Source organism: Equus caballus, chromosome 4 (assembly GCF_041296265.1).
Source record: "Equus caballus isolate H_3958 breed thoroughbred chromosome 4, TB-T2T, whole genome shotgun sequence".
NCBI lineage: Eukaryota > Metazoa > Chordata > Mammalia > Perissodactyla > Equidae > Equus > Equus caballus.
Window position 1 is genome coordinate 68,849,187 of NC_091687.1, and position 129,276 is coordinate 68,978,462.

General features: G+C 39.7%; 1 protein-coding gene across 6 annotated transcripts; it reads right to left on the minus strand.

The window, feature by feature from the left end:
* Positions 1–1,158: 1,158 nt before the first annotated feature.
* Positions 1,159–104,646, minus strand: DPY19L1 (dpy-19 like C-mannosyltransferase 1). 6 transcript variants are annotated; one of them, XM_023639503.2, is made up of 23 exons: positions 104,241–104,641; positions 91,542–91,566; positions 90,528–90,615; positions 86,824–86,961; positions 79,743–79,863; positions 78,977–79,070; positions 59,725–59,782; positions 47,064–47,155; positions 42,628–42,727; positions 40,133–40,210; positions 31,987–32,073; positions 29,804–29,863; positions 29,172–29,252; positions 23,604–23,705; positions 19,142–19,213; positions 17,244–17,293; positions 12,686–12,710; positions 11,853–11,972; positions 9,728–9,902; positions 8,874–8,973; positions 7,611–7,736; positions 3,799–3,972; positions 1,159–2,421 (listed from the first exon to the last, which is right to left on the minus strand). In XM_023639503.2, the coding sequence occupies exons 1-22, from the start codon at positions 104,536–104,538 to the stop codon at positions 3,816–3,818; spliced, it is 2,247 nt and encodes a 748-aa protein (XP_023495271.2). In that variant the 5' UTR covers positions 104,539–104,641; the 3' UTR covers positions 1,159–2,421; positions 3,799–3,815. The 6 variants fall into 6 exon arrangements, with proteins under 6 accessions (XP_023495271.2, XP_023495270.2, XP_070120924.1 ...); XM_023639502.2 differs by having other exon boundaries at positions 1,159–3,972; positions 104,241–104,646; XM_070264823.1 differs by lacking the exon at positions 31,987–32,073 and having other exon boundaries at positions 104,241–104,642.
* Positions 104,647–129,276: the final 24,630 nt, after the last annotated feature.

Consider the following 129,276-nt stretch of genomic DNA (forward strand, 5'->3'; position numbering starts at 1 on the left):
TCGACTCAAGAATGTCAAGAGGTTTCAAAGCTGCTCCTCTTTTCCTGCATAGGGGACAGTTTGACTGATTTAAATTAGAAACTTCTAGTTGGGGGGAGGGGGAAGGGAAGGAAGAAGAGAGAAATGGGTGACCCATGACCCAGAGCTGATCCTTAGCTGCTCTCCAATAATGAGAGAAGATTGAGGATTTCTGGGGCCAAACAAAACTAATACAGTGGAAAATGAAGTGTTAAAATCCACACACATCACTGAATTTATCTATTTTCTTCTAGAGAAAGTAATTTTACAAAAGGATGTTCGATTTCAAAGGATTTCACTCTTTTTCCATCTCTGAACTGAAAAGAAACAGGCCCAAGCCCAGCCTAGTTCACAGCTTCAAAATATTTAAATGATTCATAACTCACCTCTTCAGTAAACACGACACAAATAAGCTGTATTAACGTTCTGGTTAAAAATTACTGTACCTGTTCTTTGCTCCTTGCAAGGTCCGTTCAAGTAGTGCCCCCTAAGAGACAAAGACGGGACTCCAGTAAAATTCAGTTTGCGAGGCAGAGACTCTCTAGCGTGTCCCACTGGGATAAGCGCTGTCAGGAACGGAGCCCCCCGGAGGTCAGTGTTCCAGAGAGTCTTTTCCCCTCCATTAGAGCAGTGGTTCTCAAATATGGGCCCCAGACTAAGAGCATCAGCATTACCTGAGAACTGGTTAGAAATGCAAATTCTGGGGCCCCACTTGTCTTAGTTCGTTTGGGTACCATAACAAAATATCACAGATCAGGTATCTTATAAACAATAGAAATAAATTTCTCCCAGTTCTGGAGGTCAGAAGTCCAAGAGCAAGGTACTGGCTGATTCAGTGTCTAGTGACAGCCTGCTTCCTGGTTCATAGATGGCACCTTGTGGCTGTAATTTTACACAGTGGAAGGGGCAAGGAAGTTTTCTCATGCTTCTTTAAGAAGGGCACCAATCCCACGCATGAGGGGCTAAAGCACCACCAATGAAGAGGACCAAGTAGTTTCATGGACCCACTGCTCTAACCCTTCCCCATCAGTCAGGACCGCAATCTGCCACAAACCAGTTCACGGTTATATGACGACAGAACGAGGCTGAACATGTTCACAGTCAAGGTGGCAAAGAAAATAATCAACAAAACACTTTCCATATTTTTCATGATCTTTTTTATTTAACATACATTTTACATGTAAACAACTGGCATAAAATTCATAAAAATACAATACTCCTATGCAATACCACTTTATTCCTGATACATCCTTTCATTTTCTCCTTAATATCATTGTCCTATTTTAAGACTACACTTTTTCTGCTAGGTATTTTTAGAGGCTTATCTTTTTAGAAATACTGCCCCAACTTTGTTTTTTTATGTCACAGCAATAGCTATTTTTATTGCCTCCTTGTCCATCCTCACCTTCCTCATACTAAAGCAATGATATTTTTAATGCTAAAAATGCATAAAATACTGAGCTTTAATACTGTTTTGTCATGGATATCGAACCTACTACTACTCTATGTTGCCATAAAAGATATTTATAATCTACAGCACCGGCTGCTACCAGATGTGACCAAGGCTGAGTGTGCAGTGTAGCCCAAGGCCTCTGTTCTAAACTGACTGGCCTAAAATATAATCATAGCTTGCTGGTGGAGTTACATTAATAAATTGTTACAAAAGGATTCTTCTGAAAAAATCTACTTTGACTGCTTTTAACTTTTCCCAGCATATGAAACAGTTCTAACAGTATTTTAATGTTTTTGCTGTACAGAATTTCCAATCATTACACGTGAATTTATTAGGAAGGGATTAGAGGGTGGGAAGAATAACTTTAAAAGTATGATTTTTTAAAAAATTGTAACCGCTGGATGTACAAAACAGCCACATTCGGGTGAGAAACAATCCCAGACAGGGCAGGGCATACTCCCTTCTTCCGGCTCACATCCAGGGCAGCTCTCACCCTCCTGGGCCTTAAGTGCCCTCGCCCTGTTTTTCTGGATTGCTGCATCATTGCTCAAATTCTACTCCTAACCCGCAACTCCCGGGCTGCTTCCCTGTTCTCTGAAACTGGCAAAAGCCCAAGAAATAAAAGTCACCCAGCAAGCAAGAAAGAGGGGCAGGCACCTGAAGACACTGACCGAACCTCGGGGTGAGGAGGAGGCCCCCTGGGTCAGAAGGAGGCCCCCAGGGGAAACATGGGCTCTGGGGCAGGCCGGGGCTGCACACTCCTCAGCCGAGGCCGTCTTTGCAGCTGTCTGTTCTAAGCAAGCTAGTGCTTCCCCCAGACCAGGCTTGTCCTTGGGCTCTGGTGAGAAGGCAGAAAGAGAACAGCTCTTCAGTGGCTCCCAGGAGCGGGCACTGGAAACCATCCCTGAGGACTCAGGTCTCAAGGACAATCCACAATGAGGTTAATCTGCCTGTGGTTAATAAAGAGAACACTGTATAATTAAATGTGTAGTCTGCCAGAGTCATGGTTTGCTTAGAATTTAAAATCTTAAAACCATTTCTCAGAACTATGAGGATTCACTGTTTTGAAGAATCTCATTTCACACAAATTAACTTCTAAGAAACAAAAATTCATACTAGGAATTCAAAGCAGGTTTGAACATTTTTCAAAATAAAAATAAATAGGAAGGAAAAAAAATAAAGAGGAAGGCTGAATATATTCATTCCTCATACTGAAATGATGGTTTTTGGAACCAAAATTATAGCATAAGGCTTAAGGCTTTGTCTTATTAAAGACAGGCAATTTTAAAAGCAAATATAAAAACTTCATTCACTTATCATTATTCATTTACTTTTTTGACAGAAAAATTATTCATGTTTTATTGTATCTTAATAGTAAAATAAAAATTACCACATACTACAGTCTACTGTTCCACTGTAAATTATGTCTACTCAAATATACATTAGTTTCTAGACGCATTATATTTGGGGTTGGTCAAAATAGTTTTTCTTAAAACTACAATTAAACATGAAAAATTTTAAAAGTGGTTTAAAAGTATTAAAATATAAACATTTGAATAATACTAAGGATGAGAAAAATACACAATTGCGACTAAATTTTTTTTCAACCAAGAATAAGTACTTGATAAACAACTAAATGAGTAAATAACACTTATCTGACAAAGAATATTGGGAGAGAAAGAGAGAAAGACACGATAATGCCACATGGTTGACAGTTACAGGAATTTGGTCCTGACTATCAGGTCCAAGAGTTTGGATTAATAATGGGCAGGAAATGCTTCATTAACAAGAGCAACAGAGAACAAAGGAACGTGAAGTGAAATAAACAGAAAATTCTACATAGCAAATACCCATGTCTGCCCCATCTACTCTTACTGAAGTTGATGACAGGGGCCGACATGATTGAGGAGAATTCAATAATCACTGAAACGTCCAAAAGACAAGAGCAAGAGGCAGAAAAAGAAGCAAGGGGCATCAATAGTCCATAAACTGTAAAATCAGCCCCTACACGGTTCAGAATGGACTACAGTTTCATATTATCCTTGGATGACCCATCATATTTTTTATACAGGTAGTTTTGCTCACTTTAGCACAAATAGTTAAGTCAAGTACAAGCATATACTCATTTGCATAGCAAATTCTATGGGGTGCATTGAAATAGTAACCAATTGATAAAAGTGTAAGTATTTTTACAATCAGAATGACATTCAAATTGACCAAATAAAACGTTTTCTATTTGAAAACAGTTACCCATAAAAGTTTTTGGGATTTGAATTAAAAACAAGGCGTGAGTTATTAGCAAAACATGAAAACCATGACTGATGTACTTCTCTGTGGGCAGCAGTCACTCTTCTATGACTTCCAAGACTTTGTAAACACTGTTCTGGAATACGGTGGTGAAGTGAGGCTTGGAATCCTTCACCAAGAGGTTACATAAGGGAGGTTTCCCAGCGTTAGCAGGATCTTCCACATCCCAAATTTCAGGCATACTGCAACCAGGCCTAGAAACGTTAACGTACAGATTCAAAACCAAAGTACATTATGTAATGGCAGATAAAGCAGAGCACACTCTTATATTTATGCTCTCATTTCATTTTTTTTTCATTTTAAATTAATATAGTTTAAAAAAAAATCCTTTCAAAATCATTTATATTTATAAGCTGCCATAAATCCTCTTTAGAACAAGGTGAATGCAGCAAAAGTGACTATAAAGAAAGAAACAGACATACAAAATACGTGAATTCAGGTGGTGGGGTAAGAGAGATCTCAGTTAAATTCTGCCTCAGCTCCTTTCAAGAATCCATTTTTCCATCTCAATACACAAAGACCTACATTATTCTTTTAAATAGTTGCTAGCATTCCTACGTATTATTAACCATTCTTTTATGGATGGATATTTTAATTGTTTCCCATTCTGTCATTATAAAACCACACTGATAGAAACATTCTTGTGCCTATATCTTTCTGCAAGCTAAAATTCTAGAAGCAGCACTGTCGTTATGTCAAAGGGCTACCCAATTTGCCTCCATCAGATTATCTCCCAAAAAGGTTTTACCCATGAGTGTTCCCATGAAGAGTGTTTGGTGCAAATTTTTTGCACATCTCTCAGACACTAGATTCTATCGCTATCGAATACATGTGATAAGATGACTAGGCTTGGGCTTCTACCCTTTAACTTTCTCATACATGCCAAGGCCAAACTGTTAGTACACTGCAGGCCAACGGTAGTAGAGAGTGAAACACAGCAAGGAGAAAACTACCCAGCTACTCAGTTCAAATGCTTTCATGAAAAAGAGGGCAAAGCTGCCTTTCTGAGCTCTGTCTGCCTAAGCGTAACATCCTCTAGTCCTTATCTGAGTTCCCTGAAGTTTCCCTAGGCCAGCCAGCTCCATCTTTAAATAGCATTTAAAAATGTGAAAATTGGAATAATTTTCTTCTGAATTCATGTATTTTAATTTTATGTCAACTCTATTATTGGAATTAATGGGAAAGAAAGCAGAGAACTGAGAATAAAAGAGTAGTTAATTAAAAACTCATCTACAACTTGCATTTGAGTGTATTTTCGTACTTGTATTTGAATACAGGGTGTCAAGTATTTAAGGGATAATCAAGCCACACAATTAAGCCACTTGAAAATGAGATCACATAAATATAGTGCTCACTGTAAGTCCCAGATAAATATTAGTCCCTCTCCCTTTCTTTCTCTGTTTGAGTTCCCCATTTGCTCCCCCGGTTCTGACATATTTTTCTGTTCCAGTAACATACAGGAGTCTCAGGCTGGCATAACTGAACTGGAGAGAGGGCCAAGGCAATAAAGGAGATCTCAGCGCTGGGAGAAAGCTCTGTCAAGAAACTCAGTTCTTCCTACTGCAAATGTCAGCACTACACATTAGTCCTTCTTCCCTTTCCTCTCCTGAGCTCACCCTTTGCTTCCCTGTCAGAACAGACAGCACAACTTGTGTGTTTTGTTTCCAGGTTTAAGCCGAGTGCACCTGTCTAAGGTCTCCTGAGATTTACAATCCGTCTGGCTGAAACCTCACAGTAGATGGAGAGTGTTGTTTTAGTTACTGAGTGGAGAAAACAGACTAGGGAAAGCGTCTTCCTTAGCTTCCTCTTCTCCACTCCTGCTGGAGCAAACGCAACACGGGCAAGTGAAGGTCCAGACAGGGAAATCCAGGAGCCTCCGCCCCCCACCAGCTCTCAGTCTTAGTGCCCCTAGTGAGCTCTAAATGCAGACGACCCGAAGCCAGTGAATTCACTGCTGACCTTCTTCAGGGTGCAAGATTTGCTGCCATACTTCCCAATTTGTCTTTTCATCCTTTCTTGTGTACAAAAAAAGTGTTCTGACCATCAGAACATGAGATTACTAAAGCTATGCAAATTCAAGGAGCTCCATCCCCATCTCAGAACTAAAGTGCCCCAGCCTCCGCAGTTTCCACAGACTCACAACAGCATTCAAGGGCCTAGAGAACGCGAAGAACCTTGAATCATGGCTCGTCATTAGCTTGGGGGGAAAAAGGTCATGAAACTTTATTTTAACGTTCCAGTAACCTACAGGTGTCTCAGGCTGGCACAACTGAACTGGAGAGTGGAGCCCAAGGTAATAAAGGAGACCCCAGTGCTGGTGGAAATCTCTGGCAAGAAACTAAGTTCTTCTGATTGCAAATGTCGGCCCACCATTCATTTATTACAAAGTCCTCAGAAAATTGTTATGAAAGATGCTTAAGACCTTTTTGTCTTAAATTTATATGACAAAGCTAATTAAAGATGAGTACATGAATTTTATATATAGCCTTATTCACAAGGACTTAAACCATTTTCTAAATTATGACTCTAAGAACAATAACATTTTCTATAGATTCTAATTAAATTCAAGTCACGTGGGACATATTCATATGCAAATCATCCGGCAATCAAAAATTGTTTGAATTTCCTTGTGGGCAATGCTGATATTTTGTCACAGAATTATTTTTACTCCTGAGTCAATATTTAGTTATTTTGTCTTAACACTCTTGTGTCTCACTGAAATAAATGGTGGATGAGTATGATTAAGCCACAGATATAGCAATTTTCTGAAGGCTTCTGCTTAAAGAGTAGTGAGAATTTTAAAAATAATAGTATTCCATAAAATATCCTTGATTTCTGATGAAACTACCCATGTCTGTGCTGCTCATGGAGCAAATGCATTGGTATTTTAATAGAAAGCTACTGTCTTCTGCTGTCTAGTCACCCAAGTGCAACATTTCTACACACTCAACTTTGGAATTCACGTTTGCTTTTAAGATCTTACCAACTCTTGTTGCTATACTCTGCTTAGTGAACTTTTCTGCGGAAATAGATACTTCTTAAAACTATAAACTCAAGAGACTGTGGGTCACAGAAAAGTTACTTACGATCTCACTCAAATAAGATGTGAAACAGCAGAAAGAAGTTGCACTCTCAGCTGATGCTGGGAGGGGGTCCTGTCTATCACAGACATGGTGTGGTGCAGAGATGTGGCGTGGACAAACGAGGCCCTCACTGTCTGACTGACTTAATTACAAAGAGACTCTTCATTATTTAGTCTCAGACTCTGCAAGTCTTTTGAAAGAAAATACATCCAACTTTGCATGAAAGTTTAAAACGTTAAAGACAAATATAAGCAAACTGGGACATCATATTTTTTTTTTCCGAGGCAGATCAGCCCTGAGCTAACATCTGCTGCCAATCCTCCTCTTTTTACTGAGGAAGACTGGCCCTGAGATAACATCCGTGCCCATCTTCCTCTACTTTAAAGGTGGGATGCCTGCCACAGCATGGCTTGACAAGCAGTGCATAGGTCTGCACCTGGGATCTGAACCAGCAAACCCCAGGCCGCCGAAGCGGAATGTGCGAACTTAAGCGCTGCACCACTGGGCTGGCCCCAATATAATATTTTTAAGGAAGTGTACACATGCAAATCATTATTTAAAAAACAGATATTTATAATGAATAGAAAAAAAAGTTCAATTTAAGTGATTATCTAAAAAGTTTTTTCCACCTATACTTTGCCAAATGTTATATGCATCTCACACATATGACTAGTAAAACACTTGCCGTGAGACTGGATTAACTTTTTGCGTCTTATGAATATAAAACATTAACTGTGTTGAATACTCACTTGGATCTTCTTATACACCATGACTCTTCTAGAATGTAATAATTCACTTGTAACTTTATCAATTCTCGCTTAACTTCTTCAGCTGCTTTTCGACTATACATCGAGTATACTATTTTCGTTCTGGCTCTTTAAAGAAACATAATTGGGCAGAAGATTTTCAAGATTAAAAGGAAGCAATCAACCTACTAGGAAGAAAGACTACACAGAAGAATCAGGTCAAGAGAACATTCTTCATGGGAGTTCCTGCTAAGGGGCATCCGGGAGGTCAAAAGAAAAAGGCAGAAGTGGCATAAGAGTCCTGGGAGAAGAGGTTCAGTTTAACACATCCCTTCGTTTCCAAACTTAGCCTATTGGTTCATTTCTTTGCTTGTTTTTGTTTTAAATTCTCCATCACTCTATCACCAATAAGAGGAAGGCACCTTGTGTGTGGACGAGGATGGGCTGCACAAACACAGCTACAGGACTACTTCAAAGCCGCAACAGGCCCCACTTGGATACCAGCAATAACCAGTATGAAATGGCTCTCCATTTTATTCCGAGATTTAAAAGAAAACTAAACTTATTCAATACAATTGCTCTGGAAATTAGCTTGCTGAAATTGATTTTTTAATGAAAAAGCTTTTTATTTATAAAGTGTATGTCCCACTGCTAGACAAAAGAATATATTGATAGAATTCACCTAGTCACTTTGGAAATTAATAGCTTGACCTACCCGAGAAACTTCACGAAAATTAAATCCATTTCCTTTTCAAAGAGAACACAAAACTCTAACTTATGAACAAATAGCAGAAAACAAAAAAAAGATCATTCTAGCAGGTTATATTGTGAAAACCAGAATAAAACTTTCTTTGAATGGATTCCATTTCAACTGACTCCTGAGAATTCAAGAAAGATGGCCTACAGGAAAACCTTAATAACAGCTATAGGCTAATGACTCTTCGGGGGCACTTAAGGATGAGGACAACTAACGAGGCCCTGTATGTTCTACAGCCTTGTTAACCTGGAGAAAACTGATACGGTAAGATCCCTTTTGTGCTGCCTGGTAGAGAAGATAATCACAAAGGTTGTAGTTTTATTACCCTATTGAGCCTTGCCAGTTTTGTACCTAACTTCACAGTCTTATCTCAGCACTCCTCTCTCCCCTCACTATAAATCCCAGTTCACCACATCCTTTTGGAAACACTCCTCATTATTTTGCTGGTTCCGTCATCCACTATTTATATGAAAAATGCATTTTCAACAATGTGAGAGTTGTGTACTGACCTCAAACCCGCATCTTCATAATGTGGATGATTCACAATGGGCCGAAGCGCGGAGAGTTTGACACTCGCCATTGTGGGCATGGCTCCCGCAAACACTGCATCTGCAAAGCAGGAGCAAGGTCTTAGGAAGCCACTCAGTGAGCGTCACAGGGATCTCCTTCTGGTCAACTCAGTCACTTCTCAGGTGAAAGGTGGAGGCCGAAAGAGGCTCGTGACTTAAAGATTCAATGGCAGGACCAGAATGAGGTCGGTGGCTGACAAAAGTAGCAGTCAGCAACTAGGCTTGGGTAAACTATTTTTCTTGGAATATAGAGCCTCATCATCTCATCATTGAGAATTTCCGGTTGTTTTTTTCCCCTAATGTTTAAGAAATCTTTCCTGATTCCAGGAAAGAGGTATCAAATTGACCAGAAAAGTTCTATAGCACCAAGGAATTCTGGAAGATGGTTTAATATTCAGTCACTTGATACTCAGATGACAACAAAATCTCCCTTTCTAAAGACGAATAAATATCAGATTCCATGAGTTCATTTCAAGAAGGAATGTGAAAGACTAAGATCAAAAATTCGTTAAGAAAATAAGCATAAAAATTATTTTAAATTGTGGTGGGTAAAACTGGATAAATTTTGAAAAAATTGGAATTTATGGAAAATAGCAAAATAAATTACTTAGAAAATACGTATAACATTTTCTTTGCAAACCACTTAAGTAAGACTGACATCTCCTTTTCTGGATAATCTAGAAGCAGTGCTGCTTAGAAAGAGTAAGACCACTGGAAGTAAACTGGGTTAAGAATTTTGCAGTGGTATATAAAATCGTGGGAAAAACAGTAGCAAAATAATATTACTTTTTTACCTGGCTTAGTACTATATTTGATCCATTCTATAAGTTCTTCTTGTGGCAAATTGCTGAATTCCCCTACAATATTCCACTGAGTCTGCAGATTTGCTGAACCTTGTATTGACATTGCTGCTAATACAGCAAAAACAACAGCACCAGGATGTACTTTGCAAAACAGCCATCCAAACAGCTGAAACCAAATTAAGAATACATTGACAATTGTTAGTACAAAGCAGCATGTATCCAATAAGCACTGGATCTTCCCAGAGAAGAATACAATCTCTGATAGAGTCTCAGATAAAGGATTAATTATCCTAAGGAAAAAGTTCCAGAAACAATGACCTGAGGGATCAAAAGAATTCTAAATCAGCCATAAATAGGTGGGCCATGATTGAAGAAGCTCTTCTTTCAACTTGTTCTCTCTACTCCCAGATTCAGGTAAGGCTGGGCCTACCACATAATTCATCAGGCCCAGCATCAAATGAAAATGTGGGGCCCCTTGTTTAAAAATTATTAAGAAGTTCAAAAACACCAGAGCATCAAACTAGGTGCAGAGTCCTTCTGAGTGTGGGCCCCTGTGCGATCACAGAGGTCCCACACCTGTGAAGCCAGCCTAGGGCACGGCTCTTTATCTTAAGTCATGGTGCAGGGTGGGTTTAAGATGAGAGGCTTCCCACCAGCCTGTTCTCCTGTCTCCGCCTGGAGGAGTCACCTGGAAGAGTCACCTGGAGGAGTCAGAAACAGTGGCTTCACGCCCGGGTCAGCCTCTGGGAAGCAGTGCCTCTTTAATATAATACCAGCATTCTGATTGGGAACCTTGAGGCTGGCTAATTTTCTCCATATTCAAATAGGTCACACTCAGTACAGTAGTCCCCACGACCCACGAGGAATACATTCCAAGACCTCCAATGGATGCCTGAAACCAAGGATAGTTCTAAACCCTATATATACTATGTTTTTTCCTATACATACATACCTATAACAAAGTGTAATTTATAAACTAGGCACAGTAAGAAATTAACAGTAACTAATAATAAATTTGGCTTTGGGGCCATTATTAAGCAAAATGAGGGTTACTTGAACACAAGCACTGCAATATCTGAAAGTCAATCTTAGTAGCCAAGGTGGCTAATAAATGACTGATGGGTGAGCAGTGTACACAGAGGGGACCAAGGGATGATTCACGTCCCAGGCAGGATGGAGCAGGATGGTGTGCGATTTCACCACACTACTCAGAATGGCACGCAATTTAAAACTTACTAATTGTTTATTTCTAGAATTTTCCATGTAATTTTTTTGGACCATGGTTGACCGCAAGCATCTGAAACCTCAGACAGTGAAACCACAGATAAAGGAGGACTACTGTAGTATCATTTTGTCCCTATCATTTTCTCTTTAATATTTTTTCGCTACATGTCTGTAGAGCTGGATTTCAAGTTTCCGGAGGGCATACATATACTTTTGATTTCTGATTTTCCTAACTACTACTTTACGCTCATCACTAGCGCATGGTGTAGCAATATTCAGCAAATATTTGCTAAATTTAAAAACAGTAATGCTGTTGCACCTTGGCTACCTGATTGATGAAAAGATGACACTATGGAGAAGCAGAGATTTGTGAATACAGAGCAAGGAAGCAGTTATCCAGGAAAAATACCCAGCAAATAAGAAGATGGCTTAAACTAAATATAAAAAAGTAGAGTTGGGGAGGTACATACAAATGCATACTCGTATAAATGAAAAAAAAATGTTTAAACTTGATACTGAAAAAGAACAAATAATTTGAAAATACTTGTAACTTGAAATCAATTGTTAGAATTCTTTGTGATACCAATGTCAAAACAAAAAAGGTTGTTTCTACAATTTAAGCTCTTCTTTCTGTCAACATCTGTAATAATCATTCATGAATTCAGCCTGCACTGATTGAGCATTTGTTGTATGCCAAGGACTATTTTAGAAGTTAGAAGGGCAAATGGTCTGCTTTGGCCCTTACCCTCAGGAAAGATTAGTAGAAAACCACAACAAACTTTAACTGTAACAATTTAATTTGGGTAACAATATTATTTTAGGGCCACTCAATAACAAAGGCTGGAGTAAAATTATCATAGTAGCTATAACACCAACCTAACAACCATCTTACCTGTCTTGAGCAGATCAAGGAAGCCATAACACACATATGTGGTGTCAAGAAGAGTTTTAGTCTCATAATTAAAATACCAAGGGCTGTATATGCTAACAGTTGCAATGCATGATAAACCAGCTGAAAGAAAGAGAAAATATTTTTTACTCCCACTATTTGTGGAGTTTAAGAATAAATTGTTAAACTGGTGAATACACAGAAAAGGGGTCTTTTTCTTAGTAGTAATATTTTGATTTCTGAAATAAGTCTTAAAATTTACTTTTGAACTTTTCATTTTACTAGAGGACTAAAATTATAAAGTCCCTAAGACAAGTGGTTCTATAATTCTGCTCAGAGTCCAGCCTGTGGCTAATAAAGCCCACATTTCTGAATCTACACTGGTGCTACCACCAGACTAAGGCAGGAAAGTGGTAAACAACTGCTGTTTAAGATCCCAGAGCTGCACCTTGGAACAGCCATCAAAACCAAGCTGAATCACCAGGAGATGGGAGGAGCACCCATCACATCTCCAAAGCCTCAGGGCAAGGTGAGCAGAGAGCAAAGAGATCACCCGTCATGCAGAAGATCCTCCACATACGTATGCGTCTAACTGGGTTCCAGAGACAAACTGCTATTACCCTGAGGATGATCAGAGTAGACCAACTGAGTTCCCACTTAATTGTTTTAACAAATGGATGGTCATGTTTGTAGTATTCTTATAAAAACACATACAGGCCTACTTTGAAGATGAGTAGTGACAATTACCAATAAACTTACAACCTGGAACTAGAAAGAAAAGTCCAAATATATGCAAATATTAAAATAATGTAAATTTTAGCAATATCAGCCTTTACCTCTCCATGATCAAACTGGGGTTTTCTGAAATGGAAAAAGAAATACTACTATTCAATCATTCATGAAGCACTTACTTCAATTATTTGCATTTTTATCTTATGAGTTTTATGACTTCTATAATATTCCCTCAGGACACACATACATACAAAAGTCAAAATAACTAAAAGTTATAAACCAAAACTGGTGCTACAGTCTTTTAAGACAGTTTATTTTTTAAAAAATGACTATGCTGCATATCCTGCATAGGTGAATACAGAGACTGAGTAGGCCAACAAAAGGCACGCTGTGGTGCATCCAACACCTCACGGGTGATACCCTGGCCAGCCGGGAGCGAAGGGGAACTCAGAAGCCTTCACAGTCCCATACCCCTGCTTCTCATTCCAAGTGGTCCCTCAGCTTCCTCATGAACTGGAGCTGCTATAGAGACAATTTAGGAAGCCACATAGGAGATTTTTTCAGCAGCAGCTCTGGAATATACCAATAGCCACAAAATTCCACCTTTATTAATTTCCAGAGAAAGGATACATGCCCAGGGCCCCACATATCCTCCCCATATCTCACTGAACCCTCCAGCCCGTGCTGATTCTCATCATAGCAGGGAGAGCAATCTTTTGGAAATGGGAATTCAGTCATGACGCTCCCTTACTTAGAACCCTCCAGTGGAGTCTTATGTAATGAGAATAAACTCTCAAATTCTTACCATGCTACACATGGTCTTCCTAAGCTGGCCCCCATTTCTCCGCCTTGAAACTCCTCTTCTACCATGTTCCCTCTTGATCACTGTGCTCCAGCCACGCTAGACTAATTTTGCTCCTTCAAACATCACAGAGGCACCTGTGTCTCCCCCGTTCAGTGCCCCTCTCCTTAACCACTCCTACTCCACTTGTCTGCTTTGTCTTCCCATAGAAAACCAAATTTCCATTTATCAGATTACTCAGTGATCATGTGTCTCTCCCTACTAAAATGAACCCTTCAGGAGTAAAAGGTACAAACCGATCCCTCCACTCAATTTCATTGAGCACAGATGACACCAAAGAAACATCAGTAAGCAGGATGGAAAAAAACCTTTGCCCTCACAGAGCTTACATGTAAATCGAAGGAGACAGACAAAAAGCAAATAAATAGAACATCAGATGGCAGTAAGTACTACAGAGAGAAAGGAAACAGGGTAAAAGATGAACAGAGTGTTGGGGGACTGGAAAGGCATCTATTAATCAGTGTGGTCACCAATTGAGTGACATTTCAGCATGGCCCGAGGAGCTGAGAGGTTGAGCCTGAGATCCCTCAGGGAAGAGCACTTCGGGCAGAGAGAACAGACAATGCAAAGCCCCATGGTAGGAAGGTCCTCAGTGGGCTTACAACAAAGACAGCCTGATGAGAGAAGAGAGAGCGTGGGGGGGAAGGGTGGTGCTACGTGAGATGGGAAGATGCAGGAGAAGCATGCTGGCAGGGGTACATTCAGAGGTTCAGTTTTCTGTTCACAAAATTTGACACTTCCACTGGACACTCAAGTAGAGATGACAAACAGAGAGTCACATGTACAAATCTGAGTTCAAGGGAGAAGTCTGGGTCAGAGATACAAATGTGTGAACTGGTAACACACACCTTTGCTATCTTGAGCACTGATATATTTCCAAGGCCTAGAACACTGCCTGGCACATAAAGCTCAATTTTTTTTTAAATGAATGAACAAATGATTAAATTAACCCCTAATCCAGGTAGCACATAATCTGACTTGAGAATTTGGTTTCAAAAATACTGATGTAGTAACAAACTCAGTAAAATATAGGGCAAATGAAGGAAGTGAAATGGATTTTTCTTTATTCTTCTTTCATGCCAAGCAAAAATTACCAATTACCATTTATTGAGCACCTACAATGTTAAAATGCTCAGTATATCCCATTAACTCTGATCTTACAACTATTTATTATCCCAGTTTACAACCAAGGAAAGCGAGTCACAGAGCTGCTAAGTGACAAAGGCAGTTCTATATTTTGACTGATCTCAGAGGCAAAATATTTTCTACTACATCATGCTGCCTCTATCTTACTTTACCCCTTAGGTCCCTGAATAAAGGGGATACTGGTACTCACATCTTGATAACTAAAATGTATCTCCTACCCATCCCCTTTTTATATTGGCGTATTACTTTAGAACTTATGTAAATGAAATGTCAATGTTCCATCCTCCTTTCAAAAAAGCTCTGATCCTACTTGAATTGAAAACCCCATGAAGTTCAGTGGTTTTCGCAATTATTTCTATAGGTTGAGTTATTCTTCAAAGGCCTGCTTTGTTTCTGTGAAAAGTTCCACCTTTCTCTTCCAGAGCTTCATACTATAGCTGTAACTTCATAGCTCCTTCCCGAGCTCTTCAGAAATGACTTCATCTCAAAGTGAAGAGAAATTCTGGCATTATATACCAGAAACTTTTTCCTTTTCCCCTGGCCTTCAAAGCTTCAGTATAAGCAAGGGCACAGTTACAGCAAATTGTTTCTAAATAAGAATAAGGATTGTCTCAAGAGTACATGCAATAATTTATCACTGGTTGGTAGAAATTTGGAGGTGAGAGAATAATATATAAGGCTGTGTGTGTTCCAGTTATAAAAGAAAATACAGACACACATAAATTCAACAAACTCTACCCCCTAAAAAATCCCACAAAAGAATGAAAGTAAAATTAAAACTTTCTTTACTCCAATCTCCAATCCCATGCTCTTAATAGTTACAGGTTTTATCCTCCAGATCCCTCCTATGCACAAATAAGCACACAAAATCTTCAAATTTTAAACAAAAGTGTAATCATTCTATATACTGTTTCGTAATTTTTTAATTCAATGACGTATGATGGAAATATTTCCATAAAGATGGCCCAGCATTCCATTATATGATTGGGTCATAATTAAACCAATGCCTTACTAGTGGATATTTTGGTTGTTTCATTTTTCATATTACACACACAACCACAACAGGCATCTCTGTACCATTATCGCTGCATCCCTGTGAGCATTTCTAGAGGACACATTTGCATTGGTGGGACTGCTGGGCTGAAGGACAGGCCCACTGTAAGTTTTGCTAGTCATTGCCAAACTGCCCGCCCAACTACTTCCTCCCACCCCTGCAAGCACTGGGTATGATAAATCTTTACAAACCTGATTTAAAAAAAAAAGTTCTCCTTTACCTTTATCAGGGGATTGAGCATTTCTTCATCTATCTATTAGTTATGTGTCTTCACTCACTCAACTACTATTCTTTACTGTGTGCCAGGCATTGCATACAAACTGTTCAACATAAATGACCCCTCCCCCTTCAGGAGAGACAGGCAACATCAGTATTTAAATACAAATGGTGACAGATGCTGAGAGAAAGATAAAGGGTGTGATGGTGGAGAATACCAGGGAGACTACTCAGAAATGATGGTCAGGAAAGGCTTCTTGAAGAAAGAGACATGTAGGAGGTGGGAGGCAGGGAGCACAATTACGGGCTTAGTACTACTGCAAGACTGCCCAGGCGGGAAGCAACTGGCCGTGGTTCAAGGGAAGGAGGCCCGGGGGACGCGAGCGCAGTGGGAAAGGGAAGATGAGAACTTTTGTCTCAATTGCCTGCCTGTGTCCTTTACTCATTTTTCTAATGGACTTTTAGTATTATTCTTATTAATTTATAGAAGTTCTTTATATATGATGCTCATTAGTCCTTTGTCATATATTGCAAATACTTTCCCCAATTTCTCTTTTTCTTTGAACAATGCTTACAGAACTTACCAAATCAAGGTATTTATTTGGTCAACCTTGTCAGTCTTTCCTTCTAGCTTACAGGTTTTATGTCATACTTAACAAGGCCTCTCTAAGGCTAAAATTATAAAAATAATTCCCCGGTTAGTTTCGAGGTTTCATTTTTTTCTATATTTAAATCTTTATTCCATCTGGAGTTTATTTTGTGTAAAAAGTAAGGTATGGATCCAGTTTTTTTTCTGAGGAAGATTAGCCCTGAGCTAACTTCTGCCAATCCTCCTCCATTTTTCTGAGGAAGATTGGCCCTGAGCTAACACCCGTGCCCATCTTTCTCTACTTTATATGTGGGATGCCTACCACAGCATGGCTTGCCACATGGTGCCATGTCCACACCTGGGATCTGAACTGATGAACCCCAGGCTGCTGAATCGGAATGTGCACACTTAACCACTGTGCCACCGGGCCAGCCCCCGGATCCAGTTTTATACTTCCCTGCTCTCCTCTGAAAAAGCAGTCCATTAGTCCTAGAACCATCAACAGAATAATTTATTTTCCCTGTTCAACCGAAGCATAAAGCTGTGTCCTTCAAGTATAGATTATGTGTAGGGTTCCTGTCAGATTGGACTGGATGGGATGTGAGTATGAATAACTGATGTGCTGAGCTCTGCACAGACAGGAAATAATGAGAGAAGCAAAGAAGGGGGATGACAACAATCGAAAACGTCAATTATCAAATGTTGAGTGTACAACAGGTAACTATAAAATAAATACATTGTAAATATCTACTTAATGAATGGAGGAAGTAACAAAATTATTAATAGCATATTTACCTTATATGTGTCTGTTGTTTAGTTAAGACACCCCACATGTCACTAACAATCTGCAAATAGATTTTGAAACACTTTAAGACAGCTGTTTTGGGAAAAACAAAACTTTGACTAAAGCATCTTCTAAACTGTCAAACTTTTACTTAAAAATATAACAAGTATGGAGATGACTCAGAAAATCGTAATAATTACAACATAATCTTACATTTGTACAGTACTTGACCATATCTAATACCCAACAACCGTGTTCAGGCAGATTTTATTATCCTCATTTTGTAAATGAGCAACAGGCTCAGATGCATTAAACGATCTTCCTAAAGCCGGACAACAGCTAAGCAGCATTTCTGGGTCTTAAAACCTGATCTTTTGGCTTCTGATTCACATTCAGTGAATTCCACCATTCCAAGGTTGTTGGCAATGCCTCTCCTTAACCATACACACATGTAACTGGAGAACTGGCTCAGAGACTGATAAGCACAACTAGCTAATGCTGTGTTTTCATAGTTAGCAGTACCTGGCAGGTCATCTAATCTGAAATCCCATCCCCAGTACGGATGTCCTCTATGACACTGCTGACAGGTTTTAATCCAGCTCTTGGAAGAACCACCCAGCTGCTGCTTCAGTCTACAACACTTTCCTACTCAGTCCAGACCAATTCTGGTCAAAAGTCCTACCTCCTGGAATTGACCATAATTCTAAGGAGCCAAAATGAGTGTAATCTTATTTTCATTTGGCAGGCTTTTAAACATTTGAAAATAACTGTCCACTTTCTATTTGAGTCATTCTTCTTTAAATCAAACATCCCAGCTACCTACTAGGATGCCCGCCCACACAAAGGATGCAAAAGTACGAAGGGAGCAAAGAGCCTGGCACACAGCAGAAACTGACTAACCATAAACTGATCAGACTTGAAACGGCTGTGAGACTACAAAACTGAATACTATCTACATCCAATGAGGGGGGAAAGGTGCAGAGTCTGATTCTTGCTCTTCTCTTGCTTTTTAATGGACACGATGTAAGACAGGTAACAACCTCTCTGGTCTCCCAATTCTGTATCTGTCAAAATGGGGATAATAATATCTGTATCCCACAGGGCTGTTGAATAACCAATTGAAATAACAAACCTGAATGTTTTGGGAAAGTACAAATATATAAATGTGAACAATAATTATAGTACGGAATATTCTACAAATAATATGGCATTGTGTTAACACAGACATCACTACCTACAAATCAGAAAGCTTTCAGGGTCTATCATCTGTTTTTTGATTACAGATTAATCTCAATTCATTCTCTTAAAATACTTGCAGTTACAGAATTCACCAACTCTTAAAAGAAAAAAGAATATCACACCCGCTCTTCACTAAAGATTGGAACTTCCCTGGCCTGATTCATATCTGGGCTTAGAATTTCATTATCAAAGCCAAGTTGGGAGTCTAACTATTTTATCAAGTTTAGTAATACATTGTTAATATTCTATTTTTTCTTTCAATTAATAATAAACTCGATCCAGGAGTTAGTGAACACTGCACAAATTATTTAGAAAGGCATATATTAAATATTAGGGAAATATTACATAGAAGAAAAGTGAGTCAGTAATAATTTACACAGGCAAAAACAATTGTCTGGGTCAATATGGCCTCTATGATCATGTCTTTCCAAATACACGACTATCAAAACTTGAGCCATCCTTTTCCTATGTCTATTTTATGCTGGCAGATACCAGAATATATTTAAGGCCTATAAATTTTCATCAAAGGTTATTAGAAAGAAAATACAGAATATGTTTCAATAAATCTAAAAAACATTGTGTCTAACACATAGTCTAGTATATGTAACTACTACGTAGAAACAAGAAAATGTTTTATTATAAGAAAGAGCTCTTAAAGCAATGGACATACCTTTCTAACAATTGCAATAAACACGACAAGAACAACCGGAAGCAATAACGTCTTTGTATACCGCAGTGGAGTCTGAAATTCAGAGACGTTTTGTTAGAGGAAAATGTTGTTTTAAACAGACAAAATTTCATTTCAAATAATGAACCAAATGAACTTTAGAAAGCTAAAGTAGAGAAACATGAGCAGTCACCCATCTAGGGTCCAATCTACCCACTGATTCCCATCACAAAAATGAAGATGCATGTCCATAGAAACAAAACTCTCCAAAATGTTGAATTGAAAACACTAACAAATACAGTCCCTAAACACTTGTTAGTATAAAATGTGACCATAGAGATCACCGTTCACTTTTTGCACACTACTTTTCTAACTAGAGAGCCCAACTTAATATTCATCTAACATCAGCAGAACCCCTTTAAACGGCATGAACTTTTCCTGCACATTTTGTGGGGGATAAAAATCTTAACCATGATCCCACGATCCATGCACATACACACACGCACACAAAATAATGACCAATGTTTGCAAGAGGAATAAAAGCATTTTTACATTTTAACAACAAAGCCCCACACACTGCAATCCTATACACATGTCAATCATTTGACATCACAGTTTTAAACAACCCTGGGCTTGAAATTTCTAAACTGCAATTGATTTGATTACCACCACACTTTTCCCCACAAAAATAATCTTATCAATAATTATTGAGTCAAATAATGTATGCTTTCCCAAATATGTTTATAAAGAGAAATCTAGCTTCAACCATATTAAAAACACTGGTACATTTTAATTCTACAAAGTATACAGTAAGTAGCATTTTCTGATTTTGCTTTTCATTAGTCCAATTTTCTCACTCATTGTTCTGCATCAGACAAGTAATTTTGATAATTTATTATACAAAATGCATACTTCATGTGTTAGAAGTCCCATTAAACAGAGAATTTTTATGTTTTTATCTTACTATTTACCTTTATAAACATTTGGATAGTATTTTATACTTTAAAATACATAAACATAATTCTAACGTATAAATTTTAAATTGTCTTAACCTAAGCAAAAATAATATAACCAAAACTATTTTACTACTTGAAAAATTAGACATTTGCTAATAACAACAATAAATGTAAGAAAAGTTGTAAGATACAGGTGTTTGCCTAAAAAAGGCAATGTGTCAAAATTACATTAAACATATTTATATTTAACAAAATTTAACAGAGTTCAAACAATTTTAACATTACATTCCAGGAGTTTGCTTAAAAGGTATTTTTTAGTATTTCTCTTAAAAAGAAAATCAGATTAGCATCAGATTTGACAGCAATACTTTAGACTAGATGATAGTGGAGTAACTTATTCAAGATACTCAAGGAAAGATAGATGAGCCAAAGATTTTGTATCCAGCCAAACTGACCTTCATGTACAAAGGACATGGATAAAATATTTTGAACATGTAAAAACTCAGGCGTAAGGCTCTCATGAGCCCTTCCTGAGGAATCCACTGAAGAGCAAGATTCACACAACCAAGAAATGGCAGGGAGGGCTTCAAGCCCAGAAATCATAGTGAGCATTAAAAACAATGATCTACGGAACTACAACAACAGGGGTGTATGACAGTATGAGCAGTTATACGTGCCGGCAATGTAGAAGTAATGAGACTCTTAGATGAGGTAAGAGAGGGAGAATATATAGGAAGTAAAATCATCTCACTGATTATAGCATTACAATAAATTACAAATGTGTGGGAAGTAGGGGAGGGGCAAGAAGTGACTAAGTTTAGGATAACTCTCAAGAGGAAATCAATACAGGGGACCAAGGTTAACATATAAATGTGCTAATATAAACGAAACAAAACTATGAAACTTCCTGAGTACCAAAAGATATGCCAGAGAGTGTATACGCACAAGAACAACTGCAAAGGACACAATCCACACCTGCATGTGTGTGTTGTATTAGAATTACAAGTCCTTTTATTTTAATATTTCGTTGTAATTGTTGATTTTATCCTAAGCATAAAAGTAGTTATATACGCTCATTGTAAAAGCTAGAAAATGTAGCAAAATAAAGACGACAATCAATTTTACATTTTAATCAGTTATCAGTATTTCCTCCCCAAAGGACTGTCTGTTCACAGTCTTCACCCGTTTCTGCATGTGTGTGGGGGGTGGGGATGTGTTTTCAGTGGTGGGGAGGGAGAAGAGTCCTTGATAATGGTTTTTATTGATTTGGACAAGCTCCTATAGTAATTATATTAAGCTCTAGTTTCATTTGTTCTATCATGGCAAGAATCATTTCAGTTAGTCATTTGCTTCTTAATTTTTACAATATTTCATGTACAGATGTTTTAAGTTACATGCAGACAAATCTATTAAGCATTCTCATATAAGTTCTTATACTAGTATTATGCTCATTAAAGAATGAAGTTAATATTCATTGAAATGTCTCTCAAATTTATTTTTCAGGCTTCACTTATTTTTAACACACAAATCAACTATAACGAAGTTTGATGTATAATGTGATACAAGGCTTTCACCTGACCTCCCAGCCCAAATCCAATTTTTTAAATAATATTCCTTAAATAATACATCTTTTACCCATTTATCCACGATGCTGCCTGCAGTTCATATTAAGTACATACACAAAAACCGTGCTAAGTACATACACCTGGGTCTACCCAGCATTGTCTATTTTTGGCCATAAAAATGTTCCTGTCTTAGTATCCGTATACTTTAAATACTGTTGCTATCCATTTTCATTTCCTTCATTTCATTTCCATTTCATTTCATGTCATTTTTAATTCTTTTAATAAGATAATACAATTAAAATATGATTATTGTAGAAAATTTAGAAGATGCAAATTACAAAAAAAGTTAACCATTGATTATCTCTCTACCCAAAAACCACTATTAAAATTTTGCTCTCTTATACTTTATTCTGTGTGTGCTAATTATAGGTAAATAAGATCGTACCATTTTGCTCACTCCATTATACATCATAAGTGTCTTTCCATATCAGTATGATATCATGTTAAACTGTTCCCTTTTCCCCACTATATGGACGTACCACACAATGGATGCACTCTCTGAACTGGCACCATACTCTTGTCTCTTCAGCACAGTCCTTGTGAAGATATGCATGGAGATGGGAAACGGCAGGCTAGAAACAGCTCTGCCCTTTTTTTCAAATTGACTGAAGTCATGCTATGCCTCAATAAACAATTTCTTCTATCACATAACTGATGGCTCATGCTCTCAGGATGTAGCGGCATGTATATCCTCAATAATGTGAAAGGACTTCCAGTCAGTTCTAATTCTCTGCTGATGTTTACCATCTACTTCCTTTACCACTTCCTTAAGAGAGTCTTGATTTGCTCTGAACAAGCATTTTAATGTCTTGCAAGATACTCTTCCTTAGTTTCTTTAGTTTCTTTAGGCAGGTTTGAAACTATCACCTGTATACTTTTTACCAGCCATTACGTGTCAAAATCATTTGCCAGAACACAGGAAATGAAGACTGACAGGTTGCTGGAGTAAACAGTACATCTTTAGGACACGCTCAACTCAGAAGGCCTGATTGACAAGAGTCTGCAGCGTGATGCACTATTGTCCACTGGTCTGTAACTCAGGACATGGGGCTAACCCAGTGGGGCTCAAGGGGGAAAACGAATGTGTCAACAGAGTACTGATGGCCACTTTACCACATATACACATACAGCTTTGAAGGAAAATGTTTCACTGATAATAAAATATAATAAATCAGGGCCACATGGGTGGTGTTAAAAAAGACATATTATGTATATGTGTTTGTTGAACTAAACCAGCTCATAAAGGACTGCAAAATAACATTTTATGTAAAATACCATTACAATGTCAAAGTACTTTCCTATGTTTCTCATTTTGTCCTCACAATATCTGTGTGTAGCATACTACTAGAAACACGTAAGCTGTGACACAAAGAATAAGCGTCACTTGCTCAAGCACAGCAAGTAATATTGCAGACTTCTGTCTCACAAGCCACTACTCTCTGCTTTCCTGCCACACATCTGAATACAGTTTTAGAAAGAAGAATGCTGTTGGAATGAAAAACTTGTACTCAATGATATTTTAAAGCAATGAGATCATTCAAACAACCAACCACAGAACGAGCGGAAATGTAAGAGCTCGAGAGCATCCCTGAATTAATACCATTCCTGAAAAGAGGCCACTTGAAAAGCCTCTATGTTTACTTATCCGAAAAACTACTGCTAGACTGAATATGTTTCTAAATTATCAAAATGAGAAAAGACCATATTATTTCAGGGAGCTGTACTAATGTAAATAGGAACATCTTCCTCTAAGCTGCCAGATTTTCCCTTCCCTTCAAACTGAGCTAACAGCACAGAGGAGAGAATCTGAAATAACAGGAGCACCCTTTATGCAAAACGAACGGACCAAAACCTAAGGAAAGAAAATTTGAAAGCACATCTTACCTCCTTCTCCATAAAGTCAAACTCTGCTGCACAGGTATACAATAAAGTATCAAAATCCTTGTAACTGAAGAATTTTGATGTTAACAGGTTGCCAATATGAGCCTAGGAAGGAATAAAGTGACGTACCGTTAGATTATGTCATGTATTGTACTAATGCATTTAACCTTAATAGTATCTAAAAGTAGTCTTCACCCCATTATAGAGCTCACTGTTCCCATGCCAGGCATGCTTCTGTTACAGAAGAAAGTGCCATGCCGCCCAACTTCAGTTCTCCCTTCTTTTGCTGATAGATGATAGCTCCAACACCATCCTGCCTTCCACAATCAATCACTGTCATCCCTAAGGCTTTTATCCCTGGGTTTTCCCTGCTCAATGTGCTAAAGCTGGTGAAATGCACTGCACAATATCTCCTTCGCTGGAATGGGCTTGGTAACACACACAGATGTCTGTCAATCACAAAGGGACAAGTGCAATGGAGTTAAGAATAGGAATGAGTGATTCAGATTTCTGAAAAGGGGATTGACAAGACTTTTTGAAAGAAGTAGAAATTGGGCAGGACATGGAGTAAAATGCACCTTTTGACTGACAATCAATATTGTGTAGTTCTTTACAAGTCACCAAGTGCTCTCACTTATGTCACCTCATCCACTTCCCACAAAAGCCATGTGAGGAAGGTGGAATTACTTTCATTTAACAAATAAGAAAACAGTTACCAAACTTTCAATTCATTATTGTCTAAAAAAGCAAGGACCAAAGAAAAGGGGGGAAACTGTATCTAAGACAAACCATAACTAAAACCCTAAAGGAAACCTACATAAGTAGGGGATGTGGGCGAGAGTAGAAATTAAAGGGTGGTGGGAATGTGCTGAAGAATCTCAAATATTTTCCCTTGTTGGGGAAGAAATATACGCTGATAAGTTTAAGAAACAATAGGGAGAATATATAGCGCCTAAAATAGCATAAGAAAATTATCTATTCAATGAACAGGAGAAAAAAATCTAAAAAGCAAGTAAGATAGTTGAAAAATCTCAAATAAAATGGAAGAAAGAAGTCCCAATATAACAATATTTGCCATACATATAAAGGATAGATCCTCAAGTTAAACTTAAGGAAAAAAGATCCAATATTATATTATCTACAAAAAACATACTTAAAACAAAAGTATGCAGAAAGGTTGAAAATAGAAGAAAAGAACAAGATAGACCAGATAAAGTGAACCAAAGAAATCTAGGTTAGCAATTGTAATGTTTCACAAAACTGAATTCAAGCAAAAAATATATGAAAAGAGAAAACGAATGACAGAATATGCTGGTAAAATAAACAGCAAAGCAAGATCGTACATATCATAAACATATTTGCAGCTAACAGTGTAGACTCAAAGTGTATACAAGAACAACTGAAAAAACAGTAGGAAGAAATTGATAAGTTGACAGTGTTCACTGGAAATGTTAAAAATTTCCCTCTAAAAGAGAAAAAGTAGACAAACGTTAACATCTAAATAATACTATTAATAAGCTCACAAACAGAATACAAACTTCACAAAAAGAGAACACATGTTATCCTCAAACACAAGTAAAATTTTTATTTATTTATTTTTGCTGAGGAAGATTGGCCCTGAGCTAACATTCGTTGGCAATGTTCCTCTTTTTTTGCTTGAGGAAGATTAGCCCTGAGCTAACATCTGTGCCAATCTTCCTCTACTTTGTATTTGGGATGCCTCCAGAGCATGGCGGATGAGTGGACTAGGTCTGTGCCCAGGATCTGAACTGGTGAACCAAGGCCACCGAGGAGGAGCACAGGAACTTTAACCACTCAGCCGTGGGGCTGGCCCCAGAAAATATATTTTTTAAAGTGTTTACACACCATGCCAAAATAAATTTCAAAGAATTCATATCATACAAATTTTTTCTAATCATAAATGCAATAAAATTGGAAAATGAGAACTAGAAATGACTTTAAAAATCCTTTGGCTAGAAACTAAGTAACATATAACTTAACCCTCAGGTAAAAATAAAATCAGAAAATAAAGCTGGTTTGTAAGACACACAGAAAAGTGCTATTTATAGGGAAATTCACAGCTTTAAATGCATTTATCAGAAAATAAGAGAGGGTGAAAACAAAAGAGCCAAGCACTTTCCCTCAAGCATCAGAAAAAGCTACAGAACTAGCCCGAAGAAATGAGAAGGAAATGAGGATGACTGAATTCAGTGACAAAAAGAAATACGACAAAGAGGACTTAAAAAAGGGGGTACTTTGAAAATAGTAGTATGATAAATAGAAAGTAGGAACAATAGCAAAAAGAAAAGAACATCTCTTTATAGGAGACTAATAAAATATTGACTCTAAATAAGAAAAACTACATAAAAGAGTATAAAAGATCATTCCATATATATGCAAAAATTTCAATAAGAACTTTCGTCAACTGAATCCTACAATAATTTTTTAAAAACAAGATCTGTTTGATGATATATATGATAACGGGTACGTTTCCTCTAAAGACATAAACTACCAATAACTTCTTAAGGAAGCAGATTCGTAGTAGAAAATCCTCCATGAAGCAAACTCCAGGCCCTGCGGGTTTCACTCGGATTCTACCAAACATTTAAGGGAGAAATAACACCAATTCTACACAAATTCTCTTTGAAAACAGGAGAGTAAACACTTCCCAATAATTTTAGGAAGCTAATGTTACCTTAAAACCAAAACCAGACAAAAACATTACAAGAAAATAAAACTACAGCCTAATACTACTCATGAATATAGGCAAAAATCCTTAAAAATATTAGCCAACCCAATCCAGCAACATCAAGAAAGAATAACACATCGTGAGCAAGTGAGGTTATCTGAGAAACACAAGGCTGGACCAACACTCAAAAATCTAGATGTGGCAGAGGAAGACGCGGGCAAATCCCCTTCCCCAATAACAACTACAAAATTGGACAAAACTCTCAAAAACCACATCAGGTTCTAGAAATTGACCAAAAGGAAAACAAATGGAGAAATATTCATTTATTTAAAAAAATGATGAACTTTGGGTAGAAATAGTGGGAGTCTGGCATTCTTGCCTAGGTTGCTCCCACCTACCATGAGCACCACCACCACCTCCCCCAGCTTGGTAGGCATAGTAGTTCCACCAGGGCCAGGCTGGCCATGAAAAGTAGAACCTTCGCTCCTGGAGGGAGCTAACTTGTTTTGGTGCAGAGAACAAAAAAATCTATGCTCAGAGGCACTGTCAGTAAAAGTAGCAAACTCAGTAGGAAATGAAAGGCAAAAGCTCACAGCTCTGCCAGCTTAAGGTTGCAGTCCCGGTGCTGTGAACAGCAGACTGGCAAACAAGCTAACATATCTTAGAGATTCTGGAAATGAGACAAGCAACAAGGGGTAGGTAAGTTCTCACATCCCTGGTGGACCAGAAAGCTGCATACATGCGCTGGGGGATCCAAGAGAGCCCAAACTCTCTACAAATCAATGACTGACTGGGAGGTGCTGTATACATTCATGGAAGATCCAAGAAGGTGGGGCAGACAGAAAAAGAAGGGCCAATCTGATATTCAGATAAGAGTTAACACAGCAGGCCTGAATGCTATCCTTTGAAAAACCTGCTAGCAAGGCTGGCCCTTGGCTGGCATCAGGAAACATGATTTTGGAAGGCTCCCACCACCCTAAATGATAACAGTGGCTCACTGTACCTAAACTGTACAAACAACGTGCTTTATGCTGAACACCTACACTCCTTCTGGGAGTCTGGAATTTTGACACACGCTAGGCAGAGGGTGCCTATGTAACCAGACTCCAGTGTAAACCCTGGGGCACTGAATACTGAGCTGCCCTAGTAGACAACATTAGGCTTCTACCAAAAAGAGAGTTGACAGGAGCAGGGATGGGAAATCCAGGATATACTAAGAAATAGCTCACTTGGTTCTGGGAAGGGAAGTGCTTCTGATTATCTTAATAGAGAAGGGTGGGTGGAAATGCTTCTCAAGAGCTATGCAACCTTGCCATTCCTTTCCTTTGATCAATGTCAAAATTAAGAATTTATGAGCTAATGCCCTTGATCAATGTTATAGATTTCTAGACATATTAAAGTTGCAACTAAATTATTTCTAATCTGGAAATAACTGTTATTGTAGCACTTCTTTTGGCCCTGGTACAACATCAGGCTGTGACAGAAATGACAGTAGTCAATTTAACCTGAATCAATACCTTAACTGGCTTGCCTTCCCCCAGTGAGAAGACAGACTCCATAAACCTAGGACTTGGGCTATCTCACTTCTCCTCCTCCTCGTTCTCTGCATCCTGGCCAACAATCACCTTTGAGCTTCCATCTTCATCCCTGACTTGTAGGAGCCTTCCCTGACTCTCCCCCTGTGGATTCCTGCAGCACTGTGTACTTATCTTTACCATAGCATATTACATTGCATTATATTTGCTAGAAACCGTTCCTATCTCCCACTAGACCAGTGGTATTCAGTTTTGTTTCTCTAGGATGCATTCTACTGCCAGGCGCATAGCAAGTACATATTGAATGAATGAATAAATACATTTTAGACTACAGTTTTATACTTTTAAAAATCTTTTCACAGTTGTAGACTACTCATTTAAAAGTTCAGTTGTTTTCGATCTTTTTTAAGTGAAACATTCCCTTATCCATACGAAAACCTGTATAAATGTCCAATATGTAGGAGAATAAAGTAAACTGCCCTTGGCGAAAGAGGGCTGGCAGGGGGACTGGGAAGCAAACGGATGCCACAGAAGAGTCTTTAGAAGTCCCAGGACTTCACAGAACCCAGTTTCAAGTCCATAGCTTTCATCCACCACAGGAGGAGGAAAGATAGCCAATTCAAATAAATTGCAGAAAACACATGTGATTTACGTTGCTCTTTCTGTGTCAGTTGTTGTGTTGCTTTCTCTTTTCATTTAGTTAATGTGCTTACTAAAACACCAAAATAAAACAGGCAGCGCAAAATTATGGATAGGAAGAATCCTTAAAATAATAAAGCAGAATTCTTCTCATTTTATTTTCTCTCCTATCCAAATACCAAAACAAAGCAAACAAACCAACAACAAAACCTCTCTTAAGAGGACTAACTTGGATTAAATTACCTATAAAGGCTTATAAACAAACCTTTCACAAGCACTGACCAGAAAACTGGAGGAAAAAGAGAATGAGACTATAATACGATGTATATAGTTTAAGAGGCTCTGAGGATGGCATCTTTATTTGTTACAAGAGGGGATTATAAAGAAGCCAGAGAAAAATGCCTGAATAGAGCTTAAAATTTGAGGTTAAGTCTCTAGAGCTTTCTTGCTTTAAAATTTTAAAATCTTTATGATGTAGAAAGACCAGTAAAATGAGAGAACTGTGTAAAAAAAATTAATTGGGGAGAATAGAGACTATATTCATAGTCACATTTACTTTCTAGTCTAATAAATAGATAAAATAACAGGTGAACAGACTTCATCTTAGAATTTGGTTTCAATAATGGTACTTTAATAACTCGGGTAATCCATTCTTAGCCTGTCTGATTTCTGTTCAAGCCTTTCAAGTTTAAGCAAAAATGCACTTACATCATCTGCAATGCCAAAGATTTTAGATGTCAAATACTTGAGTATGACAGTTCCAAACAACCAAAAACATCCTTGGATAACCTACAAAAGAAAAATATAACAAAACAAAAATAGACCAACATTTCACATAGCCATTCCATAGACATAGCCTAGGAAGAAAAAAAATAAATGCTTTAATCATACATGAAATAATTATCTCCAGATCCAAGAGAAAATGCTAAAAAATGCAACTTAAATTAAAATAAAGAACGTTACTCCAAAATCAAGGGGCTATCAGTAAAAACAAAAATATACACATACAATCTTATCAAAATTAATATATTTTATAGGAGACATACAGCAATTGCAGTTAATTCTCCTTCTACTAATAGTTTCTTACACATGCATTGCTCCTCAGAAAAAACATGGCTAATAAAATAAACAAAACTGAAATTCTTTAACTGACTATTCAATATTAATCTTAGCTTGCTTCATGAAAAGGGCAATTTGGCACATTAAAATTTGAGCCCTAATATGTTACAAAACTATGAGATCCCCTGAATTACATAGATCATTTCCTTAAAAGTAAAACATAAAACTAAAGATATATTTTACAGAAGAAAAAATATGCATTCAAATAGATTGATTCTTACCCATAAACTAAGTTCAGATACATTTATTCTCAGGAAATGTGGTTTCATTGCCAGTATACCCTGCATGGAGAAAATAGCATAGCATACAGTTAATACTTATAGACATAAATTCAAGTACCAAAAAATATATCTAAATATTAGGACTGTCAAGAATCTAAAATTCAGCACACTGTCGATGTTCCACATAGCATTACCACATGCTCACTGCCTTCAAGACATAGCCCTCTGTTATCCAACGTAGATTAGGGCAGTTAGTGAATTTGTAGGGTTGAAAACAGAATCACCATGTGTGTGTATATATATATATTTCTATGGTTGATTTTACATCTCTGATTTACCTAAGTAGTATGTAATAATTTTAGAATTTTAGACAGGTGTCTTATAGTCATAAGGTTTTCCTTAAGTTAAATATGATTAACTCTTAGAATAAACTACAAATCAGTTTTAAATGGATCAGCTAAGTACTTCTCCTCTATCAAATCTTGTGTCTTTCCAGGTCCATAATAGCCTCCCAAAGTACAGTACCTATATTGATCCAAATCTACTTCAAACTTGGGGAAAATATGGCTGGAGATCAAAATACAAATATATGAACCAAAATTAAATCTTTTCAGAAGTTTCTGAATATCTGAGAATACAAAATGTGATAAGGTTTGGATTTCAAACTAATAAGAATAAATAAAAATAGGCAAACGTGTGTTCATAGTTAAATATTCAAAAACATGCTATATTCTGTAATGGTTGGCAATACTTATTTTTACACATCAAAATATATGAAATATACACAAATCTGCTCAGTTCATACCTAAGACGCACCTTGGTGTCAAGCACCTAGTAGGAAAATTGACACACTGTAGGTGTTCAACTAAACTGAAGAGAAATTTCCTGCAAAATGTACTTAGATTAGACTTTACTGATATGCAATTTTCCATTCAATGGTTTCCCTGTACGCAAGTACCAAGAGTCAAGACTTTAACCTGAGTAATACCAGGACTTGTTTGCGTATACATGTAAAATACAGAACTGAGTACACTGTCACATTTCCTAATTACAAACAGAATTCAATGATTAAGAACTATCATTAATCTCAAAGCACAGCAACTCAACTAATGATTTTTTTCATTGTTGAAACACAGCATCACCATATGCTAACTGCTAATTTCTGTGATTAAGTACACTCGAGTCACACCACTTGAAAAGGATGGCAGTCTAGACTGGGAGGAGATATATTCTTGGGAAACGGGATCTTAAATATTATTTGTAAAATGGGACAAAGAAATAGGAGGTCCCAAATTTGTTCATTGGTTCTAGAAATCAAGAAAGCGGAAATGACCTGAGTAACCTAAATGATTATGCAAGGAGCAGGATACATTTCAGTTAAGACAGCACAATATCCTTCCTCTTCAGGAAACCGGCATCATGCTAAAGCACATGCACTTTAAACATAAGGAAGAAGTTCTTTCCTCTTAGGTTTGCAAAACATTGTAATGGTGAAACCCACTAATAAAAAAGGCATAACCACTTCCGGAAGTCCTTAAATTTAGGGAGATTTATATTTAGAAAGTCATCCTGCCAAAAGTGGCAGAAAGAGTTAGATGACCTTTCACAGTTTGCTCTAATTCTCTAAGACAGCCTCCTGATAATCGAAATCTGTTTTTTATAGTGAGTTAGCAAAATATAACTGAATCATCACCTGATTTAAACTACCTGAATATTTCACGAAAGGAGACAAAGAGGGAAAAACCTGCAAAACCAAGACCTCAAGCCTCTGATCACAGCGGAACAAGGAGGAGAGACCGCTGCAAGATGCCAGAGGGAGGAAAAGAGAGTGGAGCAAGAACAGGACAAAAACTGAAAAAAGGCAAGGAAAAAAGCAGATAGCATAGAAACCTTTCTAAAATGAACCCTGGGGCTAAAACTCAGGCGACAGAAAAGATGAGGAAGGAGAAAGATAGGACAAATTAGGACTAAGAGGCAACATGCTATGTTTTCCAATATTAACTTTTGTTGTATTTCTTTCCCGATTTGGAAGTGAGGACTTGAACACTCCATCACACATAGATGCATTCAGTAAAACACTTGAGCGGTTCTTACAGAAAATCCCTCACGACTCCTAAACCAGTGATAAAGAAACTGATGAACCATTAGTTTCAAAAACAGCCATGTAGTTAAGGAACACTTACCCAAATAATTACCAAAGAGGAAGCATAATAAGAAGTTAATAACATTGAGTTTCCAAACATCAAAACAAAACAAAGTGCAAGAGAAATCTGGAAAAATCCAAGAAAAATATAATTAATGCACAGAAAGCAAAAAAACATTTTTTATTCTGAAAATTGCACATGCCCACGATAAACAAAATTTAAACCGCTTTCAAAAGGGAATATGCAATGAAAACAGCCCACGTTCTATCCCACACTTCAAAACCTGAAAGATCACCAACATTGTGTGCACCCTTCCACTGACTCACGTGTACAAATTCTAGCTTACATTTTTTAAACACCACAAATGCAAACTTAGCCCATAAATTCTAGTTTATATTTTTGCTTGTTTTTACTCTTAATTTGTTTCAGAGAGCTTTCCATATCAATCCAAACCAATCTAATTCATTCTGTTGACTAACTGAAAAAAGTAGTCCACTCTGGAGTTGTGCTATAACTTATCTGACCAGTCCTCTGACCACTGCTGAACACATTAAGTGCTTTCTAGTTTAGTTTAGTTTGTTTTTCCCATTGCAAACACCACTGTGATAAACGTCCTCGTGTGTATCTTACATACATGTCAACATATTCACGAGATAAATTACTAGAAGTGCAACTGATGGATCAAGGGTACACACAAAATAAATTTTGAAAATACACATAAATTAAAAGTTGAAAAAGTACTGACAAATTGCCATACAAAATATTGCACCAATTTACTCTCCCACCAATCGGGCGTGAGTTCCTGCTCATACACACTCCTACCAACACTTTTAAATATTTGCCAATCTAAGAGGAGAAAAATGTTGTTTCAGTGTTTCACTTTTCCATTCTTTTAATAGTGGGTGAGACCCAGCATCTTTTCTTCTATTTGCTGTTTATGTTGCTTTGTGTGTGTGTGGGTATGAATTACCTATTCCTACCGCCCATTTTTCTATCAAGTTATTTTCCTTAAGAGCTCTCTTTATATATTACAGAGAACATAGCTCCTTACCAAATAAACATATTGTAAATATTTTCCCAGTTCATTTTTATCTTTGTGGTATTCTGTATTATGATTATTTTCCAGATTTTTATGTTAGTCAAATTTATCACTTGTTTCCTTTAGGTCTTCAGGATTTAGCTCCATTATTAGAAAAGCCTTTAAAAATAAAATAATTCACGTTTTCTTCTAGAAGTTTTATTTTGGGTCCACTTATGTGAATTTCCATATGAATTTTAGAATCAGCTTATTCTAAAAACTGACATTTTAACTAGAATTGCTTTATTCAATAATGTACATTACATTAATCACTATGTCTGTCCAATATTGAGTCTTTAAATCCAAAAATAATACATGTTGTTTCCAATTCTTTAAGTGTTCTTCTGCATATGTTACTAGGAGGTGAAGTTTTCTTCACATAGATTCTGCATGTTAAGTTTATTTCAAAGGATATTATTTCCTTTGCTATTGTATCAGAAATCTTTTTTCATCACATTTTCTCATTGTATATAAAAAAGTTATGTTAAATATGCATAAATAAATACAATCTTTCATTGTTTCCAGTAATAATTAGTTTATTAATTTGGGGTTTTTAGGTATTCAAAATCATATCACTTGCAAATAATAATACTTTTATACCTTCCTTTCCTATTTTTGAAACTTATTTTTTAGTTAATTGTATCCACTAATATTCATGCAACAATGTTAAGTAATAAGAATGGCAGTAGGCATACTTATCAAGCTTCTGGCATTAACGGGAATAGTTCTATTGATTCAGCATTTTGTGTTATTAGCTTTTGGTTTAAAATATATGTATTTCAAATTTCAATGAAAGATGTATTTTCATTTTAATATGATCTTAAAATCAGAAATAGATGTTGAATTTTATCAAATGCCTTCATAGCATCAAAGGAACTGATCATATTGTTGACCTTTTTAAAAAGTTATGAATGTGATAAATTATATTAATAGAATTTCTAATGTCAAATCATTCTTGCATTCCTGGAACGAACTTAACTTGTCATGGTATATTATTCTCATATACATACTAAACAGGTAAACAAGAAAATTCTCAAAACTTTATGACAATAGTTTTTTTCCAGAAGTGCTAAAATTTAAGAGTAATTCTAAAACTTTCTCAATTTTGGCAAAAATTAGCAGAATACTATCATTTTGAATAAACAGGTTCATAACCAAGAATCAGGCAAAGCAATGCCAAGAGTATTCAAGAGAAAATAGAAGGTAGTATAAGAAAGAAGGTACTAAAGGTCTGGGGAGATGTTCAGGGTCCATTCCCAACTCAGAAGCAAGTGTGATCAAACCCTCCAAGGGCTTTGATTCTCACTCCAAAGAAAAGCCAAAGGCCTTACAAACATCTACACACCCTCTAAGGTCTGCCTCACTCACCTCTGGGACCTCATTTCATATTACTCTTTCCTCTCTCACTCCAATCCTGCCACATCTTGCAGATCCTAGAACACACCAGGTACACTCCCACCTCAGAGCATTTATGCTTGCTGTTTCCTTTACCCTAATGGCTGCTACTTGAGCTCCCTCATCTATCCCCACATAACCTTCTCAGTGAGGCCTTCTCTTCTCAGTGTTATAAATTACAACCTCCCCTGTTACTGGCCCTTAGTTAGTATCAGCCCTGACATTGGTTCCCCCACAATGAACCAGGCATATATGGGTTAAAAGTAAGGCACACATTCCCAGGTCCCCGGTTCTTTAGTTACACTCATACGTAAATGCTTCTTTAACCTCTGACCTCCTTGAGCTATAGAGCCAAATAGAAGTTACAAATTCTTAAAGTCCAGATGGCCTCACGCTGGGCTCCCACTAAAGCTGTGGCTAATCACAGGACCTCGAAGTTCTTTTACAGAGAAACTAATGTCCAGAGAATATCAAGAAATAGAAGCTTCCCAGGCCCAACTCCTCAGCTTCCTGATGTCAGAGTCTACCTTCACCATAGAGATAAACAGCCAAGGACACTCATCTGAGAAATCCTTTGTCTCCTCCACTAGAAAAAGACCCAGATACAGGCTGATGGGAAAATGCTGACCAAGAAGGCCACAGACCCCCTCCCCTAAAACCCCAAATAAAACCCCTACCCATTTCTTAACGGGGAGCAAGCAACTTTTGGGGCACTGGCCCTTGCTTTGCTCCCTCTGCCTGGCAAAGTAAAGCCTTTCCTTTTTCACCCAAGACTCTGTTCTCGTTATTTGGATTGACATCAGGATCACAGACCGAACTTTCAGTAACACTCCTACCTACTCAGCAAATCCCACCTTCCTCGTCTGCTTTATTTTCCTTACTGGTACTTACTCCCATTGAACATCTTGTTTATCTTACATACTTGGATTACTTCTGTGTACACTAGAATATAAGCTCACGGAAAGAAGGGATTTTTTTCATTGTTTTTATCACTGCTATATCCTCAGGACCTAGAAAATGTTTGACAAACAACTGGTGCTGAAAAACATCAGTAAATTTAAATTTGAAGAAGAAAATTTGAACATTAATAAACTAAGAAAATTGAGAATTTAGAAGGTACAGAACAAAGGAGAGATTATTACAAATTATCTTAGTATCTATGTCTTTTTTGAGTATCTGTATTTTAGCAAATTAAAAAAAATAAGGCAACACTGTGAAAAACCATGTTAGTGAACTTTAAAACTTAGATGATACGGGAAAATTCCTAGCAAAATAAAAGTTACCAAAAAAATGACTCAAGAAAAAAGTCTAAATTGTTCTATTATCATAAAATAACTTAGATCAGTAATTTAAAATCTGTCTACAAAGAAAATGGATATCTACAAAGCTATATCTGTCCATATAGCTTAACAGGCCAATATCTACCAAACTTTCAGGGACTATTCCTTCAAATCTTACACAAAATCTATCACAGACACAAAAAGTAGGGATACTTTACAATTAATTTTATGGGGTAAGAATAAATCTGATATCAAAATCAGTCAAGTGTAGCTGCAACATTCTTGGAGAAGGGCAGGAATCTGTCTCCCCCCAGACAATAACTGCCCCGGTGGAATCTATCTGATACAACTATTTTGGAACTTGGGAGTCTATCAAGACTCGCAACTTCCAGAAGAACTTCTGGACAGGAAATTGTAGTTAATTTCAGTCGATTCCGGCTCTTAGCTCAGCAGGAGCTACCCATCCCTCATACATCAGCCCTGATGCAAACAGCCCTGCTCAAGTTTAAAAGCAGAGCTAACAAAAGCAAAATAAACAAGGGGAACTACATCAACGTAAAAAGTTTCTGCAAAGCAAAAAAAAAAAAAATGACCAACAATATGAAGAAGCAACTTACGAATGGGAGAAAATATTTGCAAACCATCTATCAGATAAAGAGTTAATATCCACATAAGGAACTCTTACAACTTAATAGCAAAAAAAAGTATCTCATATAAAAACAGGCAAAGGACCTAAATAGACATTTTGCCAAGGAAGACAGACAAATGGCCAACGGGTACATGAAAAGGTGCTCAACATCACTGATCATTAGAGAAATACAAATCAAAACCACAGTGAGACATTACCTCACACCTGTTAGAATGACTATTGTCAAAAAGACAAGAGATAAGTGTTGGTAAAAAAGGGAAAAAAAGGGAACTCTTTTTCCCACTGTTGGTGGGAATGTAAACTGGTACAGTCACTATGGAAAACAGTATGGAGGTTCCTTGAGAAATTAAAAATAGAACTACCATATGATCCAGCAATCCCCTCAAAAATGAAAATAGGATCTCAAGAGATAGCTGCACTCCCGTGTTCACTGCGTTATTTTCAGGGAAATAACCTACATTTCCATCAATGGATGAATGGATATTGAAAATGTAGTATATATATACAGCGGAATATTATGCAGCCATAAGAAAGAAGGAAATACTGCCATTTGCATCAACATGGATTAACCTTGAGAATATTATACTAAGTGAAATAATCCATTCAGAAAAAGACACATATGCTTGATTCCATTTACATGAGGTACCTAGAGTAGTTAAAATTACAGACATATTGAGGGGCTGGCGGGAGGAAGAGGAATAGGGAGTTTTTTTTAATGGGTATAGAGTTACAATTTTACAAGATGAAAAGAATTGTGGAGTTAGTGATGATGGTTGCACAGCAATATGAATGTACCTAATACAATTGATGTAAATACTTAAAAAGATTAAGAGGGTAAATTTTACGTTATGTGTATTTTACCACAATAAAAAAATGGAAAAAACTTTCTTTTTTGGAGACAATTCTGTCTTTTTTCCTTTATGCAACTATAGGGATTTAGGAATTTGTAAGGTGATAACAAAAGAAGATATTTCATAGTTAGTAAGTAACTAAGTTCCACAGACAGTAAGTCACGTTATAAAGCATATATTATTTAGCCAAGACAGGTTCTACTACCAACCAACCCTGCGTAATATTAGTACTTTTATAGCTGTAGCTTTGAGTGAGGGTCCTCATCCAGAGTTGCCTATGTGACTGTGTGATTGATGGACTCTAAACGCTTAACAATTATTCTTGTTTTTACTGCAATGTAAAAAAACTATAGTATTAAACAGTTTGATTAAAAAAATAAGCCAAGTGTAAGAGAAGAATAATTACTATCCAATCCCATTCATGAATAGGACTTAAGTCTCTTAACACAATAATAGCAAAGTGAATCCAGCAACATATAAAAATTGTGTTTAGCCCAGAAAAGCAAGGTTTCTTAACATAGAAAATCAATTAAAATAATTCACCACCACAACATATTGAAGAGGGAAAAATACACAGGATCATCTAGACAGATGCAGAAAAGCATTTGATGAAGTTTAGCCTTTACTAATTTCTTTTAAAAAGTGCTCAAAGTGTAATGAGAACATGCTAAAAGGACAAAGAAGTCAAGTTGAAGTAGCAAATCTGGAACAAGTCAAGCATCAAAATAAATAATGGAAATAGTGGATTATACTGCAGTGAATAAAGCAGATGAGATTTTCTCTTGGACATAAGAGAAAAACTGGTAGAAGATCTGAACAGAAATGTCACAAAAGGAAACAAAAAGGGCCCATAAACACCAAAAAGATGTTTGGCTTTATTGAGAATCAGAGAAAATGCAAGTTAAGGCCGTAAGATACCATTTTATACTCACCAGATTGACAAAATAAAAAAGGATATAGAATAATATGAACTGCTATACATTACTCTTTGAAGCAGTCTAATCATTTTTGAAGACCAATGCAGTATTAAATTATGGACTTGAACACATATATAATTTACCACCGAGAAATTCTACCACGACATAAATACCCCAGAGAAACTCTTAATGTACATGCCCCAGGAGGTAATTGTAAGAAGGTACAGCATTATTCATAAAAGAAAACAGAAGAGGAAAAAACTAAATGTCTTTCAACAAGAAAACGGATAAATAAGTTGTGCTCTATTTATGCAATGGAAAATGCAAAGAAAATGTCTGAACTCCAATAACATACAAATCCCAGAAACCTGAGTGAAAACCTAAGTCTCATAAAAGGATACTATTTTTACAAATCTTAAAAAAATACTAACCTTTAATAATAAAAACATATTATTTAGGAATACATATATGGTAAAGTCAGAAAGAAGAACAAGTTAATTATAATTTAAAAAGTCAGGGTAGTGGTTATCTCTAGGAGAAGTGAGTGGGGTATGTTCAGGGCACACACGTGCTTCAAAGTCACGATGGTTCTATCTTTCAGTTGGAGGGTAGGCTCATGGTTGTTCATTTCATAACTTTGTTTCTAACTTCCCTATATATTATAAATGGTCTATATGTACCAATTATTAGAGAATAAACAATAATAATGGCATATTATAAAAGCATTAAAATTATAGGAAAAAGAGAACATCAAAATTGTAAGAACTAATGACAAAAACAAAAGAAAGAATAAACATTTATCAAAATCAACCATCCAGCTTTAGGACCTTTGCTCTAGCTGTTCCACCAACCTAGAATATTCTTCTCCATGACATCTGCTTAGCTAACTTCCTCTCCTCCTCACAATCTCTGCTCCACTCTCCACTGCTCAGTAAGGCCTGCTCTAACTGATACCAGCCTGATACCAGTTTCCCTACATTAAACCCAGCATATATGGGGTTAAAACCAAAGTACTCATTCCTTGCTTACTCCCTGGATTCCTGGCTCCAGAATCCACTATCCTCCATGGAGACAAAGGGCCAAGGATAATCACCTGGATTCATTATCTCCCCCTCCCCCTCACCAAGGAGCTATAGGCTGCTGGGACAGCTGCTGACCAGCAAGGTCACGGGCTCCCTCCTCTCTGCAAGTAGTCTCAAGGCAAAGACAGGCTGGTGGGAAAGCTCCGATCAGCAAGGCCATATGCTCCCCCTCCCCTACCTAAAACCCCAAATAAAAACCCTTCGTTTTAGCTTTTTGGGGAGTTTGGGATTTCAGCGTTAGCTGCCCTCTCTCCTTACTCAGCACTGCGCAATATAAATTCTTACTTTCTTCAACTACACCCAGTGTCAGAGATTGGCTTGCTGCACAACGGGTGAGCGAACTCACTTCAGGTTTGATATCATAACCACCTCATTGGACACCTCCCCTGAGGCTGGCATTCCTGATCTCCCTGGGGAACCATGGATTGCTCTTTCTTTCTACAGTCCTTATCACCTTCTAACATACTATATAATTTACCCATTTACTACGTTTACTATTTATCCTCTGTCTTCTCTCCTTCCTCCACTCTCCTGGAATGTAATCAACGAGCGTGCTGGGATCTTTGTAGCTCTGCTCACTGGTACATCCCGTGTGCCTGAATAGTTGGTGCTCAGTAAATGAACATGCTACTTCATTTTAACAGAAGGCTCCTGGACAATATACAATTCCATGCTTCTCCTTCATGAATTATCTGTTTTACTGGTAACATAGAAGTCAGGCACAACCTCAAATCAGATAATTTGACCTAAATTAAAATTTTCTGGGTGGCCTATTTAAAACAAGGTCTGTTAATTATATCACAGTTTTGAATTACACTTGTTTTAGTTATGGAATTATATTACAACCAGTTTCAACTGTGAACAAATCAAATACTAATCAGAAGTTTGTTTTAAGGTCAAACTAAATGGAAAAAAGAAATTAAAAATCATTACCATGTGTATATAAATGATCTTCTGTAATTTGCATATATCAATATATCCCACAACATATACTGCAAATAATGATGCAATCTGAAATTTAAAAAGAAGTTAAAAATTACATATATAGTGAATAGCTCTAAGAATGAAGAAAAGATTATCCTTATTGCTGTTCCAAACTGATTTATATTTATATTTATATTGAAAGTGAGATCTTTAGTTTTCCTCTTACCTGCCAATTTATTACTGAATATGGTCAATATATCAATATAGCAAATATTGGTTGATTTTTCTCTTCCATATACAGTTCTCTCAATTAACCATGTAAATTATCTACTTTGTGGATTATCCAAACAATACTCATTTTAACGTCAGGGTGACTCTACTGTCAACATGTACAATAACAAAGTGCCCTGCCCAGTCAAAAAACATGCAAATTTAATTCTAATATATGACAATTAATACATAATTAGGGAAGGTACATCAAACTCAAAAATAATTATTTAATGCATGTGTGTGTGAAAATACATTAAGTTCTGCTTGTTAGTCACTCTTTACAAGTGTCTCCATTAGTGTTCTCTTTTATTTATCCAAATATTCACATTAGTTATTATCACATTTTAAATTAGAAGGAGTACTTTCATTACAAAGGGATTTTTAACTTTCTCTACAGTTTTGAAGAAAATTGTGTGTGCATTTACCAAGAATTCTAAGAGTACTGGAGAGATTTAGATGAATTAATCGATTAAATGATGATAATGTACGTCTTAGTAAAATATAGAGGTATAGTGCCTCGCCACCTTTCTGCGTGGAGAAAGCAATTCAGATTAACTCCACACTTCTCCTACCACAGAAACATAGTATAAACACATTGCAAAACAGCTGAATACTTAAACATGTAACTTAAGTTCTATTCATCAAGGTTTTTTTCTCCAAACAATCTACAACATTGTTTCCCATTAGCAAGAAAAACAAGGCTTCTCTTTGCCCAGATTTATCCATGGGAGCTCTGCATTCTTGAAGGAAGACTGAGATGACACAATAAACAGTTCATATTTCATACAACTTTTTGGAAACAAATCTATATTTTTCCCCTTTATGCAAAGAAGTGTGCATTGTTACTCAACATAAGCCCCACAGAGAATCACATCGCCTCCTCCCCTCACCCCATGCAACCCCCGCCCCAAAAGGAAAGAGAGGGCCTTCCCCACTAACTGGAAGGGGCTGAGCAACACACAGCAGGCCTCCAGGGTGGAACCCTAAGGAGGGACTCTCAGGGACCCTTCAAACTAGAAACACTTAAAATGTAATCACAGTAAAGAAGACAAAGGAATCTAAAAGAATTAAAATTGCACAAATAGAGCCTCTTTTTTTAATTAATGATAAAAGCAGCCAACCTTACAGACATCTTGCTAAGTACCAGGTAATGTGTAAGAATCTTACATGCATTACCTCATGTGATCCTAACCACAACCCAATAAAGTAGGTTATTTTATTTTCTCTATTTCACAAATGAGAAAACTGAAACTAAGAAAAGTTAAGCAGTTTGTGCAAGTCAAGAAGGTAGTGGGGCAGGCCCTGCAGCCTAGTGGTTAAGTTTGGTGCGCTCTGCTTCCATGGCCCAGGTTCGGTTCCCAGGTGCGGACCTACACCACTGGTTGGCGGCCATGCTGTAGCAGTGACCCACATATAAAACAAAGGAAAACTAGCATGGATGTTAGCTCAGGGCAAATGTTTCTCAAGCAAAAAAAGAGGAAGCTGGTAACAGATGTTAGCTCAGGGCAAATCTGCCTCAGCAAAAAAAAAAAACAAAAACAAAGGAAGCTAGAGAATAGTTAGGACTCAAATCCAAATCTGACGTCATTTCTCAAGCAAGGCATTTCAAAGAACATTACAAAGCAATTCTTAGACTGCTTCATACGAATATGAATATGGCCAGTAAGATAAAATAGTAGTGGCAGGCGGGGAGATGAACACACAATTTACTCTCTCTCTCAACGAGCTACCTTTATCTTGCTTTATATACCTCTATTTGAAAAGAAAGGGAGACAAGCGTACTTGGAAAGATGATAGATCAATTACAGACTGATAGGGGAGTTATATAAAATATGAACTGTTTAACTATTTATCCTATGTGTAAAAATGTACAGCATTATTCATAAAAGAAATACATTTTACTTAAGAGAAATACTATAGTTTACTTAAGCAAAATACTTAAAATTATAGCACTAGTCCTCTTTTAAGCACACTAAAAATATTGAAAAACAAATATAAGCATTGTTAGGAATTTGAGTTTAATAAGTGCATTCTACTAGTAAATAAATAGTTAACACCCACTAATAAGTAAATCTTACATATCCCCCTACCCTGAACTTTCTTTAAAAGTATTAACTAAAAATCATTTTAGGCCTTAGAATCACATAACATCTCAGTTTTATAATTTTACACAAACGATTTCACATAATCAAACACACTAAGCTTAAGTCAGTTTAAAAATGTAAGTGCCTTACCTGAGTGAGAAGCACAAACTGAGCAAACTGCCACGGAAGCATGAAAAACACATTGGAGATGCAGAGTGCAATCAAGCTGCCTCGATAAAGTTTTGTAGCCCTTGAGAAGATAAAATAAATATCAGTAAGTGTAAGCAGAAAATACTCTAGCATGGATCCCAACTGCTGGAAATTAGAATCTCTAAACATGATCCGGTTATAACATGACCCAATGGGTTAGAAATTATACCTCCCGACACTCAATTACAATAGTTTTCTACGAAAAGTAAATACTCATTATTACTATAAAAATAAAGTCTGCCAAAGAGAGAGAGGGCATCTGGGTCAGTATATCCATTAAATTTTTTCAAACTATATTTTGGTGAATGCATAATCAAACTTTTTTTTTAAGGAAGATTAGCCCTGCGTTAACATCCATGCCCATCCTCCTCTATTTTGTATGTGGGATGCCTGCCACAGTGTGGCTTGATAAGCAATGTGTAGGTCCACACTCGGGATCCGAACCAGTGAAAACCAGGCCACCAAAGCAGAGTGCGCAAACTTAACCACTGACCCACCAGGCCAGCCGCCATAATCAAACATATTTAATGCTGCATTCAACAGAGTCATTTGGAGAGACAGAGGACGTCTATGAAAAATCAAAGAAAGTAGCATATTCAAAGTCCTAAGTATTCTGCAGACAAGCAGGGCAAGAATTCAGAATACGGGCTGAGCAGCGAGGAGAGATTTCGTAGAGGACGTGGGATAAAAGCTGGGCCCTGCACAGGCAGGACGCAGAAAAGAGGAGAGGAGGCAAAGGCGGGGGCCACTCTGGAGCCACCTTTAGAGGCTTCACTTTGACCCTGACTTGTAATTTAGGGGATTTTTAGGAGAGTGAGGTAATTTTATCTTTCACACTAGTTTTAAGAAGTACTTTTCTCTTAAATCAGTGAGTCAATGTGAAGACCCTGACATCTTCACAAGGTGGAGCGTGCATGTTGACACACCGAGGTCCAACGTGTGCACCCTGGATACAGTAAGAAATCCTCCTTAGGACAAACCCACCTGGGCGCTGAGCGCCACCTCAAAATGCCTCTCTCCACTCATTAAGTCTCCCTTCCCCAAAGGACATCCCTCTCTGCTATTCTAATCCAACTCTTCCCATCATGCCCCTAAATGAAGTATTTTAAAATCCAAGTAACACATTAATGAGTTATGAAATCAATTTATTAGATTAAAAACAACAATTTTTAATGGAGTGAAGTAGAGAGGAAAAATACATGATTGCATCCTACATAACAAGGGTTCTTATCCTTTATTATTCACAATTCCTTGAAAGTTCTGTTTCAGCCGTTTGTGTGCACACACGAATGTGTATACTAGGTCACAATGTAAGACGGATTTTATTTCTTGTAGATCAGAGTCAATAAGTTGGAAAGCCACTGTCTAAAATAAAGCATTTCTCTGCTTTTTAGTACTGAACATGATTTTCATTCTATGGGTAATGAGAGAGAAAGACTTCTGAGCAGAATTTAATACTAATTTGGCAGCTGGGACAGAATGCACTGGGAGGAGGGGAACAAATGGAAAGCAAAGGAATTCCACCTGCTGATGGCACAATCAGTATAGCAATGAACTAGGATAACAGAAATATTCCAGGAACAATCAAGAACTAGCTAAGACTATAGCTGATATTAGGTGATTTATACAAAACTGAATTTCTAAAAGTACTTAAGATTCAAAACTGGACAAAACCAATTTGTTAAGATAAATATCTTTTTAACCTTATTTATAAATGATTTCTAGCATTAGGAGTAGTCTCTTTTCTAGCTTTGTCACAGTATCCTCAGCAGCTGCAGCCAACATCAACGCTGCTCAGTTTCCTCTTGGCTCACCCATGCCATCCACTCCCTGCTCCTCTCAACACCACGAGCTAGAATTACAGGTGGAAACCAAGAACTAAAGGAAATGGCTACTCCACCGAAGGAGACAGAAATCAGTACCAAGGATGAAATATCAGAAGATTGAGAGGAGGCTGTCATTCTTCAGAATAAAGGCAAGAAGTTTGCCACAAATCCAGAAGAGGATGTAGTTTTGCCCAGGAAAAAGGACGACAGTCAAGAAAGCAGCCATCATCCCAGGGAAATGAAAGCAGCCACCACACTTCCACACAACCAGTCACACCAGCCACAGCAGTAACCACACCAGGGAACAAGGGAGCCATGCCAACCAAGGAACAAAGGACAAGCAGCCTGCCCCCGACAGGAAATGATGAGGTGCCGGTGAGGATGGGGAGGAGATGGAGATGGCGATGAAGCTGAACCACCAGTGGGAAAAGCTGCTGCAGCTCTAGGAACATGAGAAGGAAGATGCCAACTAAGATAAAAACAAAGAGAATGGAAGAAACTTTGAAGGAAGGAAATTCTCCTAAAACTTTTCTGCAAAAACCAAAAATAAAGACAGAAATGAGGACATAGATGAGGCTGAAATGACAATGATTAGGAGGCAAAAAAAAAAGTAAAGAAAGAGCTGGCCACAAAAGCACCTGGAGAACACGAATGAAGAACCTAACAGAAAGCAGCCTCTGAGGCCAAGAAACAGCAATGGGAACAGCCCCAGTGTGGTTGGCAGAATAACGGTCTCCGAAGAGATCCATGTCCTCATCATTGGAAACCGTGTATGTCACATTATATGGCAAAGTGGAAGTAAGGTTACCAATCAGCTGACTTTCAGATAGGAGATTATCCAGGTCGGCTCAGTGTCATCACATGGGTCCTTAAAAGGCCAGAAGAAGGTTGGAGTAAACCAATGGGAGAAGGACTCAACCCACCATTGCTAGCTTTGAAGATGGAAGGGGCTATGAGCCCAGGAATGCAGGCAGCCTCTAGAAGCTAGAAAGGCAAGGAAATTGATTCTTCCCTAGAGCCTCTAGAAGGAGTGTAGCCCTGCCGGTACCTCAATTTTAGGATTTCTGACCTATGGAACTGTAAGATGTAAGATAAATCAAAGTTTGTGGTGATTTGTTACAGCATCAATAGGAAAGTAGCAGAACCTTCTGCAGTACATCCCTCAGGATGGATCAAAGGAAGCAGTGCTCAGCAGGTGGAGCAGCACCATCCACGGCTACTCAGATCAGAGCAGATCAGGAAGGAAGTGTGAGCACCAGCAAAGGTTCGCCATTGCTGGATTTAAGACAGAAGCTGAGGCAGAAGAAACACAGAAGTTAAAGACTGATGGGCAGTCCACTGTCTGCACTATACTGGAGGAAAAAGCCAAGATCGAGAATGCGGATGTGGAAACACAGCCTTGGTGAATCAGACACTTGGATAGCGCAACACTTCTTTCGGAATCGTTTGAGAAGGAAATGTCTATCAAGGCGCCCCAGAGCTAAAAGTTATGAATTCAGAGAGTTCACTTTATTAGAAGATGCTAAAAAAAGCTTTAAATCTTACAGTAGAAGAGGAATTTAGGGGAGAGCAATGACATTGGAGTTGCAGGGACTTTAAACGCTAGTACAAAAGCTGCGCCCATCTACATCCTGTGAAAGGCAGATCTGAACACACTACAAGAGACAGAGCCACATAATGGATCTGTTCCAACCAAGACCATCATGGGGGAAAGGGATGGCACAAGGGTTTGGAGTAACAGACTTCAACCATGTTCTCCTGAATTCTGCAGATCACTGAGGGGAGTTCTTAGTCTGAGTCATCTTCAGATTTTCATCATGCTTCGTTCTATTTTTTCATAGGCCCCGTTTCATTTTATTTTTGCCCTCTGAATCAAGGCAGCATCTGTCTAAACTCAGTATTTGTCAAACTGTTCTGGGTCCTACTCACTTTCCACTTGTGTGGTGCTTGCATCTCTGGCTGAAGGCCAAAGACACAGAAGAGCCCCATCCAATCCTGAATTTCCAGCAGGAATTCTCCTGGCGTATCTTTGGTCTACTGCGTTTGGTTCTTTCTACCCCTACAGACTGATTCTCAGAAATGCTAAACAAATGTAGAAAGAAGAATTCCGCATGTTAAAGTACCTGACCACAATCATTCCACGAACTGTTCTCTGCTCCAAAGGACTCTATCTTATGGGATACACGTTACTGCCGCCAGCTTTCCCCCTTCTTTTTGCCTATTTTTGGGAAGCTGTAGTGGTGGCAGAAAATGACTTGAGAAAGTGGGGATGGCAGAGGAAGTGGAAGCAGCTTTGCTGCTCCTTGAGCAGTATCTGTGGACCACTAAGAAAAAGGAAGACTAGAAGGCACATTAAGAAAACGTTTTTGGTAGAGAATATTTTGAAGTTATACTCTTAAAATACTGTCATGAATTCAAGCCAGCATCAGCATCATTTTAATTATTTTATTACACTGACTGTTTTTATTATGGAAACTTAAAAAATTCTAGCTTAAGTTATTCAATGGAAGACAAACAAACAAACAACAACTGAAGATAAGTCAAAGTTACCTGAGAATATGAGTCACAAGCAACATCTGAAGCACAAGGAATGGATATGAGAAGCTCTCACGGAGAGGTGGTGTCCACATCACACGGGTACACTGAAAAAAAGTTCAGAGTGTATGGAATATTTGCTAAATTTGTTAAGTAAGACACACCAAGTGGAAGCCACTATTTATAAATACAACGAGTTTTTTTCACACATAATTTTAATGGTGTGTTGGAAAACAAGCTACTAGATTTTCCACCAACAGCAAAACTAGGAAGTGAGAAACATTACTGAGAGGGAGACACACATAGCATAAGATCTTGTGAAACATTAACATCATGAATTGTCAAGAACAACGTAACAAAACTTCAACTACAGCCTAAAGGGAAAGTACCAGCCAGAAATGCTCTGCCGAAATTAAAAACATTTCATTTGAATGGGTGTGTAAATTAACTATAGTGTGTCTTCTTTCACACAAATTTCAGCAAAAATATCCATAAACAATACTTCAAAACTCTTCGTAGTCATCAATGTTAGTATTTTCATTCACAATGCTGCTAAAAAAGGAGCATTCCACTTTTGCTTTTACTTCTTCTTTGTCTAAACTACGCTGGGCTGGAAAATACTTAGAAGTGGCAGAGGGGATCAAATAAAGTAATGAAAGTCCTAAAATAGTCAAGTATCACCCTTTCTGAAAAGCTCACTTTGGACTTAATAATGTACTATCCCGGTTTTCATACTCAATCATTATTCTAAATATATACTATTACATATATACTATAGCATATATACTAAACATATTATTAAGTCCATCTTTCAATTTAAAGACAACTGTGTTGGATTAAATATAAAGTTTGATATTACTACTTCTAAGCTAGTCACATCAGAAGAAATCATTACATCTCCCAAGTCAAGCAGCGCTAATTTAACAACTATGCAGAATGACGAAGACGGCAGTGGAAATGAGCCTTTCCTCTACTCCAGCTCCACCGCAGGCTATTAGATAGTTCTACTACTGCCATAGAAAGTTGGAGCCAATCTACTCCTCTCTTTTACCAAAACTCATCATCCTCTATGAAATTTAACATAGACATCTATAAATGAATTATACACACACGGGAATTCTGAAAAGATTTAAGAAGTCTTTTAAAAAGCATACTTGTTACTGGAATGTAATTTTAAAAATCTGTTAGTTTACTAGATTAACTAGAGATTTCAACACGATTGATAGTACAGCTATATAACTAAAATTTATAAAGCTACCAATCTCTGTGCAAAAACAAGTAAGAAAATACTTAAACTATATGTAATGCACAATTTGAGAATTTTCCTCATACAAACTGTTGACCCACATTTATTTTGTTACCCAAATTTAACTATGTTGTCATTTCTTAAAAATTCATTTCTTTTAAAGCTGAAGTCACTCAGTTCTCTAAAACTCAATTCCATCCTCTGTAACATAAGGATAAGCACACCCAATTACATAACCATAAAAGAGAGCACGGTCTTCTCCCCTAAAATGTTAAGAGTGAACAAGTTCAAATGTTACTGTTGCTCCAAGAACACTGTGTGCTTCACTAGATCTGGTACAAACATAATTGCTGGTCCAGATGACCCCACATATTTTGAAAATAGTAAACAGATTTGCTTTAATCATATCTTAAGTTTCAACAAATATTTTTTTATTTAACTATAAATGGAAAATAAAAATCTACAGTTCCCTATATAGACTGACAGTTCAAAATACCAATGCCTTTTAAAGGCATTATCTTGAAATATAAGAATTAAAGAAGGAAATATACCTGAGAACCGCTTCAAAAAGGGTTACACAAACATATCCAGCACTCTAACAAAATACAAGAAATTCCTTAATTGTGAAATGAATTCAATGAAAATCTTACACTGTTTAAACCATCATCATCCAGTATATAATTTTTAGCACACACTTCATAGCACTGAATAAATTATGCCTACATATGAACATAATACTACCTAGATATTGATGACAACAGGCTTTTATTTTCTGCTTAGTAAAGGCTGAAATTTTTTAACCATTTACTCAAGAATCAAAAATAAAGGAATTTTAGCAATAGACTCATTTTTCAGTCTCTACTTTCAAATAGTTTACTTATATTGTTAGAGTTCTAGCATAATCTAATCAATTTCTCTTCATCATTTAAAAATAAATAGGAGTATGACTGACTAGTGAATTAGAAATTGCGGTTAGAATCAGTATCGAACAGGTCACGTTTAAGGCTTATCCAGAAGTTTTAACTAGAGTTGATATGTGCAGGATCAATCGTAACTTGTCAGTATAATGCTTGGGTGTATTAGCCCACTTCTGACTGCCGTACTGCTATACCAGCTACAATATTGATTTCCATCGCTTAATATCAGCTATAATACTGCTTTAAACACCATATTTACATGGGCTTCCGAAAACAATTTCTGGCCACCATAGGTTTGGCTACCCTCCTACAGAGAATGGTATAGGTTTAAGGATTCTATTATCCAGATGTTAGCCATAAGAAGGAGAGGGGCAATGGCCATGGTTTAAACATCTCCTATTCGATGTTTCTTACGACAGGTAGCTACCATGGCTTACAGAGACCCTTGGCTTGGCACAGGCTTTCTGCAGCTGTTGGCACTACACCTTGAGAAGAAGCCAGGTGGCCGTCTTGGAGTTTGTGTCTCTTTCTGTACCGCGTACTGGTACGCTGCTCAATTAAACAGCCAGTTACAGATGTCAATTTGAATTTGTAATACAACTTGGGCTCACACAGGAATTAATGTTGCAGTGATATATAATTGCTATTATTGAGCTTTATTATCTTAATCAATTATTTCTGCTGGTTCTATGAAAAGAAACATTTATCTTTTTTGTCTCTGAACTTCTAGGATATCAGTATATCCTATCCTAAGTTTACACAGAACTTCTGTGAAATCACTCAGCTTTATTGGAAAAGTGATGAATTTTTGTTTGTTTGTTTTTTGTGAGGAAGATTGGCCCTGAGCTAACATCTGTTGCCAATCTTCCTCTTTTTGTTTGAGGAATATTGTTGCTGGTCTAATATCTGTGCCAATCTTCCTCTATTTTGTATGTGGGATGTCTCCACAATGTGGCTTGATGAGTGGTACGTAGGTCCACGTCTGGGATCCAAACTCATGAACCCCAGGCCGCTGAAGCAAAGCACACGAACTTCACCACCATGCCACAGGACTGGCCCAGAAAAGCAATGAATTACATCTTCATGACTCAATCTACCACTGCAGTGACTCCAACTTGACCACTCCTTACTCATTTAACATAGAAAACATATCTGAGAAGATATTATCACTATCAAATCTATCACCTTTACCATGTGGTTATAAACTACACTTCTCAAGGTTATCAACATAATCAGAATTCTGTCTATAGTATGAAATGTTTGTCAAAACACAAAAGCAGTATAAATATAAACTGAAACTAATGATTCTAACTGTATTATCAAAATGGCAACATAACATAGAGAAGCAAAAATAATTCAAGTAACTTTTGATCTATTTTACTTTTGAACTCTGTACACCCTTACTAGAATATACTCTTAGGAGAAAAAAAACTGCAAAGAAACCTTAAACCTTACATAGTGCTTTTGATTTTGGTAATAGCATTAGTGTACTAATTCTGAAACTATTTTGTGTGTAGTATAGAATAAAGGAAATAAGAAAATACATTTAAATTGTGGGGAGGAAGGAGGTAGAAATACAGAGTGGGGGGAAGGCAGAGAAGAACCCTATGATCCCGGATTGGAATTACTGGACGAATCAGCACAAAGTAATGACTTTTAAAAAGCATACTTCCTAGCTCTCTGCTGAAAGGAGCTAAAAGTAATGACGTCCATGGCGATGGGCACACAAGCACCCTGCTTGTGGTCCCTAAAGACCGTTTTCCACTAAGAGGATCCAAGGTTCCTTGGAAAAGAGCTGATTCCACATCTGGAGACAAGAAAGTACTAAGTGGTCCTGAAACACCTTTTTGTGCATAGATGTAAGTGTTCAAAGGGATAGAGGGACATATCGAAACGACACAGAAGAGTACCCAAAAAACTGTAAAATACTTAGGAATTAACCTAACACAAGATTTTCAAGACACAGAATATTGCTGAGAGAAATTAAAGATTAATGTAAATGAAAGGATATATCCATGTTTATGGACTGGAATATCTGGTATATTTAGGATGTCAATTCTTCCAAAATTCAAGGCAATCACAACTAAAGTCCCAGCAGGTTGTGTATGTGCTGAGGGAGGAAGGAGTCGTGGCACGTTGATTCTAAAATTTATATGGCAATACAAAGAACCTGGAACAGCTACAGCAACATTGGAGAAGAACAAAGGTGGAGACTTGCACTACCAGACATCAAACTTACGAAGCTACAGTATTTGATAATGTGATACTGACTTAAAGATAAACAAACAGACAAACGGAACAGTATCGAGAGTCTAGAAACAAACTCACAAATATAGTCACCTGATTAATGATAAAAGAACCACTACAATTCTGTAGGGAAAAAATGGTCCTTTCAACAAATGGTACTAGGTTAACTGGATATTCAAATTGGGGTGGAGAGTGGGAATGTTAAATCTACTTCAGTTATACACAAAAATTCGAGCTAGACCATAGACCCAAAATGTGGCAGCTACAATAACCAAGCTTCTAGGAGAAAACATAAGAGAAAATCTTTGTGATCTGTAGTAGACAAAGATTTTCTAACCAAGATACATAGTACTAAACGTAAAAGAAAATACTGATAAATTGAACTTCATCAAAAGAAAGAACTTCTGTTCATTAAAAAACTCCAGTAAGAGTGAAAAGGCAAGCCATAGACTGTGAGAAGATATTTTCAGACAATATATCCTACAAAGAACTCCACAGAATTGACAAAGAATTCCATATACCAATACAAGAAATAAACCACCCCAATTTTTAAAACGGGCAAAGACTTAAATAGCCACTGCACAAAAGAGGATATCTAAACCAGATAAGCAATATAAAAGATGCTCAACATCATTAATCATCAGAAAAATGCAAACTAAAACCATAATGAGATTCTCTGTCACTCATCAGAATGGCTAAAATAAAGAGGACAGCCAAAACCAAGCAGTGACAAGGATGTGGAACAATTGGAATTTTCATGCATTGCTAGTGGGAGCGAACACTGGTACAAGCACTTTATAAATATTGCAGACATATGTTGAAAGAAGTCAGCCATAAGAAAGTATGATTCCATTTATATGAAGTCCCAAAACAGGCAAAACCAATTTATAGTGATAGGGGTTGGAACAGAGGTTACCTGTTTTGGAGGAAGGGGAGGGATATAGATCAGGTGGGGACAGAGGAGAGCCTGATGGAGGGCTGAAAACACTATGTCTTGATCTGGATCATGGCTACATTTTCCTTCACATAGGTAAAACTCCACTGAGCTGTATGGTTAGGATATTTAAATTTTAGTGTATGAAAACTTTACATCATAAAAAAGAGAGAAAGGGCTCCTACTGGCCCAAATTGTAACAATTTGGGAATCAAGAATTATTATGATGGTAGTGTATTATAAAACACTAAATAAAAAAAGAATACATGCATATATAGTAACAGAAAATGAGAGGGAGGGGAGGATTTGTCTTTACAGAAGAACACTTGTAAATAAATATAGAAGAAATGATAGCATTAGGAAATTACAATTTGCAGTGGCCAAAATAATAGAACTAATCCAGGGTCATCAATGGATGCTACAACTATTTGGTAGAATGTTATTGGGGAACAGGATATTCACAGTGCCTCAAAATATTATCCACTGATCACTTATTAATTTAAAAGGAAAAAAAGCATCTTTATAATAGAGAAATCTGACAGACACCACCTTAACCACATGATCAAAGTTAGTAAATTCAATATGAAGCAAACTGGGCTCAAACACCTCTAGATGTAATGTAGAGAAAGGATACAAGATCATCCATGTGGCATTCTTTACAAGAGGGTGTAATTTCAATCTATCAATGAGGACACAATCAGACAAATTGAGATTATGGGGCCTTCTACAAAATAATGAGCCCGGTCTCCTCAAAAATGTCAATGTCACAAAAAGAAAATGAAAAGAGTCAGAGGAACGGTTCTAGATAAATTCTTCTAGATAAAATGACTACTAGATGCAATGTGCGATCCTTAATCAGATTGTGAATCCAAAACAAAAGCATGAAGGAATTTATTGCAATAACTGTGAAACTTGAACACGGACTGGTTCAGACATTTTACATAACTACCAGGGATAAATTTCTTGAGATCATGATAGCAGTATTGTGATTACACAGAATGTCCCTGCTTTCAGGTAATATATACTATATGAGAGATGTCATCATGTCTGCAACTTACTTTAAATGGATCAGAAAAATGTGTGTGTATGTGAGAGACAAAAAGCAAAAAATAGTAAAACTGGTGAATGAAGTGAATCTAGAACTCTATGTAGGTTTTAAACTTTTCAGAATAAAAAGCTGGAGGAAGGAGCCGGCCCAGGGGTGTAGTGATTAAGCTCATGTGCTCCGCTTTGGCAGCCTGGGGTTCGCAGGTTCGGATCCCAGGCACGGACCTCCACGCCACTCATCAAGTTGTGCAGTGGCAGTGTCCTACATAAAAAAGAGAGGAAAACTGGCACAGATGTTAGTGCAGCAACAATCTTCCTTAAGCAAAAAAAGGAAGATTGGCAGCAGATGTCAGCTCAGGGCCAAGCTTCCTCATGGCAACAGATGTTTGCTCAGAGCCAATCTTCCTCACAGAAAAAAAAAAAAAAGGCTGGAGGAAAAAGTACAGAAATGTGCACTTTTTTGGTGCTGCCTTTTAAGGACAAAATTTACAGTGGAACTAGATGTAGACCAAAAGAAAATATAGAACATCTGTTGGCTCTACCTTCATACCTGGGAACAACTGCATAATTTAGGTATGGACCTGCCATAGGCAGAGTCTTGGCTGGGACCAGTAAAAAACAGATTTCTAACAACATAAACTGGAATCTGGAAAAGCCATGACACAAAAACAAATCTTTCTGACTGACAACTTACCCCCCACCAACCCTGGATACACACACACACACACACACATTTGGTGGAGTGAGGAGCAGCAGGGGAGAGACAGAAAGCAGAGAGGACTCTCACAATCTCACACAGTGCTCAGCTTCCAGGAACTTGCTGAATTTGAATCCAGACATGGACTTAAACTAAAAAGCTGAAAACTAACCCCCTCCCAATTCAAATGCTGAGAAGACCAAAGAGATAATGTCCTGGGCTGAGCATCTGGAAAGTCGGAGATTGAGCCAAAGGGCAGAGAGATCCTTAATTCATTTGAAACTGGAGGTAAACTAAAGCAAGTTAAAACTGCAGCCCTGCCCACCTTAGCAGGACTCATGGTGGATCGAAATGCTCAGCCCCTCAGCCTACATGCCTGACATAGGAAAAGATGTTCCCTCTCTGGGGAAAAAACCAAGAAAAACAATTATCCAGTTCAGGCTTTATCCTTTTATATAAAATGTCTTGCATAAAAGAGAAAACTATGAGACCAGCAAAATAGCAGAAAAATATGACCCCCAACCAGAGACAAATTCTAGTCAATTGAATTAAATCCACAGATAAAGCAGACATTGGAATTAGCAGACAAGGACTTTAACTATAATAATTAGGTTTAACATTTTGTAGAAAAAGATCAATAGAATGGATGAACAGATGGGAATTTTCCACAGAAATATGAAAGCCTTGGAAAAAAATGAAATTCTGAAATTAAAATGCATCTAAAATGAAAAAATCACTGAATGGGCTTAATAGCAGACTGAATGTAACAAAATAAAGTATCAGTGAATTCAGGGACACAGCAAGAGAAAATATCCAAATGGAGGCAAAGGAGGAAGAAAAAACAAAGAAAGAAAAGAGGAAGAGTGTCAAAAACCTGTGGGACAACATGAAAAGTTGAACATACGTGGAATTAGAATCCTCAAAGAAGATGAGAGAGAGAGCATGGAAGACAAAACATTTGAAGAGAAGATAGTTGTTGAAAATTTTCCAAAACTGATTTAAAAAAAGGCAACCCATGAAATAACGATGTTCAGTGAAGCTTAAGTAGGATATATATAAAGAAGACCACATCTGAGTTCATCACCATCAAACCAATAAAAGTCAAATATAAAAGAAAGTCTTCAAACCACAGAAGAGACACATCACTCATTGTAACAACAATAAAGAATGATAGCTGACTTCTCATCAGACAATGGAAGCCAGAAGACAAAAGAATGATGTATTTAAAGTGCTGGAAGATAAAGCTATCAACCTAGAATTCTTATCCAGCAAAAATACACTTCAAGAAACACAAAATGAGGACATTTTTAGACAGGCAAAAGCTAAGAGAATTTGTTGGCAGCAGATCTTCACCATGATGCTAAATAAAGTTCTTAAGGCTAAAGAGAAATTATACCAGATGGAAATCCAGATCTGCAGGAAGAAATGAAGAACACCACTTAAACCCATACTGAAATACCCAGTTGTTCAGGATGACTAGGAGTTAATTCGGCACAGGCTAGGAGATAAAAGGGAAAGGAAGTATGCAAGGCATAGGAAACGGCATGTGCAAAGGCCCTGAGGAAGGAAAAGGAATGGACCGAGGAAGGAAAAGGAATGGACCTTTGTAGGAAATGGAAGAAGAAAGGACAATAGGTCTGAGGCAAAGAAAACAGCCTGGAAAGTGGTGATATATAGCAGGGGCCAAGTCATGAAGGCCGTTGTAAGCTAGTTTTCTGCTTCATTATAGACTAATTTTCAAATCCACATCAACAGATTCATTCCCAGCTAAGATTAGCACACTCTCTGGTTTTGGACTTTTAATGTAAGTTCAACATAAATTCACAAATCCATAGGCACACCACTCAATAGCCTAAATAAATAATACATCTTGCACTTATACTATTTTCCAAACTAATGTAAAAAGTATTTAAATCATTTCACTCTTCTGTGTAACCCTCCAGTGGAAAGACGGCCTTTCCATCTGCTCCACATAAACATTACAATGACTAAAAGGGACTACAGAATCAGCTCCCTCCACATCCCACCTCCCATTATTAACTGTCTGGCCTTATCTCTTCCACTCTGCTCCCATCACAATGGCCTCCTCACTACTCCCCAGATAGGCGGGTACTCTCTCATCTTAGGCAAAAGATGGTCCTACTTTCACATGATTATCCACAAGGAGAGGGTCTTTGTTTTACTCACTGGCACATCCCCAGCATCTATAAGTACCTGGCATGCAGTAGGCCCTCAGTATATGTTGTTTTAATTGAGTCGAACAAACTGAAGACCCAGAATAAATGTCTTGGCCAAAACCTTACCATCACTGGAAAGGGAACAGAGGAAGGGAGGGAGGGAGGAAGAGAAAAGGAGATAGAGAGAGAGAAAGGGAAAAGAAAAGAAAAAACAAAAGTCCCACAAATTGGCAAGGACAGAAGTTTGTAGTTGTCCTTGGTAAAAGATGAATGACAGTGTTGTCTTTGAAATCCTGCCCCTATCTAAGAGTCACATGTGTTGGGAGAAGTCTGGAGACATGACTGGTGAATCAGGAAACTTAGAATCTAAAGCCAAATTGCTGATCTATAGTTCTGCTATGTTTTTCATTGAAAGAACAATTTCTAAACATTTATTAAAGATTCAGCTTAGCAACCTTGAGCCTAACAATTAACCTTTCAGTACTTCCATTTTTATACACACATCTAAAGGCTTTTCAATCAGCATGCTAAAAATCTTGCAGAATCAACTCATGGTGCATCCATCTTACCTTATAAGGGAACATTTCAAAGGCAGGCAAAATTGTTAGCTTTCATCTTAGCAATAATTCTCAATAAGGACAGAATCAACATTTAATTTAAAAAGATTGATAAGTGAAAACATCCGCATAATTTTTATTATGAAAGGTATAACTTCAATATTATTGATCTTTACTGTGAGCAATTAATAGCTCCTTTATTGCATTTTTACCTTTCAGCTCCGAATTTTAAATTTCTGTTTTAAATAATTTGATTAATCTTATATACTACACATTTTGCAGTTTTTTTGTTAAGGCAACAATTTTCCCTTGTAAAACCACCTGAGAGAATATTTTAAAAAGTATATCACGTCTATCTTAGACTGAAGCACAGAGAAAACTAAACAATGGAAATGGAACTTAAAAGGAAGTTAACAATTCACAACTATTTTTTGGCACATAAACCACTCACTCACATGATTAAAATAACTCACCTAAGAATGAAGGGTACCAATTAGAAACCCACTAGCAACTCCAGGGAGCAAAATTCTGTCGATGCTCTAGAATAAAGTTCACTAAATGCATGACTAGGTACTCCCAGAGCAGACGCTTCCCCCCATATAAAAATTATATATTTGGGGCAACAGTTTTAAAATTCAGAAAAAAATAGGGTGTGAAACTCTCACAATCTGAAAACCAAAATAAATATAAAATTATAACAAAATGGTTTTCAGTTACTTGAGTTACCATTATTTTACTCACAACTGCAGTTTATACTCTCCATTTTAATATGTCATTACTCAAAACAGTCACTTTTCTAACTCTATAGCTATAGTTACTGATATAAGTACCATTAACAACTTGACTATTTCAGTTAAACTGCTAATTCTCATCACATTTAGTTTACCTATTCCTAAGCAGAAAGTGATGTCTAAGCATAAATACACCAAGTAGCTGAAAAGTATCAAAAAGAAAATCTACCAACCTGAAAAATGAACTGAATAGCTTGAATTTCATTGTTAAAAACTGAAAAGACTTTGTAAGGAACAATGTTTGTGCTACATGAGTATCAAAATTATAAGAAAAATGTAAGCTCAGAAATTAATTATCCTTAATTTACACTGAGGTTTAACACAGTAGCGCTTCCTGCTTAACAGACAGTAGTCTTTAAAACTGTGTCTCAGAGGCCAGCCTGGTGGCACAGCGGTTAAGTTTGCACATTCTGCTTCAGCAGCCCGGGGTTCGCCGGTTTGGATCCCAGGTGTGGACATGGTACCACTTGCCAAGCCATGCTGTGGTAGGCGTCCCACATATAAAATAGAGAAAGTTGGGTACAGATGTTAGCTCAGGGCTGGTCTTCCTCAGCAAAAAGAGGAGGATTGGTGGCGAACATTAGCTCAGGGCTAATCTTCCTCAAAAAAAAACTGTGTCTTGGCTTCAAAATTTTCAATAATCCCTTTCCTCCAACATCTTATTGTGGGCACTCAGTGCTGCTTTCTTCCATTGTTAAGCAGTTACTTCCTATTTCTTAGCTCATTCTCACAGAATCTGTGCTTCTAAATGTTGTATGGTCCACACTATAACACTGAGCAGCATCCATAGTCAAAAAGAGCCACACAATTGTGGGGTTTTTTCCACTCAAAATTCAGACCACGCCAATTAATTGATATCATATTGAAATCATTTTTTTGTCAAATGCTCTAATCTGTAAGGCCACTCTAGCTTTAAATTTCTGTGATTCTAAACACTAAGTATGTGATGGTTCAAGATCCATTAGTAACCTGCTGAATAACAGAAGAAAGTTGAACCTTGACTCTACAGTTGAGTTCTAGTATGACTACTCTTAGAGCTTTGTAACATGTGCATATTCAAATACTGTAGACACTTAGTGTCTAAACACACAAAATGATTACTACTTCACTCAAAGCAAGCTTATCTTTCTTTTCTTTCCCTCATACAAAACTTACCATAAAAGGAAATGAGACAGAGATATATTACTAGAAATTCATTTACAACTATGATTAATTTAGTGGAAGGATTTCATTGGCACCTTGAATTTATATTAGAATTTAATTTAAGCTAAGTTATTAATAATAATACAACCTAACAATTACATAGGAGTTACTGTGTATCAAACATTATTCTAGGCACTTTACACATATGAATTTATTTAATCTCCCCAATAATCCCATGAGATGGGTAACGTCATTACACCCATTTACAGAGGAAACTAAGGAAAATGAAACTAAATGACTTGCCCAGGTCACAAAGCCACTAAATGGCAGAGCCAGTATTTGAACACAGGTAGCCTGGATTCTGAGTCTATGCTTTTTACAATACCATTGTCTTTAGAAAGCCTTTAGATATGTGCAAATTTATAGGTATAATAAAATATTCTGCAAAGGACACTTAAAAGTATATCAAAGTTTAATGTAAATACATTAAAATAGAAATGTTCTATCTAGCTCCTACAACAAAAAGTTATCCCCACACAAGGAGGTTACACTATATCTATGGCTGGCTTATTTCTATTATAACCAAAACATAAGCTTTCACAGTTTTAAATTATATAAAGAATTGATACAGACCCACTATTTCTTCAAATCACTAAAAGATACATCACCTACAAGATATAATGGTCACGAAAAGTTAAAATAAATGCTAGTGTTTAAAATTTGAATCAAAATAAGATGAAACACTTGAAAAATGCTACTATAGATTAAATTTAAAGAAATTAAATTTAAAGAAGAAACCTGTATGTCTATAAGTAAAATCTAAAATTTCTAAAAATATTTGACTGACTCCTAAAAAAGAAATTTGGATTTCTGGAAATTAAATCCCCTAAAGATTTTAAAGACATTTGGTGACTACCTACCTCTCCGTGGTTGAAAAAGAAGCACAACACTGTGACTAGGCCTCCCAATCGGCTACCGCTGGAAAAGAGGATAAGAAAACGTTAACTCGAATAACAGAAATCCAGGTCAATCCTAACAGAACCTTGAAATAACATGATAACCTTCCAGTGCTACAAAAAGTTTCAGCCACACTAGGACTCTACTATGCTTATTTGCGAGACAGCTTATTTCCTCTAAAATATCATTAGTCAAAACAAGCTTCATATTTTAAAAATCATTTCCCATCTTCAAAATGTACAGAAAACACAAAAACGGACAGGGAATAAAAATTTCGTAATAGTCACGTTACTGTGCATCTTGCAACCTGATCCTTCTTCTATTTTTAATTCTTTAGTACCACATATTTATTTGTGTATTATTTCTGTTTATTTGGGACACATGACATACATTCAGCAAAGGGGAGGGAGAAGTGCAAAAAAGGGCTTTATGGGGCCTGGCCTGGTGGCGCAGTGGTTAAGTTCACCCACTCTGCTTTGGCGGTCTGGGCTTCATCGGTTCAGATCCCGGACGTGGACCTACGCACCGCTTATCAAGCCATGCTGTGGCAGGCGTCCCACATATAAAGTTGAGGAAGATGGGCATGGATGTTAGCTCAGGGCCAGTCTTCCTCAGCAAAAAAAGAGGAGGATTCATGGCAGATGTTAGCTGAGGGCTAATCTTCCTCAAAACAACAAAAAAAAGGGCTTTATGGTCACAAAGTTGGAAAACACCACACTGTCTCTTGTTCTTGGTAATTCACAAAGCACCTGAACACATCAAAGATTTAACTAATTCAGTATTTCTCAAACCCTATCCCCAAGCTACTTTTCTACAGAACACACTTGGGGAACACTAGGGTACAGATAAAGTTTTATCTTTCATTTGTTTTCAAAAACTTGTGAAATAGAACACAAATACCAAAATATGACCGTCAGGCTTATAACTCTAGCTGAGAATCACAATGGTATAGCATGGCAGGCCTAATAACTAAACCTTCATTTGCTCAGTAAGAGTAAAATATATCCCCTACTCTCCTCCCTGTCTGGCCAGAAGCCCCTGGGTAGGGTAAAGTAAGGCTGTTTTCGGGTTTGTTCCATCATTTCTTTTATCTTTACTCTTGAAATCATCTTACTCTCTTTAGCTCATGCTGCTTTCTCATTATTTTACTCAAATATCCTTCCTTCCTTCTACCCATCCAACAAGTATGTGTATAACAGAGAGGTAACAAAGAATCAGACGTAGGTCTTCTAGGCCATTACACTTACTCCTGGGGACGTGTGAATGAGGAAACAAAGAGGAAGTACAGGAAAGAGCGGGGATAATACGTGTCACAAGCACCTCCACCCAGGAGGAGACAGGAAGGGCTGGGTCCCCAGCACAGGTCAGTTAGCCTTAGCACAAGAGAGTGAAATCTGCACGTTTAGTGGCAGGTAGCACAGCCACTTGCTGCTCAAGAGAAGAGGTGGCAGAGCTAAAGGTTTGAGAAAAAGGAGGTATCTGAAATACCACTTGTAACAAGGGAAACAGAAGGGCTGCAGACACATCTGTAAGGGACCAACTGAAGTTGAAGACCACAAATTCAGAGAGACATTAAATGGTAGGACTGTGTGATTTTTCTCCAAGAGTTATCAAGCTAGACTGGCATAAATGAAATATAAAGGGGCAAAGAAACAGCATATTGGCCAGAAAGTGGTTGAAGGGATAGATCACAAAAATGAAGGACAGATAAAGGAGCTAGAAAGCAGGAGGCCAGGGATCAGAAGGCAGGGTTCTCTCCTCAGAGGCGCAGCACACATGCTTCAAAAGACCAGCAAACAGGCAAAGCCCAGGCTTCATTGCGAATGATGAAACATTAGAAAGATTAAGAGTGGATTATGGGTTAAATAAATAAAAAAATAAATTTTAATATTTTGAACTTATTCTAACAAGACAAAAAGTACAGAGGTCTACATATTTTAAAAATTGGTTTCCTCCTTGTCACCCTCCTCCACCCTATTTACCTAAGATAATCAACATTCTTCCAAAATCTTTCTCTATACCCATAAAAATATATATATTAATGTAATCATACTAACATCCCTCTGTAATGTGTTCCTTTTCTAATTAATCTATCATGAAGATTATTCCTAATCAATACATGTAACCCAAGGCATTCTTTTCAATGGATGCCAAATATTGCATAGCACAAAATGTACTTCAATTTATTCAGCCCTTTCCCTATTACACAGATATTATACCGATATTTTTCAGTTTCTTGCTACAATAAAAAAAAATGTTAAAATAAACATTCTTGCACATGTAAACACTGGTGCTTTTATTTCTACGGGATAGATCTAACTGTGAGACCGCCAAGCCAAAGAATGTGAACTTTCCAGAAAATGCTATGCCAGTCCACACCCACCACAGTATACAAGGGGTCTGTTTCTCTACACAGCACCAGGTGCGCCCAGGCCCTTTTACATTTTGCCCATCAGAAAGATGGAAACATTTTTCTCATTGTTATTTGACTTGTATTTCCTGCCGACTTGTCCAGAGCATTGTCTTAGTGGGGTTTTTTGACAGTATGAGCTTTCTCTTCTGTGAATTGCCTGTTCACATTCTTGTTCATTTTTCTATTGGATTGTCTGTTTCCCTATAAAGGTTAGGGATATCAACTTTTTGACTGTCATACGTGTGACAAAGCCTTTGATATAATCTATGGTGTATTCTGCCAGAAAGAAATTTTAAATTTTATGTAGTTAAATGTCAATATTTTCCTTTATTTCTTCTGCACTTCCTGTCTTGTTTGTGAAGGTCTTCCCCATGTCAAAATGATATAGTGTTCTAAACTTTCTTCTAGGATCATTGTTTTTTTACACTTAAATCTTTCATCCATAGAAACGTATGTGTAAAGTCCTAATTTTGTTCTCTTTGAAATAGGCAACTATGCTAATACTATTTATCAAATATTTCTTTTCCCAGTGAAACGAAATTCAGTCTTTATCCCATATTAATTTCTTACAATACTAGAATCTGTTCTATTCTAGCCAATAGATTTAATTCTATAGTTTTTGTATCACATTATTTTTATTACTATAGCATTATAGCAATTTTAACACATGATAAGGAAAGTTCTCCACCCCCAACCACTCTTATTTATTGATTTTTTGTGTGTTAGGAAGATTGGCCCTGAGCTAACATCCATTGCCAATCCTCAACTTTTTGCTTGAGGAAGATTGTCACTGAGCTAACATCTGTGCCAATCTTCCTTTATTTTATGTGAGACGCCGCCACAGTGTGGCCAGATGAGCAGTGCTAGGTCCGCGCCCAGGATCAGAACCCACAAACCCCAGGCCACCAAAGTGGAGCACACGAACCTAGCCACTGCACCACCAAGCTGGCCCCCTACTCGTATTTTTAAGATTTTTTTTATGTAATTCTAACCAGTGCCCCTCCCTCAAAAAAAAAAAAACTGTTGGGTTTCTGATCAGAATGTCACTAAATTTACATATAATTTGGAAAGAACTGTCATTTATATGATGGTAAGTCTGCTCATTCAGTTGGATAGTTTGTCTCTCTGCACTTATTCAATTCTAATTGTATTTCTTTGGATAAAAATTTTATGGATTAATGTAGCAATCAAGTACCTAGAGTTAAAACTTCTAGAAATAAAAGAACATGATAAAATCTGATCATGGTAGAGTATTTTAACATTTTCAGAATTTGGCAGGTCACATAAGCTAAAGGAAACATAATAAGGATTTGAATGAAATAATCAACAAGATCAATTTTATGACTATATATAGTATTTTGACTATAAAGAGAATATATATTATTTTTTTATGTCCCTGGTGCATCTGGCTGCAAAGAAACCTCATTCTCTGATTGAAATCCAAAATAACCTAAAACACAAGAAAGATGGAAAAAAAAAAACGCAAAAATACTTTGGGAATTTAATGTAAAATTCACTCTTAAAAATCCCCTGGAACAAAGAGAAGTCAAAACTGAAATGTTATCACCTTAGTTTTTGTTAATGGCAGAGTAAAAAGATAGGGATGGGGATGGTAGCAAAGAGAGGACAAGGACAGAAGAGTCATTAATCCAGTTTCCTGACCAAACCTCAGGAATAGGTGTACCCAAGAAGTCTCCCGTCCTCACTCAACTGCCGGGGCTCTGAGGCCCGACCTTTTCCTAAAGGCGGAACCAGTGTGACAAAACTCGCTCTGCACCAAGTTACCGTAAAACAGATTATGGTCCAGCATCAGCTCAATACAGCCAGCTCTGCTCCACTCACCAGGGAGGCAGATTTTCTGGAATGTTTTCAGGCCTTGTAGAGCCAGGAGGGGAGAATGAAATTTGCTTATCTACAAGGAATGCTCTGAGTTACAATCACTATGAAATGACGTAATCTGCAATAATCTAAAGCAGTGTCCTTAGTATGTGCCTCCTTCCCTTTGACCCTCAGAGACTACCACATAGGTCATCTTATGTTTGCTAAACAGAAAAGATGGAGTAATCAGAATAGTTAAAACTGACTTCCATTACAGTTGATCAGTTGATATTTCAGCATTTCCTAGTGGTTAAAAAAAAAGTTTTTCTGCAATACTACCACCAACTGTTAGAAAATATGAAAGTTCCTATTGTGCAAATTTTAAAGCATTCTAAGTTTGCTAATTCTACCACATTTACTTATACACCTCATTCACCTTTTGAGCCTCTATTTCCTTAGATATAAAATGAGAGGGTAAGAATGCAAAAGATCTTAAAAATACTTTTCAGTTCTGACATTTAACAATTTTACAATTTTCTTCTTTAGTACATCCTTAAGTGACGGATTCAAATCAATCATCACATTTTGATAGGCTTCATTAATCATTAAGGTGTTTACCTCTAGTTACCAAAGAATGTTGAAACATGCAAAGTTCAATGTTCAGAGAAAAAAAAAAGTAATCATAGTTAATTGAAAACAACATTAAATAACTCTTCGAGTTTTCTTGTTACATAAATGCTTAAGAAGGATAACATGAGAGAATAATTTGGAAATCATGGAATTAAAAGAATTCCAGGCTCAAGTTTGAGATGTCAAGCTTCAGCACCCCGCTAGCTGGATGAAGAAATGCCCAGCAGGCCTGGCTGAGAGCTCAGCACATTCCCCTAAACTTAAGGTGGGTACTAGGGAGCATTAAGGAAAGACACAGAAAGTAAAAGTGAGGAATGAGAATCAGGAAGCCTGAGAAAAGTTCTCAGCTTAGTCCTTCCAGTCTGTTACAAGCAACTAATTAATGCCTCTAACTCTGTCTGCCAGGGCCAAGACACAATATTTTATTTACTAGATTGTGAACTTCCCAATTCATCACTGTAGCTGCCAGTGCCTAATACAGAGTCTTGCCAATGGCAGAAGGTCAAAAGATGTCTGAGGAGGAAATGAAAACATAAAAACTATCCAATCAAAACTGCTGGCATTCGTGGGGTTTTTTGAAACTTGTGGTCAAACACACCACACCTCACATCGTTACTACCCTTGTTTATCAGCCCAGATGTGGACTCCTGCTCTCATCAGCACCGTGTGCTCAGTGGAGCCCCAGCTGTGACCAACCACCGCAGTGCTTGACTCCCCTTCCAGACCTTTTACTCTGTCCTCCGAGCCTCCCTTCCACGGTGAAGAGCTTCCTTCCCCAGCGCCCCCAGCCTCTACCCAGATGCTTCCTTCTCCTCCTGCCTGGAAACCTCACTCTCCTCCAAGAAAACACTTCCCCTCGTCACTCCATCATGCTCTTGTATGGCTCAAGGCCTGGAGGTGAGGCCAGTAGCCTCCTCTATGGCCACTTGCAGACAGCACTCCTGGAAGCTTCATCAGCCCCTGAGCTCGCTTCTCGCACTTGCCCTCCTCACAGCTGTTATCTCCCAACACTCCAACTCATTCCCCACAATTCACAGCTGTTCTCCTTCCTACAGGCATGCCGAGCTTTTTACTCTCTGTTGAGAACCACTGGAGAAAATTACACCAGTGTGAAAACGTGTGCTCCCCTAAAATTACCGAACAAAAAACACCTGTCAATCACAAAGCCTCACGATCACTGCTTCCCACAGATCTCGAAGTCAATCCACTTCTCCGCATCCCACTCCCACTACACTGGCTCAGGCAGCCATCTTCCACAAGACAACTGCAACACCTTCCTGCGTGGCTTCACTATATCCAGGCGTGCTCCCTCCACAGAACATTCTCTACACTGGAGGTAATGCCACCTTTAAAACTAAGTTAACCCAATCAGGCTAACAGCATCCACTCACTCCTTCATTGGCATCCCACAGCTCTCAGGAGCAAATCCAAATACCTAAATGTGTCCGAAATGCCTTGCAGAATCTGGCCACAGCGTACACCTCCAGACTCCTTTCACTATTCTCCCTCCTACCCCAAAACCTGGGCTCCAGCTATACTGTCCTTGTCACAGTTCCTTAAACTAAATCACACTGACTGCAATGTGGAAAATGGCCTGGCGGGGAGCAGGACTGGTGGCAGAGCTGAGGCAGCCTTAGTGAGAGAGAAGGCCACGGTGTCCCGGGGAAAGAGAAGGCTGGGGTGTCCCAAGGAGAGAAAATGCCGGGGTGCAAAGACACCAGAGGTATCCTGAAGAAGGAAACCAATAGGATTTTGTGACTACTTAGATTTCGGAGGTAATTGAAGAGGAAAGTCATGGATATCTCTCAAAGGGGTCAGAATCGGGCAACAAACAGTATGGTTAAGCCATTTGCTGAGCCAGTGACATAAAAGGGGGCAGGTTTGGGAGAAAGGACTCCAATATTTTCAACCAATAACTTTCATCAATTTATGCATACTGAAGAAAAATGCTTTTCTTTTAAATATTCATATACAACCGTTAGACCAAATGATTAAAGATGTGCAGGCAGGCCAAGATAACACAACATGCAAAGGAAAAAAAAACACGGAGCTGGAAAAGTTTGAGCTGGTACAATCTGCAGCCTGCTTAAGACACGTTTTTAGCCAAAAATCCAGCTTGCATAAACAGTAAATGCTTGATGTTTTTAATGAAGTAAGAACAAAAGAAATAAAACAATGGAAGCAAAATTGGCATAAAAAGATAAGAAATTCAAGTTTTCCTTAAAAGGTATGGGATTGGGGAGAAGTAAAGAGCTCACATAAAAAGCTAGTCTGTTCTGCCACAGAGCCTAGAGAACACTGAGTCACTTCACAGGTAACTTGCGTTGGATCACGAGAAGAGAGTAGGAAAATGAGTTATACTAACTATGACTATTCACTTTAGGATAGAAAGGGGGACATCAAGCAAAATTAAAAGGGAGGCTTGACTAATCTTCCAGGCCCTCAGGGCTTCTGGAACATATTTAGAAATAAAGTAGTTTAAAAGAAATTGTTCCTGGTATCAAAGAAGCCACTACAAACCTCCAAAGACCAAAGAAGATAAAAGAGAAGAACAGAAAATCAGAGGATGAATGTGTTGTTCTCTGTGACTGGTCCGCTCCTCAAGTGAAGAAAAGGCATTTTCTGATGACTAGTTATGTCTACAAAAGAATGGCCAGGCTTTTCTCACAAAAGCTGAGAAGCAATGGAAAACTGAGTAGAGACAGAGAGAGAAAGGTGAAATATTCAAAAGAGGAAGAAGAAATCAGGGACAGATCAGCGTGGCCACAGTGATACTGAGCAGCAGACCTTAAATGCAGAGAAGTTCATTAGAGTTTTCATCAAAAAGCTACCTTGGGGGCTGCCCGGTGGCGCAGCAGTTAAGTTCACCCCCTCCCCTTCAGCAGCCCAGAGTTCACCAGTTCAGATCCTGGGCATGGACCTAGGCACTGCTTGTCAAGCCACACTGTGGCAGGCATCCCACATATAAAATAGAGGAAGATGGGCACAGACGTTAGCTCAGGGCCAGTCTGCCTCAACAAAAAGAGGAGGGTTGGAGGCAGATGTTAGCTCAGGGCTAATTTTCCTCGAAAAAAAGAAATAATAATAAGCTACCTCAGTGCAATAGGGGAATGGAAAGAGGAACAGAGACTACTGGACTCTGCCCGGGTGAGTGCCCTGGGGCCCTCACATATACAAATGTCCACATACCAGAGGCAGGGGGGTGGGGAATTGTCACTGGTATCTGTGTCACTTTCACACTGAATTGGTTAAGAATCAGATGTGCCTCCTCCACTCTCTCTTCTCCTGTCTGCTGGCCTATGTAGAGGCTGCTGAGGCTGGTAAACGAAGGAGCTACAAGACGAAAGGAGCCTGACTCTCTCCAAGCAAAGTGCCTTACAATCTGATCATTCAATAATAAAACACACTAGTCAGTAAGGCCCAACCACCTTACAACCTTCTAACCAACTTTTACAAGCTACCTCATTCTTAAATATAAATGTCAAGCTAAGGATCACCAGACTGTGAGGAAGCTTTCAATGTGAAAAACAGAGACTAAGACAAATTCACAGGGGACCTGGAGTTAACAAAGACAAGGCAAGAGGCAGAAGAAAATTTCAAGCTCAAAATTCTTTAGGAGAGCTGGAAATCTTGCAGAAGGTACAATAAAACATACCAGAAAAAATAAGGGAAGAAAAAAGCTAAGAAAATTAGATTTCAATCCAAGAGTCCAACATTCAAACAACAGGACTTCAAGAAACAGAGACAATGGAGAAGAGAAAGTCATCAAAAGAATACTGGAAAAAGTTTTCCCCAGAACAGAAGAAGGCAAGAGTCCAGATGGATAGAGCCCACAGAGTGTCTGACGAAAAGAATGAAACAATATCTACCACGTCATGACCTTTAAGACACTAAAGAGGAAAAGAAGAACCTAAGCCGCCAGAAGGAAAAAATGAGCCACATAAAGAAGGAATTGACGGCAGAATAGCACCTGACTTTTGAAAAGCTGTACTGAATCTTAGAAGACTGGGGAACAAAGTCTGAGGGAAAATAAATTACCAAAACCAGGCAAACCAGCAATCAAGTATAAAAGTAAAATAATGTTCCAACATGCAAGATAAATTTTTTTTTTAATTACCTCCATGTACTCTTTCCTGAGAACTACCTGAGGATGGGATCCTCCAAATGAAAGAATAACCAAGAAAGAAGGCAATATAGGACTCAAGCAATGGTAAATCCAACACAAGAGAAGAAATGGGAACTCTCAGGGTGGTGGTGAGCAACTGTCCCAGGACCACAGCAGTACGGCGAGCCTAGAGAATGCCCGGACCAGGGTTGAACCAGAAGGGCAGAGGGCTACAGGAGGGAAGTCCTGGAGGTGGGAGAAGGAGAATTGAAATGATGGATTTTATACATTTGGCAAAGTATAAAAGCAAGCATGCTACAGTTCAGTTGCAGACTTGGAATTAATGGGTATACAGAAAACTAAGGAAAACAAAATATTAGGCAATTATTAACTACAAGAAAAAAATTGTTCCCAAGTAAACAATTATTTACCCTACTTGACTGAGCAGTGAGCGATATTTATATTGTCATCATAACATAAACATGGACTACTGGTTTACACATTAGAATCACTGAGGTGTCAAAGATCTGAAAGTGGTGACTCTGGACAAATGGATGGGTGGGTGGTGGAGACAGACGGCTGCTGTGTGTCGCCTCAAAAAGCCAAATAATGCCACAGTCAGGTACGTACACACAAAATAATGACAATTAAGCTTAGAAACATACTAATAAGTATCACACCCAGCTCCAGAACACAATAATAGAAAGAAAGTTGTTCGATGAACTGATTTGGGAAGCTGTTGATATTTGTCAGACAAAGAGATATGAGGAAAAAAAAATCATAAAAGTTTTCCAGACAACATTAAAATAGATGTTCTTATTTACCACGAAAAGAAATAAAATAGTGTATCTTATTGATTTGGGGCTTGGAGACTATTAGAAGAGAAACTTTTCAAAAAATAGACTGAACCCCTACAAACTGCCAGATCATTCAAAACCATGGGGCACAATTCTATATGGAGGATGGTGAATCGGGGAGAGACGTGCAATCACTGAGACAGACATGCAAGGAAACAGAAACATCATACACAGTATGCTCCTTTCATTCTAATTTGTAAAGCATCAACAAAATGGTTCTAAGAAAAATAATGAATGAAGCAGCTATTAGAATGATTACAAAATCACAAGTATGAGAACGAAAAAGGGGGCAGAACAGGATCTTAATAAATGCCAATACTAGAAAGAGTAAAGTTCTACATGCCAAACTAAAATAAACAATGCCGACAGAAGTATTAGCACAAAAACTGCAACATCCTGGCAACTTTAGAACCTTTAGGAAATTAACTATTCCAGAAAAGAGAGTGCAAAGTCTAGATCCTTCAAAGTGCCATTTTTCTTTGAAATATTTTAGATGAAACTTTTTTATGAAATATAAATACCATCTCTTTGGAAATGGAATAAACAGCTTTTTATTCATTACTCAGGGTCTTTAAATATAAATTAACTAAAGCTGCAGAAAATTGAATTACTATCGGAAAGAACATTTCAAAAGTATTCATCTCAAGACAGCAGAACACGGTGGCTGAAAGCACACACTGGAGCCTGTGTTCAAATGCCAGCTCTGCAAATGACTAGCCGCGTGACCTTGGGAAAGTTTTTTAATGTCCTTGTGCCTCAGTTTCCTCCTCTATAAAACAGCTAACCTATCTCAGAGGGTTACTCATAAGGATCAAATGAGTTTATGACTATAAAGAGCTAAGACTAGAGCTGGGCACATAGTAAGTGCTATGTATGTGTTTCTTCAGTAAACAAATAGTCTTAAGTAAAGACTGGAATCTGCAGAGGGAAAGCTTCAGATGAGTCCTTTGGAAAAATATTTCCTAAACTGGTAAATGTCAATAAAGCTTATGTGATAGATAATAATATACTATTATTGTGCCTTTCATATACGGCAACCATGACCTAAGGGTTTTTTTCAAAAATTTATTTATTCACTTGATTCAATTAAAAAATAGTTTCTGAAGGCAGGCATTCTTCTAAGTGCCTTGCAAACATTACCTTATTCTGTTCTCACAGAGAAGACAGTGCCTCCTAACTCATTTAGGTCTTCCCCCTTGTACTCAATCACTTCTTAAAAATTCTTCTATCATCTTCCATTTCAGTTAACCTGATAAAACACTTCACCTCCCCATTACAACCCTGAAAGACCTTTGTCACCTCATATTTTCTTTTATATCTGAAGGCAAAACAAAGAACTGGCAGTCACTCTAAGTTCTTCCCACGTCATTTATTCAAATTATATAAAAACTCAATGTTAACAGGTTCCACCCACAATTTAGAGATTCCATACAGCTCTTTTCTTCTCTAGTCTTAATCATGACACCCTAGGATAGCCAGACATCTAAGGGAAGCTTCCAACATGGAAGGTTGAACCCAAAAGATATAAAAAAGCAAACTAGAGGATGCCAAGGTTATTCAGTGAAGAAAAAAAATCATTCATATCCTCAAAGAGAAAGATAATGAATCCATGAAACAAAAATACTATTTTTTGAATGGAACATTCACAGAACAAATAAAAATTCTTGGAAATTAAAAGCATGATAACAGAAATGAAAATCTCAGTAGAAGGGTTGGAAAAATAAAGTTGACAAAATTTTCTAGAATATAGAATAGCAAAGATAATAAAAGTGGAAAAAGACACAAAAATTAGAGGACCAGGTAATGCAACATCCAAATAACAGAAGTTCTGAAAGAGAAAACAGAAAGAACAAAATAATTGAAGAAATAATTCAAAAAAGTTTCCTAAAAATGAAGGGCATAAGTTGCAAGATTGAAACGACCCATCATATGTCCAAGATAATAAATGAGAACAGATCTATACCAAGACATATTGTTGTGAAATTTCAGAATCATGGAGACAAAGAGAAGATTCTACAATCTTCTAGAGAGAAAAAGGGGAGAAAAGGTCACAAAGGTTCAGCAATCCAAAGAACAAGGAATGCCTGAATAACACCCCCAGAAACAAGACAATAGTGTGATGCCTTCAAAATTCTGAAGGAAAATGATTTTCAATCTAAAGTTCAATACTCAGCCAAACTATCAATCAAATATGAAGGCAAAGACATTTTCAAATATGTAAGGTCTCAAAAATTTACCTCCCATCTAACCACTCTCAAAAACTACTAGAGAATGTACCAAAGTGAGAAAATAAACCAAGAAACAAGAACAAATAGGATAGAGGCACAAGAGATCCAATATAGGAGAGCAATGAAGGAAATCCCAATTGGATGGAGAAGGAAAATGCCAAGATAACAGACAGTCACCAAACAATAGAAAGCAGTGAGTCCAGAACCAACTATGGACTCACGCCTAAGATCCTCATGTTTTATTGAACCTGAGGATAATGCCCAGGTGAGCCTGGAACAAATTCTTATCTGTATTTTGTCTTGGCTCCTACTTGCCTGACTGTCGGCATCAGCTAAAGGCATCCATTTCACCCACAGAAGCTGTCCTGCTTTGGTATGCTCCTGAAAGCCAGAGTACACAGTGGTGAATTGAGAAACAGGGGATAGCTCCTCGCCTGATGATATTTCTGCTAGACATTGAGGACCAGGCCCACACTGCATTTCTTCCAGATGCCCCTACTGAATGAGTCCTACATTTATCCCAGAAGTAGCTCACGACCTTGCCCACTGACGTCCTAAGCAGTAGCGCTCCTGGTTAAAAACCTATGTGTGATTTCTCAGACTGGACCACAGACAATTACAAAGGTTTACCTGACAGGCCTCACAGGGAAAGCCGCCCTCCCCACACCAGTTGTGGTGCACGGCCAGTGCACTCTGAGGACCCAGGACCCCAGGCCAGTCATTCCCTTCACATCTTTGCATGGCTAGCTCCAGAGCCTTCATTCCTAGGTCTCTTACCTGAGCCCTCTTCAGGTGCCTCTGTTGAAGGCTCCTTATGGAGAGGAAAAGGAGGAAACCCTGAAGACACATTTCCCCACTCTGATTCAGTACCCAGTACTTTTCCACTCCTAGCGCTCCCCCTTACGCTTCCCCCTCCCACCTCAGAGTCCATAAAACTGCTGGAGCCTTTTGTTGGGGGCTTCCTCAACAGTGAGATGACCCCCAAGTCTGCACTAATCCACCTGCCTCTCAACCGGTGTGCATCGTTCTGTGGGGGAAAATGAACAGGAGGAGTCAGGGTTTTCTCCAGTTTCAGATTCTTGCTTATTCTATCAAAGTAAGCATTAAAAGGCTTAACTCTTTCACTTTTGGCTTGTTGCTTTAATCGGCTACTCCAATACCTGGCAGCTCAGCTCCATCTCCTAGCTCAGCTGAGCTACTAACAGTTCCAGAATGTTCCCTCAGGGGATGTGAAGACATGGCTTGTTCAGCTATCGTCTTCTGGAAATTTTCATCTAATAATGGAAATACTGCCCCTTCCTTACACAGCTAGGTTTGTGCTTGATGCTCAGTTTTTCAAAACTAAAAAATATATCATATTTGAGGATACATACATAGGAGGTAAAGTTATAAAGAAAAGCAAGGAAAATATTAGCCCAAAAGTTAGGATGTCATTTCCTCTGAGGGTTGGGAGAAGGGAGGAATTTTAAGTGAATGAAAGCTTCTAATAATGACTTACTTCTTAATCTGTGATGGGTACACTGGTGTTCACTTTACTATTCTTTAAAAATGTTATATAAAGATTTTATACAATTCCATAGGCAGGACACATTTCACACATTAAAAAGTTTTTTAAAAAAGGATAATGGGTGATAGAGCAGATAATGTACTCAAATCATAAAGATACACAAAACATAAATGAGGAATTTCATATAGCTTAGAAACTTCACAGGTCTTATAAGACCCCAACAGTAAAGTTCAGTAAAGGTATTCCACGGAGCACAGCAAACAAAAGTCCAAGTAGGCAGCACTGACTGGAGAGGGACCAGGCAGTTCAGACGGACGGACACGGCATGAGCTGAGTTTGTCCCGCAATGAGTCATCAACCCAACTCACTGCCCACTGTTCTCTCCAAAACAGCTGCTCAGATGATGCTTAATCTAGAATGAACCAAATGAGAAAGAGCCTAAAAACCAAAATGGGGTATTCTCTGGGTACCCTGAGACAGGACACTGAGCGGGAAGGGCAGATTCTATTACAAGATTTAAAAATCATACTCGAACTAAGTGCTTTAATGACTCTGCTGTATCTCCCTTGTCTCAGGAAATGTGGGAAATGTGGGAAAGGAATTTTTGTCCATCCTTCAGCTATGGTTTTAACGATGGATGTAGGAACTCTAAAGATGGTGGCAGCTGTAACCAGGGAGAGACTCTGAAGAGAAAACGAAGCACAAACAAATAGAGACACAGGCTCTTGGGTTGGCCACAGCACTTCTCTGTGAAAACCCTGGGTGATTTTATGCATCATTTTACCATCCTAAGATTAAAAACAAACCAACAAAACAATGGCTTGGCTTGGTCACCAGACAATCATTGTAAAATGAGGTGGTAGGACAGGTGGATGGGACCATGTCCTCACCACTGGTGAGATTGGAGCGCAGTGGAGGAAGGTATAGAAGTTTTAAAGACTAGATTAGGGGGTGAGAAGGAGAACCCAAGGGGCAGTCCAACTAAAGAGTCTTGTTTCGGGGCTGGCCCAGTGGTGCAGTGGTTAAGTGCACATGTTCTGCTTTGTCGGCCTGGGGTTTGCTGGTTCGGATCCCGGGTGCAGACATGGCACTGCTTGGCAAGCCATGCTGTGGCAGGTGTCCCACATATAAAGCAGAGGAAGATGGGCACGGATGTTAGCTCAGGACCAGCCTTCCTCAGCAAAAAGAGGAGGATTGGCAGCAGTTAGCTCTGGGCTAATCTTCCTCAAAAAAAAAAAAGAGTCTTGTTTCAATTTTGTTCTTTGAGAGGGGAGGGTAAGGATGCACGTATTCCTAGGCAGATGGCAGGAACCAAGACAGATGGACTGAAGGACGGCAACAATAAAAACTAAATGGTAGCAAGTAGGGGGACACTCTATAACACCGACAGAGGACTGAGCCTTAAAACAAAAGCATGTCTTCCAATGGACATCCCTCTTTCGGGACTAATTCTGTCCTAAATTAATTTTCCACTAATAGAAATATTCACCCTCAAAAAACTAGGTTTGTTTTGACTTCCTTTGAATTCCAAAGCCAGGCAAAATGACCAAAACCAGCTACCTGAGGAACTACACACACCTCTGGGACATGGATACACACACATACACACACACAGCCTCTATCAGAGAGGTGACAGAGACGGGAAACAAATGGAGCAGCAGGTGGGGAAGGACGGAGAGGTGATATGTAGAAATAGGCCTTCTTGGTTAAAAGGGCTTTCAAAGTCCCAATTTCAGCTTTCATGAGGCCCAAATACTTGGTTTCCTGTCCCTAATTCCACAGACCTCTGTATCCCAGCATTGCACTCCCTCTTTTATTTGAGCTGGTCAGAGTATTTCTGGTGCACTATTTCCAAAAAGAAAGAAAAAAATCCTGTTTAGAAACCCTGTCATTATTTGTACACATCTTCTATATCAATAAAATTTATAATAGATTTTATGTACGTATGTATGTATTTTTTCCAGAGAGAGCTGGCTCTCTGGAACATTTACCAACACACCACTCCCTAAGGGTAAATAATTAATAGCTATATATACCATCCAATATACTCTTACTCAATAATGGCTTAGCTAGAGGGAACCCCAAACACCAGAATACTACTAAAATCAAAGTAAGTACAAGGAATAGAAGGGTTAGTATTACTTGCTCGGTATTTGCCCTTGAGGTCCAATAAGAAAAGCTTTTCGCATTTATCAATAAGAGAATTTCGTTCCCCAGGAATATATACAAAAGCAGCAACGGGGATTTTCCTAAGTGCCTGCCCACCACTCTCTTATGTCCCCTCCTCCCTACAGAACAGAGACGTTCACACTCAGGGTCTTAAGAAACTGTCCTCCAGAAACTGTCAGTCTGCAGCTGAGAAACAGGGTATCTTCTGCAATAAACACCTGTAACTATGAATTAACAACACAGTGTTTAAAAAAATAAAGAACAACAAATGTTTTAAAGAAATACTAAAATACTGAGAATTCCAGAAAAAGAGATACATCATGAACAGTCTGTGTTTGCAGAAAACATCTTACTTCATCTCCTCAGGTCAGAGGATGGCAGCCTGACCCCATTTCACCTTTTGGCTATGTTTTCGACTTTCTCTTCTACTTCCATCCCTGCTGAAATTGACTGGCTTACCTGACTTCAGAAACTTATGTCTGTATTATTTTTAAACAAATATACTTCTGGATTAAAAATGTCATACTCAATCTGTCTATAAATTTCTAATCTGCTAGACAAATCTCAACTTCTATTTCTCAATACATCACACAATTTATAAAAAGATTCTAAACACAATTTTAGATATCTCCCTCTTTATTCTTAACCCACATGTTAAGAAGTCTGCAGCTTTATCCCACTTTATAAAATTAGAAGGGTGACTAACTAACCATCAAGGAAAAAAACATCAAGAACGAACTAGTAATTTGAGTTGAGACCTCTAAAAATACTCACGTCAAGAACATTTAGAAACGCAACAACAACAAAAAACTGATAGAAAAGAAGTGATAGAAGACTTCATTTAACATAATATAAACCAGGATCACCACTGACGGGATAATTACACACCCGCCCTTGGGGCACAGGGCAATAGTCAAGGCTTTCTAGAATATGAGTGGCTCCATAATGCACAAGAACTGGACCCCTAATTGGGGATGAGTGGGGCTGGAAAGAACCTTGATTTTAGGATGTGTTTGGACCAGGCTAAAGAGATTATTCACAATTAAGAAAAAGCTAGAAAACAGAGCAAAGGGAGAGCCAGAGAAATGAAAATGTGTGCCATGACTGCAGCATCTATATGGAAGCGCAGCTCCAGAGGGCAGACCACCGATAGGTAAAAGAGTCAGGCAACACCCAAGGGGCCACTGGGGCACAAAGCAGTAAAGTGGGTGGAGGTGAAATAGGCTGCAGCCCTGGGAGCTGGGAGAAGAGCCAGAAACAGCTACTTGGAAAGACCGAAATACTCTAAGGTAAGTCACTCCCTTGTGCTACCCTAAGCAGTAGTCTACAGATTTTTTTTTACACTAAAACTACAATAAGAAATGAAAATTTACACTGTAACAGCACAAGCATGTGTATACACATATATACAACAAACAACAAACAGAAGTTTCTCTAAATAATACCTATCTTATTAAATGTAGTGCACTCTTATTTACATTTGTATTCTCTTCTTTCTCATGTAAAAAAACCTGCTGGGTTCACTCACTAAATTGATTTTAAAACCCTACGAGGTCGTGCCCTGCAGTTTGACAGACACTGTGCTGAAGCAGTCACTGGCTGACCTTGGGGACAGGTGGAAGTCAAGGGTCTCCTGAGATCATAGCTGGTCTTGAACACTTTTCCCTCTATTGATCAAATTTCTGATTTCCCTCACTTGCTTTGGAATAGGTTTCAAACCAGCCTGGTATTTAAGTCTTTCTTCAACCAGCTCCATCCACCTCTCCAATCTTAATCTTCCACAATGCCACTCAATAATCTGCATCCAAGTAAAACGGATCTCTCTCTCCCTGGGATTATTTCCTCCTCCACCTGTCCAGAATGCTCCGATCTTCTAAGGGTGGGCTAAAGAAACCCCTCCACACAGAACAAATTTCTCCTGCCTCCAGAACCGTGGGCACTTGACCTTTGCTGTCTATCTTCCATTCACACACAGCACCGCCATCTCCCATCTCAACCCATGGCCATACTCACAGAACCCAGTCATGCAGGATCAAAAAGAAACCACTTGATTATACTTTAAACGTTGACTGAACAAATGAAGATGCATCTCTGCGTAAAGAGAAAAGTGCCGACTGGGGACTACTGAGCCTGAAGACTGAGGAATCTCAGGTCAGGGGCCCAAACCACCAAGAGCCCCTCATCCAAAACCAGAAACTCGTGTTCTCTGCAGCAGATAGTGCACCTTCAGCCTTTGCAACAATGGTTATAACAAGCATTAGGAAAAGGATGCTGAATGTTTACTTTAATAAATGTTTAGAAATTCTTCCTTCAATGAAAAAAGTAGCAGAACTACAGATCAGCAATTTAGCAGTAATGTCATGTTCCCATATTTTAATTTCTCCTACTTAAAATCTAATCTACCAAATGTAATAAAGCTATCTAGAAGACAGATGGGCAGCACTTAGCAAAATGAACAGATGCCCCCAAGTTTCTCCACCCTGGGCTCGTCAGGATACAAGGCCTTGCCTTCCCTCAAGTCAGCCCCCTCTTCTGATTACCAAATACTTTGGGTTAAGTTATTTGTGTCTTGTTTCAAAAGCAAAATTTTCACATCATCTTTTAATAATGCATTTTCATTTGTCTCCCCCAATAAAATACTTAAAAGAATTTTCCTAGAACTAAGTCAGAAATATTAGCATCAAAGTATATTAAATCTATATGCAAATATACTTTAAATTGATCTTCTAATACCTTCCTCATTTGACAAATATTTATCAAGTAACTGCTACATACTCAAAACTGCACAAGGAACTCAATAGATCTTTAAGGTACTAAACTGAAAATCCACACTTCCAAAGCAAAGAAGATAACAGTCTAATAGCTGTTTCAAACTCATTAACTCAAATTGAAAATTATATAACTATGCTCATATTTTTGTACTACAAAGGATCAGTAAGCAGTAAAAAAGGAAATTCTAAAGATATTGTCATGGTAAAATAGTTCAAGTATACATTGTGGTGAATTGTCCAAAAAAACAAAGAAGAAAACTAAACATAAAAACCCTTAGGAAATTTGTCAATCTTTTAGTTTTAGGAATGTTGCTCAACTAGGAAGCAAATCAGGTCAGATATTAAACATCTGCATAAAATATATTTCTATTATAACATTAGCAAAGTAAGGGCCATTAACACCTTCTGATAATAAGTGATCCTTTCCTTTATATTTTATGTAAACAATATATACTGCTTATGCTCAAATGCCTATGAATACTTAAAATTTATCAAATATCCCCGCCATGCTCTATTTAAGCCTCTAAAACTATTTTCAGTTTGGCTGGCCCTGCCAAAGGTGAAATCATTCAAATGAGAAATACTTTTATTTATACAAGTTGACATTTTAAAACTGACAGTTACAAAACTGAAAAGTTAATGATTATCTCACTATTTTTATTATTCTAGTATATAATATTATAAACATATACTAAAATACTCTCAATGAAGTCTTACCTTAAATATGTGCCATATATGAAGAATAATGCCATCATTAGTCCATTTAAAATAAAAATTACAGCAACATAAAAGCAAGCAGGATCTCCCAATCCTTTAAAAATAAACAAAACATATGTTCTAACTATAAATTACTTTAAGTGTCTGGCAATTTATATTAAAATGTGCTCATTTTGAAAATGGTTGCCAGATATATTAAATGGTTGTCTTGGTTCCCATACAAACACATGACACTACTGAGGAACACAGATGAGAACAGGATGGTAGCTACATAGTTTTAAAACAGAGCTGCAAATTTGCAGACACTCCTCCTGGTGAGGTGTGGGATCATGCCCCAGCTTTTGAGTCTGGTTGGCTTGTGACTGCTTCAACAAAGGATGGCAGAAGCCATACTATGTGACTTCTGAGGCTAGGTCATAAGAGGCCATAAAAAGCCTGACCACCCTGAGGTACCATGCTATACAAAAGCCCAAGTTGCACAGTTAGGGCACATGTAGATGTCCCAGGTGACAGTCCCAGCTGAGCCCAGCCCAGGGGCCAGAATGTAAGTGTAGCAGCCTCTAGTTAATTCCAGTCTTCCCAGCCATTTGAGCCTAGTAGAGGCCCCTGACATCATGGAAACAAACCCAACCTTGCTATGCCCTGTCCAAATTCCTGACATGGAGAATCCACAAGCATAATAAAATGTTGTTGTTTATACCACAAGTTTGGGGTAAGTTTATTATGCCGCAACAGATAAAGACCAATATCATAGAAAGAAACTTGCCTTCACAGCTTTCAATTGGACTGAGTCCTTCCCCTCTGGTAACTGTCCAACATATCTTGGTTTGAATACCAATCAAGTCCATTATTTTGGTATAAATTCGGTACCAGCTGGCTAAGATTACCTATTGTTTAAAAAAAATAGAGACATCATAAGAAAAGCTATTATCGTCAACAGTTTCATTACTAGAATATTTTTGAGGCATTTCAATAATTATCAAATTCTCCCTTCCTGTACCATCCATTTGGCAACTTTTAAATCTAGTAAAATGAACCTCCCAATCCCCTACACAGATTCTCCACTGGTCAGTCTTCAACTGTTCACCTATGAGTAAGAACAAAATATAACAAGAAACATGCAAGATTTGTGTTTTTCAAAAGCTATAAAAGTCTACTAAGCTATATAAAAGAAGATTTGAACAAACAGAAAGATACTATGCCTTTTTTGAATAGACCTGATTTTTCAAGATGTAAAATCTCCCTAAAATTAATTCATATACATAAAATACTGCTAATCAAAATCCCAAGTGTCTATCTAGAACGGTTATCTAGAAGAATAACAAGGAGACAACTGAAGAGAATGTCCTCACAGATATTAAAATTTGTTATTGTAAATAATTAAAATAAATAGGGTGATACGGACACAAGAATAGCCAGGCACATCAAAGTAACCATGGCGGAAGCTGTGGAGTGCCACCCAGATCCCCCTTCAGCGCTGAGGCACTCACTCCTCCAGCAGCGAGGAGGGTTGGCGGCAGACAGCTCTCAGCCAAGACCCTCTATGGGGACTACCTTCTGCTAAAGAGAACACATTCACTAAAGTTCATACCCCCTACCCAAGGGCAACTGCATGCAATGTCTGACTAGTCAATAGGGAGGAATACAAAGGCCAGGGGCCCTTGACTCAAAGTAGGACAACTGCAGGGTCATTCCAGCTCTAGAGCTTCCCATGGGACTGGCTGAGGCGTTTGCTGTGACTACATCAGAGCCCAACTCCTCCTCTTGCCCCGCCCTGCTTCCTTCATCCCTCTTCAGGTGTTTCCCCTAAGGGCACTCCCTAATACACTTGCTGTATGCAAATCTCTGTTTTACAGCCTGCTTCCCAGGACCTCAACCTAAGGCAATACTAAACACAAAGTCCAAAAACAGATGCAAGTGTACATGGATAATAATTTTGTACATGATAAAGAAAGCTATTTCAAATCAGTAAGGAGAAGATGAACCACTCATCCAAGTGTTAGGTTGCACAGAAGACCATTCTAAAAAACCACAAGGTTAGATTCCTGCCCCACACTGTGCATCAAAACAAATTCCAGATAAATTAAAAGTTTAAATATCTATTCCACGCAAATGGCAAAGAAAAGAAAGTGGGGGTAGCAATACTTGTATCAGACAAAATAGACTTTAAATCAAAAACTGTAATAAGAGACAAAGACGGGCACTACATAATGATAAAGGGAACAATCCAACAAGAAAATATAACACTTGTAAATATCTACGCGCCCAACATAGGAGCACCTAAATATATAAAGCAATTATTAACAGACATAAGAGGAGAAATAGACAGTAACACAATAATAGCAGGGGACTTTAACACTCCGCTTACACCAATGGATAGATCATCCAAACAGAAGATCAATAAGGAAACACTCGCCTTAAAGGACACATTAGACCAGATGGACTTAGTAGATATATACAGAACATTCCATCCAAAAACCACAGAATACACATTCTTTTCAAATGCCCATGGAACATTCTCCAGGATTGATCACATATTAGGCCACAAAACAAGTCTCAATAAATTTAAGAAGATCGAAATAATACCATGCCTCTTTTCTGACCACAAAGGTATGAAACTGGAAATCAACTACAGAAAGAAAACCAGAAAAGCCACAAAAATGTGGAGATTGAACAAAATGCTACTGAACAATGATTGGGTCAATGAAGAAATCAAAGAAGAAATTAAAAAATTCCTGGAGACAAATGAAAATGAAAACACGACATGCCAAAATCTGTGGGATACAGCAAAAGTGGTTCTACAAGGGAAGTTTATAGCAATTCAGGCCTACCTCAACAAAGAAGAAAAATCCCAAATAGACAATCTAAAAGTGCACCTAAAGGTACTGGAAAAAGAACAACAAACAAAGCTCAAAATCAGCAGAAGGAAGGAAATAATAAAAATCAGAGCAGAAATAAACGAAATAGAGACTAAAAAAAAATAGAAAAAAATTAATGAAACCAAGAGCTGGTTATTCAAAAAGATAAACAAAATTGACAAACCCTCAGCTAGACTCACCAAGAAAAAAAGAGAGAAGGCTCAAAAAAATAAAATCAGAAATGAAAGAGGAGAGATTACAACGGACACCTCAGAAATACAAAAGATAATAAGAGAATACTATGAAAACATATACGCCAACAAATTGGATAATCTGGAAGAAATGGATAAATTCTTAGAAACATACAGCCTTCCAAAACTAGACCAAGAAGATGTAGAAAATTTGAATAGACCGATCACCAGTAAGGAGATCGAAACAGCAATTAAAAACCTCCCAAAAAATAAAAGTCCAGGACCAGATGGCTTCCCTGGTGAATTCTACCAAACATTTAAAGAAGACTTAATACCTATCCTTCTCAAACGCTTCCAAAAAATTGAAGAGGAGGGGAGGCTTCCTAACTCCTTCTACGAAGCAAACATTATCCTGACACCAAAACCAGACAAGGACAACACAAAAAAAGAAAATTACAGGCCAGGATCACTGATGAACATCGATGCAAAAATCATCAACAAAATACTAGCAAATCAAATACAACAATACATTAAAAAGATCATACATCATGATCAAGTGGGTTTCATTCCGGGGATGCAGGGATGGTTCAACATCCGCAAATCTATCAACGTGATACACCACATTAACAAAATGAAGAATAAAAATCACATGATCATCTCAATAGATGCAGAGAAAGCATTTGACAAGATACAGCATCCATTTATGATAAAAACTCTAAATAAATTGGGTATAGAAGGAAAATATCTCAACATAATAAAGGCCATATATGACAAACCCACAGCAAATATCATTCTCAATGGAGAAAAACTGAAAGCTATTCCTCTAGGAACAGGAACCAGACAAGCATGCCCACTGTCACCACTCTTATTTAACACAGTACTGGAAGTCCTAGCCAGAGCAATCAGGCAAGAAAAAGAAATAAAAGGGATCCACATTGGAAAAAAAGAAGTGAAACTGTCACTCTTTGCAGATGACATGATTTTATATCTAGAAAACCCTAAAGAGTCCACTAAAAAACTTTTAGAAATAATAAAGGAATACAGTCAAGTTGCGGGATACAAAATCAATGTACAAAAATCCATTGCGTTTCTATACACTAACAACGAAATAGCAGAAAGAGAAATTAAGAATACAATCCCATTTACAATTGCAACAAAAAGAATAAAATATCTAGGAATAAACTTAACCAAAGAGGTGAAAGATCTGTACACCGAAAACTATAAAACATTGTTGAAAGAAATCGAAGAAGACACAAAGAAATGGAAAGATATTCCGTGCTCTTGGATTGGAAGAATTAACATTGTTAAAATGTCCATACTTCCTAAAGCAATCTATAGATTCAACGCAATCCCTATCAAAGTTCCAACAACACTTTTTACAGAAATAGAACAAAGAATCCTAAAATTTATATGGAACAACAAAAGACCCCGAAAAGCCAAAGGATTCCTGAGAAAAAAGAACAAAGCTGGAGGTATCACACTCCCCAATTTCAAATTATACTACAAAGCCATAGTAACCAAGACAGCATGGTACTGGCACAAAACCAGACACACAGATCAATGGAACAAAATTGAGAGCCCAGAAGTAAACCCACACATTTATGGACAGCTAATATTCGACAAGGGAGCCAAGAGCATATGATGGAGAAAGTAGAGTCTCTTCAATAAATGGTGTTGGGAAAACTGGACAGCCACATGCAAAAGAATGAAAGCAGACCATTCCCTTACACCATGCACAAAAATCAACTCCAAATGGATTAAAGACTTGAATGTAAGACCCGAAACCATGAGACTTCTAGAAGAAAACATAGGCAGTACGCTCTATGACATTGGTCTGAGCAGCATATTTTCAAGTCCCACGTCTGGCCAGGCAAGGGAAACAAAAGAAAAAATGAACAAATGGGACTACATCAAACTAAAAAGTTTCTGCACAGCAAAGGAAACCATCAACAAAACGAAAAGACAACCTAACAATTGGGAGAAGATATTTGCAAACCACATATCAGATAAGGGGTTAATATCCAATATATACAAAGAACTCATACAGCTCAACAACAAAAAAAACAACAATCCAATTAGAAAATGGGCAAAAGATCTGAACAGAGAGTTCTCCAAAGAAGATATACAGATGGCCAACAGGCATATGAAAAGATGCTCAACATCATTAGCTATCAGGGAAATGCAAATCAAAACTACAATGAGGTATCACCTCACTCCGGTCAGAATGGCTATAATTAACAAGACAGGAAACAACAAATGTTGGAGAAGGTGTGGAGAGAAGGGAACCCTTGTTCACTGCTGGTGGCAGTGCAAACTGGTGCAGCCACTATGGAAAGCAGTTTGGAGTATCCTCAGAAAATTAAGGATAGATCTACCATATGATCCAGCTATTCCACTGCTGGGTATTTATCCAAAGAACTTGAAAACACAAAGGCATAAAGATACTTGCACCCCTATATTCATTGCGGCATTATACACAATAGCCAAGATTTGGAAGCAACCTAGGTGCCCATCAAGGGACGAATGGATAAAGAAGATGTGTTATTTATACACGATGGACTACTACTCAGCCATAAGAAATGAAGAAATCCTGCCATTTGTGACACCATGGATGGACCTTGAGGGTATTATGCTGAATGAAATAAGTCAGAGGGAGAAAGTCAAACACCATATGATCTCACTCATAAGTAGAAGATAAAAACGACAAACAAAAAAAAAAACACATAGCATTGGAGATTGGACTGGTGGTTACCACTGGGGGAGGGGGGAGGGCAAAAGGGGTGATTAGGGTCACATGTGAGGGGATGCACTATAATTAGTGTTCGGGTGGTGAACATGATGTAATGTATCCAGAACTTGAAATATGATGTACATCCGAAAAAAATAAAAATTAAAAAAATATATATATATTCACAATAAAAAAAATTTAAATATCTAAAATATAACTATAATGACAAAAGAATGAAAATTGTTATATATATGAATAAATGAAAAACCATGAATTTAAAAAATTGATAGAGACAATATTTCTGTACAGAAAAAAATACATATACATCATACACAAAGCTAAAAGGCAAACAAAAAGCTGGAGAAAATGTTTTATCCATATAGCATAGTATTAACATCATGCATATAATAAACAAGCTCTTACCAAAGTTCAATAGAAATATAGACAAAGGGCATGAATGAGCAATTATTTTTAAAAGTGAAAATGCATTTTCAATATAGAGCATTGAATTAAATGTATATATAGACATATATATAGGAATGAACAAAATACATTGCTAGTGGGAATTTCAATTAGTATAACCTATCTAGAAAGCATTTTGGCAACATGTACCAAAATCATTAAAGCATATACTCTGTTAAACTAAACAGTTTCACACGAATAAATTTATAGTTCAAAAAACATAAGGATGTGTGAGAAGATTTAGCTTCAAGGATGCTTATTGCAGCTTTAGAATATTTAAAAAGTTGAAAACAGCCAAAATTTTCATAGAAGATGGACTAAATAAACAATGGTAGATTGTATATATAGCCATAAAAATGATGCTGTGGAAGAAAAGATGACATAGGAAGAGTGTTGTAAACATTCTTAAAAGACAAAAGGCATTTATAAAACAAATGTGTCATGTGATCCCATTTCTGTAAAAGTAAATGTGTACGTGGTTATAGAAAGTACTCAATAAGCAGTATGTTAGTAAGAAAACACTGAACCTTGGCAGCTACTTATTCGTCTCTCTGTCCTCTATCTTTATTTCCTTATTAATCAATCAGTCTAACTCACTGATCTGGAAGTTGCACTCCTCCTTTCACTCAACGAGAAATGACCGGGAGCACTGCTAAGAGCTGGTACTGAGTCAGGCTTGAGATCCCCACGGAGACCAAGGCAGCCACGGCCCTGGCCTCAGGTGACGTGCTGTCTAGCAACATCAGCATGCTAAGAAGGGGTAACACAGGGAAAGTGTGCTTAACTGAAGAACCTCATACCAAGTCAAGGAGGATGGTCACATCGCGGCCTGGCCCTGGAGAATGCTTAGGGATGTGTCAAGTGAAGGCAGGGATGGAAAAGGAGAAGCCAAAACAAGTTACTGACATCACTGCCTTCCTCCCTCTCCTCCTGGGTAAGCCCACCATTCCCCTACGCCTACCCAGAGAAAGGGCATTCAATTAAATAAAGACACAGAGGGAAAAGACATCATTTGACAAATGACATATAAAAGTAATGGTGCCCCCTTGCTTTAATCCCTGTAAACACACCAAATCTAGTTTTCACATTATCGAAACCATGTAATCATAATAATAGTTCCCATAAAATCAGTTAAAGCCCCCCAAAATTAATAATGATTCTTTTTCCATATTTCTTTCCAAGAAAAGATATGCATTGGAGCCAGCCCAGTGGCATAGCAGTTAAGTTTGTGCACTTCACTTCAGCGGCCCGGGGTTCACTGGTTCAGATCCCAGGCACAGACCTACCCACCACCTATCAAGCCACACTGTGGCTGGCGTCTGTCCCACATATAAAATAGAGGAAGATGGGCATAGATGTTAGCTCAAGGCCAATCTTCCTCAGCAAAAAGAGGAGGTTTGGCAATGGATGTTAGCTTAGGGCTAATCTCCCTCAAAAAAGAAAAAAATGAAAATTTTAAAAAACAAAAAAAGGATATGCATTTTCTTTAAGAAAATGAGACAAAATTTAATATATTAAATTACACCTTAGATTTAGAATCAGCATTTAATACAAATAAAATTTTTAAAAAGTTTTAAAAAATCACAATTGAAAAATCTAACAACTTACCTCGGGGTAAAGATTGAACCTTTTTAATGTATTAATAACAAGAGGGTATTCAGTCAGCTTATCATTCATAATCATCCACACTCCATTCAAAAACGAGGGTGCCTCCACAATAGTCTTGAAGTAGGAATAATATAGTCCCTGAAATAAGCATATGTTAAAGTTATAATAAAAAGTACATAATTACTATTACTATGCCTCGTATTAGCTTAAAAAAATAACAAATACACTGCTTTTGAAAAACAAAGCAATCAAGCAAGTAATATCTACAATTAATTTCACTGGGTTTTGATCACTGATAAATTCTTAGAGTGCAAAAAACCTACATATTTTAGTATAACCTTGTCTTAATTTAAACAGTTGAGCTCAAAATAGCTTCAAAAATAGTTTCAACATTTAAAAAGTAATACAACTCAGATAGCATACTTCATTTAAGAAAACCTTATAACCCAAACTAATTTAAGTATTAGAAAGGGCTATCTTAGGAACAGGGTGAGCAAGTGGTTTATTATGGAACTTTAGCTTACCCTAAACCAAGAAATCTTCTCGAGCCAAAAATGTTCCCTACTAACTGCTTTTTGAATCCTCAAAATCATACTATCAGCCATTTTTCCTCCAGATTTATATGTAACAATGCAAATATATTAAGAAGGCTATATATTGATGCATTACATATAAATTACATTCAGATGTCAACTAATTTTTCAGATTATGTTCCTTCCCTTCAATTCAGCATAAGGTAAGAACCCTGGAGGACTGGGCTGTGGGGACGGAGGAGAGGGAGAGTGGTAGTACTCTCATTTTGAGGGAAATAAATAATTTTTTAGCTTGACATACTAATTAGGAAGGATATCAAGGTTGGAATAATACATAGGCTAAAGAAACAAGCAAGTACTAGAAGCCTTATGAGGGAGTATAAGTGGCAGTATAGAGCAAGACAGATGAACACAGGAAACAAACTCCATCCTCCATACAAGTCTGCCTAGAACTGTCCTGGTAGCCAGTACCATTAGCTGTCAACTCTAATATTCAATATTTTAAAAATATTTCCTATTGTACTTGGTTGAATAATATCCCCGAAAAGTTCAGGCCTACTAGAACCTGTGAATGTCACCTCATCTGCAATAGGTTCCTTGCAGATGTAATCAAATTAAAATGAGATCACAGGTGGACTCTAAATCCAATATAAGTGGCAATCTTTTTTTTTTTTTCCTGCTTTATCTCCCCAAACCCCCCCGTACATAGTTGTATATCTTAGTTGCAGGTCCTTCTAGTTGTGGGATGTGGGATGCCACCTCAACGTGGCCTGACGAGCAGTGCCATGTCTGCACCCAGGATCCGAACCGTGGGCCACTGCAGCGGAGCACGCAAACTTAACCACTTGGCCACGGAGGCGGTCCCCTGGTAATCTTATAATAAGATGGAAATTTAGACACAGAGACATAGGGGAAAATGCCATATGAAGATGAAGGCAGACACTGAAGTGACTGCATCTCCAACACAAGCCAAGGAACACCAAGGATTACAGGAAACCAGGAGAAGCTAGGAAGAGGCAAGGAAGCATTCTCCCCTAGAGCCTTCAGAGAGAAGGTGGCCATGCCCATGCCTTGATTTCAGACTTCTGGCCTCCACACTGAGAGACTAAATGTCTGCTCTTTTAAACCACGTAGTTTATTGTACTTTGTTACGGCAGCCCCAGGAAACTACTATAACCTACCCTGTTTTGTAGGTTTGATTTTGGAATCATGTAAATATCTTATTTAATTATAAAACAAAAATTTTCTTTTCTTCTTCTTCTCCCCAAAGCCCCCCCAGTATATAGTTGTATATTCTAGTTGTGAGTGCCTCTGGTTGTGCTATGTGGGACGCTGCCTCAGAATGACATGACGAGTGGTGACATGTCTGCACCCAGGATCCGAAACAGGGAAACCCTGGGCTGCTGAAGTGGAGCACTTGAACTTAACCACTTGGCCACAGGGCCGGCCCCTAAAATAGAAATTTTTAAATCCCTAAATATAAAAAGAAAAGTAAAAGAAAGGAATTAACTATTTATCAAGTTGGGAGAGGATTTCATATAACTTTAACATATAGTAATTTTACTGTACACCCTAGAGGAATATATCCTCAAGTCAAAAAGAACTGAAAGAAAGCTTTCTATTGTTTCCAGTAATCATTTTTCCATTTTCCTAATAATAGCTTTGGTACTTTTATGCCTCAAATATAAGTAATTTGAAACCAAAACTCTCAGGCTAACAGAAAAGATAAATTTAATATCAAATAAGTAAAACCATCTAATCCTAAATTTCAATTTAAAAATATAAATTAATGATTTATTTTCTCTTAAAATTGTTTCCTAATTCTATTTACTAAAAAAGCCTAGACATGATGGCCAATCTAGTATAAAATAGTAGCAATGAGCATCTCTCACACCAAAATTATGGTCTCTAAATACCATTTGCCACTGAAAGGAATGGGAACTCCTTGGAAAACTGGATGATTCCAGCTCTGGAGAGGAAATATCTTGCAGTACCAGAAGGTTAGGAAGCTACAGAACACTAGTGAGGTCATGTCAAGGGGGCACAGAGCCAACTAAAAGGGCTCTCACCAGCTAAAGATAGGTAAGTTTACAAAGCATGTTAAAGTCCATCAGATCATAATGATACTCCAAAAGAAGGGACTCCATTGGTCACCACTAGCTGAAAGATGCTAGGAACCAACCCATTTTTCTGAAAAGTGGCAAGTAAAAAGAAAGAATCAACCATTTTCCTGTCTTTCCTATATGAAGTGTACCCCAGAGAAACAAAACAGGTATTGTGGGAAATTTCTTCTTTATAGAGGAATTATGGTTAATAAATGCAGGGGAAAAAAATAATAGAATAGATAGATAATCACCATTTGGCAGTTCTAAAGAAATAGCTGACCTAAGCAGATGGCTAGGCCATAATGGAGGGATCAGCATGACAACAGCTAAAGCCATTGATCAATCTTAACATCACAGAAAGTGAGACCACCACAGACGTTGTGCCTGTTGATATAGTACAGTAAGTGCACAGCACCACTTATCAACTATACCTCCCAGAAAAAATCAAACCTTCAGCTACGAAGACGTTGATCTATCAATTTTCAGGAAACTTGAGACAATGGAACATAATAAACAACATGAATGACTGTAGGTAATTCTAGAGGACAAATGACCTGATTCTTCAACAAATAAATAACAAGAAAAAGAACAAAAATGAGAAGAGAAATTTATAGATTAAAAGACTTAAGAGACACATTAACTAAATGCAACGTATAGACATTGTTTGGATCCTGATTCAAACATACCAACACACAAACTGGAAAAAAAAAAGGCAATCAGGTCTATTTAAACTCTGATGGATATTTGACAATATCAAGCAACTGCTGTTCATTGTTTTCAAGCGTGACAATGGTACTGCGTTAAAAAAAAAATCCTTTCTTTTGAGATACATATGAAAGTATTCACAGATGAAATGAGATGATGTCTCGGGTTTCCTTTAAAAGATGGGTGTGCAGATGTGTAGATGAAAGAAAAACGGCTGTGTGGTCAGTTTTTGAAGCTGGGGGATGGGTAGAGAGTTGTCTACTCTTTCTCCTTTGGAATATCTATGAAAATTTCTGTGACAGAAAGCTTAAAATTTATAGATTACTAAAATACTACAATAAAATACCACATGAAAACTAACCATTTCAGTGCGAAAAGCCATCTCCCTTTCCAACGTCGAGAGGTGAGAAAAATGACGATCATTTTCAAAGAGGTGTGTAATATGGCTCCTGCAAAAGCAAAAGACAACAAAGCAGCAGCGCTGAAACTTAGACAAAGCATTATTTTTAAAAGAAACTCTCAAAGAGAAAGTAAAATTATCTACAAATTTGCAGATAATTTTATAATAAAACTCAAATACAATGGCATCCATATTTGTTTTTCCACTCAGCATGTCTTACATTTCTACTAAAATTTTTCTCTGTAAGAAAACACATTCAAATTAGGTTTTTAAATCAGAATGGGGGCCAGCCTGGTGGCATAGTGGTTAAGTTCATGTACTCCACAGTGGGGGCCCAGGGTTCGCTGGTTTGGATCCCAGACACGGACCTACACATCACTCAATCAAGCCATGCTGTGGCAGCATCCTACATACAAAATGAAGGAGGACTGGCATAGATGTTAGCTCAGGGACAATCTTCCTCAATCAAAAAGAGAAAGATTGGCAGTGGATGTTAGCTCAGGGCCAATCTTCCTCATACACACACACACACACACACACAAAAAAAAACCTATAAAATCAGAATGAACCAGAATAATGATATTTTAAGTCAAGTACAATAAAATTATAGATTAAACTATAAATGTCACTGGATTACCATTTCAGAAATGTCTGATTAATGAAATTCATATTTCTCTCTACCCAGAAGATTAAAAAAAATTAATCTTCCTCTCAACACAAACACTATATTAATGTTAAGAAAAGGAGAGTCTCAAATATAACCTCTTTAATAATAGATCTCTTTTTTTATTAAAAAATTATATTATTCTGACCCTGATTTATCAATTAAACTATTTTTGCAGACTACTGTGTCGCATGTGATAATATACATTCATCCTTAACATACTGAAATTATTCCCTTATATATATGGGAAATAGCTTTGGTAAGTTATAAACATCCTCATAAAATACACCATAGGAGAAAAACAGTCTTACCAGTGCAACACTGCTGCGAAGGCGGCTGGAAGAAAAGAACAAATTTAAATTACTATGTCAGCATACAGAAACGCTTCCACCTTACAGAAAAGCATTCCAAAGATAAGCACCAGCACCGTGAAGTTTGGGATGTGTAAATGTTGGACTCTTAGGGATTAGGGAAAGAATACTGACTCTCTGAAAGAAGCCCCAGGTGTGCTTAAAATACCAATAGACTCGACTCTAAAGGAATTAGGCATATACTTACAATTTTCATTCACTCACTCATTCAACAAAATATATGAAGGACAATTATTTGCCAAAAAATACACAAGGTACTCTCAGATGGAAACTTCCATAAACAGAAGTGCCAGAGGAATAGAACCAACGGTGGGAGGGAACTTAGAATAAAGAAACATGGTAACCTCAGGGAACAGGACTGGGGATGAATAAAAAGAGGAACTGCCACATTTTATACAGCGCTTCAATATCTGAACTTTCATAACAAATTTGACTATTTTTTAAACAAATTTAATATGAAACAAGTAAAGAAAGAAGGAAGAGACGGAGGGGGAAAGAAAGAAAAGGTAAGAGAGAGCAAACAAGTTAATAATAAAATCAGTCTCATGAGAATCAATACTTTGCTTTCTGTCCAAGTACAAAGAACATATTAAGATGAATCCAGAAAATGCCATTCAGTTTTCCTATATCACAAGATTCCTCTTATCGCAGGCTTGATTAAATAATCACTATCTAAGGAAATGAACTATGAAAATACTGTTAGAAATAAAAACCTGCCAGCTCAGATCTTGTTGCCTTATTCTTAAAGAAGTATTTATATTTTAAAAACTTAAAAAATACATTTTGTCTAGGAGATATTAATGGTTATAAAAGACAGAGAGTTACTTTCTAGATCATTGAAACTGCAAATATTTAACTAGGTTTGTCATTTGACGTTTGTTTGTATATGGTACTTTGATCTGAAATTTTATTTTTTTCTTATTGACAAATCTACCACCCACTTCCTTTTTGGTTTCTGCCTTTAAAGACTTCATCTACCATAATAAAATTTGGGTTTTATTTTCTCAGTGATCTAACTATCATGTTCTGAGAAATCATTCTTCTCTCACTGAATGTAAAATGCTACCTTTATCATACTGAAGACTTGTCACAATTTATACTTTGGTAATACCTTTGAGATTATAATTGGGATTTCATTTCTAAATTAACTTGGGAAGAATGTACATGTTGACAATATAAACCTGTATATTCATGTTCATAAACATGGTATATGGACCATGTTCAATTATTCAACTTAGTTTTCAATTGCCCTTGAGAAAAATCCTATTAGTAAATACATAATTCATAGTTAATTCATATTTCTTATTAAGTCTTTCTTGGGAGTTTAAGATTTTTTTCCTGCTAATACCCATGAAGTCTTTTTTCATTATATTTTACTGGATATTGTTAAGGTATTTATTTTTGAAGCGTATTTATTTTGTAATATATTTATTTTTGGCTCATTTATTAAACTATTAATTCTTAATAGTTTTTTGGTTTACCATCTTCGATTCTCACATTAAATAATATTATTTAAAAATGATAATTTTGTTCCTCTTTTATAATTTTACTCTTAGTTTCTTCTTTTGACAATAATAATAAACTTCTAGAATACCGCTAAATAATTCTGATAAAAGAGGGCATCCTGGCTTCGGCTGATTTTAACAGCAATGCCTTTCACATTATGCCTTTAAATGAGACTTTGACCCTCACAATTCTGGAGGGATAAATAGGATTTCCCAAGGTCATCATCCCTCTGCTTCCTCAGAATACCACAATTTCTCAGGAGAAGGACAGAAGGTACAAAGCGGCCTTTGGTGCCTTCCTTTGATTCCTTTAATTCAATCCTTGCAGTACGCGTGTAGACAATTCTTGGGAGTTCTTGGCATTTGGATGGCACTCTTTCATAGTCTCCGGAGTTAATTCCTAATCTGCTCAATGTTTTGGATTCCTTTATTTGTTTCAATTTAGTAATAATAAAAGCCACTAACATTTGAATTTTTATTACATGCCAGGCACTTTTTAAGTGGTTTACTTGAACTAACTTAATAAATTCTTACAACTATCCTATGTGGTGTGTACAAATACTTCCCCAGGCTACAGATGAGAAATTGAGGCCCAGAGAACTTTAGTAACTTGCCCAAGGAAACAAAGTGGGTAAACAGAGAAAAGGAGGTTGGAGGCAGGACTTCTGGCCTGAGAGCCATGCACTGCACGGTCTCCTGCGGAGGATGGAGGGGGTGAGACCAAGGCTGAGGCCTCCTTACCCTAAAGGATCACTCCTCTTCCCTTTTTCAGTATTTTAAATATAAAAGGGGAAAAAAGTGGCAATTCATCTGTTGATAGTATGTTTTATAGAAACTATTAATTTTATATAAAAATGTAGAGCTATGCTTTATTCAAAATTGAAATAAATTATACATATACGTCATTTGAAAATGAAAGCCCCAGTGAAGCAGATACTGCCTTGTGAGCATATAACTTAAGCATAAAGACATAAAATGACAAAACTTCTAAAGGCACCCCCAAAGAGCTTTTCTTGCCTCTCGCCTACAGAAAAGATTATATATGATTTTCTCTAAATTTATTCCAGTGATGTCAACCCTGTCTATAGTCTTTTGGGAGTGCCACAAAATTGATAATCCCTTTTTTCCATTTAACACATATGCTATTTTTTGTCATTCTAAGATACTGAGGTAAATACAGCATGTTTTTTTAAAAATAAGAACATAAAAAAAACTTTCAAAAAATCCAAACCTATTCCGTAAGAAAAAAGTATTCAAGGAAAGGCTTGCTTTGTAATCTAATTCAAAAGATTCCAATCCAATGGCTGAGAATTTTGAATGGTTCTTATGTTTAGCTGGAAGCATATAAATTACCAACACTCTGCAACTAAATTGGACACTCCTTCCACTTTCTGATTAAGGAAATTTTGTACTAGATTATATGTTTCATTGTATCAATTTTCTGTCCTACAGGATTTGAGCCAGCCACTTCACTGAAAATTATTCTATTATTAGAATCTTGTTTAAACAAAACAGAACTAACTCCCCGAGGGTAGAAACAATGTTTTACTCAACTTTACTCTAGTACTTAGCAGGAGGCAAGGACATAGCCCAACTCAAATGTCTGCTGAATTAAAGTGTACAATTTGATATAGTTAAGGGGGGAAAGGAAATGATCCTAAATCATGTCCACATAATAAGCCTAAGTTGAATATACTTTAATGGATAGATGCACAAACACACTCATCTGCAGGTAACAGTTTTTGGTTTTGCTTTTATTTTCGCAAAAATGGAGTTCCCTTTGATTTAGTGCAAATTAGACCCCTGTCTACATGCAGCCGGCTGCCCAAGCCTCCAGTTCTTGGCCTCAAAGCCCAGCACAGCCAGGGAACTGGGGTAGAGGACAGGGAGCGAGCCAGGGGCTCCCCTGAGTGAGGTTCCCATGCTCCCTCTGACACTCGCTCCTTCTAGCCACAATTCCCAAAGCCAGTCTCATCTACCGTTCTTCCCCTCCCTCCAGATCGCCCCACCCGGGCAAGTCCAGTGTCCTCGGAAGGTGGGGAGCAGACACCCCCTGCCCCCACCCTCCTGCCTGGCCCACAGCAGTCAGCAGCAGTAAGGAGGGCGGAAGGAACGGAGAAAGAAATGGGAGTTTGCGTTCTGCGAAATCCTCAAGGGCTCCCAAACCAATTCCCTGTGGGCCCAGCCCCAAGCTCCCTGACGCCTCTCGCCTCCTCTCCCAGCCTCCTCCTGGAAGCCACCCCACACTAGCAGGTGACTCAGAAGTCCTGGGTCCCTCCCCAGACACACCCGCCCCCCTCCCCAGGATTGCTGGGAAGTAGGGCCCTGCAATCTGCATTTTTAAAGAGTTCACAGCTGAGTCTCCTGCAAACTAAAGTTCGAGACCCCCTGTCCTTCTTTCTCTCTTCCTCCTCCTCAAGCTGTAAGAGCAAAAGCTATGAAGCCAGCATGGGCTGCCTTGCCTTAGCCCCTCCATGGTAACCTGCAGGGGGCTCTCCTGCAACTGCAGCCGCGACATGTATCTCTGACCACGAATACATTTTCCCATCACGTTACATGTTCTTCCTTACACGTGTACTTCATCACCAGCGTTTGACTTAAAATTCAGAGAGCACCTTCGTAAACTCTCTCATTTGATTCTCACAACCAAGCTTCCAAGTATTTATTCCCATTTTACAAATGCTGGGCTTCCAAGCGGTACACAGCTGGCAAATGGCAAGAACTACCTGAACCCAAGGGTTCTGATTCCAAACCTCAGTTTCTTTCCTCCATGACAGAGCTGCCTCCTTTCCCACTTGTGGGCATTTGGTGGCCTCATCTTGTAACATATTTATACGAGAAATATATTTTAAGTCCAAAATGACTTGCAAAATTTAAAAATGCAACTTATTCCTAAATTGAGGTTAATCCATACTTAAAGCATTCTAAAGAGTTTTAGCCTCCCTAACCCTCAAGTGACAAAATGACATAAAAAAGAGGTTAAGGATGCTCCATAAATCTTTTGGACAAGGTTTCCAAATAAACCTTGACAAGTTCTATCTCGACCCCTTCCTAATATTACTAACCATTTCTTATTGTTCTCAAGGGTCCCATCAGAGTTTAAGTTTGTTTCCAGAAGCTGAAGTGACCAGTAGATAATGTCCCCGTTCCACATCAACAATTCATCCTGGAGAACACAGTCAATTTCCAAATGTACAGATCTAAGCATCTCCTCCTCTGTTTGAAAAGTCCCATGACTTCCCACAGCTCACACCACGGAGCCCACACTCTATTTCCAGCTAATCCCCACCACACACCCTTCATGCTGGCTGCACTGGGCGACCATCCCCTAAGGTACCAAGTGCTTTAACGATGGCATGCCTTTGCTCCTGCCTGAAAACTCCTAACTCGTCCTTCAGAGTCAAAGGAATTCAAATGTGGCATTTTGTGAAGCCCGTCCTGCCACCTTAGCTATAACACTTTTATTACGGCACCTAAATAGCTAGTCATACACACAATAATTTTCTCTGCCAGAATGCAAAGGCCTTGAGGCTGAGCTTGTGTTTAATTCACCTTAACATCTACATCTCCTAGCATTGTGCCCACTACCTCACCGGGTTGAAGCGTTAAATGACTATCACCAGGTAAGAGAAATTATAGGATGTACTCAATAAAACAAAAACTTAAACACCTAAAGACAATGTCTAAGCACTTCAAACTGCTCAAAGACTTCCCATTACATGAAAAATTATATATTACAATAAAATTAATACATTAAAAAAGAAATCATATTTCTATAGTACCTGAAATGGAACAAATCCCAGTTTCTGTGTAGTGAACTAACGAGTGAAAAGACATTCATTAGTTTGGGAAAGAGAAAACCATCATGGATACCACAAGCTCAGCTCCTTCCTTCTTCCTAGCACCTAGATTTTTGTGTGTTATGAGTGCTTTACAGTCAACAAGTATCTACATGCTTACCACATGCACAACACATTTTCCTAGAAACCAAGAACAACGTTAAAAAAATGTTAGCCAACATCTGTGCTCTTAAAGATAAAATCTTGGAGAGATAAGACTTAGATACATAAAATAATGAGAGAAGACATTAGGCACTCAAGCAAATGGCACAAAGTCTACGAACTGTAAGAAATCTGAGAAGGCAGACCAGTGATGAACTTCTCAGGGCAGGGTTTACTAAAGTGGGATGGGGGAGGGGCAGGGGGGGTGTGGAGTCTCAAACATGATTACAACTTCTGTGAGGATTTATCGTGGGTAGCCAGAAAAGAAGACAGCTACAATAAAGCTGGATGTGGATTTCCATCCAACAGGACAAAAGAATTCCCATTACTAATACTGATGGTACAGAACACAAATGATAATGACAATAATGAAATAACATTTATTGAGGGCCCGCTCACTCTATAGAGAGTATGTCAGGCTCTCAGAGCTCCAGGAACACCAGGAAGGGAGTCTGGCAGAACTTTCCAAGCAGTGGGGCCTGCAGTGCCAAGAATGCGAGTGCCAGAGTCCTGAAGGCCAGTAACCTCCAGGCTTTGAAGAGATCATTTATCCCCCGAGCCCATGCCACACAAATATTATCATTTTATACACGTGCCGCGATGTGAAAAAAGCTGGGAAGCACTGAGGTAATCACTAAAGAAACAAAGCAAGTTTCAGAGAGAACATCATAACGCAGCAATAGAGAGCCACAGTAGTCTAAACCCTGTTATTGCATTAGAATCATCAGGGGCACTAAAGAAAACAGAGATACTGGAGTATTCATCCAAGCCCTACATCTGAAACTCCAGGGATGTTTTTTTATCACAAGTGATTCTGACGTACAAGGTTAATTATCACTAGTACAGAAATGACTGGAACAAAATCTAGGTAGTTGCACAAAATTTAACGTGAGAACTAGGTCCTTTGTATTCCAAGTGTCCTCCAGCAGTAACTGTATCACCTGAGAGCTTGCTAGAAATGCAGATTCTCAGGCCCCATCCCAGACGCCCTGACTCCAAACCTGTATTTTAACACGACCCCTCAGGTGACTTACAAACACATTTAAGGGCAATGTCTCAACACTGACAGCACCCTGGAATCACCTGGGAGCTCTGAACATTGCTTGGTCTGGCACTGGGGAGATTCTAACGTGCAACCAGGGTTGAGAACACTGATCTAGGAGGAGCCTGTTAAGATTGCCTTCCTCGGCCCCACCCTCAGAGATCTCAATTCAACACATCTCACTTGGGGCTTGGAAATCTACATTTTTAACAATTTTTATTAGGAAAAAGCAAATATAAACTCAAACCATACTCCAAAGGAGAAACTGTCAAGATCCTGACAGCTGAAAACAGTGATTAAGACAGGGAAAGAATTAAAATTAAAAATCACATTCTTTTTACCTTCCCTGATAAGAAAGTCATTCTTAGGAAATATTGTTTTGATTCTAAATGACTTATAAGGAATTTAGCCTGAGTCTCATTTTCACCAAATGTGAAATGAGGGGTTTTTACTTCCTTCTCTCTCTTCCTAGCGCTTAACGACCTTGTACAGCAACAACTGTCACCTCTAATAACTTGGGACTTCACACTCTCCGAGGTGCCTCCGTGGTTATTTTGTTTGCGTTTTGATCTTCCTACTCGCCAAACAAAAAGTCTCTCGGTAGGTTGGGCCTTTTAATTGTTGACAGATGTTCTTGACAAGCCAAGAGACCTTGACTTCAATCCCAAACTTCACCCAGCGAACTCACTAACAACGTCAGGCCACTCGCCTGGCCTACTTTAGCTTCCTCATATGTAGAATTCCAGGAGGTAACCTTTAAGTTCTACATTTTTATGAAATTTCCATGGAGATCAAAGGTGAGAAGAGAGTGAGAAATAAGGTCTGTTTTAAAAAAAAAAAAACTTGAACATCTCACAAATGTCTCAAAGGTCACATGTCCAAGATAGGATTCTTGATATTTTCCCTCAAACCTGTCCCCTCACCCACACCCCTAGTCTTCACCATCTCCATGAATGCCACCCTCATTTTCCCAGTTACAGCAGCCAAAAACCCACCGTTCTTCCTTTTCCTTCAACCTAAGCCCAATTCACCAGCAAGTCCTACCATTTCTATCTCCAAAATAAATCTCGAATCCACCCCTTCATCAAAGCCAACAATTCCCTTGCTGGATGCCTGCCAGAGCCTCCTCAGTGGTCTCTCTCCACTCCTGTCCTTGCACTGCCACAACCCATTTTCCCCAAAGCAGATTTCTCAAAATAAAAATTAAATCACCTCACTCTCCTGTCCAACACTCCTCAATGGCTTCCCATCGCACTAGGAATAAAACGGAAGCTCCTTATGGAGCTCTGGTTGTGCTCATCTCACACTGATGCTCCGCCACCCTCTCTCCTTTCAGCACACCGAGCTCCGCTCTGCCTTAGCACCTGCTGGAGGCTCCATGCACAATGCCCTTCCTCTCTTCCTCTATACAGTGTGAATCTTCTTGCCTGCGGGGCTCGGCTTTAAGGCTACCTCCCAGAAGCCTTTCCTGACCCTCTTTAAAGTGGGTATTCCCTGTTTTTTTCTATCTCAGTCACTGTTTTCTTTCCTCCACTGCAGTTACTGCAATGTGCAATTATTTTTATTTGCTCCCCCCCCCCCCCCCGCCAGCCCCTGCCCCACCTTCTAGAACGGACGGTCAATGGAGGCAGCTATCTTGTTCTCCAACAAATAGAACCTGGCATAACAGGCATTCAATAATTGAGAAATGTAAATGAAGCTACTTTTATTTTACATATATTATCTTATTAACTCTTTGCCATAACCAGGTGAAGCATTTATTATCCCCATTTTAAAGATAAAGCAACTAAGAGCCAGAAATATTAAGAGATCTATAGCTTTCAAGTGCAGAAACAGGATTCAAATGCAGGTCAGCACTGAGATGCCTATGGTACTTCAGACGCCACACTGCCTCCTACCCATCCCAGCTTCCAACACCTCGACCCGACCCTCTGCCTACACCCAGTTTCTTACCCCTTCTGCCCCTAAGATGTCATGTGTTTCCCATTATATAGGCTTCCCAGTACTCATAAGTTGTAGATAATAAAAGCAGTGGCAATTTTGCCTCCCCAGGGACATCTGCCACTATTTGGAGACATTTTGTTTGTCACAACTGGGGAGGTGCTACTGGAAGCTAATAGGTAGAGGCCAGGGATGCTGCTAAATATCCCACAATGCACAGGACACTACCCCCAAAGACTTATTTGACCCAAAATGTCATAGTGCTGAGACTGAGAAGCCTTGCCAATAAAGAACCAGCTTAGAGCAGGGGTGCAGTTGCCACTGACCACAGGAACCAGGCAGGTAATGTAAATGAGTCATATAGGACAGATGTAAGGGGAAAAAAACAGTAGTTTTTATCATCTATCTTTTCCATATTCAGGTTACATTTTTTATTATGTTTTGTAAGCAGCATCTTACACTATAGTTTTTCACCACAGGCATGCCTTGCTCACATGTTTAACATGTATATTCTTCACTTCCACGAAGGCAAGTACCCCTTCCATTTTTCCTTGAAACACAGAGCCCTCTCCAGCTATTCCTGTCTTCCCTCTTTTGATAAGGAACGTGGGCATAAGAAACATGTCACTCTTCTCTCAGCTGTAATTAAAATACAGCCGTATCCGATGATAAATGGCAACTCACAGCCCCAGTTTTGGGAAAACAATAGAGACTAGGAGAAAATCTGGCAAACTGAACTGTGTCCCCATTTAAAAGAGGGGAAGAGGTAAATTATAATACCGGGGGATTGCTGCCATGCAGGAACGTCAGCTCAGTGATGCCAGTCTGCTTCTGCGGAGAGGTACGACATCAGACTTTGAAACCACTGATGCTTCCCTCCACCTCACCCCACTCCCGGATTCTGATTCAACTGCTCTGATGTATGGCTTGGCTATGGGAATTGTTTAAGCTCCCAGGTGACTCTAGTATACAGCCAAGACTGAGAACCAGCAGTCTAGTCCAGGTCTCCCACTTTCACACGTGTACAAACGGAGGCTTAGAGAAGCTAAGTGCTCTGCTCGGGCACCCAACTGGTTTGAAACAGGTATAGAAGTAGAAACAGTTCTTCTAAGGCAGTGTTTTCAAATTGCGGGTCATAACACTAGATCATGAAATCAATGTCATGATTTAGAAACAGCATTTTTTTAAAAGGACAGAATAGTAAAATCAGAGTGCATTGTACCTTATAGAGATAAGTGTTATTACACGATTCTTTGTTTTAAATATATGCACATATGTGCTGGTTAATCCCATATGCCTTTTCAAATCATTCTCCTCCCTTCTCTGCTTTGTTACCAGCCCCAGGAGGATGACCCTACAGAATGATTCAGCTGGGCCCCTTGCCTGAGAGTTTCCAGTTGGTCAGCCAGTAAGAGGCACCAGCTGGAGATGAGGATGGGAGGAGTGTGTGGGGTCGCTCTCATTCTCCTGCAGAGCCAGAGATGGCAGCACCTTCTCATTGTTGACAGGCCCTGCGTGCTTCAATGTCCTTTGTGGGTTCCTTAAACATGCTCACACTTTTGAAAACAAGTCCACTTATTAAATCTATTTCCTGCCAGGACACTGACATACATAAATAGATCAACAGACAGACAGACATGTGCCTAAATGTACTGGACTGCATTTTCAGAAGTGTGAGCAGATGTAACACAAATCGTATTGCTTACTGTGGGCTGTGGTCAAAAAAGCTGGAGAAACACTGCCTCCCCTGGCTGATACAGGGAGCTACTGGGTTGAAACTTCTAAAAATAAACATTTTAAGAACAATTCTTTATGACTGTTACCATTAAATAATAAATAATGTCCAAAAATAAGAAAAGCATATATGTTTATTAAAATGGATTTTTTAACAGTGCTTAACCCTGCCCAACAGCAGAAAAGGCCACTTTGGTAGATTAGCACATATGGAGGAGATGAGAGAAACTGAACTAGGGACCCTTACTCAGTGTCTTAACTCTTAAAAATTTGTGCTTCTACCAGGGAGCCTCAAGGTGTAGTTTCTTCCTAAACATAAAAGAAGCAATTTTTGTCATAGTAACGTCCCATACTAAAAAACTGTACAGTGTCAGCTCAACTGTCACCCATTCTGGGAATAAGTGGGGAAGAAGACAGGAAATGAGTCAGCTTTCAAAAATGTCTAAACTCTGATCCTCTTTGCAGGCCCAAGCATATGGGGCCAAAGAAAGAACCAAACATCCCAGGTTCAATCATTCTCCAGAATTCTCTCTCAAGCTGCCCCACAGCTTCCTGTAGATGATTAGCGAGGACACAAAGTCTTCTAGACCTTAGTCTGGTCATCGAACATCCATACATCTGATGGCCAGCTACACCCAAGAACATGGGACAGCTCCTTCATTGTACCTCCTTCCAATGCCCAACAAGGTAAGTCAAGTAAAGTAACACAGTCTTATATTAACACAAAACTGTATTTAGCTATGAGCACTACTAAATTCAAATATAAGCCATCCAATATAAGAAGATTCAACGGAAATGCAATTACAAGAAAATACACATGCACAAAAGAAAATGCAATAGATATTATTCTGTGATTGGTTACTATAACCTCCCTGAAGAAGTGATGCCATTCCATATTGCACCACAAAGTGGTGAATGTTGATATTAACCATTCAAGAAGAATGCCACTTCCTTCTGTCACCAGACCTCAAATCAGTATTACGCATGTGCTTTTATAACAACTAAAACTTGTTAAATGCTTTAGATGCAAAGTGCCTTCCCATATATTACCCACGCCTTCTAGTTCTGCTCCTCAGGACATGCCCAGGGAGTAAGTAGGACAGGTGACAATCCCACATCACAGAGAAGGAAAGGTCTGCAAAGGAAATAATTTGAAACTGAAACCCAACTGAACCACTGTGCACTGGAGCTGGAGCCCATCTCATCGCCTGTCCCATGCTGCCTCCCCAAGGTGAACTTCTCCAACCTGTACACCAGCAGCGCTTGTCAAGCTCACCACTGCAAAAAGGAGGAATGTACTGAAAAGACAGAATTACTCTACACTTAAGTCTACCAAATAAAAAAAAAAAACAGTACCCCCATAACAGTATCAACCTTTCGAGCCCACTAAAAAACACACACACACACACACACGCACACACAGTGATGACTCTGGCTTTTTATGATTGAGTGGCTTCTAGTGGTGGCTGTGATCTCAGGGGACGCCGATTTGCTGCGCTCTATTCCTCGGCCTATACTGAACTCCAAATTCTTTTGGGTCACTACGGGAATCTGAAGACATAAGAAGAGATAAATCACCGATAGTTAAATAATTCAGTAACCAAAGCCTATTAACGGCATTATATAGGAAACGCAATGTTATAGAATTTTACTGGCTGACTTAGAAAAATCAGGCCTGTTATCCAAACTGCTATAACTTGCCTTATCAGAATGTCAATCAGAAAACAAAGGAAACCTCAAGTCGGGCCACAGCCTATGAATGTTTCAACTTTATTTTTTTCAGCACATTGTTACACAGCATCCATTCGGTGCATGGCCGCGGGAGAGGAGGGGAGCCCTCCCCATCCCACGTTCCCAGGTCAGCAGAGGGGATTAAGGCTCGGGCGCCCGGAACACCACACAACCTGGAAAGTGATGTGCCGAGGGGAATCACAAAGTGCCACCGGCGGTGTTTGCGGCCAAGAAGAAAAAAGCACGCTAAAATTTAATTGTAAGTTTAGCAACTTTCTAAGACAGGGAAAGTGCTTTGCTTTGAGCTCAACGGAATCGCTTCCAACCCGAAACAAACCATCCTCCCGGGCAGGGGCCGAGATAACGGGCAGGCGGCCGGTCGGCGCCAATCAGCAGCGCCCCAGTGTCGTTAGCGCAGACCTGCCAGCCCGCGGCCAGGCCGGGCAGCTGTTGATCTCGGGGCCATTTTTTTAAAGCAGAGTCAGAGCGCGGGTAGGAAGGGCGCGAGGAAGGCTGAGCCCGGGGAGGGGGAGGGGAGGAGGGAAGGACGTCCCAGAAAAAGTCGGAGAGGGCTGCAAACTGGCGGAGCCCGGCCGGCGGGGCTCGGGGCGCGGGAGGGGAACGGAGGGGGAGGGCCCGCGCCTCAAAGTTCCGCGTCCGGCGGCCGCGCGCCGGGGCTGCTCACCTAGCAGGAGCGTGGTCCAGGTCCGGCCGCGCCCCGCGCGCCGCAGGCCCAGCGCCCCGCGCAGCCCGGCCGCCAGGCGCCCCCCGAGGCCGCCCCGGGCGGGCGGCGCGGCGGACTCGGCGCGGGGCCCCTTCCTGCCCGCGGCGCCCTTGCGCCCGGGGGACGGGGGCGCGCGCTCGGGCCCGGGCTCCCCGGCGCCGGCGTCGGGCGCCCCCCTCAGCGGCGACTGCGAGGCGCGGGGCGGCTGGGGCGGCTTGGGGGCCGCCTCCCGGTGCTTGTTCCGCGCCTGCAGGACCATCTTGGCATAGTCGCGACCGCTCGCTGCGCGCGCCCGGACGGCGGCCGGCGAACGCGGACTGGCGGGGCGGCCCGGGCGCCGCTCACTCTCCGGCGGGCGGGCGGGCGGGCGGGCCGGTCCCTCCCCGCGGGCCGGGAGGCGGAGAGAGCTGCAAGGCCGGGCGGCGGCTGCCTGTCTGGCGGTGCGGCCGGGAGGCGGCGCCGGACTCGCGCGCCCGCCGCCGTTGCCGCCGCTCCGGTTGTCACGGCGACCGCGGAACGCCGGGGGGCGGAGGCGGGGACACCCTGTGAGCGGCGGCGGCCCCGCCCCCGCCGCCCCTCCGCGCCGGACGCGCGCTCCCGAGCACTCAGCGCGCACGCGCGGACTGACGGCGCGGGTGGGGCCGCCCCCACCGCTGCCCCGCGACCCCGGCCCTGCTCCTGGCCAGCACCGGGGTTCGGCGGGGGCGGGAGTGGGGGCCGCCTTCCGGGAGCGGCCGCCCCTCCCTCTGGGAGTGGCTGGGAAGAGAAAGAGGCCCTCTCCCGGCGGGGGCCGCTGGTCCAAGTTTGGGACCCGATTAAGGTTACGCGTGCAGCCCGGTGAAGCCCGCGTGGCCCCGGCGGCGCGGCGCGGGGGCGTGTGCACCGGGAGGAGGCGCTGGGGAACGACCACGGGGGGGCGCTGTGCGCGCGCTCTGGAGCCTCGGTGGCTCCGCCGCTGGAAGGCTGGAAGGCGAGCGGACCAGAGTGAAGCGCCGTCTCACCTTTACTCCACTAAGTGTAACCTCGCAATTTAGAACATTGCCGTGTGCAGCTCCCTCGTTCACGGATGCGACGGACAGTGCAACTCGACCTGAAATAGCAGCAGAGTGTCTCGCGGTAGCCGGTAAGGGTCGAGGCACAAGTGTGTGCCTGATAGTAAAAGGGTGAACTGAAAACCAGGGTAGTAGCCCAGGCGGAAGGTGATAAAATTGAACGGTCCGAGGAGGAAAGATTATCAGTACGTATGTTCTGTTAATTTCACGTGATGTAGCCTTGCGGCTTAAAAGAAAGCAAGCAGGAAAACTTCATTTGCTGATAAATACGAAACTTTAGTCAAAAGGTATTTTCTTTCACACAGCAGCAGAATGCATGAGTAAAAGAAACCCAGGAAGGTTAGGAAAACCGGACCGCTCCCAGTTATCCTTCCTGTCCTCCACCCCGCGTTCTTTGCACAAAAGCCTACAGCCTCGTGGATGACAACTGAGACGCTCCTTTCTTGCGGCGTCCAGGGGGCTTGTTCCAAAGAGTTGTCCCTAAGTCCCAATTTTGTAAATCAAGCCACACCGCTCTGATAATTGTCTCCATGGTAATTCCAGGGGCTTCCCGTGACTATAGATCCTCAGCTAAGTTTCTCTGCCTGGCGATTTCTTTATTAAGGAAGTTAATGCTGGCATTCGTTCACTGTTACGCCTTTTCAACAGACAATGAACTCTTTTGTAAAGGGAAAATGTTTTTCCGAGCTAACTAATAATCCCTCATACTCTGTATATTTTGTGAGTTTGGATTTTCAGATGTCGTCATTGGAGCAGAGAACACCTATTTTTAGACACTTAAAAAAAAATGATTGAAAGTCCTATCACGGAATGCTTGGATTTTGAAACCATGTGTCAGATGGATCCAGGGTTACCCTCTTGGATTAATTTGGAAGTTATTCCCATTATATACCCAATATATTCCTAATATTTACCCATTAGAATAAAAGAAGCCTAATTCAATGTCTGTTAAAGGTGACACAAATAATTTGTTGACTGATTTTTTTTTAAATGGTTAGAAAAACACAGGGGAAAAGAGGTTCAATATTTGAACTGTTGGATTGCTTGTCTGTGTCCTGCGGTACATGGTGGCATGGGTTCCAGAACCGCCTCCCTTCAACTGGGACCATTTTACCAGAAAAAACACTTGTTGAAGAATAAATGAGAGATTGAGTGAATGAATGCAGGAGATAACAATCAAATGATGATTCAGAATGCTGCCTTCTGTAGTGCCCTGGAGGGTCACTTTGTGCTAACCCTCCTCTCCCGTGGTCTCAAATTTCTAGAGGACAAGAGTGTTCCCTGTTCAACTTTGTGTTGTCCCACAGAGCCTGACCAGAGCCTCAAAGTTTGTTGAATTGAATTGAAAGAGGAACATCTATGATTAAGACACATCCACTGGGTTTGTATCAGTTCTACCAGTGCTGACAAGTCCCCTTCCTTGCTTGGCAACCAAGTGGAGAATCCCACAGAGGGGCAGCATAGGGTACTGGTTAAAAAACATGGTAACTTTAGGGGCTGGCCCCGTGGCCGAGTGGTTAAGTTCACGCACTCCGCTGCAGGTGGTCCAGTGTTTCGTTGGTTTGAACCCTGGGCGCAGACATGGCACTGCTCATCAGGCCACGCTGAGGCGCATCCCACATGCCACAGCTAGAAGGACCCACAACGAAGAATATACAACTATGTACTGGGGGGCTTTGGGGAGAAAAAGGAAAAAGATAAAATCTTTAAAAAAAGAAAAAAAAAACATGGTAACTTTAGGCCTGTATTCCATTCTTTCCTCTGATACATATCAGCCTTGGGATGTTGGCCAAGTTACTAGACGTTTTTGAATTTGGATTTCCTCATCCCTAAAAGGGGAGTGATAAAAAGTTATCTACCTTACAGGTTTGTAAAAATTAAAGAAGACAATGTATGTAAGGTATCTAACAATTACTTGCATCAAAGTAATTGCTCAATAAATATTCAAAGCAGTGGATGACGTGTAAGGAGCATGGCAGTTCCTCTGTCCTCCCAGCGCCTGAGGCTGACAGTTCAGGATGGGTGTGAGGACACAGGGGAGTGGAGCACAGAAGAGCAAGGACAGCTGTGTGATCTCTGGACCAGTCCTGCACTTGCTGGGCTTCAAGCTTCTCGGCTATATGAGCTCCCCCGAAGTTCCCTGCTTCCCACATGTGCTTTACAAGCACGAGCTCCCCCGAAGTTCCCTGCTTCCCACATGTGCTTTACAAGCACGAGCTCCCCCGAAGTTCCGTGCTTCCCACGTGTGCTTTACAAACACTGCCCATTTGGTGGGTCATTAAGCCTGGATAAAATAGTAGGCAACTCCTGTGGCCCCTCTTCCCCCCAAAATAGGAGGATGTTTCACACAGGAAGAGTGTGGAGCAGAAACTAGAACAGTCACAGACAGTTACATACCAGATTTCATTTTGTATTTATAACTGTGAGATCCACAAGAGCAATGAATGCAGTTTATTCATATTTGTATCCTTAGGCCAGTGCCTGCCACATAGTGGTGGATGCTAAAAAAAAAAGGACTAACAGCTGCATTTTAAAAATGTGTTGTGCACAGGTGATCCTATGAATCAATTCAAGATGATAATGATATAGATTAAGCATTACAATTACTGTCCACTTTTAATGTGCTTTTCTTTTCAAGAGTTCCAGATGCACTAGCAAAGTACTTCCTTATGTGACACTACGGAAATGCTGAGCCAAAGCAGACAGATTCCAAGGACAGAAACCCAACAAAGCATCCCACTGAAGAATCCCTGGTCTGATCCCCAGGGTGCAAACCCAATCCTCTTCTCACTAAAAGCTACATTTTGGGCATTTGAAATAACTAATAATTAAAAAGTAATTTTAAAAAAATGGGATGGAGAGTGAGGAGGAGATTAAAAGGAGGAAATGAGCATAAAATAAAGAGGAAGAGCATAAAATAATAGAGGAAGACAAGTAAATGCCCAAAAATAAAGCTTCATGATATTAAAGTAGAGGGACCAGGGAAATATTGTTAAGTGGGCAATGAAAAGCAAAATTTGGTCAAGGAAAGACTAAACTGGAAACCAATTTCCTTATTTCTCTATGTTGGCATTTTAAAGGCCTCATTTAAAACTTCCAAATTTCCCCCCTTTTCCTCCCACTTGCTCTCCTGTCCACAGACTGACAACAAAAGGGGAATCTTTTTTTTTTTTAAAGATTGGCACCTGAGCTAACAACTGTTGCCAATCTTCTTTTTTTTTTTTTTTTTCCTGCTTTTTTCTCTCCAAATCCCCCCAGTACATAGTTGTACATTCTAGTTGTGGGTCCCTCTAGTTGTGGCATATAGGATGCCACCTCAACATGGCCTAAGGAGCCATGCCATGTCCGCGCTCAGGATCCGAACCCTGGGCTGCCGAAGCAGAGCACGCAAACTTAACCACTCGGCAGCGGGGTCAGCCCCCAAAAGGGGAATCTTGACTGTGGCATCTATTTCTCATTTCCTTGGACGAGGTTACTTGATCTCTTTATTGGAGAAGTGTCTTGGGGTCTAGATTCTGGAAGTTGTCTCCCTCAGCAGTTGCTAACATCAAGAGAGGAACCTGCATAATCCCAGCATGCTTCACAGAAAGCTAATGTGGATGCAACAAAGTATATCTGTGTAACATTCCACTTTCAGCGAAGTTCTGACATTAACTTGTCACTGTGTTATAATGTATTCCTTTAGTCTCAGGTGAGAACAAATGTACATTGCTACTTTGCTGCTTTTCACATTTTATCTTCTGTCTTTCTGGTAGCTGACCTTGCAGGTCAGACTGTTCATGCTCCAAGGAGTGCTCCTGAGAAACTCAGAGAGTTCATTATCAGTCCTAGTTCTAGTGCATCATCAATAACCACTCCACTGCAGAGGGGCACGTCTCCCTAAAAAGCAATGCCTGTTGTTGACCATGTCCCTAGTGTCTTAGCAGATATTACAGATGTTAAAAACTCGTATGCTGAGTCCCCATCCCCAAAGGGCTTACAGTTCAGTTGGAGAGACAGGGTAAGCTAGAGCAAAATACACTTCTGTAGGGAAATATGTGATTCAGAGCATAAGGACTGAAAGAGTTCCAAAGAGAGGAGACCATGGCTGACACGACTGAGGAGTTTTCAGGGAGGAGATGAAACCAGGTCTAGGCCTTGTTGAAACAGTTTCAACAGAAGGTAACATGGAAAAAGTGTTACAGACAGGGAACAGCACATTTCTGAAAACCTTGTGTGCCAGGCATATAGTAGATGCTGATATGAACATCTTAAGACCTTTTGGGAATGAGGAAGGGAAGAAACAATGAATGTAAGATTGAGGGACAAATGAATGGATTAAAAAGTGCATGAATGAAGTAATGACTGGAGCATGAAATGCCCAGAGCCCCGCAAATATATCTAGACCTGAGCAGACTCCTCGCCGAAGGATGCTGAGCTCCCTCCATACCCGGGTAGCCTTAGGAATATTGGGAGCCAGTGGATTCCACCTCCAGCCTCTAATTGGGGCCAGGACTTGCTTGCATCCAGTGGGCTTTTGCTGACACCTAGCCAGAAGCCTGAGCCTCCCTCTCACCTGCTCCAAGACACAGATGAGGTGGGGGACTGGTTCATTTAGACATTGTATGGTCTGTCTCCTGTTCCTGTTCTCCAGGGATAGCACCTGGATGTATCACACAGCTTAGCCTCTAAGCTTTTCCCTCTACCTGACCTTTCCTTGTGCTCCCTGAGGCCACCAGCCCATGCCTGATACACTCAGCTCTTCTCAGTAGTCTCCACCTCTTGGCTCTTTCCAGAGCCCCTTCTCCTGTGACAGGTTCATTCCCCTACAACTCTACTATTCTTTCCCTGGAGCTTCTTTCTGTCTCCTGCAAAGCTCCTCTGAACTTTGTCATCTCTACCCTTCATCATTGCTGTCCTGTACAGACTACGTGGTAGCACCCCCTCTCCCCCCATTTACTCTACCCCTGGCCCCCAGTCTTCTCAGCTCCTACCAATGCTGTGAATGACTTCAGCACCCTTCCAACACCCAGCCTCTCTCAGCTCCTTGACATCCTCATCTCTGGTGACCTACACGCCTACTCCACGTCATCCACCCACTCTTATGGTCTCATCCTGTTCCTTGTCATCACTGGCTTTGCCTCTGCATTGTAAAATTCAGACAACCCAGCCCCCCACGCCTCCAAGCCTCTTCTTTATTCCATGTCAAGTGCCAGGACCCATCACTGCAACTCCCTCTCTGCCAGGATCCCCCTCCCTCCTGCCTCAGCAACCTAGCAAAATCCCACTGTCCAACTTTGGATCTCTATCCACGGCACTGAGGATTGCTGGAGAAATCCCACAACTTAGGAGACAAGAACCACTAAGGATTCTTAGCTTCCATCAGCAACTGGACCCTGCGTGCTGCCCTAAAATCCTTCTACATTCTCCTGGTCCCAGTCTCCAGAGCAGATATAGCAAATGTTCACTAGTGCTGTGGACTGAATGTGTGTGTCTCCCCAAAATTCATGTGTTGAAACCTAACTCCCAGCGTGGTTGTGTTTGGAGGTGGGGGCCTTTGGGAGGTGATTAGATCATGAAGGCAGAGCCCTGAGGAATGGGATTAGTGCCTTTATAAAAGAGACTTAGAACTCCTTCACTCCCTTCAGCCATCTGAGGACACAGTGAAAAGACCATCTATGAACCAGGAAGAAGGCTCTCACCAGACACCAAGTCTGCCAGTGCCTTGATCATGGACTTCTCAGCCTCCATAACTGTGATAAGTAAAATTTCTGTTCACAGGCCACCTAGTCTATGGTATTCTGTTATAGCAGCCCCAACTAGTCTCTCAAACCTGCCACACTGTCGCCAACTCCCACACTCCCAGAGATGGCCTTTCCTCTTACTCCAAGGAGAAACTGGACACCTTCAGAAGGAATTGTCTTCCTGTCCTCCCATATACCCATAAACTCACCCAAGATTCTCCTTTCATCATAAGGAGGAGCCCCTCTTCCATACACAGCCAACCTCTCCCGCAAGGGTTGGCTGACCCCATCCCACCATCTTGGTGCTTCCTCCTACCAACTAACTGCTTGGTCGTCTCTCCACTGTTTGGGCTGCTTTCCAGCAGCCTTAATCTTGCCTGAGTGACTTCTCTTAATTAGATCCCTCCCCCAAACCAAAATCTCCCCAGGACAACTGCCCTCTCCCTCTCCTTGCTTTCATTCATAGACATTCCTGGTAGAGTTCCTTGTGCCCCCTGTCTCTACTTCCTCATTTCTCAGTCATTCAAGCTCATGGAAGTCTGGCACTGTGTCTAACACTCCACAGAACTGCTCTCACTGAGATCACCAGTGACCTCCATGTTGCTAACTTCACAGGACATACTAGTCTTTATCCTGTCCTCTGAACACACCCTTCCTTTGGTTTCTCTGACCTGCACACTTGGTTTTTGTGTCTCTTTGGCTGTTCTTTTCCAGTCTCCTTGAAGGCCCTTCTTGTTCACTAAATGCTGATGTCCCCTATGGTTCAATAATGAGCCTCTCCTCTTTGTACTCCATGTACAATCCCTGGGCAGTTTCATTACTGCTTTTTTGCTGGAGATTTCCAACCCTGTGCCTCCAGCCCAGATCTCTTCCCTGAGCCTCAGACCCATATCTCCAGCCACGCATTCAATGCTCACACTGGGATGTCTTTTTGGCACTTCACCCCCCAAATCCAAACCTGCTTCTCTTCCAATCTCCTCATCTCAGTAAATGGCACCACAGTTCTCCCTATTTCCCTGTCTGGGAATATTTTTTCCCCTATTTTTTCTCTCTCACTTCCAATATCCAATCAATCACAGAATCCTACTGACTCTGTCTCGCAAATGTCTCCCAAATAAATTCCTTTCTTTCCACCCTCATTTTTCCCATGGCCTTCAGCAGCACCTCCTGACTGCTCACTTTGGATCTTCTCTTGCTGCCCGTCAGTCTTCCAGAGAACTATTTCTAATATGCAAGTCTAATGATGTCATTCCTTTTTAAAAAAAAAAAAAAAATTATTCAGCACTTCCAAATTCCTAAACATGACTTACTAGGCCTTTGTGATCTGTGCCATAGCATACCGTCTCCCTACTCTATCTTCTCCAGCCTCATCCCTCACAATTCCCCAATACTCTGTGCCCTGTATCCCTCTGCACCTGGACACATGCTGTTCTCTTGAACTGTCACACTTCTGTCTGCCTAGCCCCTGCAAGTTCTCCTGGATAACTCGGATTCCTCCTTCACTTCTCACTTAAGAATCAGTTCCTGCGGGAACTTTCCTCTCCTCCCTCCACCCTCCTCCTCAGCTATACATCTAGTAACCTAGACTGTCTGTTGTCATATCACTTACCACACTGTCTATTTGTTGAGACCAGAACAGGACAAATATGAGACCAGCTTAAATGTTAAACTAACTCTTTGGAAGATGTTTGTGATTAGCGGTACTTGATCTTGTTCATTAGTTACAAGCAGAGATTCACCATTTGAAATTCAGGGACTATAAATTGGATGTCAGATCCACATCCATGAGAGCAATGCTGTGCCCCCAAAGCCCAGAGCAGGAGCCGCACACACAAGGTGCACAGTACATATTTGTTGAATACATAAATGAATCGAATCTTGCTTGACATAACTCTAATACAGATTCTTAACAATTAGAGAACAGAATGGCATAAGCCTAGCCTTTATTGATTTCCACCATATATTTCTAAACTATAATTATTTTGGAATAATTTTTCAGATATGTTTAAAAGCTAAGAGATTTAGTTGTTTCACTTACCAAGCAGCTATTAATTCAACTCACCGCGGCTCGTGCCACTAATCCTGGTTTGTTTTCAGAAGCTAACATGAAGAGAATAGCTGGAGATGATCCATTGCCATCTCAAGATGACCTGAAGTCCACAATGCTCAGCAAAGCTGGAGTGAGTGAACTCCTTACTTCTACCTGCCAAGAAGCTCCATGTTGCTACTGTGTCCATTTTGTCCCAAGCAACAGGTTAGGGAGGAGTAACAGGTAAGAAATCTTTGGCTCTTCAGAGAAAACTGACATGGGTTCCAGCATCTGATTTTGCATCCAGCCAGTGAGTGTTGTTTCTGGAGTCAGAGCTGCTCTAGCAAGAGCTGAAGTGTAAGGTGCAATGAAATAGTGCACTAGCCTTGGCACATTGCTTGAGGAGCAGTGTGCACCATGCTGGGTTCCTGGAAGTTTTGGGAGGCTATGGGTATGGATTCTGTACAGTCTCAGGAGGAATCGAAACCCAGTTGCCATTGACCATGAGTTAATGAGAGAATTGGGGGACAGAGGAAAAGAGCTTATCCCAATCCTTTCTGAGGTGCCCAAACCTCTGTTGGGTGTAGTGGACAAAGGAGCAAGAAGTGGCAATTACTGAGCACATGGCCTAAAATTCCATCCTTGGTCCTATGACTGCACTTTACATGGACCTCTATCCATGGAATTTGAGGAGTTTCCACCTCAAGATGGGAGTGACTGGGTATGAGTGCAGTGGTGTTAGTGAGAGTTTGGGACCAGTGCTTTTCTTGACACTGAGGCTCTCTTGATACTCACTTGTTCAAAGTGACCAAGTCAGAGTGGGTTAACTTGGGGCTCCAGATTCCCCTGAACAGATGCCACAACAACCTACCCAGTGATTAGCCCACGTGCTGTGTCTTGCCGTGAGCAGAGTATAGTCACATTTGGATGTACAACAGCCTCGTGAGTAAGTTGGCATTGCCCACTCTGTGGTTCCTTTGGCAGCCTATCATAGCGCATGCTATTCACACACAGACTAGATATTTGTTCTTCTTTCCTCATCTCCCGCCATGAAATAAACACAACTAGGACTTTAAGAAGTTACCTGGAGGGCACATAACTCCTTCATTGTCAGCTTCAGATTTCTAATCTGCAATGTAATTTTCTTCATGGCAGTTAGACTTGCATGGAGAATCTGATGCGAGTCATTTGAGGTAACACAGAGAACCCCATAAAACAAGATCAGCCCTCAACAGCACTCCTGGACAAGCAGCGCAGTGCTGGAGCATGCTTGAAGCCCACTCCAGCCGGAGGAGATGCACAATGAAATGAGGACATTGGGAAGTTAAAAACTTCTACAATTCAGCAAGTTAAATGCAAATGTTTAAAAAAGTTTCTTTTACTACAATCTTACATGTTCTAAATTTCTCTTCTTTTATGATTTTTTGGACAAATGTATTTATTTCTAAAGCCATTGAGTGAATACAATGTTTGAGAAAGAAAGAGTATGGTGAGTCAAGAAGAGGACTGAGGACCTTAACAAGCATGGCCCTTGGAAAGGAGAGAAGGCAGAGAGTAGGAAGGGGACAAGTAAGGGGAAAGGCAGCTCAGTAGAAGCGCGGAGGCAGAGACGACACTGATGTTTGGAGTCCCTCAAGCAGTGGATGTCGTGCCTCAGGGAAGCATCCCTGAACCCCCAGGACAGGCCACCTGCTGAACCCCAAGCCTGCCTCATCGCTGCTTCACTCAGCTAATGGCGCTCCACCTTCACCAGTTTATTTACTGGGATTCCATGTCCAATTTTATTTTAAATGTGGCATCGCTGCTTTAAAAAATAAAGTCAAGCAAAATACCTAGGAAGCTTGATTAAAATGCAGATTATTGGCCTCTGCCCCTAAAGAGTGAGGAGTTTGGGGTGAGGCCATGGGTAGCCTGCCTTTCTAGCCAGGAGGTACCTGACCACATCTTGCAAAACCTTTCTTGGATGGTGGCTTAAGACTCATTTACTCCAAATGAGGTTCTGAGTGTTTGAGCTCACATCCCCAGTAAATTAAGATTCTTTCTTTTGCTTCCATTTTGCTCTTTTTTTTTTTTTTTTTTTTTTGCTGGGGAAGATTCACGCTGATCTAACATCTGTTGTCAATTTTCCTCTTTTTCTTTTTTTTTTAATGTGAGCCGCCACCAGAGCATGGGCACTGACAGATGAGTGGTGTGGTTCTGTGCCCAGGAACCGAATCCAGGCTGCCGAAGTGGTACACACTGAACTTTAACCACTACACCATTGGGGCTGGCCCCATTTTGCATTTTTTGAAGACAAATATTTTTTTAAAATTCCTCTATTATTAATATTTAATAACCTGTACATTTGTGAAGGAGACATTCAGGAGAAGGAAACAAGTTTTGCCTGTAGAAAAAAAGGAAGAGCAACAGAGATACATTTTCATGACGTTGAGCCTTCATCCTTCTTTTCCGAATCAGATTTTGGATTAATAGCTGTTGAATGTCCACAATAATTCTTCTTTAGTAGTTTAAGATGGATCTTGGATACAAGTCCTGAAAATACTGCCAAGAAAATGAGGTAGGTAACAACAGGCCATGTACTATTTATAAAACTTGTGAAAAGGTTACACAGATATATTATTTTGGGCTCTGTGGGTAGCATCTTTGGTGTCACCTGACCGTTTTCTTGGAACCTCAAGTTGGGGGAGGAGGGGGTGGGGATGCCCACAGCTGCTCAGTTCATCCCCACATGCCTGCCAGTTCTCACCCCTGGAGCTCTGGCAACATTAACATTACCTGGGAGCCTTTAAGAAATGCCTAGACCTCACCCAGACCAAGAAAATCAGACAGGGAGGGCATCTGCACCTTTTAGAAGCTCCCCAGGTGACTCTGCCAAATGGCGAGGCTGAGACCCACAACTTTGGGGAAAGGAGAAATGATCTCTATTCTTATTCCTTGGCTATATGATAGATTTCTAAGATATATTAATTTATCTTTACGCAGGGTCTGTACGGTAAAAGGAAAAAACACTGAGGTAAGAAAGAATGCAGCATCGACACGCAGAAGGGCCTTTCACACATCAGAGGCAGACCTGTGTCTGTGGCCCTGGTCTCTGTTTGAGTCCCTCTTTTGTAGCCTCTCCAACACTTAGTTGGGGCCACCAAAGCTTCTTTAACCCGCAGTACACAGTAGTTCACAGCATCACTTGGAAAAGAATTTGGAACTTCAACCTGGAAGGCCATGGATTCACCTCGGACTCCTGCTCCTTCTCTCAGCCCAGACCCAGCTTTCTACAGCTCAGAAAACCTGAGCAGGACTCTCCCCTTCCCCACTCTCCCTGGACTGGCCAGAAACAGAAAGAGCCTGAAAGTGATAAATGTTGGGAAGGAGAAATGAATCAAGGCACAGGTGTGAGGAGCCAGTGAAGAGAGTCAGGAAATATTTTCGAGAAAAGCTCCTTGTGGCAAATTCTGTTTTTCCTGGAGCTACCCAAGCCCAAGACACACTTCTGGAGCCAGCCAAGGAAGAGGCCCATGGAATTTTAAGTATCTTGAAAACAAAAGAAATGCAGGCAGAGGCGCCCTATGTATTTATGAGCAGACATGATTCAACGCAGTAATGATGCATTTGTTCTTTATGCCCAAAGACAAAATTACTGGTAAAACATCAAGGAAAACCCTTGGAAAAGGAAAAGCCTCATAATAACAAATATTAATAGCTACTCTAAAACTGGCCTTTACCAGGTTCTGGGCACTGTTCTATGTCTTTCATGCACATTATTTAATCTTCATAACAACCTACAAAGTAGATACTTTTATATCCCCAATTTGCAGAGGGGAAAACAGAGAGGCTGAGTAGCTCACTCCAGGTCAGACAGCGAGTTCGAGGTGGAGCTGGGATAGGAACCCAGATGGGGCCACTCTGCCTGACCCTTGACTCCATGCTGTCTTGTGAGGTTAAACACTCATAAAAGACAGACACCATGAGTTGTGGTTTTCCTTAAGAGCTAAAAATTTCTTCCTTGAAAATAAAGGCTAAAAAGCCCATCCACAAGAAAGTGTGTTCGGGGCAAGTGAGTATGGCATATCCCGGGGATTAACTTGACTTCTCTTCAATTTATATATTGAAAAGTAAGTCCTTTGCAGACTTGGGAACTCTATTGTTAGTAACAAATGACTTGCACCACCACTGACAGCCCATTGCAACCCCCCAGCGGGGTGCGACACCACCATTGTGGAAAACAGACCTGGAAAACAGACCTAAGCCGAGAGGGATTTATTGTGACTGAGTCGGAAAAGGTAGCTGGAAGGTGCATAAAACTAGATGTCAGCAGTTCATGTCAGGTCTCTTAGATTAGTGCCTTTCTGGAAAAGTGGGCAAGAAAAGTAGCCAGCGGAGGAGCTAACACATCACAGTGTGGCAGTCGAGCCAGCAGAGATAAGCTTCAGGGCGTCCTGCTGCCTGCCAAAACTACAGGACAGAAGTCCCAGAAGCCACAGCATTTATTGCATAAGATGAAATCACTCCCAGCTGAGAATTCTCCCCTTTGAAACAGCAAATGACAAGCCCTGGGGAGGAGGAATGAGCCACTTCTTCCAGGACATTTGCAAGCTACCACTTGGCCATTTTGGTCCCTTGGCACTCCTGGTAAAGCAGGCGACTTTGGTAAGTCACTGAATGTTACTGTGAGAAGATGAAATATATGGTTCCCTAAGTCCCTTCTAACTCAAACCCCCTGTGGTGCTTTGATTAAAAGGAGCCTGGTGAGTCGTCTTGATTCACCGTGAGAAGGACCAGCTGAGACTGCTGGATTTTCACAGCATGCTTTCCTCCTGCCCTCGATCTCCCAACAATCCACCCCAAAGAGTTTTCTTTTTCATTTCAAATGAATAGATTCTGTAGAACCCTAATGTATCTTTGGTTTGCAGATTCTAAAATATGCGTTGCTTACATTCAGTCGATTTAGCATTATTTAGGTTATAAGCCTAAGACATCTCTATATATCCAAAAGTTATGTCCTCAGACTTCCCTTGATCTAATTATGTGCTCTTTGAGCCATTCGTTACAAGTAATAAGAATTCCACTTAAAATGCATTTTGTGATATTTCGTTAAAGAGAAGAAACTATATTGGAGAAGTTTGCTTTTAAATATCGACATATGCCTTTTGATTACGTTTCAGATTATCAAGATAAATTTAAAAGAGGCAGCCCCATTTAATGTAGTAATTATAGTGGTGCATCACTTAACGATGGGGATATGTCTTGAGAAATGCATCATTAGGTGATCTCGTCATTGTGCGAACAGCATAGAGCATACTTACACAAACCTAGCTGGTATAGCCGACTACACACCTAGGCTGTATGGTACTAATCTTATGAGACCAGTGTTATAGATGCGGTCCATCATTGACCAAAACGTCATTGTGCAGCACATGACTGTATCACAAGATCTGTGTCCATGACCAAAGCTCTGGGTGGTTTTGTTATTTAAGAAATGTGATGTAAAAACTTTCATTCAAGCCAGCCCTGATGGCCTAGTGGCTAAAGTTTAGTGTGCTCCACTTCGGCAGCCGAGGTTCAGTTCCTGGGTGTGGAACCACACCACTTGTCTGTCAGTAGCCATGCTGTGGTGATGGCTCACATAGAAGAACCACTAGAACTTACATCTATACACAACTACGTACTGGGGCTTTGGGGATGAGGAGGAAGAAAAAAGGAGGAAGATTGGCAACAGATGTTAGCATAGGGTGAATCTTCCCCTCCAAAAAAAAAGATCTTTAAAAAGAAATTTCATTCATATACCAGCATGCATTGAGTACTTACTATGTTGAGCAGTGTGCTTGATATTGACAATACAGTTGAATGAAACAAAATCCTGCCTTTAATTCTATTAAAGCAGGAGAAGATGAGTAAGTAAGTTGTAGCAGCTAACCTTTAGAGTGTCCTTCCATTTAAAAAAAAATCACTTAGCTCCTCCCCACCAGTCCTCTCCTCCGTCTTTCTCCCTTTTCCCCTCCTACACCCAGGAGCCTCTGGCTGTGTCATGTGACTTTCCCTGCATCCAGAGCCTACTGCTATACTATGTGACTTGATCGTTCACCCTAGATGAGAGGGTGTTGATCCATGCAGGGCCAAGCGTATCATCCCTCCCAAGAATTTGAGCCTATAACTAAGAGGTTTAACTTAGTTTGGGCAAGTGTGCTGCATGAAAGACTCAAAATAGAAAATGATGGAGCAGCCACCTTCTGCTTGTCAAGTAAGCTGAGAAGGAGAAATAATTAGTCTGCAGAAAGGGTGGAATGCAGCAGACACGGTGAGAAGCAGAGGTGGGAGAGAAAGAGAGAAGGAGAGAGAGAGAGATTGAGAGAGAGAAAATGGATGAGTGAATAAATCCTGGAGAATCCTGCTTCCCACCAGTTGTTGGTTGCAGACCCTTCCTGAGGTCTAGCCATGTTCCAGGACTCCTGGCTTGAGGCACGCTGCAGTTCTCTTTTGTGTTAAGCCTGCTCACATTGTTGTTGTGTTTTTTCAAAATGTTTACAACCAAGAGTTCTAACTAATAAATGAGTATAATTATTAGTAGTATGACAAGTGACATGGGCACAGGACAAATTTTTACTTATTTCTACACACAGAGTAAAAATGGCAATTATATTTAATGATAAATAGGCCAATGACAACTCATATTTGTTTTTAAATTCTTTCCACTATAAACATTCATCCGCAGCAAAATTTGCAAGACATTGGGTTTGGCAGCGGGGGTAACGATATATAGCAGTGGTGGGAAACCTTATTTTGATTAAAGACAAATTCATGAGAAAGCAAAAATACTTCCAGGCTATATTTCTCTTTCCTTCAAAATGGCTTTATTATTGATCCTATGGGGAAAATTATATTCTTATTGCTCAGGTGATGTATTTATTGAAGAGGAGAATGTCAGTGAGAAACTGTGTTTACTTTTCAGCCTCTGCAATATTATAATATGGTCCAATTTGAGAATTAGTAACACCAGACAGCTTTTTGTAATTGTCCATCTCTGATGTTTGCACAGCACCTTCACTTTCACCACCTGAGTTCATCTGCATTAGCCCCATTTATCCTCCCATCCCCTCAAAAAGATCTAGCCCAAGAAGTATTATTATCCCCATTTAACATATGGAGAAACTGAGGCTCTGTGGAGGTTTCAAAGCGTATCTGTAAATCCTTTGACACTCTTCCCACCAGGAAGCAGAATCTATATCCTCTCCCCTGGAACATGGGCAGAACTTTCACTGCCTCCAAGAAAACAATGTGCTGGACTGTGAGGCTGGGTGACAAATGGCAATTGAATTGCACTTGCCTGTCTCCTGGGACAAGCACCATTGGAGACTGGGCCTTCGTGCAAGAAGCCCAGCTGCCCTGAAGCACCATACTGAAGAGTCCACATGTAGGGACCACACTATGTAGGGAGAGGTGCCTGACGAGCCCCAGATGTTCCAGCCTCCAGCTGTTTGGGACTCCCCAGACCAGGCACCCATTATATGAATAAAAAGCCCTTCTAGCCCAGTGACTGTGTGACTGTACTTGCAGAGGGACCAAAAACTGCTAGCTGGGCCCCTGTCAACCCCCAAACAATGAAAGATAATAAACGCTCATTTTTGTTTTATGCCACGAAGTTTGGAGTGGTTTGTCGTACAGCAGACTCCAAGGGAAGTAACTCACTAAGATCGCTCAGGAACTTCCCAGGGAGCTGGGGCTTGAATCACTTCATTCCATTCTGTGCACTATTAACCTGACAGCTGTGGGCCCTGGGGACCAGAGAAGAATAAGGTACAGCCCAAGCCCTCCACATTCTGGGCCTCCCCCTTCCATGTCATCCTCACGGCAGCAGCTCCTTGCTGGAGGTGGGTGGGGTGGTTTCTAGAAGGAATTACCTCCAGGGCACTCTGGCTATTCCTCTGCACCATGATGTGTGTAGGTGGCTTCTAGCCCTGAGAGGTTCCAAGCCTGCTGCCAGCCTTGGCTTTCCCTCCAGTCCTTCTCTGATGAGTTGGTTGGCTGTGTTTGCAGTTGAAGTCAGACAGTGTTACAAAGGTAGGTGGGCGCCATACAACCTGCCTGCAGAGTGTTGCTTAGCTCTGATGAATTACACCCAGTCCCTGGTCTCACATTTGGCTGGATCTACAGGAAAAATATGTGCGTTCTGGGCCCCAGCTGATCTTTTCATCTAGCTTCTGTTCTAAGGTAAACATTCTGTTAAAATTGTAAATTTTCATCTGCTTCTTCCAGATAAATTGGTAAAAAGGCATAAAATATATGAAAGTCATTTTTACTTGTAATGAACTCAAGGCTGGTGGGCGGCCAGCACTCACCAGTGTCCTGGGATTGTCCTGTATTGCAAGGGGAAAGGGACATTGACATAGAAAACTGTGGGAATCGTGCTCCCAGGGGCACAGCAGGGCTGGGGAATTGTGCACCAGGCGAAAATAAGTAATCTTTTTCATTTCTGGGGTATATGTGATGTATTTTTGTTTGACATCCATATGTTCATGAATTAAATCAACAAATATTTACCAAGTATTGATTTTATTAAATTTGTCTTTTTAAAAATGAGAACCAGCTTGTTTTTGCCTGCTGTAAAAATCAAAGCCCACTTAAAAGATTCATTACCAAATTTATCTTTCTGCTTCTAGGCTTCCTTTAATCAAGGTATTCCTGTACAGTAAAGAAGGAGGAGTCGGGGGGATGGAGAGGAGGAGGAGGGTTCAAGGTTGTGATAAGGCGTGAATAATACATTTAGAATATTAAGCACAGTGCCTGGCCCATGACAGGTGCTCAGTAAGTAAATGGTAATTACAGAGCATCCCTGTTCTTGCCTTATCATTCCAAGGCTTCTCCGCCAGGTGGATACAAATGAGGTCAAGTTAACAGGACCATTTACACTTTGCTGGCTGGTTGGCCTGACTCACATCTGCAGGAGCTTCACGCCTCCTCCCTTTGTAAGTTCTATGCCAGTATTTCTGGGACTCTCTGGAGGATGTCTCTCAAGTGTGCAAGAACTAGCCCACTGCCCTGCAGGCCTGCCTGTGCCCCACCTGTCACCAGGATGCCCTGTCTTCAGCTGTCATGGCCTAGAAAGCTACTTTGCTGGGGAGTATAGTGTCTTTGCCACCCACTGCTCTGATGTCCTGAGAACAAAGCTGTCCTGTGGCCTGTGACAATGAAGCGTGGGCGGGAATGAGCAGCTCGGTGTTACCAGGTGTGGGAGGAATGCCAAGCAGGTGCTTGCGAGCTCCTGTGTTAGAATTCACAGACAAAATGACTATTTAAAAAAACAGATCTTCTTTCCTCTCCCTAGGAAACAGACAAGCTCCTGCATCTCAGGGGCTGGGCCGGGACAGGGGTGAGTAACTGCCTTCACACTGAACTCGGAGTCTCCTCTATCTTCAGCCGTGAAGGCTTTGTTATCCGGGCCAGCTTGTTGCCCCCTAACCTCTTCTCTTGGGAGGTCTTCTTTCCTGGGGGTCTCTTCAGCTCCCTGGAAAGAGCCAGCCCCGCCGTGGGCCAGCCTGTGTCCTCCTCTAGGAGGCTCTTCTGCTGTGCCAACAGGCTGCCATTGGTGTCTTAGGCTCAGGGGCCCGCACTTCAGGGCTGTTCTATGGGAGACCCCTCATGCATCTCCCTCCTCCTCAAAGGACTGGCCACTGTGGCTGCCACAGCTTTTCCCCAGCTCCTGCTGAGATTAGGCTCTTTCTGCCCCAAAGTGACAATTCTATCAAATGACCTTGGGTAGTCTGGCCTCTCCAGGGAATGGAAAGAAACCAGTATGTAGTGAGCACCTACCAAGTGCCAGGCATTGTGTCCAGCCCCTTTCTCTCCCAGCTGTGTTAGGGTTCCCCTTTTATAGAGAGAGTGATGGCAGCCTCCTTTGCCCTGGGCAGGATCCAGGCCTGGAACCCGACTCTGGCTGAATCAACAGTCCATGCTTCCCAGAGACCCTGTCTCTGTGTTCCCTGAGGGAATTTTTGTTCATAACTGGTCACTACTCTGGTGTTGTAAGAGTTATTAGAACTCCCTCAAGAGTGAGGCTGTTAGGGCCGGCCTGGTGGCATAGTGGTTAAATTTGTGCACTCTGCTTCAGCAGCCCAGGGTTCACGGGTTCAGATCCTGGGCGTGGCCCTACACACCACTCATCAAGCCATGCTTTGGTGGCATCCCACATAGAAGAACTAGAAGGACTTACAAGTAGGATATACAACCATGTACTGGGGCTTGGGCATTGGGGAGATTAAAAAAAAGAGGAAGATTGGCAACAGATTTTAGCTCAGGGCCAATCTTCCTCACCAAAAAAAATAAACTAAATAACAACAACAACAACAAAAGAGCTAGGTTGAGCCTGACTCAGTGCAACACAATTCTGGCTACCATGTTCCTCCTACATGGCCTGTAAGCTGGCCCTAGACCCAGGCTCCACCCATTTGGTAGTCTGGCACCTTTCTGGGGTCTGCAGTAACTGTCCATGGCTCCTCCTTGCATGTGTCTCTTCATCCTGAGGTCCAAGATCCTGAGAATCACCTCCAGTTTCTCCAAGGGGCCTAAGTTCCCTGAGGACATGGGATCCCTGGTGGCCTTCCTGGTGAAATCTTCTTTTTCATTTCTGAGACTGGTAGTTTTTGTCCTCTCTCTCAGTTGAGCTGGAGCTTTATCCATTTTATTGATATTTCCATTGACTTTGTCTATTGTTTTTCCAGTTTCATTTTCATTGATTTTTGCTCTTATCTTTATTATTTCCTTCCTTCTGCTTGTATTGGATTTAGTTTGCTCTTTTCTAGTTTCTTGATGTGAGACTTTGTTTTGTTTTTAATATACACATTATATTTAATATACACACAATGCTATAATTTTTTTCTAAGCAATTGTTATAAGTTGTCTTTTCATTGCTATTCATTTAAAAATATTTTATTATTTCCCTCAAAACTTGTTCTTTGACTAATAACTCAGAATTGTGTTAATTTCCAAATGTTTGCGTATTTTCAAGATATCTTTCTGTTTTTGATTTTTTGTCCTTTAATTCGGTCGTGGTTATACCTACTTATGATTGCCAACAGACTTGGCATGCTTTCAATTATTTTTAAAAGTTTTAAGGTTTATTTAACGGCCCAGAATATGGCCTACATAAGCACTTTTAAAAGAACACGCATTTTGCTGTTTTGGAGTGGATTGCCATCTGTTGATAGATTTTCCCTGAGAACTGACCACATTTTCCTGCTTCTTTCTGTGTTAACTAAGTTTAGATTGTATACTAAACAATTCGATATGTTGTGAGACTCTGGGTCCTGTTAAAATCCTCTGGAGATTATTGGATTTTTTTCCTCAAAAAAAAAAATCTGGAGAATGTTGATTTTTGTTTGCTTGTTTGTTTTAGCAGCTAATCAACCTAGAGATCACAAGTTCTGTGGGACAGTGGTTTCACTGCTGGGTCAGGTCTCAAAGTGACCGCCATGTTACTTGGGGTATGTTTCATGCATGTGTAGCTTGGTCACTAGCCCGGAACATGGCTGGTTTGTACACAGTTAGAGCATCCCTTCTCCAGGTCTGATCTCTCCAGGATTTCCCTCACTCGCCAGCTCCCAGGGGCACCTGTACCACGTTCCTCTCGCCAGAAAAATGGGTTCCTCTTGGAATTTACTTGGACCATTCTGTTATGCCATTCCATGTGACTGGCACTGCCTTCAGGGCAAAGTGGTGAGAAAAAAGTGACAAAACACTGATGGTGACTTCCTCCATACTCTTTAGCCCACAGGGCACGCTTTTGCCGGATGGGCTGACCAGAGAGACTGAGTTTTTCCTCAGAGCTTTAGGCTCATGCCACAGCCACTCCACGCAGTTCTAGACTGCGGCCACTCCCATGTTAGAGGTAGGAGAAAAAAAAGGAAAAATTTGAGCTGCGTCTCTTACTTTTCAGCTTGCAGGGCCCCCCTTTCCTGCTATGGTGGAAAAGGGAAGTTTCTTTCAGAGTTCTGATGTCAGTGCCCGCCGCACACAGATGGTAACTGGGGCACTTTGAGGTCAAAGCTGTGAGATAAAAGAGGAAAAAAAACCCAATACTGGTTTTTCTTCCATTTTTGACTTCCGTCTCCAGCTTATCTTCTGTTGATTTTACTTTTCAGGTTCCTTAAGGCGTTGGTTTTTTTGTATTGGTTTTCATCTATAATTGGTGAGAGAGAGAGGCTGTAGGCAGCTTCCTCGGCCAGCAATGGCAGTCTCAGTAGTACTTAACATCTAACAGTTAGTGAATTCTACATACAACTTGCATCTCCCCGTCCTTCCCTCTTTGGGAAGGCAGTTAAGAATGCTGGATATGTGGGAATTTCAGAGACACTGTGGGAATCTGACTTCTGTTTTTGCCAGAGAGGTGCTGAGAGCTTTGTCGGGTGACCATTCTCTATTTGTCTACCTGCAACTTATTTGTATATTGGTAGCTTCAAACTCCCATAAAACATAATGATCCAGTGACCGATTTTTATGTTCACATTCTGGAAACGTACCTTACTACAACTACCACCATTATCTGTAATACTTAGTGTAATTATTGGTATCTATGTCTGTCTCCTCCTTGAGGTTTCTTGACAGCAGAGAATTTACTGCTGTCTTCTGAGCTCCTTCCAGTCTCTGGCACATAGCAGAAATGTGATCATTCTCTTTTAATTGTCTGACTTTGCCTTAAAATTGACCTTTTAGATTCTTGGCATGAGTGGCAGCATTTTTCTTGTCTTTTAAACACATCTGATAATAATAATATGTCACATGTATCTGAGAACTATCCTGTAACCCCAGCCCTCTCATCCCTGAGAGGGGGTCAACACTTCACAAGCATCAGTGTCCTGGAGCTGGCAGGCGTGGTCACATGGAATCTTCTCTACTTCAGGACAAGTCAAATAAAGCATGGGAAGCCGCATGTCTTCCTAGTCAACCTAAAGTTATTAATCACCATGAAGAAATTGAAATGGAGAATCTCAGTCAACCCAAACTCGTAGTGGCTGTTCTGATCTCAGTTTCTGTCGGCTGCAGAGCAGACTGCTCAATATACATTTATAAGTCACTCATTTTTACTTTTGAATTAACACATCATTTAAGAATAGGCCTTCTGACTTCCTCTGTGTCTCTGACTGCATTAACAACCAAATGCATGGCGTGCCGCACTTCACTGACATCACTGTGCTCCTGCACTGCCATATCATTTCCATCCTATTGTGGAGCAAAAGCCTTAAAAATGTTTTTTAGTTAAAAAAAAAAGCATTTACATTCTGCTGCTGTATGAGTGCAGTCAAGGCAATTTCATGTTATTTTCCAAGGCTTTTACGTACTTGGGGAACTTTGCATCAGAGAGGATTCAGCAAGATGTCACATCAGTCATTCTCCCACATGTTCTAAATTGAGCGCCTGCCCCGTCTGGCTGAATGCTACATTCATCATATCACCAGGAACAGCTCTGCACCCTCAGGAGCTACACCAAATCTCTCACACACACCTTACACTGTCACAAAACTGCCTCAGATGGGAATTTGATTTCCTCCAGAGAATTTTAAGTTCCAGTAAATGAGTGCCAGTAAACATGCAAACAGGAAATGCTTCAAAACCTGTACATAGACTTCTGCTTAATGCACATCCTACGCGTGAGCAGACCTAGCAGGGCATCCTAGTCGGCAGTCTGGGCAGCAGAAACCTGATCTTCCTCAGGAGGAAGCGGGATCCTCTCAGGTTTGCCAGGGAGCCCGCTGCAGGGCTGTGAGCTGCGGGACTCAGTGGATGTCTCTGCATCTCCCCACTAAATAGCTTCTTACTGTGGGACTAGAAAGAGCAGGATCCTGCTGTGGGCTGGAGCGCCTGGATCTACACGGTGACCATTTGCCTGCTTCCCTTTCCCTCTCCACTGCGGCACCAGTGCAGACTGGTTCCCCATCCCCAAGTTCAACCCTGCCCTGCACTCCCAGGCCTACACTAACCCTAAGAAGGTTGGCGACGAAAAGAGCTGAGTATTTTGCTTGGTCAGTAATTGTTGAGACAGTTCTTGAGAGGACCTTTGGAACCCAAGTTCTTTACGTACAGGGTTACTATCTTATTTTCCCTTGCAGAAGTGCCAATGCCTTTATTTTCAGCCAGCTATTCCTTGTCCTTCATTTCCTCCAACACCTGGCCCCAGTATAAAATGACAACTCCAGGGTCCCTTACTTTCTAGACCTCCAGTTCTGTCTCCCCCTTAGGGAAATAACATCCATCTAGGGCAGCTTGGTGTTTGTTTGATTGTTATCAGTGGATCAGACAGACCGGAATCTAATTTCCAGCCTTGCCCCTTTCTATTTGGGGAATCTTAGGAAGGCACTTGACATCTCTGAGACCCAATTTTCTCATCTATAGGGCGACATTACTAAGTTGTTCTAAAGATTAAATAGATGATGTATAAAATGCCTAGCACAAAGTAGCCCTATAAATGACAGCTTATTATTATTATTATCATCATCATTACAGTAGTATCTGCCTGTCCATTTCCTTCATCACTGTTGGCCTGGTTTCCAGTCTTCTTCAGACTCATCCTTCTTCAATCAACACATCACTGAGGCCGTGGCTAAAACAGCCAGCCCATGGCCCAACTCTCGCATTCAGATTTATTCTTTACTTGCACTTAAACTTGATGGTCATTCATGGATTACTGGTCCTACCTGAATTACTTTTCCTGCTTTTTCTCTGCCTGACCTGTCCTTTTATTTTCTGATCCTATAATTTATTCACATAAGAGAACAAAATTGTACAATATAAATTCTGCAAGTACAACTTCACTCAAAGGTAAGTTATAATATCTTGTATTATTCAGCAAATGACTGGATGTTGGTTGTTATGCATCTTATCTACTAAAACAGTGGGATGAATGGTTTAGATACTCTAAGGTAGAATGTTCCGTTTTTCTCTACTTAATTGATGATCTTTGTGTCTAGAACAGATACTCATACTATTAAAACTATGGTCAATGGTTTTGTGGATGTAACCAATGATAAAGTTTTTATTGTCTTTGGATCTGAGTTAGTTCACATTTACTTTCTGAGATGGATAAGCTGCTAAGTAGGTGTATGGGTTGAATTGTGTCCCCCCAAAATTCATATGTTGGATTCCTAACCCTTAGTACCTCAGAATGTGACTGAATTTGGAGACAGGGTCTTTAAAGGATAATTAAGGCAAAATGAGGTCATTGGAGAGGTCCCTATTCCAATATGACTTCTTGTACAAGAAGAAGAGATTAGGATACAAAACACACAGAGGGAAGACCATGTGAAGACAAAGGTATAGAGACGGCCATCTGCAAGCCAAGGAGAGAGGCCTCAGAAGAAATCAACTTTGCCAGCACCTTGATCTCGGACTTTTATCTTCCAGAACTGTAAGAAAATAAATTTCTGTTGTTTAGACCACCCAGGCTGTGGTACTTTGTTATGGCAGCCCTAGAAAACTAATACAATAGGCATTCCCCAAGGGGTAGTCTTTCTGTTTCATTTCACTGCCCTGTGTTCTAGCCAATTTTGTCTGTCATCTTCCTTTGTGTGGAAATGGGTTCTCAGGGGCAAAAGCATAGTCAATGTTAGGAACTTATTATGATCTTGGGTCTCTGAGGATTTAGTTCCAGTGATAAATCATATAAAGTTAATGTAAAGTACAGCTAGTAAAACGTCAAATGTGTTGTGTGTGGAACAAAAAGTGTCACAGTGGTTCAGGGGAGAGTTCACGTTAAGTGCTCAAGAAAGGCTTCGAAGTGGAAAGATTTGAGCTGGACCTTCAAATGTGAGTAGGATTTTGGTAGTGAAGAGGTTGGAGAAAATAGGGAGAGAATAGTATGAGCCAAAATGTGGACATACTCAGAAAATAGAGCAGAGTCTTCTGATTTAATTTGTACAGGTGAGCATGGGAGATGAGACTAGAAAGAAATTTCTGTTTCCCCTTGTAGGTCTCCACTATACTGATAAAGGCTCCCATTGCAGGATCTACGACATTTTAGTACCTTTTACTCTCTACTAACTTCATTTTCCTTAAGGGTACAAAACACGCCTTAAGAGGAATGCCATTTTTTTGCATGCCCAAGACCTAGCTCAATGCCCGGCTTCTCACAGGTACTTGGTCAATGTTTTCACAATGAATTTGTATATTCAAACAGGTCCCACAAGCATGGCTTCCATGGAGAACTAGAACTC

What these genes read in the sequence shown, in the direction of transcription:
- DPY19L1 (XM_023639502.2), bottom strand. Translation starts at nt 104,538, where the DNA reads ATGGTCCTGCAGGCGCGGAACAAGCACCGGGAGGCGGCCCCCAAGCCG. An exon ending in TCTTTTTCAACCACGGAGAG is followed by an intron (nt 47,156 to 59,724) that starts GTAGGTAGTCAC and finishes ACTTTTTTTCAG; the next exon opens with TGTACCCGTGTGATGTGGAC. An exon ending in CCCAGTTTGATCATGGAGAG is followed by an intron (nt 11,973 to 12,685) that starts GTAAAGGCTGAT and finishes TCTTTCTTTCAG; the next exon opens with CTGGTTTATCATGCATTGCA.